At 37.8% G+C, this 130,800-nt stretch overlaps 6 protein-coding genes across 13 annotated transcripts; all 6 read left to right on the forward strand.

Moving 5' to 3' along the window:
- The first annotated feature begins 3,191 nt into the window (after positions 1 to 3,191).
- Positions 3,192 to 15,886, forward strand: mtmr9 (myotubularin related protein 9). Of its 2 annotated transcripts, none has more exons than XM_030128851.1 (11): positions 3,192 to 3,242; positions 3,633 to 3,822; positions 5,978 to 6,086; positions 6,440 to 6,565; positions 6,845 to 7,018; positions 7,105 to 7,322; positions 7,418 to 7,579; positions 8,130 to 8,271; positions 8,955 to 9,175; positions 9,382 to 9,533; positions 14,089 to 15,886. In XM_030128851.1, exons 2-11 carry the CDS (start codon positions 3,641 to 3,643, stop codon positions 14,250 to 14,252), a joined length of 1,650 nt encoding a protein of 549 aa, XP_029984711.1. In that variant the 5' UTR covers positions 3,192 to 3,242; positions 3,633 to 3,640; the 3' UTR covers positions 14,253 to 15,886. The 2 variants fall into 2 exon arrangements, with proteins under 2 accessions (XP_029984711.1, XP_029984710.1); XM_030128850.1 differs by having other exon boundaries at positions 3,193 to 3,234.
- A 5,263-nt stretch (positions 15,887 to 21,149) lies between these two features.
- tdh (L-threonine dehydrogenase) lies at positions 21,150 to 26,856 on the forward strand. 2 transcript variants are annotated; one of them, XM_030128792.1, is made up of 9 exons: positions 21,150 to 21,306; positions 22,991 to 23,184; positions 23,562 to 23,604; positions 23,765 to 23,835; positions 24,452 to 24,601; positions 24,683 to 24,855; positions 24,993 to 25,083; positions 25,416 to 25,685; positions 25,781 to 26,856. In XM_030128792.1, the coding sequence occupies exons 2-9, from the start codon at positions 22,998 to 23,000 to the stop codon at positions 25,918 to 25,920; spliced, it is 1,125 nt and encodes a 374-aa protein (XP_029984652.1). In that variant the 5' UTR covers positions 21,150 to 21,306; positions 22,991 to 22,997; the 3' UTR covers positions 25,921 to 26,856. The 2 variants fall into 2 exon arrangements, with proteins under 2 accessions (XP_029984652.1, XP_029984653.1); XM_030128793.1 differs by lacking the exon at positions 21,150 to 21,306 and adding an exon at positions 22,174 to 22,277.
- Positions 26,857 to 33,594: 6,738 nt separating this feature from the next.
- Positions 33,595 to 57,247, forward strand: pinx1 (PIN2 (TERF1) interacting telomerase inhibitor 1). 2 transcript variants are annotated; one of them, XM_030129109.1, is made up of 7 exons: positions 33,595 to 33,632; positions 34,476 to 34,585; positions 35,758 to 35,850; positions 35,962 to 36,043; positions 36,663 to 36,752; positions 41,495 to 41,580; positions 55,904 to 57,247. In XM_030129109.1, the coding sequence occupies exons 1-7, from the start codon at positions 33,614 to 33,616 to the stop codon at positions 56,585 to 56,587; spliced, it is 1,164 nt and encodes a 387-aa protein (XP_029984969.1). In that variant the 5' UTR covers positions 33,595 to 33,613; the 3' UTR covers positions 56,588 to 57,247. The 2 variants fall into 2 exon arrangements, with proteins under 2 accessions (XP_029984969.1, XP_029984970.1); XM_030129110.1 differs by having other exon boundaries at positions 41,495 to 41,577; positions 55,907 to 57,247.
- A 6,583-nt stretch (positions 57,248 to 63,830) lies between these two features.
- Positions 63,831 to 67,276, forward strand: sox7 (SRY-box transcription factor 7). Its single transcript, XM_030127762.1, has 2 exons — positions 63,831 to 64,062; positions 64,890 to 67,276. Exons 1-2 carry the CDS (start codon positions 63,831 to 63,833, stop codon positions 65,876 to 65,878), a joined length of 1,221 nt encoding a protein of 406 aa, XP_029983622.1. The 3' UTR covers positions 65,879 to 67,276.
- Positions 67,277 to 80,060: 12,784 nt separating this feature from the next.
- rp1l1b (rp1 like 1b) lies at positions 80,061 to 100,954 on the forward strand. Of its 5 annotated transcripts, none has more exons than XM_030128683.1 (6): positions 80,061 to 80,261; positions 82,947 to 83,571; positions 86,715 to 86,880; positions 87,050 to 96,061; positions 96,155 to 96,298; positions 97,967 to 100,954. In XM_030128683.1, the coding sequence occupies exons 2-6, from the start codon at positions 83,107 to 83,109 to the stop codon at positions 100,063 to 100,065; spliced, it is 11,886 nt and encodes a 3,961-aa protein (XP_029984543.1). In that variant the 5' UTR covers positions 80,061 to 80,261; positions 82,947 to 83,106; the 3' UTR covers positions 100,066 to 100,954. The 5 variants fall into 5 exon arrangements, with proteins under 5 accessions (XP_029984543.1, XP_029984542.1, XP_029984539.1 ...); XM_030128684.1 differs by having other exon boundaries at positions 80,062 to 80,261; positions 87,050 to 89,428; positions 92,156 to 96,166; positions 96,416 to 100,954; XM_030128682.1 differs by having other exon boundaries at positions 87,050 to 96,298.
- Positions 100,955 to 106,631: 5,677 nt separating this feature from the next.
- blk (BLK proto-oncogene, Src family tyrosine kinase) lies at positions 106,632 to 121,537 on the forward strand. The gene is made up of 14 exons (XM_030128685.1): positions 106,632 to 106,746; positions 107,734 to 107,817; positions 108,552 to 108,648; positions 108,800 to 108,830; positions 109,234 to 109,327; positions 110,888 to 110,986; positions 111,084 to 111,187; positions 111,324 to 111,473; positions 111,888 to 112,040; positions 112,143 to 112,322; positions 116,513 to 116,589; positions 118,102 to 118,252; positions 119,345 to 119,476; positions 120,733 to 121,537. The coding sequence occupies exons 3-14, from the start codon at positions 108,553 to 108,555 to the stop codon at positions 120,933 to 120,935; spliced, it is 1,470 nt and encodes a 489-aa protein (XP_029984545.1). The 5' UTR covers positions 106,632 to 106,746; positions 107,734 to 107,817; position 108,552; the 3' UTR covers positions 120,936 to 121,537.
- The last annotated feature ends 9,263 nt before the right edge of the window (positions 121,538 to 130,800 follow it).

Consider the following 130,800-nt stretch of genomic DNA (forward strand, 5'->3'; position numbering starts at 1 on the left):
TGTGTGCCAAATTTGGTGAGTTTTGGAGCATGTTTAGGGGGTCAAAATCCAGGTGAAAGTGGTGTCTGAATAATAATATCATAACGAACGAATAACAATAGGACCTTGCTTGCAGGCAAGGCCTCTCACTGTGTGAGAGGGCCTTACCTTTCGGCTCGGTCCCTAATGACTCACATCTGATATCAGAAAAGAGAGTCGTCTTGTGATGTTTTGATCTACATTCAACATACTCCTTAATTCCACTGAAATGGTTTGTACTGCTTTCTAATTTATACATTTAACAGTTGTGGGTAGGTTTGGCAAGCTTGATCTCCTATGTCTGATTTTATTTTTGTATTACCCCGCCCCCCAAGGGGAGGCAAGGGGTATTGTTTTTGGAGCAAAACTATTGGTTGAATTCATACCAGATTGGGTTTATAGATTCCCAGTGACCCAGAATAGATCTGATTACATTTTGGAAATAGTAAGTCAAAGTTCAAATTTTTTATGAATTTTTAAAATCTTTTTCTTTCCCATTTCCTTATAATGGGTGAAATTTCAAATGTCTTTAGCAGCAAAACCATTAATTGAATTCACACAAAATTGGGTTTGTAGATTGCCAGTGACCCAGAATCGATGTGATTACGTTTTGAGAAAAGTAGGCCAAAGTTAAAAATTTAAACATTAATTTTAATTTAAACATCTTTTTCTTCTTCCATTTACTTACAATGGGCAAAATTTCATTGTCTATAAAAACATCAATTTTGTTTCAATTTACTTCAGACTTGGTACATATATAGAGGCAGTTTATATGCTCACATCAGTACACACATAGACATGATGACATCAGCTGTATCGATGCCAAAATAAGCTACGATACGTGCAAGGGGCAGGGTTTGTTGTGCCTGACACCACTTGTTTAGTGTTTATTTGTACTGGGAGAAATATGTAGAAGAAATTATTGCCTCAGACCAAAGTATGTATAGCCTGGGGTAATCTTCAATGTCAGTCCCTAGCAGGGATTTTATGGTACATAAAACACAAAACAAAAACTGTGCTGAACAAATGCACAGTGCACTGGTAGACAAAACAAAGTAATTTACAATAAAACAACAGATCAAGAAAGAATAAGTTGTTCATGACACATTTAAAGCACAAAGGGTAACAGCTGAGTCAGTGAATAACTTAGTCTGTAATATCACCCCCTGAATTCTGGCATCTCATCTGCTGTTGTTTGCCTCAGTCACACATTATTTATCAGAGATGTTTGATTTTCTTCGCCCTCTGAGGGATATTTGTCTTTTTAGTGATCCATCATCCCAGAACCTTCAACTCAGCTGATGCACAGAGGAATCAACTCTGGCCTAGAGTTATTGTCTGCTAATCGTAACACGTAACATTACATTGCAAGGGTTTTACAGTAAGGTGCATTTAGCTTCCTGTAGACATTAACTTTAACCCAAAGTCCAGAGTTGCACTACAATAAATATTGTTAAAATGCCATTGAACTATAGCTTTGTTTATTTGATTTGAGTCATTGACTTCACACAGTGCAGATGGTGAAACGATGAGAGTGCTACTTCAATATATATAAATTAATTAATATATGACTAGATTATAATGTAGTTTAAACATGGTGATGCTGCAGACCTGAGGAAATCATAATTACAACATATTTGACCACCCCTGGACAAAAGAAATATGATTAATCCTTGACACATGTCTTGATTTTAAGATTAATTGTTCTTTAGTGCACGTGATTTTCATAATAAAAATACCCAAATAGCCAAATATGGAGAATGTGAGCCTTCTAATGGTACATAACAGGCCTATATTAGCAGATGTAAATATGTTTATGAGTTAATCAACATCATGTGGTGGTGCATGATCGTGCTTGGAATGGTCGCCGATGATCCAGTGGTTGTCCAGGGGCTAACTGTACACCACATACATACATAAACCGAACCCCATACAGTGACCCTAAAACAGCTGTTAACCCTCAAACTCAATGATTTATCTTGAAGAAACATCATCTGACTGATCTATTCCTGTTCAATTATTTTAACTAATGTAGCTTGTCTTCCAGACATTTTACCAAGGAAATTGCATGGCATTACCTTTTTAAATAATTAAAAATACCTTTAATTTTAGCTATACCAAACTTGATATGGGTGTGCTGTTTAAAAATAATTTTTTAAATAAGGTAATGCAATGGAGTTTTTTTTGTTTTTTTTTGGATGTTTGTTTACCTACATGTATGCCATCAAATCCTCAGTTAAGCTAATTATGGCTCTTAAGCATTTTTAGAATAATTTTATAAACCTTCCTTGACACAGAATTATCGATCCATTGAATAAAGGACAGAAATTCTCAAAAATGTTTTACTGTCGCCATCTAGTGGTGACCATCTCTCTCTAATATAATTACATGTTCCTCAAAAAGCGTGACAAACTATTTGATAAACTAAAGAAAAAAGGATAATAAACACCAAAGCACCCTGAAATAATGAATAGCTCTAGGTGCTTATATTTATAAAAGTAGCAAACGCAATCGGATTTATGCATATTGATTAATAAAAAATTCCATTTGTTATGTTTATTGACACATATTTTTCTGGCACCACTTACTTATTGTTTTTAATTTTTAATTTCGAATATAAAAAAACAACAACACCAATAAATAAATAAATAAATAAACGGGGGAAAAAAGACATTCGAAAAGGAGCAGGATAAAGTACAACTTATATATTCCCGCCCCCTTACCACATCTTTTTCTACTGATCACAATAGATAGATAGATAGATAGATAGATAGATAGATAGATAGATAGATAGATAGATAGATAGATAGATAGATAGAATTCACTTCAAACAAAAGTAGGCAAAAGAAATTCCAGATCCAAAGGAACACTGCAATATATTAAAATAAATCAACCAAAGAAGAAAACAAATATCATACAAATGTACAAAAATTTCACTGACTCTTCCACAACACTCAGTGTCCGAAAAGGAATAGCAAGATTTTTATTGATACCAACTCTCAGAATTTCGATTCTTTTTTTAAATGAAGAGCTATTAATAATAATAATAATAATAATAATAATAATAATAATAATAATAATAATAATAATAATAATAATAATAATAATAAAAGAATAAAATATATCGTGTATGGAAAGCAATCGGTCCGTCCTTTGTTTCCACTGGGAGTGTTTTTGGGGTTGCACCAGCTCGCCGACGGTCAGATAAACGCAGAGGTAATAAGGTAATTTTGAGATACATCAATAGACAGCGCTACCCATGGCAAGCTTTCATGTAGTTTGTTTACATTTATAGTATTCATGACGTTCTCACTGTTTGTGTGTAACCATAAACATTGAATTTGTTCTGTCAGTGTTCCTGTTTTGTGTCACTGTTCGCTGGCTAACGTTAGCCTCTTCATTTCCTGAAATGGGCTAACTTCAGCTAGCTGTCTGCTTGTTTCATCATTATAAGGTTAACGCTGTTCGACATCGTGTTGACGCATTTTTTTTAAAAAGCAGCTCAGTTCAATTAGAGTCAGTCTTAGCTGTAGGAAGGGTAACTAGTTACTCTAAGGCGTTGTCCAATCCATTTAAAAGACCTGCTCTCTGGTTTTCCTCTCCGTTTTGTGCAGATCAGGACATGGAGTTTGCAGAGCTGATAAAAACTCCCAGGGTCGATGGCGTTGTCCTACATCGACCTTTTCTGCCCACTGTGGAGGGGACATTGTGTCTGACAGGACATCACCTGATTCTCTCCTCCAGGCAGGACAACACAGAGGAACTGTGGCTGCTCCATTCAAACATAGACTCCATAGAAAAAAGGTGAGGCAGGGCATTCTGCTGCCAGAGACTGTGTGTATTTACACCTTTTTTTTTTTTTTTTTTTTCCCCCCTCAGCGGTGTTTGCAGGGGTCTTCTTGTTTACTTACAGAATCTGGTCCTCTGACTTAGGTCGCTGATTTTTGTTAAGTGTTTTTCCTTTATTAAAAAAGTGCAGCCAAAGTTGAAGTCTTTTGCTGAAACCGTTTAAGACAGTAAACACATAATAGTTACATATAATAGTAACATTGGACATGCATAAAGTTACTGAGCGATGGAAATGAACAGAAAGGAAAATCACAGATAAATCATTCAGTAATTTAAGAATTTTCTCAACAGAATAGGAACACTGGAATAATGCACTTTAAAATAATGTACCTTACAAACTCTGTAAAAATGCTAAATTATTAGAACATTTTGGGCTAAAATGAGTAAAACATAATGTAGAATCTGATAGCTCAACAATATTCTCATTATTTGTGCAACAGTCTGTTGAAGGCAAAATTAACCATTATTAACATACCATAAATCATGGGAACATTCAGTACAAAACAATGTGTCATACTGCATGACACCTCAATGACATCCACCAAACATTTTCTGAATGTTACTGTAATAATTTTTTTTTTCATTTCGTAATATTGTTCACAGGAACATTATTTGGAAAGATAAACATCCTTAATATGAGCTTTCAACATTTAACTATATTTGTTTCCCCATCAAACATAATTATGGCAGATGTTGACATAATGTTCTGTACTGGCTGGGACTTAGGCTAACAATTATGCCTGATACCAGAGGACTGTTATTGAAGCCTGACAAGACAGATATGTTCCTTATACTGTTTTCTGTCAGTGTGGTAACTTAATGGGTCAAGGTCAAATTAAATTGAAATGGCCATAGTTTGTTTAAAAATATGATCTTGTTTCAGGCTAAAGCACTTTATATGAAACAGAACCGAGCACAAGTTATTAAAAAAATACATGTAAAAGTTCTTAGATTACATACAGGTATAAATACACAAAACAGAGATTATGTTGTTTCTTCCTTTAAACTTCTCCATTGTCCAGGCCTTAACCCATTTTATAATCACATCCAACTGTGTGCAAAAACACCGTGGATTAATATTCAGCAACATAACATAACCAGTACCTTCTGAATGTCTAAACTAGAAAATGTAATTCATATTTTTGTCTCCTCAAGACTCATTTAACCATAATGTCCTATGTTTGGATGCTTGGATAACAGCCAGACCTCTATTCATCACTTTACAACTGTTGAAATGAGTGTACCATGAAGCCTGAAGCTGAAAGGCCTGTGTTATCTTCTCTGCACTGTCTCTCTGTTTGGTATTGAATTTTGATAGCCCTACATTCCCCCTGAGCTACAGCCTATTAGTGAACTTTAATCCGTATACTTCAGAGTCCCTGCAGACCTAGGATCAGGGGCTGCTAACCGTCTCTCCATCTGATTATAATCTTTTTTTGAAATAGTGCTTTGTCAATACTTAAAGCCTTGTATTAATATATTTGGCCTGGACTATGACCTCATCAACGTATCAATTACAAAAAAATTGTATAAGAAATGTTCTGTTATCTCAGGCTTCAATAGCACCTTCTTAATGTTTTGTGAGCATTGCATTGAGAATGTGTGTTATCGCATAACATTGTGGGAAGGTTTAATAAAAGAGCTACTAATCTCAGGTAGCATGTTCCCACAACACTGGCTTACAGTACCTATAACATTTTTTTAAATTTATTTTTTTAATTTTAACATTACATACTTGTGATTAGAGCTTATAGATGATGTTTGCTAATGCTGTGGGAACATTCCCTGTAAGTTGTTTAATGCATGAAGATAGAGTTTGCTATGATTAAGCTGACATTAATGTACAAATGGCACCTTTACACTTGACTCTGCTGCGTGAGAGGATGTGAAAGTGTTGTGGCAGGAAGTGTGAGACAAACTGAAAGATGTTGGAAAACAGTGTCATGAGCTGCAAATGGGTTTAAACATTTGCTGCAACAAAAAGAGGAGGTGTGATTAATAGCAAGTCATGTCTTTTTTGATGAGAAAATCTACATGCACCTGAGACCACTGAGCCTGTGTGTTAGTCCTATTTGACCCATCCTTTCTGTCTTGCTTACCTTGATTTCAGATTTGTTGGGTCTCTTGGAAGCATCATAGTCAAATGCAAAGACCTGAGGGTGATCCAGCTGGACATCCCTGGTATGGAGGAGTGTCTTAACATTGCCAGCTCCATTGAGGTAAAAAGAGGACCTTAAAAAAACTAAGATATTAAACAGGGAGATAAATATGTATTAGTAGGGAGATAAATATGTATTTTTAATCATATGTGATGGAGAGGGGGTGGAATTAAATAAGTTGCACTTCTTCCCATCTCTTCTCAGGCATGTAAATGAAACTATTGTGCTGTTCTTCTGTCTAAGATTGCCTTGATTGTTGATTTTTGCATTATTATTTATGTTTTGCTTGTTCATGTATATTGTTAAATTTCATTGCATGTCCGGAATAAATCACTAAATCAAATCAAAATCAAGAGGTTATTACAAACTGCTTTCATTATCTGTTGTTAAATTCCACCCAAAATCCTTTTTAGGCTCTGTCTACATTGGATTCCGTCTCCTTGATGTACCCTTTCTTCTACCGGCCAATGTTTGAAGTCATTGAAGATGGCTGGAATTCTTTCCTTCCAGAGGATGCTTTTAAAGATCTGGAATCCATGGTATGGCAAAAATGTGCAGTCCCCAGGTTTTACACCTAACTGAGGGAAAGATATTCCCGAAGTTGCTCTGAGACTTCCCCAAAATCACTCTTAAGCTTGGATTCCATATTAGAAATTGGGTTAGGAGTTAGTTAGTTATTCTGAAAATATCCTTCATCATTTCAGATATGAGAGAAATTGTACACACTCAGGGTTTGTGCACTACCATGAACGAAACAGAATAATAAATCTGGTATAGTCGATGTGGTCTAACACCTTCACTTTTATCTCTTTTATTAGACAGATGAGTGGAGACTGAGTGAAGTCAACAAGGACTTCAGTGTGTGTCCATCATATCCACCTCTAGTGGCTGTGCCCAAAGATATTGATGATGAGACACTAAGGAAAGTTGCAACGTTTCGACATGGTGGGCGTTTCCCAGTTCTCAGCTACTACCACAAAAAGAATGGCATGGTGAGCAAATCCTAAAATACTGTTGATGTGACATTTTTGAGTGGTCAGTTTGTATAAAATCCACTCACTTTGACTGTTCTTCTAAGGTCATGATGCGAGCGGGGCAACCTTTAACGGGCACAAATGGTCGGCGGTGCAAGGAAGATGAGAAGCTGATCAACGCCACTCTGCGGCCAGGAAAACGCGGCTACATCATTGATACACGCACTATCAATGTGGCCCAGCAGGCCAAAGCTCGAGGTGGAGGGATTGAGTCGGAGGCTAACTACCCCCAGTGGAGGAGGATCCACAAAGCCATTGAGAGGTCAGTGAAACACAAAACTTACATTAGTCCTTTTCTGTATTTAATTTTTTCATCTAAAATCTCACATTGTATTTACTTTTCCTAATTATTTTCAGGTCGAACGTCCTCCAGGAGAGCCTGATTAAGCTGGTTGAGGCATGTAATGACCAGTCACACAATATGGACCGATGGTTAAGCAAGCTAGAAGCGTCCAATTGGCAGACTCATGTCAAAGAGATCCTGACCACCGCCTGCCTGGCTGCCCAGTGTATTGACAGGTAATAATGTTGTACTTAATAGGATATGTATGTTTCTTAATAAAGTGATACACAGAGAGAAGCTGACTGAATACCAAAAGCCTCTGCTCATATATATGCATCCTTGAGATCATTTCTGAAGACTGTACAAGTATGTTAGGTCACACTTTTATTGGCATATTCTTAGCTAGTAATGTCATCTACGAACAAAAGCTAATCACAGGTGGTAGATGTGTCAGCACAATTCAAATGCTACTAAACCTAAAGCCATTACTTTCTGGGGAAAATTGGAAAACTAATTTGCATTAGACTGTTTCTCACAGCAGACATTTTGAATTAGTAGTATAATTACTTTAATGTGGAAATGCTGGATTTGTTTTAAGTGTGTCAGTTCTAGAGTTTTAGTTTGTTTGCTGATTCTCACACTGCTGTCGAACAACAGATCTGCCATTAATCTTCTTAGGATCATGTGTTGAGACGAGCCATAACTGTAAATTGAATATAATTTCTTTGGAACATGAAGGCAGTAGGTAATACTGTGACCGGCTGTAACTATTTCTAATCGTCTCAGGGAGGGAGCATCGGTGCTCGTTCACGGTACAGAAGGGACAGACACTACTCTCCAGGTTACCTCTTTGGCCCAGATCATCCTTGATCCATCCTGCAGGACCATCAGAGGTTTCCAGGGCCTTGTAGAGCGAGAATGGCTCCAGGTGAGCCTCTTTGTCCCTTTTGTTCTAACATCATACATTTTTATGTGTGTTCACACCTGGCATTAGAGCGTGTGTCTATGTACCTCAAGTCACCACTTAATGATAGTATCTTAGGTCCTGGTTGAGTATATACAAAAACAAGCTCATCTGGGCTGAAACATGGTCTAAGCTTTCATTACCTGCAGACATTTTGGATGCTGCTCAAGCTGACCAAGCTTAATGGGCTGGCTTTGTAAACCTTTCACAAATAGTAGTCTTACACTTACACACACACACACACACACACACACACACGTATGTCATCCAGTGTGTTTCAGGACACATTTGTTTTCACGTTGAAAAACAATTTGGCCTTATGCTGTCCAGACCACCTCCAAATGTGGTCTGAGTGATCTGATCTCAGCACAGCTCGAGTGCAATCACACGTCTCATTAGAGCTGTCCACTTGTGATCATGAAGAGCTTTGATGCACTGCACAGCTTCTGTTTCCTTTTGTAGATTACCTTCCTTGTTAAAATCCTGAAGTAAATTTAAGAACTTCTTTCTATGGTTGTACCATACATTTTTGTATTGTCACACTGAATGAAATTTAGGTTGTAGAAACACTTATTGCTCAAAAACTGGTGTTCACTGTTGTTTACATACAGCCAGAGTAATTAGGCATGATTTACGTGTCTACGCAGGCAGGTCATCCATTCCAGCAGCGCTGCGCCCAGTCGGCCTACTCCAACAGTAAACCTCGCCAAGAAGCTCCCGTTTTCCTGCTCTTCTTGGATTGTGTGTGGCAGATCCTTCGCCAGTTTCCGTGTTCCTTTGAGTTCAGTGAGAGCTATCTGGTACTTCTCTTTGAGCACGCCTATGCCTCTCAGTTTGGTACTTTCCTGGGCAACAGCGCCGCTGAGAGGTAAGTCTGCAGGTTGTTCCTCAGACAGTTACATGCTTTATTGCTGCCGTGACAATGTCATAAATATGCTATTGGTGAATATCATTGCTAATACACCCCTGACAACATTTATGGAAGTAAAAAGGGCCATTTCCTTTGTCGAAATTTTTTCTTATAAAAACCCACCTTTCCTTTTGATTAACCTAGCACCCCTCACTCTCTTTAAGAGCTAAACTGTCACTGCCTGAGAAGACAGTGTCTCTATGGTCGTGGGTGAATCGGCACCAGGAGATTGAGCGGCTAACCAATCCACTCTTTGAGGCCAACAGTCTTGTGATCTGGCCCTCTGTAGCCCCCCAGAGTCTGCTCCTGTGGGAAGGTAAGAAGCACAAAAGTGACTATGTATGATAGATAGCCAGTACATAGATGTAATATATATTACTATCATTATTATCATAATAATACTTTTTACTATAAGTAAAAAGTATTATTATGATATTAATGCCTGAAAGCTGAAAAAAGATGGTTGCTTGCCTAAACTTTAGAATATTGTGATGGGGAATCAGTTTAATGACAGATGTAATACCAAGTTTTTAAAACAAAGGGCATTTTTATTCTCGGAAATGTCATTGTACTTTTAGAATGTAAACCCCTTTTTATGTATTTGGCTGTAACCATTCAGCCTGAGCATACTTTCCTATATCTGTCATGTTTAACGGTTTTCTTCCAGTATATTAGTGCTTCGTAATCTATGTGATGTTTCATTATGTTGGTTGTTTGTCCAGGACAACAGAGAAAAATTAGCTTCTCTGCTAAATCTGGTGCGTCCATCTTGTTCTTTGCAACTAATGCTAATACACACTGTCCTGTAACTAAATAAATAAATACTAAATTAAAAGAAATGTAAACTTTCCTTAAGCAGCCACCTAATATTTCTTAGTTTGATTTTGTCATTTGGAATTGATGTTAGATTTTGTCCTCAAGTAGACATCAAGCAGGCCACACGTCTGACAAAAATCTTAAAATGTCTAATGCCTGTCTTTGCATGTCATCCAGTATGACTGTGTTCTGTACTCAGAACATGACAAGTGGTTTCTTATTAAAATTGCAGGCTTTACTCAGGTTTTGGATCAGTAAACCTGTAACCTAAAACCAGTTCTAAGTGAAATTTCACCATCAGAGGGCACCCTTGTTATCATGATTCATGCCACTGATAAACTGACCTCATGAGATTACTTAATAATACTGCGAACAAATTTAATACCATTTATATTTTATTACAGTGTTACATAAGTTGCAAAAAAAGCATGCACATATGTGTGCGTTATTTTCTTTCCTGTCCAGGTTTATGACCTTTCGACCCCTTACGCAACATCTGAACATAGCAAACTATTGCAGTGTACAAACAGAATACATGGTGGGGACTGGTGAAACATGAGATTTGGTCTGTCATTCTGTAACACTGCAACTGCTTTTAGTGGTGAACATCCTCCTCTGATGATCTGGATCATGAAAATGTAACACCAAGAAAAGGTCGGACTCAGCATGTAGGTTCATATGACTCATTTGGCTTTCAGACCCTTCGTATTTTTAACATTGCTCAAATACCTTTGACTTCCCTGTGATGTATTTGGACTGCAAAGTTTGCACACAAGGTATATCCCTGTCACCTGAGAACCTGTATGCCGGATAGCTAACAACTCGGTAGTAGTTATCAGATTGCAGGCACACTAATACTACTGTTTGGCACACTCTTGAGCTGTATGGCAGCATTCTTACTGAACATGTGTGTATTTTTGTCACATTTTGCAAAATTCTACTAGATGATGTCTCTGTAAATGATGTTATATAATGTGAGGTTGCGTTTTGATTCTCATTTTCAAAGATTTTGTACTTTGTTGTGTTTGTAGTAAATACCAAAACATTGCCTAAAAAACAAGTAGTGGCACACATTTGTGATAGGGGTGCCTCTGGCTGATTTACTGCAATCAAAAAAATGAGTCAAGTGAGATCAGTGACCTCTTTTCTCTCTTACCGTCACGTTTCTGCCCTTGAGGATGAAATGTAACCTCATTCCAACAGTGTGTCAGTGAGAGTATGTAAGGCCGCTTCCACAGCGTTCCACTCTCTGATTTTGAGAACAGTTTATGCTGAGCTCAGCCACTCCCTGAATGTCTGAGGTGGTCTCATTCCATGCCAGCTCTCCTAGAATTAAAACTAGAATTTAACAGGAATATTTCTGATAAGTTCATAGGATTTTGGAAAATCCTGTAGCTAAACTGCAAGTACTGTTTTAGTACTGAATAGTATGTGTTTGTGTTAAAATTCGCAATGAGCATCCTAAGAATGCTAAGAATAGTATGTAACAATTTAATAGTACCTTTCGTAAAACCAAATTTTGAGTCAGTGTAGAAAAAGTCTAGTCCTTTTGTATTTGGTCCCCCATATAAAGCTAACTGCCTCAGATCTCGCTAATTATAGCTTTGGAACTAATAACCAAGCCTTTTACTGGCTGCACTGTGGTGACATTAAAAACACTGAAGCAAGTCTAGCTTAATCCCAAATGAAACAAGTTTGGTTGCAATACTGCAAAATGAATTGCAACACACTTACTTACTGGCTGATGATGTCAAATTGCAAAATAACAAACACAGTATGAGATCATGTAGTTTTCAACAAACCAAGCCGTTATGAGACATAATTGTAAATTTCCCAGTTAAATGAAAAATAGGCTCAGGAGTCGTAATCAATTTGGAACAGAGCTGCAAGGACTTCAAGTACCTTTCACATGAATTTGCCTCAAGAAATGAGGATTTCATAGGTACACTATGCAACATTCCTCCCTTGTGTTTGTAGATTTAATGTTTAAACATGGAGAAACAGAAACATGTCTCTTATAATAGTTATTTGCTTGGAAAGAAGGAGGAAGTCAATTTTAATTATTTTGATTATAGTGGCGCTAACATTTTATAGTGTTTTATATGGCTATAAAGCAGTCGCCATTCATAAAGAAGGGAGGAGGGAGGGGTCCAGACAGAGTATGGGTCATAAGGTTCACATGTTCCTGTATATGTGGGGCCCCTTCCTGCTTTAATCTGCGCAGCCACGACTCCATTCTATATGATTGTAGTGTGAGAACTGACGCGGGCACGTGAAATGCCCGAAACATCCTGCTTATGTAGCTCTTTCAGTGAACATGATGTATACGGTGAACCACTAAGAACACGCCCAGGGACACACAGATACACTAATCCAAATTCTGCATAACTGCACCATCAAAGCACACATAAGACTCATGTTTGGATACCTGAGAATGTCACTGTTCTGTAATTTTGGCTTTAGAGGCCATTACCTCCACCAAGGAGGTTATGTTTTTGCTGGAGTTGGTTTGTCTGTCTGTTTGTCTGTCTGTCTGTCCATATGCAAGATAACTCAAAAAGTTATAGATGGATTTGGATGAAAATTTCAGGAAATGTTGATACTGGCACAAGGAACAAATGATTAAATTTTGGTGGTGATCGGGGGTGGGGTGGGGGGGCACTGATCTGCCTTGGCGGAGGTCCGCTCTCTGAGTGCTTTTCTAGTTTGTTCTGATGTACTTGTATTTTGTAAGTTTAATGTTTGATGGTGGGTCATAATGAATGTTCATTTTGGGATGATAGTTGTATCAATAGTTGTATTTATAAGGTTGAATCTAGCGTAAAATCATGTTTTGGTTAACTAACAAGTAAAAAATAAGACTTCACCTAATCGGATTGTCATTTACAAAATATTTAACATATCCGCAACAACATATGGATAAAACAGTTTATCTATTCAAAATAATATTATAAGGTGATGTGGAAATGGGAGTAAAATGTTCAGGTATATTCATTTGTGTGCAAAAGCCATTGGAAATTCTTAAGGGTTTTTTGTTTGTTTGTTTTGTTGGCTCTCCAGAAAATTGTTTTGGGAAACACTGATCTAAATCAATATGATGCAAAATTTGTACCAAAATAATACATATACAACAAAATATTTGTGATGGTAAATATTTAGAGAGGTGGATCTTATTTGCTGGAATCTAGAGCTTTTACTTTGAAACAAGCTTGTGTCATTGCACCTCTTTGAACTCCATGTGGCCTGCATGTTACCTCAGAGGTATGAGGTGGATTCCAGTCACACAAATAATTGTCATACTAGTGTTTCCCGTATTAGTCACTCAACTTCCTTTGACAAGTTCCTCCACCTAAATTTTAACTCCAGCTGTTGTGGAGTATGACTGTACTGTTTGTTCACACAGTCAGTATATATTATATGACTAGTGTTTTGATATTTCAGGTTCCTTCCTGCTGATGTTTCCATACCATACAAAAGTGTCAAACATACGACCAAAGGGTCCAATCCGGCCCGTGGGATGAATTTGCCAATTGCAAAAATTACACTGAAGATATTCAATGTTAGAATAATAACCCACAAATGATGACAAGTCCAAATTTTCTTCTTGGTTTAATCAAAAAAAAAAAAAAAAAGTAAAGTTACACAATGAAAACGTTTATATTTACAAACTATCCTTTCACAATAAAATGTGAATAATCTGCACAAATATGAACAACCTCAAATATCTTAAGAATTTGAACAATATTATACCTATTACTACATGTTTTGTGCATTTGTAGATTCACTGTAAGTTGTGTTAATAATTAGCGGAGACATAACATTGTTGAAATTACACTTATTTTTCTTTAGAAATTTCTGGTTGTAGATGGTTGTTCAGGTTATTCACATTTTCATAATGCAATTTTATCTTTTTCCACACTACAACAAACACAAAAAAATGGGATTGGGTTCTATGTGGCCCCTGAACTAAAACCAGTTTGACACCCCTGCCATAAAATTAGAATAAGAGAAATAATTTCCTTGTACTTGACTGCTTGTACTGCCCTCTCTTGCAGGAGTGTTTCTTCGCTGGAACCGCTCCTCGAAGTGTTTGGACGAGGCCTACGAGGAGATGGTTCATATAATTGAGTACAACAAGGAGCTTCAGAACAAAGTGAACAGTCTTCGCAGGCAGCTGGCTCAGCTCGAAACTGAAGACCCTCTGCTACAAACACCATAGAGAGCCAATGAAAGAGAGAAAGGGAGATTCGCAGAATAAAAGAAAAGGGCAGATTATTAGAAAACCATGAAATACAGATCAGGTGAATGGCAGGCAGATTGGAGGCTTTTTCTAGGATCAAATTATCTTCAGACATATGAGAATACGTAATCTTGCATGCACTCTCGTATACGTTTTCTCTGTGTGTGGTCATATGTTTTTGTGGGCATTGTTTTCATTCAGCAGTTGGATGTCTGCTTACTCCAGGGTTCATATTCTTACAGTTCTTATTGCTGAATGTATACGCACTGCAGGGTATCTATGGCAACATATAGGGTGCTATAAGTGACTCTGCGGCACGCTGAGATGAGATGATATAATCGGCGTAGGCAGGGTCAACACCTACTCTACTGTACAGCGAGAGGGGAGGCTACTTTAATATGCATCTGACCAAAGTTATCTGGCTTCTGGCGCTGTTGTCACATTGACATTCCAGTAAAAAAGCATAAAAAAATGAAGAAAATTACACCAATAGTTTATGTAATCCAATGTCAATGTCTAGTCACATTTGTTTCCATGTTGAATTTGGTCATATTTGAGAAGTAAACAAGTAAAATAAATGTAAGAGTAAAAGATAAAGGTGACGGTCAGCAGTGCAAGCGAGGCTACGATTTCTTAAAAAGTGAAAGTGAAGCAGGTTATTGCTTAAAAGACAAATGTACAGTATATTTTGTCAATATAAGTTGAATTCAAGTGCAGTTTTTAACAAAATGCGTATCTTATGTTTTGTAGTTAATGAGCCAAAACTAATGCATTTTAGTTACTTTATGTGTGTATATATGTATCTATGGAGTCGATTTACTATACTACAGTATAGCTATATATAACTCTATAATTATAAGTTTTGTAATTAGTTATTTTTGCTGTATTACCTTAACATTGCCATATTTGATGATAAATCACTTTAATGTTTGAGGTACAAACATTCCAATATATCAAACTAATGTAAAGTAATATGAACAGACACTTTAGTCATGGGGCGCAAAGTCTGCGTATTTGATGACAGGCAGCAGTGCATCATGGGAATGTTCCCTTCACTGTCAATAAGTTGCATCCAAAATAATATCTCATGTCAACAACAACACAGCAAAGGCAGTTTAAAAAATGTCGGCCTCTCAAACCTTTAAATACACTGTCACTAACAAACCCGTTGGACAGATTCACAGTGAAATACTTTGGCTAAAAACCTGTTCACAGTTCATCTGGGTACTGTTCATTTTGTTTGTCTGAGCACAACAAAGTGTTTTAATATTTTCGTTGATCTGCTTTGCTTTGAGAATAATGTAATAATCACACTAAACTAAAGTAATTGTTGCCACTACGTTTAACTGCTTTATTAATGAAAAGTTTACACATATTGCAAATCTGCACTATATACATTGCACCCCAAAAAATATCCAGAGCGTACATGAATGGAATGAAGAGTGGAGTGATGAACAGTTATATGTATTTCCTTTGTTTGTTTGCTTTTTTTTTTTATCATGCATCAGATTGTCTTTAAATGATTATTTTTTGCAATGCCTTACTGTTGAAGAATTCATAATGAAAAGATTTAAGTTTGTGTATCACTGCTGATTAAATGTCTGTATTTGTTCTGAAGTTTACATGTGTTTTTAATGTTTTGAAGCCATTATGTAGCACAAAGCCTTTCTAATTACTGCTTTAGATCGGATATGGACAGAGAATTCTATGTTAGTTTACCCTGAGAGCCAACAGAGAAGTATTCTGTCCTTTTTTGAAGTTTAGCATCTAGGTGCATATACATTTTTGTCTTTTATGTCATTCACTTAATATTTTCCACCTGTTGATTTTGATGTCTTTGCACTTTCTTGTCCTCATTTTCGTTCTTCTGTCTTTTAAGACTGAAATCTCTCCTACATTTCACATGGTTTTGCTGAGATCAGCTTATATGAACTGTTCTTATATCTTAACTGGGAAAATGAATTCATAAGAGTAACACAAAGTACACATCTTTCAATTGTACAGTTTTACAAATCAGGATTTTAAGTCATTTGGTTCTTCCCAAGGTCTTTAAATCTAACTTCAAGTATAAAACAGACTCATTTGTACCATTTTTTAAATCAATAATAATAATAATTATTATATTTATAAAGCACTTTCATTGAACGGAGTCTCAAAGAGCTACAGAAAAAAGAAAGTCTTACATTAAAACATAAAATACTCAATTAAAAAGTAGTATTTTAACAAAACTGAAGCCAAACTAGAAAATCAGTGTGTGAAAAAATACATCCTCACACTGCTTCCCTAGGAATTAAGAGGGTAAGTAGCAGCCAGGTGCTGCTAAGCAAATGGCCTTGATTTATCACCCAGCAAGTGTAAACACCTCTGTAAAAGCAGGAGTTGCTGCAGTTTAATAGGTTGGGGTGTTTAGGTGCATGGTAACACAAGGCCAAGATGGAAAGAAATCAGCAATGTTCTTAAGCAGTTGTGGGTAACTATAAATCTGGGTGGAGTTCTGAGGCCATTTCTAACCAATCTGAATTCCATCATTCAACCATGAGAGCCATTATTGACAAGTAGCCATCCTTTATAGAGGTTGAAATTAAACAAAATTTCCCCCAAGGTCAGACTGCTGCTCAGAAAAATTGCAAAAAAAAAACTGAGAGTGATATGTGAAGTTGTTAAAAGTAGCTGTTAAATATCAAACGTTCAGTTAAACCATTAGGTTAGAAAAGTCCCGCTAGAAAACGACTGAACAAGTGGTGCCAGGCACAACAAACCCCGCCCCTCACACGTATTTCGACCTTTATAAGTAAATGGGAAGATTTTAAAAATTCATACAAAATTTGAGCTTTGACCTATTGTTCCTAAAATGTAATGAGATCCATTCTGGGTCACTAACAATTTATAAAAGTCAATTTGATATGAATTCATCCAAAATTTTTGCTGCTACAGACATTTGAAATTTCACCCACTATAAGTAAACAGGGGGATTTTTTTTTTTTTAAGAATTCATAAAAAATTGGAACTTTGATATACTTTTCCCAAAATGTCATGAGATCCATTCTGGGTCACTGGCAATCTATAAACCAAATTTGGTGTGAATTCAACCAATAGTTTTGCTGCTAGAGTGTTAACAATCAAACAAAGAAACAAACCGAACCAAAAACAATACCCCTTGCCTCCCCTTCGGGGGGGCGGGGTAATGAGTATGGTTTGTTTGAAAGGGTTGCCAAGAGAAAGCCTCTTCACTCTAAAAAGAACATGACAACACAGCTTAGGTTTGCAAAGTTGCATCTGAACAAACCTCAAAAGTTGTAGACAGTATTTGACAAAAACCAAACACAGCGTATCAGCACAAACACCTCGAACCAGGTGTCAAGCACAGTAGTGAATGGGTGATGATTCAGGCTGGTTTTGTAGCCTCAGGACCTTGTTGTCATTAAGTCCATGTACTCCTCTGTACACCAGAATATTCCACGGTCAAATGTCCATCTGCCCTTCAGCTAAAGATTGGATGAAATTGGGTCATGCAACGGGGCAATGATCCCAAGCGCACCAGCAAATCTACGACAGACACTCTGAAATAAAAATCAAGGCCCAATCAAAGTCCAGATGTTAACCTGAATATAATGCTGCCGGGGACGTTTAGAGATCTGTGCATAAACAAGTATGTTCAAAGTGTTGTGGCCTAAGGTGTCTCTACAAGATATTGAATCATGGGGTGTACTTACTATAGGTCTGTTTTTTTCTTGATTATTGTTAAATAAACAATGGGACATGTATTTAATTTTAGAACCTGGTAAAGACCAGGTGGTTTTTATCATGTCCTGATACATAAAACCTTAGCTGAAAGACGGTGTACGTTCTTTTACTTGTTCTTTTGTATTTCATTCTAACAGTGATCAGCGACCCAATACAAACAGCTACAGTTCATGACCCATTTTCTCTCCTAACCCTACTGTTGGAAAGGCACCTCTAAGTCACATTTCGACGTAAACAAAGTAAGTGATGTTGAACCTGAACAAGGCCTGGACAGACTTGACGTCACTGAATACTGATGCAGCAGCAGTTTCATTTATAGCCAGAGCATAGAATTGAATTTTCCCATACCTTGCCCCCATATGGTGTGTCCAAGGATCATTAAGCAACACCCTTGGCACCTTAAATAATATGTTGCTCTCCCTCTGACGGATGCATCATCTGATGGAGTGAAATAAATAGCCAAGCATCAGCTGCTTTGCAGGGGCATGTGACAGGAGCAGTGTTTACACTGGTACAGTTCAGCCATCAGCCCGCTCTCCGTTTTAACAAGGTCCTACATCTGTCAACACCCAAATTCCATGGATAACTGCAAAGTCAAGGAACAATGGAGAATTAATGCCCAGACTAGATGGAATGTGTTTAGATCTCTTTCTCGAGCCATATTTTAGTGTCAATACATTGTTGTATCCTTCAGACTAAGTATGTTGATCCTGAGCACATTTTGTGTAAACCACTAAAAGCCTCCTTTTTTGATTTATAGGAATAAAATGTGTTTATCTGATGTAATAGTACTGCCTACATTCTGTGCTATGATTAGAACTAGTTTCACTGCATTAGCTCAAGTTATCAATTATCTTTCTGTTGAGTGGAGGCCATGTGTTACCCAAGTTTACATGAAAATGAGTGCACAATGTGTGTCATCTACACTTTCCCCCAAATATCCTGTTTTTGATCTTTATCATCATCATTCCAAGTGTGTCAGTTTGCACATTGACTTGTTTTTGAGTAGGTTCCCTTCTGGCAGTGACGTGCATGGGGGTGTGTGTGTGTGTCCGCCACTCACTGGTTGGCAAAAACCTTGGATCCCACCCACTGCTCATTCCACTCAGAGATTTGCCACCCTGTTTGGTCTAACCCTATCTACTGCAAACAAATCTCAAAGTCAAACATAGGGTGTGTTCATGCTCACATCCTGTCGATTCCTGATAAACATGAACAGATTCTGTCACAGTCAAAATAAAGATGCTATAGTTTCACTGCTCATTCTTATTGGTATCACAGATACTTTCACTGGTCTGATGTTCACTACATTCAGTGACTTCATTCAACATTTTTGCTTCAGGTGAAGTTCAGCTACTTGAACAACATGCCTTGGTGGTCTATCTATAGACACGTGAGTTCAATCAGTTCAGGAGGTCATCCCCACTGCCTGGTACTAGGTCATGGAACACTTTGTTGCAGTATAATGTGCAGAGGTGTCAAGTAATGAAGTACAAATACTGTGTTACTTTACTTAAGTAGAAATTTTGGTTATCTATACTTTACTGGAGTAATTATTTTTCAGCTGACTTTTAACTTCTACTCCTTACATTTTCAATTTTCTGTACTTTCTACTCTTGTTACTTGTTACTCCTGTTTAATTTCAGCTTGTTTTCATTCCAGCTTGTCGTTGTTCAAATAATAACAAAAAAACTATCCACATAAATGGCGCCATCCGGATAGAGTGAATTTGATCGTGGTTGGATGAGAAGTATAAACATAGACCATTGTGACACCCTATTGGTTTGTACACGATCCATCCCACCTGACTTTTTGCACCATTCCAATACTTATATTCAACTAGTCTTCACAACTTCTGATCCGTGAAACACATGTTAATGCTCAGTAGCACACATATATGGTTCTTTAATACATTTGCATTTGACTAAAATGCATTCATTTTCAATGGGCATATATGTGGCTGGAACAGGTAGCCTAGTGCATCCCAAATGTGTCAATATTAACATTTTAATATAACATTATAGTCATTATGGCCTTTAGACAAATGCTTTTTGATGAGGTGGGGTAGTGCACTATGGGCCCCTGTGAAACCACCTAAGCTTTTGTCCTAATGGCATTTTTTCCCCCTTACATTTACTTTTATACTTTAAGTAGTTTTGAAACCAGTACTTTTACACTTTTACTTTAGTAAAAAGCTTGAGTTGATACTTCAACTTCTACAGAAGTAATTTTAAACTCTAGTATCTATACTTCTACCTGAGTAATGAATGGAATACTTTTGACACCTCTGACAATGATCCCATGAAATCTGCAATTCTGCATCATATTACAAATATCACATCTGTATTAACATTCACAGGTAATATTAAGGAGCAGTTGTTGGATCTTGGAGGTGTAAACCTTCACTGTAAGATTAGGACAGTACATGCAAAAGAAAATCATAAAAACACATATTCTGGTTGTTTAGTCTAGTTTAGTCTAATACTCTGCAGAGCACATTGTAAGAAAAAAATGTAATTGGGGCTTCTCAAAATCAGATTTACTTTTTCCCATAGATATACAATTTCAGGTATAAATGCTGCCGTATGTAAAATAGATGTAATTCTATTTACTTGAGGCTATATCCAAGCTTATATCTGATTAAATAGGGAGACATTTGAAGATTTTCACACAATCACTGAACTAATTTGAGAAAATTTGGTTTATAAAGGTTTAAGAAAAATAGTGGACAAACCACATGTTATCAGTTTGCATGTAAAATTGTGATATTAGAAATTGTAATGTGTATTTACAATCTATACATCCAACGATCAGATGATTAATCGACTAAATTATCGTTACTGATCACATGAACACCGAACATGCATTTTTCCTTTTTTTTTTGCGTCTTGTATTCCTCAGATTGTCCTCAATGTTCTACTGTATCATAAGGTTTACACCCACGGTCACAGTGATCCGTGGACATGTCAGCGTTGAATGGAGCCACGCACAGACCGCCCGTGGACTGGTGCCGGGTGTCCGTGACGTAGAAAGTGGGAGGGGTCTATGAGGGAGGACCGATGACCGCACCTTCGACAGTCCACCAATCGGAGAGAAAGCCGGCTTCCCCTTAAACCAGACGGCCGCTAATATATAGCCTGAAGAAGCAGCTGATGCAACACTGGACGAAGATAACACAGACATCACGTCGGATCCCCGTGGGTTATAAGATCAGCTCAGAAAGAAGAAGCATCTCAGTCTAAAAGCAGCCAAACAGGATTTACACTGATCTGCACCTAACCATTTACTGGTAAGTGGAATGCTTTGCTTTTATTTGCAGAACACCTTCCAGATTTAGAAACTCAAATCAGTTAAGATAATGCATTTGAGCAGTTTTTATTATAAATTTATTACATATGCATCGTCTATCCAATATGTCTTCTGCGACCACGTGCCGCCTCCTTTAAATTTCAGTATTTCACCCTATCTGAGTTGTCACAGATAGTGTTTTTTTTTTCTCAACCAAATAATTTTGGTCAAGTCGTGTTCATTTGTTCATGATCTGTCTGCTTTGTATTAATAGTAATTTGACATCTGCCGTTATAGTGATGTATAAGCCCAGGCCGTGCGTCAAAGCAGCTTCACGCCGGCGTTTGGATGACTGCATCTCATAGATCCACTCCTTTATTTTTTTTTTATTTTTAATGAATTAATTTAAAAATAATTTACCAATCGATCAGAAAACGGTGCTACTCTTATAATACGCGTGGCAAAGCAGGCGCACAAAACGATAATCGACGAGCAGGTTTAAGAAGGAAGTTGAAGACAGTGACGCACTGCATCCGCTCCAAAAGAGGGGGGCAACCAGACTAAACTCAGAACCCCATGTTACACAACTGGAGTGAGTGGTGTGCACTGGAAAACGACACTGGTAACGCATGAGGCGATGGCAGAAGGTTAAAGAGAAAAAAGAAGATAAAAATGTGGAAACATGAATGAAGAGGGAGAGCAGTAGTTCTTATTGATGCCTCATCTGTTATTTTCTTTATTAAAATAGTATGAGGCTTGTTTGATAAACTTCTCAAGTGTTGCATCTAGTACTTGAAGTTTCTCCAAAACCGTGTCTCTGGCTGTCAACCTGATCTTGGCTCTGTTGTCGTCTGTTAGTGCACGGTACAGTACGCCCTCTGCTCCTGATTGGCTCTTGTTAAAGGCAGGGCTGTATAAAAACTCTCACGTTACACTTTTCCTTCCTTTTTTTGGAAGCCCTCCGCACCCTCGGTAAGTACACTTACAAAATGATAAGTCGCGAAAAAAAAAAAAAAAAATCTTATGAATGCAAAGCAGTAGAAGTGCTTTAATCAAATGTTTCAATCGGATTAAATTAGTCCTGTGTTGGAGTTTGTTACTAGTATTTGCACCAAAAGATGCTGTGGTTGCGCTGACTTTTTGTGATCTGTCGACTACAGGCTTTTTTTTTCTCGTGCAATTCGATCCAAAGTTTTTCTCACATCCTTTGTGTAAATGAATGGAGTTTCTTACATTGTTAGGCGTTGCTGTGATAATCTCTGCGCCTGGTTGGAAACAATAGGCTGTCATTTGCATTAACATTGGACTACGTGTCCTCTCTGCAGGCCCCTTCTGCTAACTCGGAGATCTTTTTTCTTAAAAAAAAAAAAAAAAAAAAAAATCCCAAAAGATCTGCAGCTCTTCGGTGCACTTTTAGTCCTCTTGTCCTGTGTCTGTTAGCGCCTGAGGTCTGGAAAGGAGCCCGATGGTCTTCACGCATAACTTATGCCTTTGCCAAAACATGCACTGAAAGAGGCCACCAGATGAAGGCAGTCAAATAATGAGAATATGTGAAATCAGACCCTGAAGTGCCTTTCATTCACTTTAATAATGGGATTCCATTCATATTGCCCTGGCATACCAAATTTCACTGATGCCCATAGAATTAGAGGGTAAATGTACTTTTTTATTTTGATTTTTTGCAGATACATCATGCCTGTCATCAGAAGCCTCAGCAAAGTGGCCAAGCAGGCCCTGCTCAGCACCCCAGGGTGCGGATGTCAGCCACTAACAGTGGCTGTCCGCAGCATCAGCTTTTCCCCTCGACAGGTGACATCTGATGCCAGCTTCCACTCAGTGTCCTTCTCAGAAACAGATCATCCCAAGGTGCTCATCACAGGTAAGCAGCACCTGTGCTTGGTTTTTCAGTTTTATGTACAGAACAGCTCTAAAAACGTGACAGCAGTTTTAAAATGCATTGTATCTTAGATGAGGTCTTTGAAGGTGTGAGTTGGTACAAAATGTACCCTGCAGGGACACAACAGCAGCAGGGTTTCTAACAAACTTGGCACCGAAAGTAGAATTATATGCCAGCTGAAACAAAAGTGTAGGCGTCAAATGCTTTGACCTTTTTTCTTATGGCCCACTCTCCTTCCTAGTTACTTGAGTCTCCATAGAAACCAGCACTAAGGATAATTAACTGCTGCTGATTTAATGTGAAATGTGCCATGTCCTCTGATGACATGTCTTGTTTTTGTTTCTCTTTGTCTATTTCAGGTGGCCTGGGACAGCTTGGTGTGGGGCTCGCCAAGTTGTTGAGGTAAAAATACTTGATAGACTAACACATTATCCTTAGAGGAAATTAATCATTTTGTACTTTTGGCAGAGGCCCATTATCACTTAAAGTAAATGGTCCATGACCATGAGTGTTATTCTCATTCATATTTACTTATGTGTAAATATTAACTCTGCTTTTACAGGAAGAGATTTGGAAAGAATAATGTCATTCTGTCTGACATCAGGAAGCCTTCAAGTAATGTGTATCACAGTGGTGAGTCACGCTACTCTTGAACATCTTCTGATATTTAAAATAAAACTGAAAATCATTACTTCATACTTTAAAGAGGATAAGAGAGGAGACATTATATTTTATCTGCCATGACATTGAACCATAGGGACAGCCTTGGTGTTATTAGATAAAGGGAGGTTGTGTTGCACATAAGTCAATGTACAACTAATAATGAAACCGTAAAAAAAGTCACACAGTTGGGTAATATAAAACAGACAAATGTCTAGTATATTGCCAAATATAGGAACTTGTGCTGTTGCAGCAGAAACTTCTGGAGGCACATTGATTATCTGATAAATGCTGTTGCTAAATCCCTCCAGATCTATGTTTGTGACATACTCTGGCCTTGTCATGCTCATGTTCAGTAATCAGGTGTCTAAAGACGTAATGAATGTACCAGCTGATAGTTGGTAGATGTAAACAAAATGGAATATTGATTAGTGGTTGCATCAGGGCTGACTTTGTACTGATGTATGAGGTTAAAAAACTCTATGTAACATGAGAAAAAACACCACATCTAAATTGTTTTAGGTTTATATGCTTTAAATTGTAGTTGTCAAACATTTCTAACTTTCTTTGTCATTTCTGTGTGTATCAGGGCCATTCATCTACTCAGACATCCTGGACTACAAGAACCTGCGTGAAATTGTGGTGAACAACCGCATCACTTGGCTGGTTCATTACAGTGCTCTCCTCAGTGCTGTGGGAGAGGCCAATGTGGCGCTGGCACGCTCTGTTAACATCACAGGTATGCACACTTTTCACTTCTTAATTACACTTCAGTTTTTCCTCCTAGATTCAGAGCTTACCGTGTCTACTTTCTTCTCAGGACTCCACAACATCTTGGACATCGCTGCAGAGCATGGTTTGCGTCTGTTTGTCCCCAGCACCATTGGTGCCTTTGGTCCCACTTCCCCCCGCAACCCCACACCAGATCTCTGTGTGCAGAGACCTCGCACCATCTATGGTGTCTCCAAAGTCCATGCTGAGCTGATGGGAGAGGTGAGATCTCTGATTTACTATATTTACTTAAAATGAAGACAACACTACCAAATTTTGCTTCATTTTCTTATCATTCCATTTCTTTCTGTATTGCACAAACTTCCCTCAGTAATCAACTCATTTCTGCTCTGTAATAGTACTACCACCACCGCTATGGGCTGGATTTCCGCTGTCTCCGCTACCCAGGCATCATCTCCGCTGACTCCATGCCAGGAGGTGGCACAACAGGTGAGAGCATTGAAATATCATCTCACTGAAACTCAGATCATATACAAGGTTTCAGTTTTAATGGACATCTATTTCTGTAACCTCATGTCATGTCACAAGTTTGTTATGCAACAGCCGTATTGGAGAAACCAGTTAAGACTCGTTGTATTTTTAGGCCTGCAGATAACTTGTCGCACCATTTCCATATTTTCACTCATCAGGACAGCCACTGCACTGTTTTCACCACATGTTTTTGTTACAGTACACATAGTATAATTAGGATTTTTCAATGTTAAATACTTGTACTTTGTATGTCTAAGCCTTCTGTTTCCTGACTTTCTGTTTCTGATCAGATTATGCCGTGCAGATTTTCCATGACGCCATCAAATCTGGCAAATTTGAATGCAACTTGAAGCCTGATACACGGTTGCCCATGATGTACATCGACGACTGCCTGCGGGCTACCCTGGAAGTGATGGAGGCGCCGGCTGACACTCTGAGCATGAGGACCTATAACATCAACGCCATGAGCTTCACTCCTGAGGAACTCAGCCAGGAGCTCCAGAAGCAGATGCCTGAGCTCGAGGTCACATATGACGTTGACCCTGTCAGACAGGCCATTGGTAGGTCACCTTTTTATTGATGATGCCAGCTATCAAAAAGCAGCCTTTGAACCTTTTTTTTAAGTAAACCATGTGTCTTGTATTTGTCTTTTCAGCTGACAGTTGGCCAATGAACTTTGATGACTCCAACGCACGGAGAGACTGGGGATGGAAGCACGACTATGACCTCCCGGAGCTTGTCCAGACCATGCTTAACTTCTTTGGCGCAGAAACACGCATGGCTCGTGCTAACTGAGCGTGCACAACATCAGAGTTTTGTACATAGGTAAAGACTGACCAAAGAGAATAGAGAAACATGGCCTGTACATAGTCGTTCTCTCACTTCTCTCTGTAAATCAGAAGGGCTCTGCTTGCCTGGCACAAGGCTACTGTGTCTCCAGAATGTAAAGGTCATTGTGGGCTAGACAATCCCCCCCCTGCTCTTGTCTATCTGCCCCTGCTTTGCACTCTTTTTCCCTTTTTCCTGTTTGGAGATTTGGGTGAAGAGCGGTCGGCCTGTCGGTAGAAGGTTCTCAGCAGTATCAGGGGTAAACAACGTGGCCTAATTTGTTCAGATGAAATGGAAAATGACTTGCATGGTGATGAACTGTGCAGTTTTGCCAGGGTTACAAGGCAAAAATCATGTTGGCAAATAGGGAATGTCACTTTACTAGTTTTTCTTTGGAAATCTCAATCAATCAGGGCTTTTTTCCAAGGACTCTTATAATCAGGTTTTCATTCCTAAGGCTAAAACAATTCAGGATTGAAGGATTAATGATATGCAAGATGTGCACTTTGATGCACTTTTGACAGATTTGCATCTTAGAATTACTGACAAAGTCTAATCTCTTGTGAGGCCAGGTTCTGATACAGTGCATCTGTATTTAGAGCAGTGCAGAGCGATTATTCTTAAGAACTGTTCTTTTCTTTATTCCATATTTCATTATTTATTCTGTCTGGTGTTACATGTACGGGGGGCAATTCTGAACTTTGTTTTTAAGTGTCCCTGTCCATTTTTATGTTATATTTGTTTTACACTGTGGGATTATTTTTGACACAAAAGGAAAATACCACCTTTACTATCACCCATGCACGTATGTGTACTTCAGCATTCTGTAAATGGAATGTATGGTTTCTATGTGAATGTCACAATCTTTCAATCGTACAAGCTTTGACAATAAATCTTTTCAATACATCTCTTGCTGCTGAGTTGTCATTTTCATATATTTGTAACTTGAGGAGATGTTTGATGTTGAACCGGTCCATCTAGACTCATGCTTTTTGGAACAGATTGAAGCTTGTCAAGTCTGAGTGCAGAAAAGATACAAGAATTTAGAGGTGTGTTTTATTTATCGTTTTTGGCAGGTCATATAGGCTGTAAATGGTAGCATTTCACGTGTCTAAACTCGTAAGTGCCACAAGGCAAAATGATAATAAGAAGAGCTGAGAATATCCAGCTATCAAAGCAAAAATATTTATGAACTTGTCACATCTCTTATGAAACTTTCTTTTTTTCTCTCGTGCAGTGTAAGGTTTTATTGCATTGTTCAATAGCTAGTATATTATTTTTAATGGCTATATAATATTAAATGTTAGATTTAAGCCTTAAGTATCTTACACACATTTCAATTGTTTTGATCAAATTTACTCTATCTTTCTCAAACTACAAGAAATTACAATAGTGGCGTAAAACTATGGGGAAAAAACATGACATTTTTATGTCTTTTCTTTCTGCATTGCCGTTTATTGCATTATTTGTTTGTTATCATGTATTTACAGTGTTTTGCATAATGATGTAAATGTCTGTCTTGTGTGGAAGAATATACCTTCGTAAGGTCTATGTGGATCCAAAGAGATGCAAAGCAGCCTCCTCAGTGCATCAATATCTGCACCCAACAAACATTGCCTAATTTTCGTGACCAAATTGGATCATAAAGTACCATCTGCCTGTTGACAGCTCTGTCCTTCACTTGATAACCTTTGGTCAGCTTCTCTGAGTCAGTAATCGTATCCGTTTCAAGTGATTTTCTCTTTCGTTTTTGCTGCAGAGAGGAAAAACATCACATAAGGTAAACAAGCTGACAGTCTGAAAACTGAAACATTCATTCAGCTGTATTCAGTTTTTACAGAAATGATACACATTAATCACTTAGTCTCAATCACGAATCACTGAAACTGAAGAGCATGAAGGCTTTGATTTTAGCCAAACACTACATGAGCTCTCACCACTAATTGCCACCTCTTCTCTCTAAATGCATGCCAGTAAATCTGCAGGTGTGCTCTCCAGTTTGATCCAAATTTCCCATCACAAATTGCAGCAATCCAGGAGTTGAATTACGCCTCCTTGCAAGCTTTTGTCCACAAACCCTTAAACGCACCACACAGACACTACTGATTTCATGCTCTTCATACATGTTTGCCAGGTTATAAGTAAACAGAAGCTTATCGGATATCCTTGTTTTCCCAAGGTTTTGTAACTCATAAAGACTAACAACAGCATGATAATAATGTCACATCAAAAAGGATGTATGTCACTTGATAATGATAACAAAACTATTCTGAATTAAAAAAAAAAAAAAAACTGTTTTAAGTGTTATTTTAGTGTGGTTTTTAAAATTAAGTTAACAACCAGGCAATATAAGTCAATGTAAAGGTCAAAACCTCCTTTTTTTTTTTTCTAAAGTGCAGTTGCTTTAAATCTAAAATTACATATTTAAAAAATGTTTATGTTGAGTATGTTCTCTCCTGCATAAAAAAACAAAAAAAACCAAAAACTGCAGTGCATTTATAAGCAGATGTGGAATTGCAAGTGAAAACCAATATTTACATTGGGTTCCAAATGTTCCAAACATGGCACATCAGCCATCTGGAACAGTGTGTCTTTGCAAAAGTGCAAAAATTTTCAGACAGGCCAGAGTGAAGCTGACTGAACCATACAGCGTCTTATAAAACACACATATGGTGTATATGCAGGCATTTCTCACTGGCTATGGGTGTTTTGTTAAAGAAAAAGTGTTGTATTTGAATGTGACATAACCAGTATGTCTGTATGTCAGAGATATAGCTTTCCAAGAAGAGGCACAGGGGCCCGTAGGCGTGTACGTGTGTTCTGGGTGGGGGCTGGCTGTATTTTGAAGTAGCAACAAAGACACATCTGATGAGGCCCTCACTTTTTCCTTCACGTTCTCATTCTAGTAAAGGAACGTTTGCTTCTTATGTAAGACGTCTCCCTGGGTGTGAGCACACACTCACAGGCTTGTCTGCTATCGACCAATCACTGGGCGTCCTCAGCGGCCCGGGCCCCCCATGTTTTGTCTGTAATCATGTGTAATAAGATTCAGAGAAGCAGAAGACGAGACCATAAGAAGGCCAGGGGAGGGGGCTTATGGGCAGAGGACCAAAACACACCGTAACACTGTGTGCCACAGCTGTTATTCTACACGGAGACCCGTTGCTATGGGAGGCAAAGACCCCAGTACTGCCCGCCTCCTGCCCCTGTGAACGTAAAATGTAAAGTCTGCCGTCTCCCCTTTCAGTTACAGTGACCGCCTTTCTTCTTCTCAGTCAAGACACCACAGTACGTGACTTCTTTATACCCCAGTTCTCACAGAAACCAACACCAAGGTAAAGTACAGACCAAAGTAAATACATCACTAACACACAGTTGCTGCCTTTAATCATGAGAAAATACCTGTTCAAAGAACCAACAAAAGAATTCAGTGGAATATGAATACTTTTTGATCAGTATGTCAGCGTCTTAGCCATCAATATATGACTCATGAAGTCCCAATATTTTTGTAATTCTACGTTGGAGAAACATGCTACACAACAATTTGTTTGATTTGGCTGCAGATTAGTTTAAGTGGAGCTTGTCTTTTACGTCAGTGGTTTTATTTTATTTTCTGATGATCCGATCACAAGTAGGATTCCGTACACACATACATATAAGTGTTAGTATACATAATGTAAGCAGATGAGCGTAGGCTATAGTGAGACATAGGTGTAAATACACTGAAATGAATAAGCAGCTCAACACAGCATGATGAAGCAAAAATGATTAGCCTTTTTTTTTGTTTTTTTTTTTAAATTTTTGACAGTTCTTATTTTTTGTTCAGGAAATGACTGTTCACGGTTCCACTGGTCTAGAACAGGGTCGAGGCTATGAAATCACCAGGCTCAGGATCAGATTTATGAGCTCCAGAATTCAATAAGACAAAAATTCTGACAGACATGCAAGCAGTTTTAATATGCAAAACTGTGTTAAATCATTTTTGTCACAGATGGAGTGTTAGATCATAGCTAACAGGTATGATGGTATATTCCTTGTCACACATGGCTGTGATGTGGGTTCAGGTTGACAGCATTCACTGTCACTGATCCCTGTAAAGCGTCTGACATGGTTACACAACCTCCTTTTAATCCTGTGCTTTAGGGAGAAATTTTAACCACAGGTCTGGGGTCAGATTACAACTTCACACAATCCTTTTGTGATGTAAGAACAAAGAGGTAACTGATTCTGGATCAGCAGATAAGGTGAATCTTTTGAATGACTTTGATCCTCTGGTTGGAACGGTAAATATAGGCCAAGACTGAGTCATACAAGATGGTTACTGCATTATCTTACACTGAATGGTGTATGTTTCATCTTTATGAGTACTGAAACTACATTATAGAGTTTATTTTATACATTTAGGCTGTATCTGGGTGCCTCTGTGAAACTGGGTTCATTTTGATACCTGGCACGTTGCAAGCTTGTTTAGACCCAATAACAGAGAAATTTAAACATACTGTATTTCTCCCCAGGATGTACCTAATGATGACCTCAGATAAATGCAAAAAAGAATTAAACTCTTTTTCGAAGCCATTCCAAAATTAATTAATTTTTAATAAAATATTGGGGCCAAAAATAGGACCAAAATCAGGACATGAAAAGCTATCTAGGTGTCAGTGCCTTTTATTTTGAAAACATGGCTTGAAATGGTCTTATATGCTGCTATAAATAAAGACACTGTGTTAAATTTGATGATCCTAGTGGTTTTTCTAATCCAGACATGTGGGTTTTTCATAAATCTCAGTCTCATTCCAGGTTTTGTATGTAACCCATCGTGTCCACTTGCGTTACATAAAGAACCTGCCCAGTTAAACGCATATAAATCACAAATGATTTTGCAACTGTGGTCATTTTTGTGAAACACTCTGCAATGGATAATTAGTTCAATTCCCAAAATGTACCTGTGAGAAAATAAAGAGATATTAAAGAAAATAGTTGCGAATAATTTTCATGTCCTTTTGACCGTGTTACATATAGATTTTTGTATTGAATATAATGTAAAATAATTTAAAAATGTGTTTTATCTGAAAAATAATTTCTCTTTTATCTCAGTAAGTATTTAGTTTTAAATAGACCCAAAGTGCTTCTAAGCTTGCTTCATAAGATTAGTCTACATCTGGTTTGAATTTTTAGCCCCATGTCCTGCTTTTAGGGACCAGTTTCATAGAAGCACACACTTGTCATTTTATTTTGGGGAAGTAGGAATGTTCAGCTGTTCATGGACTTTAACAAAAACCGAACATGGATAGATTAAGCAAAACCTCTGCATGTACTCAGAGTTATATTATTATATGTAGAAACTGAAATAAAAAGTAAAACAGACATGTAGGCCTCCACACTTTTGCATAATCTATATCTCACTCTGTGCCCCTGTTTACTGCCCACTGTAAAAACCCACATGAATTAAAAATGACTCATTAGAAACATAAATGTACAACTGGCGCCAAGAGAGACAAACAGCTCATGAAGGTGACCCAAGTCTGCACATAAATACAAGATATTTAATTTCTAATCACTGAACAAGAGTGTTGGCAAACTGAATACACAATTAATGTAGATATTTACCTCATGTCGGCACAGAAGTTTTGTTCTTTATGTGTGACCTGATAAATGTTTCCTTGCAGGAACATTGTATAATCCACATGACACTCAAGGACATTCACTCAGATCTGGTAAACACCATGAGCTGAGTTTTATAGTGCTGCAACCATGTAATTTATCTACTATTCTGATCCTATCTTGTGTCTGGTAGCTATTTTAAAACTTTCTTTCCTGCTCTTTCGTTAGGTTATTGTGTTTTATGTTGATTGCAAGCAATGTAACCACATTTCTCACTGGCCAGTAGATCATGAGCTGTTGTGAGGGTGCTGTGTTGTCGTCATCTTCTTTGTCATTGTCTTCGTTAGCAATTTCTTCAAACATCTTCTCCAACAAAACTACTTGTCGGATTGCATTCAGATTTTATATGTAGCTTCCTTAGGACAACGTCTACAAAGTTTGTGCACAGTTTTGACAAATTTAGATTTTTGCATTTTTGATGAGTATTAAAAATGTGCCTTTACTTATAATGGGCCACATTTTGATGGCTTATAACAGGAAAATGGTTAGAGATATCAATATAGTTACTATTGAGCACGGAAGTCATGTATGAACTTTCATTTGAGTCCACAACCTTTGACCTTGAGTGAGTCAAACTCAAAGTCACCAATGTCTAGATTTCAACAATCTTCTTCTCTGAAACTAATGGTTGGATTAATTTCTTTTTTTTTTTTTTTTTTTTTTTTAAATTAGCTTCCTTAGGACAATGTCTGCGAAGTTTGTTCACATTTTTGAGGTAGTTTGATTTTTGAAAATTTTAAATTAATGTTTGAAATATTAAAATTTGCCTTTACTTAAAATGGGCCATGTTTTGATGGCTTATAACAAGGAAATGGTTAGAGATATCAATATAATTAGCACTGATAGGAAGTCATATATGGACTTTGATTTAATTTGTTGAGCTATCCCCAAGTGAAAGTACCACCCACTTCTGTTGGGAGATTGATTTCCTGCATCAAGACCACAGGACTGTAACATCTGACTCGCAAATTCAACGTATTGATTCTTTATAGAAGATGATGGTGAGCAACAGGGGCATCAGTCCTTTTAGAGTCATTGTCACTATGTTAATGTCTCAAATGTTAACATGCTGTCCATGAAAAGTAAGCATTGTGATATATCCATGTTGACTTCTAGTAAAACATTATGTAAGAGCTTTTTTTTTTTTTTTTTTTTTTTGATGGAAACAGGTTAGTTTTAGGTGGAGCTTGTCTTACATATTAATGTTCCTATCTTATCGTATGACTATATGTTCATGAATATAACTACAAAACATTAAGAAAGTGCAATAGTAAAAAAAAAAAAAAAAATGTTGAAAATCAATATATGCACATAAAAATATAAAGATAATATATGTCTGGACGACTGTGATAGATAGATATAACAATAGGTAGTTGAAAATACACTGAGGTGAATAAGATGAACATGTTTTGGACTGATCTTTTACTTCTCTAATTACTCATAATAATGAAATATATGAGGATTATAGCCATAATACTATTTCAAACAAAAGTTGAAGAAAATCCTTCTTGTATTAAGTTCCTCACACAGAGTAGCATAGTGAGTTGAGTGAAGGGCTGACAATGGGTTCTTTATGATGTTATATAATAACTCTTTCTGCGAACAATTTCTTTATAGGCGTCGTCTTTCATTTTTAAACTGTTTTACCTACGATTTTACCTCTGCATCAGCTACCTGTGGCAGACTTCGCATCAGTTGACCCTCAGTTTCAGGTTCACAGTGTCCTGGTGGTACAAAATGTAGCATTTGCCTCCCTCTGCTGGCAGAATGAAGGACCTGCAATTAAATGACACGAACAACAACAATTGTAAAAAATGTATGTGTAAATATAATTCTTTTTTTTTTTTTTTTTTTTTTTTTTTTACAACATGATAAGACACATGAAAAACATTTTTTAACCTCAGCAATCTGATAAAAAATAAGCAACGTAGAGTAACATTTTATACAGGCACATTTTTGAGCTGCACTCGCTATCCCCAAGCTGTTTAAGGACCCCAGGATGGCCATGCTTGCCGAACGTATGTACAATTTGGGAACTATATTTACAAGGCTTTTAACTTTACTGTGTCTTATAAAATCCCGTATTTCTTTGATATGCCCAGTAATTACTATTGATATTTACTGTTAAGACTTTTAGTTTACAAAGAATTATTACTTTGACAGTGTTCCGATGGGTACATTAGCATTAGCCGCTTCCACGTAAACACGTGTGCTCCTGTGTAGTAGCAGTGTCAGTACCTACAATCTGTCAATATTGCCTTTATGATCACATTTTCTGGCCTCAGTTGACCAGTTTAAGTGTCTCCACAATTTGATTTATATGTTTTTTGTAAGCTGTGACGCACCGTTGTCATTTGAGAACGTATTCCTTGGTTCTACTTTCCATAACAGTGTATGTAATATTTACCACTGATGTCCCCATTTTGTTTTTTATTTTAAAATTTTTCTCAGTTCTTATTTAGGATTGCAAAGTTATGAGATCTGCGTTTTAGAGGGGATTTTACACTAATGTTCAGGCCAGCTGTTTTTCTTATGTTCATTACACACTGTAAGTCTTTGATACTGTGTGTTTGTTGACAGTGTCACGTGCAGGTATGAGCTGCTTGTCATTCCTGTAATGTTACGTTTGATGGTAGAGGGTTTTGTATTGGTCTTGTTCGGTATAGTTTCTTTGTAAGTGTTTCTTTGATTGTCAATATTTATTTTATTAGTTGTTACCCTCCCTCTTCTTTTCCCTCATGTCTGGCACCTTCCAGGCTGTGACTAGAAATCAGAAACTGGTAAACTAATAGTTAAAATGAAATGTAAACAAGTCACAATATTCAGTTATTGAATTGTTTGTTGCTTTTCTCTCTCTCCAGCCCGTAGGAAACAGAAGTGGTCAGTTGACCCCAGAAACAGCTCCTGGAGTAAAGATGACTCCAAATTTGGACAGAGGATGCTGGAGCGAATGGGGTGGTCCAAGGGCAAGGTGAGTGTTGGGAATGGTCTCCAGCATCTCTTGTGGCTATTTCTTCTGTTGTAATAAGCAGTGGCTAAATACTGATGCCATTTGATGCCTTTTATACTTGAAGTATTGTTTTACACACAAAAACAGAATGGTTAATGTGCATACTTGTGTTTTTGTTACACATGTTAGTTTAGATGCAAAGGTGTTATGTCCAACTTAGCAATTGACTTCTGAAAAAATAATCTTGTCCATTTTCTTTTTTATGTCATCTTACAGACCTGTGTGCAAGCATAGAAACTTCCTAGAAGTAACATAAAGAACATAATTAGTTTAATTTATTTATCTTAAACTTTGAAGTAAAAAAGACAAAACAAAAGCAAGAAATCAATTACATATGCACCCATCAACGGTCATTAATCACAGAAAAGTAACGAAATACAACAAATTTAACGTAAATGTACGTATGGATCAACTCATAATACACAGTTTGAGAAGGGACAGAAAGAAGCAAAAGCTTATCTAGTCCAGCCCCTTTCTTAGTTTCAGTGTCCACTTCTCAAAACCAGTAATGATCCTTCCGCAGGTTCACCTATGGAAACCTTGTTACGACTTTTACTTCCTCCGAATACATTTCCTTCATCAGCGATCACATTAAAATAGATAACATTAAATAACTAGTCGTAGCACCTCTGTATTGGTTGTATCACCATTGTGCAACCATTCTGCCAGGAAATAAAAAATAAACAAATAGAGAACTAAACTATGGAGGGTATAATATGTAAACCCCAAACTTCACGTAAACCCATCAGAAATACAGCAAATACAATACAAAACAATAATATGAAAGTGGTATGATTATAGTGATGATTAAAATAATAACAGTAATGGTGAATAATTTTAAATGATGTTTAAATCCTTCAATCACACATAACCCTCCCAGGGAAAGCCCTGGCTTCTAAAAATTAAAATTAGATCAGACTCAGCTGGTTCTGGTGTCACAGTATTATCACAGATTGGTGTGCAAGTCAGTTGTGCACTTTATCTTCCCATGATGGAGGATGTCTGACTATTTTTAAAGATTGTTTGTGTTCTGGAGCTTTTGTAATGAAGATATTAAACAGATAAAAGAAAGCAAAATTGTGATGAAAAATCAGGAGTGATTACATGTTAGACCTTTTCTTGTTTGTGTACAGGGCCTGGGGAAAAGTGAGCAAGGCGCCACTGATCACATCAAAGTAAAACTGAAAAACAACAGCCTTGGTCTTGGAGCCAATGTCAGCCATGAGGTAGGTTTAAGTAACACTTAGTAACACAGCTCTGATCTCCATTACTTACATCATTTTTATTGTGGAGGTTTCTGTCTGGGTTCTTTGTGTTAATACCTGCTGTGTTCACAGGATAACTGGATTGCCCACCAGGATGATTTCAATGAGCTTCTTGCTCAGCTGAACAACTGCCATGGTCAAAGCAACAATACCGGTGTGTACAAAGTAGTGTGTTGGAGTCACTTTGCCTGAGAAGTATGTTGGACAGTAGAGGGCGCTGTGCTGCAATGTTTAGTGATCAGCAACGGCTACTGTCACTGTCCTCCGTTAAACATTATAGTTATCACCAGGCCTTAAAGCAGAAATGAACACTGTTTTATGGGAGATGACAATCATACTGGACATCATTTTAAGTAACTGTCACAGGGTTTGTTTTGATACTTAAATAGCACAATAATCTGAATATTTGATCTTAAGTTTTCAAACATGTGATTTTTGACAGACCATATAGATTAGTTTATTGAAAATAATGAATTAGCAGCCTGTTGTATCTGTACACAAAAACACACATTGGGGACTTTTAGTATAAAGACATCAGAATCACATAGGAAGTAAACAAAAATATGAATCACCATCATCCAGCGCCTGCCTTCAACTAAACTTGTTCTGTATTCACATCGGTAGCATCAACAAAGCCCAAGCATAGTGCAACATGAAATTGGTCTTAAATTGTATTTTTAATTGTCTTAAAAGTTCTAAAGATGAACAAATTGAAACCTGGTTAAACACATCATGACTATTATTTTCTTATTTATTAATTTGTTTCTGTGTAGATTCTCCACAAGAAGAGCAGACAGGCTTCAGCTTGGAAGAGAAGTCCAAGACGGCCAAAAAGAGGGTCCATTACATGAAATTTACTAAAGGTGAGTTTGTGATCTGTTTGGTCTCTCCAGAAGAAAACAGATCAGAGTTAACAAACATTGCTCACGGAGACCTACATGCGCAATCAGTTTTTTTTTAAAGCTATTCTCGGCAATCACTACCCTCAGATTACTACTAAACTTACTACCTGTAAGTCTGTTTTTGTATCATCCTCAGCCAGACTGTGTCCTCTGTATCGATTTATAGATAAGCTCTTCTATTCTTAAATAGGTGTTTTTGCTTTTTTCGACTTTCCTCCCACACAGACAGACAACTTCCATTGCCTTACGTTGAGCCTTACGCTGTTGGCTCTGACTGCAGACGCTCTTCAGTGCGCTGCCAGGCTGTACCAGGTCATTTGGTCGGTCAGTGCCAGGGGAGGTTATTAATAAGACTTCTTGTTTGTTTTATCACTCATTTAAATGTCAGGAAGTCAAGATTTGCTGGTCAAGGCCAGTACATTGATGGACAACAGGAGGAGTTTTACTTATGAGTACTGAAGTTAATAATTACTAGTCCATATATTAAGGCTGAGTCACTTTGCCAGAGCAAACACCATAATGCAGTGGTTACAGGCACAATTCAGTTCCTTAATCACAACCTGATTTTTTTTCCCTTCCAAACTGTTTCAACATATTTATTTTTTATTGCTCACTCCTTATGTTTTTACATCCATGATTGAATAGCTATTTAACCCTAAGGGGTCTGAGCCTATTGTGGCTGTTTTTCAGTACTTTTGATTTTGCCTTTGTATACTATATAAGGAAATGTTTATTATACCCATGTTTGGTATCTTTTATTCTGCATAGCTTCATCTATTTCATCTGCCTATTATTTTTTCACTTTAACCTACTATATCAACACGAAAGGACAAAAAACACACAAAATATATAAAATCGGATTTGAAAAATGTATAATTTATTGCCTAAATAACACAAAGATGCTTAACGAACCTTTTCAGAGACTTTAAAAGTAAATATTGGTTCCAAATATTAGGTATATAAATCAAAATTATACATTAAAACTATATTCAAATATTTGACATAAAAGCATATCTTTACATAGGTGTTTTCCCCGGTTTTCTTCCCCTCCCACCCCTGGTCCTCCCAGTTTCTGCATCCGGTACATATGGGGGTCATTCTCACCCTTATCTGCTATGCTAATGCAGTCTGTGGATTAGAATCCACAGATTCAGTCTGTGGATTAGCATCCGCAGATTCTGCCAGTATTTTCCGTTTTGAAAAAGGACAAAAAATGATAAAGATACGGTTAGAAATATAACGCTGGCGTTATATTGCTATAATAATGCTATATTGCTTGTTTGCTCTGGGTTTAAAACATCGTATCTCCAGTTGTATTTGCTCCATCAACATCAAATAAAAGTGGGAGAGTCTTTCAAGTCCACACTTTCGAATGGAGTATTCCCCAGTGGTCTATGTGACTGACTTCCGATGCTACAACGTGTTGAAAATGTCATGTGATTCAGTCACGGAGCCATGACCGGTGACCCCTAAGGATTAAAGTACATTTCAGCAATTATGGCTGTTAACCCATCAAAAAGATAGTAAATTGTCCCAGGTAGGGTAATCAGCATGTTCGCATTACCCCACACTACATCTGCCGATTTTCCAGCAGAATTCTGTCCCTGCAGAGTCGAGGTTCATCAAGTATTGATGAGCCATGTGTTGAAGTCATTAATCTATAGTTGTACGACATGAGGTCAGCATACTCAGGGAAAACAAAATCCTCAACTTTTGCCTCACCTGGAAGAGGCTTTTATATTTTACGTCATTCAATAGCAACTTCCTATTTCCTGTTTGGGGCATCTGGCATGTCCATTTACAACCCCCCCCCCCCCCCAAAAAAAACAACACCTCCCAGGGGCTGCGTGACCTATTAGATAGATGACCCTGTCTGATAAAACATGGCCTCAGTTTCTTCTGCAGACCGTCTCACCCTGTTTTTGTGATCTTAATTTGGCAGGACTCAGAAAAAGGCCATGTCCCAGATGGATTTGAAGCATGGAACACTTGGATAGAATACCTTAGATAAGAGGCCGATTTTTTTTTTCATTTTTTAATTAACAATACATAGTCTGTTCGAGTCGATAAACTGAAACATTCATCACAAATGCTTAGGATTTTTTTTTTTTTTTTTTAAATTAAATAGAAAATTTCAGTTCAGACTTTATTTTTCGACCCTTATTTCTTTAAGTTGTTTCCATGTCTCTAACTCCAACAATGGCCTCATTGACCTTATGAGGCAGTGCTTCACCTCTTATTCACAGCTAAATTAGTTTCTTCAGACTCTAGATATTTGCGTGCACCCTGAACTTGGTCTCCTAGTCGTCAACTACTAATGTCTGATCCTGCAGGAGTTTAGGTTTCTATTTGAGGACACCATTGAGATCCCTGCATCATTACCGCCACCTGGCATTTGACATTTGCTGCTCTTCAGTATTTTTTACTTTTACAAAAGTTGGAAATCACGGGAGGAAACAGATTAGAGGAAATACTGTTGGGAATCTTTTCATTGGAATTCAATCCCAAGGCGGTTTTGTCACTTTGCAGGGAGTAAACCTGTCAATTCAACTCTGTTTAGCAACTTAACACCACTTCAACCTGTCGCTACTGAAAGAGGCTACAACCGTTGTCATGCAACAGAAAGGACGCTGGCGTTCTTGTTGATCTATAAACGGCTCATAACTTCATTGGAAACTTGAGTCTTCAGGTTTAAGCGGTTTGACAGACATGACCTTTCCGTGCACTGTGGCTACAAAACAATGACTGTGTAATGGACATGTTTTAATGGAGTGAATATCACGGTCCTTTTACAAGTAATGTAAAAGGTGGCTACCTATGTTATTTAACTATTTTTTAAATTTCCTGTTGACACTAGTCTACCATGTCCAGCTTGTGGTCTGGATTGGCATGGTGACCAAAGAGTTACCTGGCAACTCATACTGCGCCACGCCTGTTTGCATGCTTCTACTGACTGCTCCGATGCCGGCTCCCCTCCCTTTGTAGCTGTTGCCAAGTTAAGGCATGGTAATGGATTTACTGTCGTTAAGCTTGTTATATGAGAGGTTGAGAAAGTCAGGTACTGCTCTCATAGTTCGGTATGTACAGTTGTTCTGTACAGGTAGAGGTCAAGTAGGTTTGCAATGAAGAAGAGGCTGGGTATGCGTCTCAGCTGTTAAAAATAAATGTGATCGACACAGTATTAGTTGAAGCTGAGATGGTTCATATCAGAATAATATGGTTGTTGCTGATGATGGGTTAGCGGTCCTCGATAGAAGATACGCATGGCTCGTGTCGTCTTTCCTGCAAAATGCACTTTGGCTGCAGCAGCATCAGAACAACGGGCAAACACAGGGGCCTCCCCCTCCGCGCAGGCCTCCTCCTTGCTCTCTCCTGGTTTTTATTGATATCCTTTTTCAGGCTGGCTCCTTCACTGGCAGCACTGAGGATTGATGGCCTTTGTTTGTGGGGAAAGGCACCAAAATCTCCACTGCTTAGGTCCGGGCCCACAGCATAAACCAGTAACCCAGTTTTAATTGCTCTCTCCATCTATCACCTGTCACAGCAGCAAGGGTGGTTGATGCAGAATTTAACTACAGCTCTCCATCCGCTGATCTTTGCAGCAGGGTTCGCCACAGTATTTAAACTTTAAACAACTGGTTTCTGTCAGGAGGTGTCTGTACCCCGAATGCTTTTGATGACAGTAAGGAAAACACAGTTAATGCATAGCTTTTTTTTTTCATATTTACTACATGTATTCGACTGGATACAACCATATTTTGTCCTGCCCTTTTGTTTTTTTTGGTCATGTTTTTCGGTTTCTGTTTAGTGTGGGGGTGTGTTGGTCTGGTTTGACTGGTTATCTGTACTGACAGTTGTTACCATTTTAACCGTAACCTCAGTAACCATCATGTGTTTTGTAACACTTTCCAACACTTTATCCTGCGTAATGGCACTTGGCCACCTTTTGAGTGTGCGGTAAGCTCCTTTTTTATCAGAACATTGTTATTTGAAAGCTGGAGAATTCTGTCAGCCACTTCCTGGTCTAAGTGGCAGAAAGGTCAGATTGGGCATAATTTTGCTTTTCACCCAAGGTCAGTAGATGACAAACACCACAGGGACCCGTTCACATTTATTTTCATTTTCATCATGCGTTTGTCGTTTTACTTCTTAGACCTGCATGTACAGTGGCTTTCAAAGCCAAGAGAAGGGGAGATAGAGGTTTTAAAGCAATAAATAACCAAATGTTATCAGAGCCCTGCTGAAGGAAGAGGATGCAGCTGTACGAACAGGACCCGGGCCTGAGACAGGCGGCTGTGTGCTTCAGGAGTCTTTGAGGCCTGCCTTGAAAATGGGAATCCGGAGGTGTGGCATGTTAGACCTCGCTGCGGGTTTATTTTTCTTTGTCGTTTTGTCCCTGGAGCAAACCATGCAAACCTCCCCTTTATTCACAGTGAGACCACATTTCTTTACCCCCCAACATACATATACACACAAACACACTCTCACACTCATGTTTTCAGCTGCTACCATCACAGGTAGTTGACTAAATGTTTGAGTAGAACTTTGCTTTTTTTGTGGGGGTGTTGGAGGTCACTGATACTGGTTTCATATTACTGCTGTTTAACACAGATAGGTAATAAATAAGCCTGTGTTGATTTTGAGTTATAATTTTCTGTGAGATTTTTAGTGTTTTGTTTTGTTTTTTTGTCTTCTTATTTTAGGAAAGGATCTCTCATCCCGAAGTGAAAAAGATCTTAACTGTATCTTTGGAAAGAGGGCTAGATCTGCCAAAGACCAAGAGCAGGTGAGACATGCAAACCAGCTGCATTATCTTTGTATATCTCTATATGTCTATTTTTTTATATGACCAGCCGAAGGGTTTTGTGTTAATCTTAACACACATGAAAGCAATAGGAGAATATGTATTTCTTCTTATTTAAATGATCATTTGTTGTAATTATTAATGGTTACAAATATGATCACCACATCCACTTAATAGCACCCATGGTCCTATAGCATCCTATGTCTAGTTATAGTTGACCTCTGTATCTTTCTGTAATCCCTAATTGAAGATGCAAACAGGATGCTGCTGCCTCTCTGAGACAGAATAATTAAAGGTAATGGTCTTTGTGCTGAAATGGTAGTTGTCAGAACTATAAGAACCGGTCTCTGATCTGCTTTAAACCAGTGTTGTGTCCACTAGGGGAGAGAGGGATACCTCTGGCCAGGTGGCTGGAGCTCATCTTGCTCTGTCTTGGTAATTAGGGTTGATCACTGGTGCTGACGCCTCCATCAGTAGGTCCAGTTTCATGTGACACTTTCGCCTCTATAGGGCTCGGACTGCAGAGCAGCCTGTGGCCGTAGATTAGCCATGTCACAGCGTGCTGCTTGCCACTGATGGTGGCAAGAGCACATAAATCCAGTTAAGGGATTTGTACCCTTACCTCCTTCTACTCTCCTTCACACTTCTCTCTTCTCTACTTCTGTCTTGGAGCGCTCACATCAGGAAGTTAAGTGTGCCAGCAGGCATTATTAAAGGCAAGTCCAAATTGCGTTGAGTTGTGCAAAAGTCAAATGGTGATGCTTGCAAAAAAGTTGTCTTTTTGCTCCTGGCATTGATGGTTGGTCACTTCAAATATCACTTTGCCATTTGGCACTATGATTGCTCTCAAGCACTTTGAACAGTAGCTTACAGGCTCTAATGGGCAGAGCGCATTTAAAGTTCCTTTGGCTTACTCATCACTATAATAGCTTGCCTATATTTAGTCTCTTGGTTATTGTGTACAGTATTAAGCATAATTGTGAATGTGAGATACCCTTTTGTTTTTTGGAATGCGTTACCTTGGGGTAAAGTATGAAAATAGACAAATTAAATTTGGGGGCTGAAACGGGTGTTGGAAAATCCAAGTTGACCATTTGAATGTTTAGATAGTTACACAGATCAAAACAATAGCAATGAAGGAAACAATACGTCTGTGTCTAAAAAATTGCCACAAGTTCTGTTTTCCCCATAAAGAGCCAGAAGGACAATGACAAATGTAGTGTTTGCACTCAGAGACACAGAAATGCCTCTTGTTGGCTTCCTCTGTTTATCTCAAGCATTTGGCTTGAAGAAATTGGCATCTTAAAATCCATAAAATGTATGAAAAAAACCATGTCTATTCCCCTGCAGGTACAGAGCCATAACATCACAATGGCCACTGCTCCCTAGCTGATTAACATTGGAAATGCAAGCAATACACACCATCATTTTGTCCCTAATCGTTTGGTTATGGGTTGTTATTTTTCAGCCAGGAGGGACACCATTGACCATATCGAAAACAGTGAACACAATTACAATGGCATCCCCTGAGGCCTTGTGTAGAAGCCCAGCAACATCTGAGGTTGCTGGGAAGAGGCAAAGTGGGTGATGGACCAATCAAGCTTTAGGCATTGTGCAGGATCTCCTGTGAGTGTGTTCATGACACTGCCAGTGACCCTCAGCTCACACTGATCTGTGTTTACAGTAGTCCAACATTACAGCACAAACACACATACGATAATACGAATGCCCAAAAGACTAGTGCATATCCAACTGATATTTAGTAGTGGAGTTGATTTGTAGTAGTTTCCACATGGTGCCCACAGTGACATTATCATGTATCCACATCCTGACAAGGTGAGGCCAGGGGATTCGACCAAATCTGGATCCACCTCTCCAGAACGGCCCTCCTTCCCTCATGAATCTTCTAGCACTTCACCCACCACCCACTTCTGTCTCTCTAGCCTCCCCTTCCACCAGTCCCCCACTGCTGGGGTTTTCCTTCCTCCACAGTGATGTGCTTCCTGCTGGCCTCTTATCGCTGCTCACAACACTCCCTGAAATGCAGACAGACACACACACACACACACAAACACACACACACACAAACACACACACACACACACACACACACACACACACACACACACACATAGCCGTCCCAAATGTCTGTGTACATCAAAGACTGTACTCACTGTGTCCAACAGAACAAGAACATATAAGCAGATGGGACACAACATTAACCCTTTTTGTAAAAAAATGTCTTTCTCATGATGTTGCAACTACTTTAAAAATTACAGATATTCAACATGTATTTTTATCTTTGTGGGGGAAAAAAAAATTAAATACCAAAGATATATACCTATATAAAGAAATCATATTATAACCATCCATGTATTAAAGGCATATATTTACTAAGTACTTTGAGATGTGCATTTGCTTTCAAAGTAGTACTAAAAAAAAAAAAAAAGCTGCTTTGATTTTTCATTTTTAGTCTGCCTCTCTGTGACAAACACACACCTTCAGTTGGTACACAAACCAACGATGTGATTCAAGTCATGAAATTCAATTAACTGTGCACTTCATTTTTATAAACAGAAAAACTTTTGAAATGAATGTCTAAGGCAAAGTAGTTAAATATTAAATAAATTAAAAGAAATCTGCATCACTGAACATCAAACTAGCGGTAAAAAGTCTTATGTTGAAGTAATATTTTTCCTTTATAACTATTATTTTCCTTCAAGGTCTGTGTTTATGGTTCAGAAGTCTAATATTACCATTTGGCCACTATTGGCAGCTATATTTGCCAATACTGATACTGTGTAAAAATAAACACTTCCTTTTTGATAACCTGTAAGACAGTCACCTACGCTGCATCACATTAACTGTGTAACTGGTAATAATCCGTAAAAAAGAAGCTTTAATATATTTATGCACTGCATTGTGATGTCAGGTCTGCAGAATGTGACAAATGAGATGAGATGATGCATTAAAAGTAGTTTTATTTTATTTCAGTGCCACTGACAGCACCTTCCAGGAAATTATCCATCATTTCACAAAAGTGTCTGAGTCAAATTTACAGGGAAATCTGAAATCTGTTTTAATTGAATATGGGCATTTCACAGACTTATACTATATATATTAATATTATATGCTACATATTGTAAGTTAAATTTATCTACTTTTCTATATATTAAACACTTCAGCAAGAAAAAACCTGATGTCCTCCATTCTACTCAGTCATGTAGCCACCTGAAAATGTATGCTTAAAGCCATTATTTACACTCTCTGTCCACAGAGGGTTATCAAGTTGCGGTGGAGCACCTGTCCATCTACAGTCTTCACTGTTATCCATCACCCATCCCACGCCTGTGAGCCCCCCCCATCTCCTGACTCCTCTTGTGCCCCTCAACACAATTACTCACAGCATGACAAACGACAGGCCCTCCTCTGCCGAGATATCAAAAAGCCCTGGCCACTTCTAAATGAAGGCACTTTGGCAGCCCTGTGCTCCCTGCGCTTATCGGCGGGTGAGCAGTGCCCCTGGCCGTCCTGTGTCCCCCTCTCCTTCCTCCTCCTTCTCCACCACCCCCGGCTCTCTGTGCCCTCCTCAGGGGGTTTAGTTAGGGGAGCCACATGGAGGGGCCAGCCCAGCTTGATTTATCTCCCTTGCCCCACTGCCCGGCCACTCAGGCAGGCCGAAAGAGCCGACGAGGCTCCAACGGGCCTCAGCTCGAAAGCCCGGCATTAGCTGAAATAAACCATTCTGCCGCCCAGTGAAAAATGTCCTCTGATTGGCTAATTAATCAGTCAAAGGGGAGCGACGCGGCTTGTGACTTGAGGGACCCAAGCGGGCGACCACAGAGGGCCTGCTGATAAATAGACTCCCCGCCGATTCATATATCAACAAAAGTTGGTCATTTTTTAAAGCTGCCGGCTCAGATGAAAGGTGGAAACAAGCCACAGTTTCATTTTTCCACCACTATTTCCTCCTACAATTTTCTTTTTTTTGGGGGGGAGGGCGGAGTGAAAAAGTCCAAATTTAATTTGATCTATTTTTGCTCTTTGCTTTCTTCTCAAGCTTTATTTTTAAAGATAATTTCTAATTTATAGGACTTGACTTATATCTGATATTCAAACATTTTTAGGGAAATAATTTTTGGAAAAATTCAGGTTGACTTACCATCAGTTAAAATTAGTTGAACCTTATATTGAGACTGATTCTGATTAAACTACAGCAAGACACGGCTCATTAGTTCTGCTCCTTAGAAATGTCAGGAAAGAAAAATGGTGAACTGTAATTTTGTACAAGTCTTGTTTTGACGTCTGAAGCCTCCAGTCAGTCGGTCGGTATGGTGCGCCCTGCTCTCGGGTCAGTGTGACCCCTGCGGCCTCTCCCACTCCCACTCCTGCTCAGGCACAAAGGGCTGAGGATCAAGCCTCATCGGGTGGCACCTGTTGCCAGTTTTCCCAGCCCACGCGTCGTCCACATGAAAGATCGCACGTCAGTGGGGGCTCCCCCGGTACCACCGTCTTAAGGAATATGGGGCAGGGCGGTGTGGGTTGGGGGCTTGGGCGTTTGGCAGATGTGTCGGCGAAGCGCCGGGGAGCCGATGGGCGGAGTCGAGTGGTGAAACTTTGCTTACAACGCAGATTCAAAATGTCTTTTTTTGTGCAGAAATTGTCTGCACCCATAGTATTGGATTTACAGGTTGATTTAATTAGTTAGAGCAGTTGGTTTGAATAATTAACTTTTTACCTTAACCTCTTCATAAAATAAGGATGCTTTTGTGAACCATACGTAAAACCTTTGGGCAGTTACTGCTATTTTTCTACCTAGTAGTTCTGATTTTTAGGATATAAATGTTGCTTTCATAAGTTTTTATCTGTCTTGCCAACTTTTTCCTTTTCCTTCATAAGTTGTAATGTTTGTCCTGTGGTTCATTTCTGAACATTCTGCTATTTCCACTGTGTATAATTATCAGTATAAAAAGTCATATGGCTCCAGAGCTGATCCTTTCTGTTAAGATCAGTTGGCTTTAGTAGTGATCTTTTGAAAGGAGATGCCGCTGTAAACATGCATTGTTGTGGTGTGGTCAGTGCATTCATGCAGGTTTTTAGCTTATTGTGAAACTGAGGAGGTTTTTTCATTCTCAGATAACATCTAATTGCTTCAAGTAAAAGCTCTCCCTTTCTGCATCGTGTTTGTTGACAGGCACTTTTGCTTCTGCCGCCAGAAATATCCAGACCCGCCAAGTGACACCCCACCACCACAACGCCCTGCTGCAAAGACACACACACACACAAACACACACACCACACATTTACCACCTACCTCCCTGGCAGTTCTGTGGATGGCTCCCTCCTAGCCATGCCAGCACGCTGACACTTACAGATTAGCGGCAGACAAAAAAGAAAAAGGGTCTGACTGTCTCTTAGTTACGGGCCTAAGCTGGAATACACGGGGCCTGGGTAATTACTGCCTGGTGAAGCTAACCGCCCAAAGATTTTCAGCCCTCTTGGCTGTTTACAACCACCGTATACCGTTTAATCACTGACTTTAATCTAATAAATCACAGCGGTGGAAAATAATCACTCTCTCTGGGGTTGCGGTGGGGGAGACCCCTGTGCGCTTGAGGGGGGCATTGTCGGCAAGCATTTGCAATGTTGAACAAGCACAGGGCAGTCACACTGCATGCATAATGTTGTCTTCATTTGTTACTTATGATAAACGTTCTCATGCTGGGCACAAAGTGCAATTTTTCAAAACCTATTTTTTTGTGTTTTCTCTCAACTATACACCAAAAGTATGCCTTTAGCAAAAGTCTTTGCTAATTTGTAGAATGTTCCATGTGTGGGTTTTTAATGTACTTATGCTATACCATTTTACAGTTTCTGACTTTGTTACTTTGCGGAATATTAGTTTCTGTAGAAGTGGATGATTAATATTTGTAGCGCTATGAAAGAAGAGACATCACTTAAAAATATCTGTCAGTGGTTTGCTTATTTAGCAGGGAATAAGGAATCCACCTGTTTTTCTGTCCACCCACATCAGGCTCATGAAGGATGGGCTGCTGGACTTGTGTGCTCATCAGGGAGAGACAGCTGGCTAATCAGGGCCTGATCCATAGACCTTGAGTATCGCCAAATTTATTATTGTGGCAGGACAATGAGGGCACACTCATGCAATTACAGACCCAACCAATATTGGCGAGAAATTATTGAAAAAAATAGAACAGCGAGTAATGCAAACAGGCAGTTTTTATGAAAATAAATGGCCGACTGCAGCATTGTCAAGTGCTAATTAACATGTGAACCAGAAGTGACTTTTTACTTGTGAAAATCTCATTAGTGAGATATAACACTTCATATCGAGTTGTTTGAATAACGTGAAAAAAATATCGTTAAGCCTCTCAATCTTGTGCTGACTTCAGGTACTCCTGTAAGTTTCAATAGGTGTTTAAATAGAATGTTAATATTAATTTTGGGTAGTTATGTTTTTGCTTGTTACATGAAAACATCATTATTATATTGGTATATATAGAGGTAAACCAACCTACAGTAATCTAAAAGTTGCCATATTGGCTGGTTACTTTTCTTGATGACACACTGTTATAGTCTCTCTGGCCAAAAAAGCAAAGATCAGATATTGGATTGTAGAGAAAACAATCTTTCTATTTGAGAAACTATTATGAGCGAATGTTTGATGTCAAGCCAGATGATTGTTGTAAAAAACATGAGGCATTTCCAGCTCATTCACAATGTGATGAGAAGGTGCAGTTACGTACGAACAGACGGTCCGCTTCAGTCCTTTTTTCCAGAGCATCTCAATAGGACCTCAGTTATTTGTCGGATATGCCCCGATGTTTATCATAATACTATCACCAATTATAGATGATAAAGGGATTAAGTTAAGGGATCATCTAACAGCCAGCGCTTTCAGGTAAAGGTCAAGTGTGGAGTTTTAGACAAATACATTCAGTATCTCTGTGCCTGTTTTTTTTTTTTTCCCTCTGTCTCACACATTTTAAAGGTGGGAATAATTCTCAAATGGAGACTGTCCAAGTAGTGTTTTTGTTTTTAGAAATACTTTTAATGTTAAATATACGTAAGTGAATTGTAGTTAACCTCTGAAGCTAAAAGATACAGACAGGAATGAATTGGAAGCAGCGTTCACAATGGGTGTCATGGTGAAGACATTTTCTCTGCAATGACTGTGGGTGGCTCTAACAGCTCACCATAGTCTGATTTGTTACTTCATTTTTTTTTTTTTTTTATAATGAAAGTAATATAATGAAAATATTTTACACTTCTGTCAGTAACATTACAGATCTCTAATGTTGCTCTGTCAGTACTTTAATAAAGTATTTGTTCAAAGCCACAACTTACTGCACAGTCGGACATCTGTAGCCAGCAGCTCTCTGACTTTACTGTAGTGACACTTTCAATGCTAACAGACTTAGGAGGAAAAAAAAAAAAATCAGGTGCTGAAGTTGCTGAAGCTGCATCAGCAGCTTCTGGACTTACAGTATTCTTTGGACGTTGTCATTTCATCAGTCATTATACTGTCAACATTATGTCATTAAATGTCAGTATACTTTGGCAGGAGCAAAACACTGTTTTAAAACAACTCTACAGGTTACTTTGTGATCTGCCTGAACATCTCAGTGAGAGAAGAATCGCTAACAGTTACGCTGGTTCTCGGCCTCTTTAAAATTTGTATTAGTGCAATTAGCAATAAGCTTGAACGACGTTGCTATTCATTCCTTACCATTTATTCCCGTGAAGACCCATTGGCTTGTACATATTGTAATATTACAGTCTTGCTGTTGCTGCAACAGCCGACTACAACACTCACTAAAATACTAAGAGAGTCACTTTAAATGCCTTTTGGAATGAGGTCAGAGGCAAAAATGAGTAGGCTGGAAAACTAGTCTGTAAAGTTGAATGAATTTCTCTGCCGTTCTGGATTCTGTTGGACAAAAGTTTCATGTGCACTCCAGTGAACCATTTCCACATCTCTCTGCTGGCTTGATTGACTCTCCTCCTGAATGTGTTGGCCTCAGTATCTTGGCACCTTGGCACATGCCTTACCATTGGCTTTCCATTGGCTAAATTAGCAGGAAGAGATAGAACTGGAGTGTCTTGAAGGAGGCGGCCTGTTGAATGTCTTCCCACCCTCTCCTTTTCTGTGGGACCCTCTGCGGGCCCTCCCTGTGTTCCCTGCCCAGCCCCAGCCCCCGCCAGGGGAGAGAGCAGAGCAGGAAGGGCCCGATAGCCAGCCAGGCCGCTCCTCTGCCGAAGGAGCCTTATCTCAGAGCTGCACACAGTGCACTGAGCGCATCCTTTTCCTGGGGTTCTGGGTCTGCGAGGAGGAGGAGAAGGAGTAGACACGACTGGATAAAGGTGTGTTCTCCAGCCCTCTATTCCTCAACCTCTGTGTTGTAGCTTGGGACTGTCTTTTTCAGGCATTCCTCACCGGATTGAGCAATTATAGACACTGATTTTATGCACTGGTTGGGTTCCTTTCTGATCTGTACATGGTAGCTAACATATTACAATCCTTTAAAGATAATGGTGTTCATTAAACTTTTCTAATACTTGAAAAAAATCCCCATTGTAATAAAATATTATCATCACGCGTCAAAGAAAAGACTAAAAATACATTTGGTCATTTAAAACAATCAGTTTCACTATAATTTGTTGAAAAATATTTTAAAAAAGACTGAAGACGGCTATTATTTCTGTTATTTCATTTGTTCCCTTCAAAGATCACTTTAATGACACTTACTTGGATTTAGTAGCAGCTTTATTGATCACTGTAGCCTTATGTTTTCATCTGCATTTGTACTGTATTTTTTAAAGGCTGTGATTTATAGCTTTCACAAAAAAAATCAACCGTTCATAGCTACATTAATTGTTTTTCATTGTAAATACATTAAAGCAGTTTCTCTCTTTTAGTCATTTTTCTGATCTGGAAACGGTACAAGTAATGTAATTGTTTTTACCCTTGGCCCTCACAGCAGGGTGTTGTCATCAGTCCGTCTGTTTGTCCATATGTGCGAAAACTTTGGTGTGGACTGAAGGCCAAGGGTTTTCAAGTGCAGGCACGATATGTTTTATACCATAAAGAAAATACTTTCCTCTTAGGTTTGTGTGGGGATACGTATCGTACTGGCACTTGGTTGCAATTCACAGAAATGGCAATACATAATAACAGGCCAGGGAAAAGAAAGCACACCTGGAAACAAGATGTCAAACATTACTGTGTTGTTTCTTAGTAACATGTTACCCTCAACACTCACCAACAAAACCTCCAGGGCTGCCAGTAATGCTGACCGGATCTGTAGCTTTATATCCATATGTCTGTGTGTCCGGCCTGTGCTCAGCGCAGCACTTTTCTGCTGTCGGATCAGTCTAATGGAGATCCCCAGGCAGCGAGGACGATGCACATACCAAGTTGCAGCCACTTTCCCTGATGAAGAAGATGTTTCTGCCTCAGTCACTCTCCTCTCTTTTTTCCTCCCTCGCTCATTCACCCTCTCCCTCTCTTGAGAGTAATTTCACAGGCAGTGCTAAAGTGGCCCCCAGCCATCTTCCCAAATCCCAGCTACATGTTGTTTGGCGCTGTCAGCTCTAAGCCCTACTCCACTCTCCCAAGCAGAGAGGATGCCATTGTGCAGTAACAGGGAGTATAGATTTTCTCCTGGAAGTTGGAAACTTTTGTTTAATGGCACCATACCTGAAGGGCCCTATCCCCCTTGTTAGAAGTTGAGGTTGTTTTAATCAAGGTCTGAGGTGACGGAAAACTTTGCAGTCTGTTGTAATGCCTGCCTTGTCATTTATTCCTTATCATGTGTCACGTCACAGTTTCACGTCTGAATTAAATCCTTTTTTATTTCTAATGGTCAGTGAATAATCATGCCATATTCAAGTAAAAGAGTCTCATGCCATGTTTCCTGAAAGGAGGTCATTTAACACTTAAAACCCTTAGAACTATTTTTGTGGCAAATCCTAAGTGTCTTTTCCCTACATTTAACCTTTGTTATCCCCTGCATTTTACATTTTTCAATGAAAAACAGGCACTTTCCTATATTTAATGTACTGAAAATGTAGATGCTCATAAAAGCTCAAGAGTAAATTCATGGTTATTGTATGAAAACAGAGAAAACTGAAGAAGTGACTTTTTCAACAAAATGTTTCATTAACTGAATATAGAAGTGTCTACAACCATTGTCAGTTGTAAAACCACATGGGTTTTATTGGAGAATCAGTGGTGCAGAAAATGACAGTGTTTCCATGTTCACTAGGTAGCCTCTGAATGTCCAAATGGATCATATCTGATGCCAGCAAAAAGCTGATAAACTGCATTTTACCTGAATTATTAAAAATCTGTCAATGGGATTAATGGATCAAAAGGTATGAAACATTTTAAATCCATAGATGCTTTTGGTCAGTGGCAGCTGTTTAGGTCTTTGAGGGTTAAACCTGGGGTGTATTTGCAGAGCAATCACTTTTTCCTGTATTAATCAATATATTAGGCCACAAAACAATAGCTGTTTTTGTTATGGATATATATATATTGACTGTGAATGGCCTTTTAGTGGGATAAGACTAATAGCTTGTTGGATTTCAGTGAGCTCCCTGGTGGCTGGTTAAGAAGAATTGGCACTTTATTATACTGAATTTAGTCAGTAACCAGTGAAATTACAGATGATACTTGAAGCCCAAGACGAAGCTCACAATGTATATCATGATACTCTGTATGTCAGTCCATTGAGGTCCACTAAGACCTGTTTGGATCCACATCCTCATTGTTTTCTCAGCTCATCGTTTAGCCTGTCCATCTCAATAAGCGTTGAGGGTCAAAGTAGTATAATCTGAATGTAAAAGCTTAAAGGCCAAACCGCGAGGTGACTCAACACTACGCTGCCTTTTCAATTTATCTCTAATCTGTAAGGTTTGAAAAATGCCGTCCACCGAGGTAATACACAGAGCGGCAGTATTGTTTAGTGCGTTCTCAGGAGGAGGGTCTGTATTCTTCTGGACAAATCATTATGCATTGAGTAGGCCATTAGGAAAATGAAGACAAATGGGTCGCAGAGGTGAGGTGACAAATGTTCATGCTGTAGAGTTAAAATGTTGTCTGTGTTGAACCTCGCTCTCATAAAGTTGTAACTTAAAGGATGGTGAGATGACGGTTCAGCATAATCAAATGAGACAGTGCTGCTCAGTCACTGTATATTTCAGCAGAGGAACAAGTAGAAGCAGTTTTGACACAAGTATAGAGCATAGATGTAACTTACACGCTTTATTTTGTCGTGTATTTTTCAAACCATTTTCTTAAGCTATCTTTATTCTTTGTGTGGCCGGTGCTTGAAATGCAGCTGCATTTGTCACAACGATTGCAAAACCTTGTTATGTTGCAATAGTAAAAGTTGCTTGTCTCATGATGACAGAAACCTGTGCCAGAATAGGGGGTTTCATGTATTTCCTTATGACACATCCAGGGAAGAAAGACATCCGTGTTTACCTTTTTATTTACTGCAGTGTCCTGAAGTCATAGTAGTTTATTTTTTTCCTCCAAAGTTTTTTTTTATTGAATTTTTGTATTTTAACAATCATAAATGTACAATTGAATGTACGTAAAATATAACAACATAGTTATGTATCTCCACTCTAACAGAGTCCCAACCCTGATGCACCTCATACTCCAACAAAAATATATAAATGCACACTTCCAAAATGAATACATAAAATAAAATTAATTGAAATAAAATAAAAATAAATAATGACATGTATATATATCCTTAGTTACAATGAGAAATTGTTTGTGTCTATCTTTTTAATATATGATAAAATAGGCTGCTGCATTGCCTCTTGTGGTATATCGTATTTTCTCTAATGTCAGATAGTTGATAAGGTCTTTAATCCAGAGGTTGAATGTCGGTGGATTTCTGTCTTTCTATTTAAGCAGAATGAGCCGACGAGCTATTAAAGTTGTGAAGGCAATGATGTTCTTAAAATTCTTGTTGAGGCATGTATTCTGTGGAATCACTCCAAATATCGCAATGAGTGCATGACATTCTATTGGGGTTTCAAAGATCTCTAAAAAGAAAAAGTCAAAGTAGTTTGACCCAAATTAAGAGTTAATTTAGAAAAATATCAAACAGTGGAGTGTCCAGCATTGATTTTATACTCGTATATTGATTTCACTGCAGTTTTAATCCTTAAAGACTTTATGCTATATTTGTGGTAACTACCAAATTATTTTGTTTCTTCATTTATTCTTTACTAAATAATTTTTGGCCATATGTTGTTCATATTCTTATCTGCATTTTTCAGTGAAAGGCAGGTATTTTCTTATACTTAATTTACTGACCATGTAGATGTTTATTAAAGCTCAGAGTAAATTCAAAGGTTATCATATCGAAATAGAGAAAACTGAAGAAAAACTGACTTTTTGTGCAAAACACACAATTAACCAAATATAATAAGTGTCTACAACCACTGTCATTTGTTAAACTCATGGGTGTTACTGGTGAATGAGACTTAGGGAAGCTGATGGCGTTTCCACGTTCACTACAGAGCCTCGAACGTCCACAAGTCATATCTGATGTCAGTGAAAAGATGAGAATCTGCATTTTACCTGCATAATTTACAGGTTTTGATAGGATTTAGTGATTAAAAGTTATTAAGCATTTTATAGCAGTGGGTGTTTTCAGGAATACAGCTGCAGAAAAAATTATTAGACCACCCTTGTTTTCTTCAATTTCTTGTTCATTTTAATGCCTGGTACAAATAAAGGTACATTTGTTTGGACAAATATAATGATAACAACAAAAATAGCTCATAAGAGTTTAATTTCAGAGCTGATATCTAACCATTTTCCATGTTTCCTTGATAATAACCAAAATCATTTCAGTTCTTATATCAGTATCTATGGCATTGTACTGCCAAAAACAGTACTTTTATTCATTCCATATTTTGTTTTCTGTCTGTTTTAGTCACATGATACACACAGGAGTTAGTGCTTGATTGCAAAACCATTGTTTTTGATGACTTTTCACGGTCTAATAATTTTTTCCGCGACTGCAGGTGGCTGTTTAGGCCTACACTGGAAAAAATCAAAATCTTACCAAATGCGTTTTTCTCATTTCTAGTCAAAATATCTCATCACACTTAGAATAAGACATAATCACCTAAAGAGTAACTTTTCAGTGAGATATAAGAACTTATGTTTAGACAATAGATCTTGAAAATCTTATTTCAAGAAATCTTACCCAGATATTTTTCACTTGTTCCATTGGCAGCTTTTTTTGCTTAATTCAGGGAAAAATATCTTGAATTAATTTTTTTTTTTTTTAACTTTTTTTTTTTTTTAGAGGGGCATTTTTTTCCAGTGTATGAAGATTAAAACCCTGTGATATTTCTCACACTAAAGTCTAAATCTTTCCATTTCATATAACTCCTATTAAATCTAATCTAGTGAATGTAATCTGCCTGGACTCGTGTCAGTTTAACCCATAAAGACCCAAACCACCACCAACGACCAAAACCATCTACTGATATAAAATGTTTAATAAGTTTTGAGCCACTAATCCTATTGATACATATAAATAATTGGTGTAAAATACAGTTTGTCATCAGATGTGACCCATTTGGATGTTCAGAGGCTCCGTAGTCATCTTCTACAACATTGATTCACCAGTAAAAGCCATGGAGTTGGAACATTAATGAACATCTACACGATCAGTGAATTTAACATTGGAAAATACCTGATGTTCACTGAAAAAACACAAAATACATAGGATTATGTTATAATAAATTGTGATAAATCACTTAAGAAAAATTAAATATAGAGAAAAAAATATTTTGGAACTGCCACAAAAGTAGCACTGGGTCTTTATGGGTTAACCTAAAAATTAATGCATACTTCGAAACAAAAGCAGTGCTGCAGTGACGCTGATAACTGAAAATCTCTCCTTCACTCTTTATCACTGGTGCCATATTCATCAGGACTTCCTTTACATGAAGAAGCTGACTTCTGGGAAACGGATGGATGTATTTAAACAAAAAGATGAATGCTAGATGTGAGACAATTATGCTTGTAGTGATCTGTCATTGCTTATTTTAGTGTGGTCCTTTAACACCCATTGTTATTGAAGTATCCTATTTTGGGCTCTTTTCACTCACTGGGATTCGTCTGGTTAATCTCTGCATGATGACTGATGAACACTTTAGCTCCCACATCCACCATCGTGTGTTGCCTGTTTCTAAATGCTGCGTTAAACTATAACAGTCCTCAATTTTTTGTGTGTCTTTGATCCAGGAGAGCAGCAGCAGTGATTCTCAGGGTGAAAAGGAGGAGAACGTCCCTTCCTCTGCCTCTGCTGAACTGGATCCGGAGTCCATCACCAAGACTGTGACCAGCACTCTGACCATGCAGGAGTATTTTGCAAAGCGCATGGCTGATTTGAGAAGGGCTCGCGGCCAGGCCCAAGGAGAGAGCAGCGAGAAATCAGGCCCGTCTGAGGATCCCAGTCCTGTCCACATCATTGACGACGACACAGACGAACCTAAGAAGAAGAAGAAGAAAAAGAAGAGCAAGAAGGCAACAGATGAAGTGGAAGAGGTGGAAGATGCACATGCTGATCCCATTGTGGTAAAAGATGAAGATCTGGAACAAGAATATTCAGCGAAGAAGAAGAAAAAAAGGAAAACGGCTGAAAATGAAGCGCCTACAAATGAGAACTGTGACTGCACCCCTGTCGAGGAGCTGCCTCCCCCCAAGAAGAAGAAGCAGAAAAAGCAGAAAAGGGAAACCGAGCATCTAAACGGACACATCGTGACCGAGGATCAGAGCGTAGAATCTGAAGTTGTAGAGAAACAGAAGAAGAAACACAGAGAGGAGGTCAAAGCTGTAGGTAAAGGGGACACAGAGGCGTTGACGGAGAAAAAATCCAAAAAGGAGAAAAAGAAGAAAAAGAAACATTCAGAAGAGGCAGATTAGAGCTGATGTTTACGCTGATATCAACTTGAAAAACTCCTCGCTACACAGACATGGAAGGGACATTTTACAGGACAAATAGAGCTTACAGATTTCAAATAGCTGACTAATAACGATACACACTCGTCCTGTTTGTCAGATGATGAACAAGTGGCTTCATCTTTTAGATTCATCAGTTGAATCAAAGATGTATCGAGCATCTTTTGCTATTAAATGTAAAATGGGGAAATCGGAAAGACGTTCCAGTCATATGATATAAGAAGGGTCCACGTTACCAAGATGTTAGGGGTCAGAGAAACAACTTTGTATCATCAGACACTTCTGTAATCCCATGTCTCATCATATATTTATATACACAATATTCAGATGGGGATTTAAAAAAAAAAAAAAACATTTCTTTCCACTTTGATATCTCATTGGTGCTATTAATATCTTTATATTATTATTCATTTAAGTATCTGTAGATCTTTTCAGTTCTGTATAAACAACAGAAGCTGGTGGTTTTTATGACCAATATCAACAAATGTAATTTATAAATGGATGTAATGTGGTATTTTGCCTGAAATCTGGACACTTATACACCTATGAAATGCTTAGAAATGAAACAATCTGTGCCTCTTCACCTAAATGAAATAAGTTTTTAATAAATCAAATTAATTGTAATTATGTAGTGTTTCTGATTTTTTTATTTATTTATTTTTTTCAGAACATGTAAATAGAAAATAAGACATTTTGATGACATGTTCAGTGAAGTTGTACAAAACATGTCGAATACAAATATAGGTGAAGTTTAGGTGCTTTCAAGCAGTCACAGATGACTTTCACAAGAGTTGCTGTTGACGCTTACGAATCCGACTGACGTTATGGAATCTTGTCTTTGACTTGACAAATGAACTCGTAACAAACCGGTCCTGTTCAGCAGTGGAACAAGTGAGTCAAAGGAGGAAAAAGGAAACTCAAGTTGTCTGGTCCTCTACGCCAAAAGAGCACACAGATCATCTCTATTTTGGAGTTGATAGTTGATGAATTTATTACCCGGCCCACCGAAGGGGAGGCAAGGGGTATTCTTTTTGGTTCGGTTTGTTTTTTGTTAACACACTAGGAACAAAACAATTGGCTGAATTCATACCAAATTGGGTTTATAGATTGCCAGTGACCCAGAATAGATCTGATTACATTTTGGGAGAAGTAGGTCAAAGTTCAAATTTTTTATGAATTTTTAAAATCTTTTTTCTCCTTTTACTTACAATGGGCAAAATTTCACATATCTGTAGCAGCAAAACTATTGGCTGAATTCATACCAAACTGGGTGTATAGATTGCTAGTTATTCAGAACAGATGTGGCTACATTTTGGGAAAAGTAGGTCCAAGTTCAAATTTTTTTAGGAATTTTTGAAATCTTTTTTTCCTCCCTTTTACTTATAATGGGCAAAATTTCAAATGTCTATAAAAAACATAAATTTTGTTTCAATTTGCTTCAAACTTGGCACATATATGGAGTTAATAGATATGCTGACACCACATACATAGACATGATGACATCAGCTGGATCGATGCCAAAATAAGCTACAATACGTCCGAGGGGCGGGGTTTGTTGTGCGTGGCACCACTTGTTTATTTATTTATTTATTTATTTCATTATTTATCAGAAGTCCAAGTGGTTTTTACTCTACAGTCATCTGCTGGAGATTTCTACTTTTAGCAATGTAATGAAAGGAGAGAGTACAAAACATGAAGAGATGATGCTGAATTATTTGGTTTGATCAACTTTGAAAATGTTAAGAACCACTGAGCAGTCACCTAAAGCAGTACAAGACAATGCCAGTACAGGGTGGGGAAGCAAAATTTACAATGAACATTTAGTTGTTTTTTCTCAGCAGGCACTACGTCAATTGTTTTGAAACCAAACATATATTGATGTCATAATCATACCTAACACTATTATCCATACCTTTTCAGAAGCTTTTGCCCATATGAGTAATCAGGAAAGCAAACATCAAAGAGTGTGTGATTTGCTGAATGCACTCGTCACACCAAAGGAGATTTCAAAAATAGTTGGAGTGTCCATAAAGACTGTTTATAATGGAAAGAAGAGAATGACTATGAGCAAAACTATTACGAGAAAGTCTGGAAGATACTATTAAAGAAGAATGGGAGAAGTTGTCACCCGAATATTTGAGGAACACTTGCACAAGTTTCAGGAAGCGTGTGAAGGCAGTTATTGAGAAAGGAGGAGGACACATAGAATAAAAACATTTTCTATTATGTAAATTTTCTTGTGGCAAATAAATTCTCATGACTTTCAATAAACTAATTGGTCATACACTGTCTTTCAATCCCTGCCTCAAAATATTGTAAATTTTGCTTCCCCACCCTGTACAAAGTATTCACCCCATTGGATGTTTTTATTGCATTTATAAATGGAATCATAGTCAATATTGTTTGGATTTTTGGCAAGAATTTACAAAATATAGTCTGTATTGTGAAAGGGAAAACGATTTTCTACTAAATCATGACAATTCTTTGAAAATAGAATGTAAGAAAAAAGTAATTACAAAAATATTCACCCCCCTCCTGTCAGTCTCATTCAGTCTTGCACATGTGGACACTGCAATTTTACACCTTTACTTCATTCTTCTCGGTGGAACTCCTCTGTCAGGTTGCACTGGGACTGTGTGTGAACAGCCTTTTTCCAAGTCCAGCTGCAAAGTGTCAGACTGACGTCTGGGTTTTGTCTCGGCCTCACCAGAACATTCACCTGTTCTCTAAACCGTTCTCATCTAGCTTTCACTGTATGCTTTAAGTCATTGTCTTGCTGGAAAATAAATCTTTTTCTAAGTTATATCTGATTGTCCTCCAGGATTTACCCCATAATTTGCTTTATTCGTTTTACCTTCTACCTTTACCATCCTTCTAGGACCAACTGCTGTGAAACATCCTCACAGTGACGCTGCTGACACCATGCTTCACAGTGGGGATGGTGTGTTTGTGGTCTTCTAGTTGACCTTGAAGTCTCTCACATGCCTTTGGGTGAACTCTTGTTGAGCATTCTTCCACAGTGGATTCCTCTTTTCCATTCTCCTAAACAGCTTTGACTGCTGACTAACCTGGGCAGTTGTCTTCATACTGTCTCCAGCTCAGCTGCTGAGGTTTCAGTGGTCATAGTTGTGCTGCCAGCGTGTCTCACTAGTTTCATTTTCAGTCACTCAGTTTGTGAGGATGGTCTGCTCTAGTCTACACACATTTACACATGCTATATCGCTTCTGTTTCTTACCTGAACTTCAGTGGATGTTGAATTACTTGGAACTTTCCATCTATTTCCTCTGAAATTTTTCAATAACGTTTTTTAAGTGTTCTTTTGACTTCATGGTCTAAACTAGAACTACTAACAAACCAGTTCCTGGACCTTCTAGACTAGGGGTGTCAAACATACAGTAGGATGCATTTGCAAAGAACAAAAATTACACTGAAGATATTAACAAACTGTCAAACTCATTTTGGTTCTGAATAGTATCAAGCCTGTTACTATATGTTTTGTGCCTTTGTAGATTTGATCTGTGATGCACATGTATAAATGTTAAGTTGGGTCACACTATTATTAAACCTACACTTAATTTTCTTCAGAAATTTCAGGTTTTTCCACAGTTTATTATTTTTTTTTGAAAGGATAGTGTATAAATGTAAACATTTTTATATTTTAATTTTACTTTTTGCATTAACAAAAACAAAGACAAAATTTTGGAGTTCTCATTGTTTATAAGTTATGTGTTTATTTTATTGGTCTGATCTGCTTGAAATCAAATCGGGCTGCATGTGGCTCCTGAACTAAAATGACTTTGACACCATGTCTTTAAAGTCACTCTAGAAACATTGACTGAACTCAGATGAGCTCCTTTTCAGTAGTCATGAGACTATGAGTACCAACCACTTTTAACCTCTGTTGAATTAAATCAGCCACTTTCAAGGGGCTAAATATATATGCAATCAAGTATTTTACATCATGCATTTTCAACTAACTGACATTTGTTTGTATAAAATTTGTTTTCACTTTGACATTCAGAATTTTACTTGTAAATTCCTGTCAGAAAGGTCAGATTCTAGTCACAATGACTCATTGGATAAAAGCAATAAAAAGGGAAACCTTCCAAGGGGTTAAATATTTTATGGGCACTGTAAAACTGTTGATTCTGTTTTATGAATTTATTCCCCACATTTTATAAATTTTTGCAATTATACATGACAACAAACACAGATCTAAACCATGATGAAAACCAACAACCAAACCAACAAACCAGACAGGCATAACATTAATATCTTTCACAACACCACATAAAAGGACAGTCCAAGATAAATAATTATTTAAATTATCAAGGCTGGACCAGGATTGAGGAAAAAAGAACTGACAAAATTGCCTATTGCTCTGAATTTATCGTCTTTCAACTTCAGATTTGTGACGATGATATGCAACCCCTCACATGGTTTCAGTTCTAAAATCAGTGTCATTCAGTATATCTGTTATTCGCTCCATACCTAAGAGATTTAAAATCTCAGAAACCCATGTTTCTATAGAGAAACACTTTGATTTGTGAATTTTCCAGTTTGACAAAATCATTCTTTTAGCAGGCAAAAAGGCTAAACCAGCTGTTTATTTATTTATTTATTTTTTGTCTTATCTTGTTTTTCGCTGTGCACCCCTGTACCCCATTAGACGTACTGCTAGACATGGAGTAATATTTACATTAATAAACTCTGACGTTAACATGCAGATGTCTATCCAGAAAGACTTGACAAAAGGACAGCGCCACAGCATATGAATCAAAGTGACTGCAATCATGCCAACAAAGATAAAACTTCTGATTCTATGTATTTTTTACATGTAGAATTGGCTTCATAATGATACCTAAAAATGTATCAAACATAATTATAGATTTAAAAAGACAAAGTAAAAATGATAACAAATGCATGATATCATCACATATGGTACAAGGAAACATATTTTCATGTCTTGGATAAATGACAAACCTCCCACTAAAACAACTTGGCATAAAATCCTCATGGAATGCTTTCCTATGGAATATTTGACCTGTTTACTTCATTCCTCAAAGGGACAGTTTATGAGAATGTGGACTCCATATCTTCGTTTCACTCACTCATCAGTCACTTCTATGCTTTTAGACCACATCAATGACTGAAAATCTTTGTTCACAGTAAGATCACTACTGATCTCACCTGTCACTGCCTGATTGTCTGATTTTTGTTTTATCCTCATTATAAGTCCATACTGTGTACTATTTGCTTTATTTTGGATTGGTCTTTTGTTTTTTTCTTACTCTGCTTATCTTCCAACAGCTTCATATTTTTATTTTCGTATAGACCAGGTGTTGTGCTGAGCCATGTGTTGTTGTAAAAATGTTATAAAATCTAATAAAGATAATTGAAGAAATGATAATGAATGCATAAAGCTTATGAATCAAATCCTAAACTATTTTTGATGTGCACTAAAAAAAACTGTTTACTTCCTGCAGAAAACAAATAGAAACAAAGTCCTTCTGTAGTTCAACAGTAGCCACATGTCTTAAACACTGAGTAGGGGGGACAACAGCAGGCTGATACAGCTCCCACCCACACAGTGGTTAACACAAAGAGCTGTTAGTCATTTCAGAAACCCCCCAATTCTGAGATTTCATGTGCTTTATTCCATATTGCAAATATGCTGTGAGAGTTCAGTCTGCTGTCAGTTGCACTTGTGCCATCATCAGTTCACACAAACATGCCCACATGCAGACTTTCACTGTCTTCACCCTGATGAGGCTGTGTCAGAGCAGCCAGAGGAAGTGCAGCCCTATATATCACTGATGTGCCTATTACTCTATGCACAATCTGTGGCTTCAGGTGTCGTATCCTGTTCCTGTGGGGAGGGAGGACACGTTTCACACAAAGCTGCAGCTGACACTTCAGTTTGATAGGAGAGGGGGGCACCACTGACCAAGACATGTACTATTACAAATGCATTTTCTAAAACATGGAAACCCCAGAGCCGTTTTTTAAAGGTGGATTTGAAACAGCCCATTTGTTGTGAGGAGGCTTCCTCCTGCATGAATCTGACCTGTAATCAGTAGCTGTGTTTGAAGAGTTTGAGCTACTCCATGGCTGCAGACCAACAGTATCCTGTCAACAGGAACTCCTGGATTTGCTATGCACCCGCCTTTGGCCACAGAAGGAAACTGATTTTGTTTGTAGTGTGGTTATCGCCCCTCTCACCCACTAAGAGCTTCCAAAAATTGATCTGCACCAAAAAAAAACAACAACAAACCTAATAAAACTAATAATAATAATAATAATAATAATAATAATAATAATAATAATAATAATAATAATAATAATAATAATAACAATAATAATAATAATAATAATAATAGAGTTGTGAAAAAGTTCTTAAATGGGGCTGTTTTCTTTTGCACAACACCTTTTATGATCAGTCTGGACATCTGAAAATGTCACTAACCAGTGGAATTTGCTTTGTTATGGCGTCAAGTACAAGTATAGCAACTGCAGAACAGGTTAGAGAAGTTTGTCAGGTGAGTTTTTCCTTGTTGAGTTGGAAATAAGACGGAATTGCCAAACCTGCCTATGTCATGCATGCATAAATAGAAATGAATAGTCACTTATGTGTTTTGTTTCTCATGAGATGTGTAGGTGTATGTAGCCTGTGGAGTCTTTAAAAAATCCGTTGTGCAGTGAAGTAGTCATGAACTACTGCAGATTACATTTCTGTGTGTTTAATGTCCATCAGTGGTATAGAGTAAGTGCTGTTTTGTTGTGAGAGTTTAAGTTGTTAGTAGTGTTGAAATGCCGTGTTCTCTCTCTTCCTTTCACGGGGCTCAACTTGCAATCAAGGAGGAGCCGAGAGTCCTCCGGGGTTTCTCCTGGAACCTGCTCCTCAAATATAAAGCGCTCCCCCATACACCAGGAAAGACTGAATCATAACTCACAAGGAGGAGCCGGTGCCTGAGCAGATCTGTGGTTTCTCCAAAAGCCCTGCACTGACATCTGACTGGAGCCTGTAGCTCTAGAGTCATCCAGTCAGTCTGACAAACAGCGCTGGATATTTTTTTATTTTTATTTATTTTTTTTATTTTTTTGAGGAGGGGATCCGCTTTTTGCAGCGCAGGGACAGTAGGCAAAACTTGTGAAGCGCAGATTCAGAAGCGCATCTGAAGTTTGGAGAGGAGAGAGAGCGCGCAGATGGCAGCCCTCATCAGCGCGTACTCGTCGTGGCCGGAGTCCTTCGAGTGTCCTCCAGGAGATGGAGACGTGACCGACGGACACGGCCCGCACAGGACACCCGTGGACAAAGCGCCCGAGCCGCGGATCCGACGGCCCATGAATGCGTTCATGGTGTGGGCGAAGGATGAGCGCAAACGGTTGGCGGTTCAAAACCCAGACCTGCACAATGCCGAGCTCAGCAAAATGTTAGGTGAGAGTCATTATTATTATTATTATTATTATTATTATTATTATTATTATTATTATTATTATACTTTTTCCACGAACTTTTCCTCACACTTGTAAATTCCTCCAGGCCTCGGCTGGTTCACTTCACTTCACAATCCTATATTTTTAACCACAGGTTCTTTTTCACTGTCAATAACAGCGTAAATTTAACTCAAATCTAATCATAAAATGGGAGGTATATATTATTAATTAAACACAATAAAATACACATTTTTATTCCGTGACGCGCATCTTCAAAATTACACAATTCGTAAGTTGACGTCACTGGTGTGTATTCAGCACAAAAACGGTACAAAAAATGATAGAACATTATTATTTTAGATTTGTGTCCAACGTTAATCTCCAAATCTGGCACTATCACAAATTAGACATCATCTTTTTATCATAAGCCAATTTCTCACTAACTAATGCCATGCTTTCATGAAATAAATTATTCCTAGCTTTAAGGAATAAATTCAGAAAAAAATATTAAAAGCTAGAGGCAGAGTTGGAAATACACATATATTTCTCTAAATTTGTAGATATCTGACAATTAAATGTAATGTGTTTTATTATTCCTCTCATGTTTAAGTGTCTCTTTTATACAGTTTCAGAAAAGATAATATTTTCTATATCAATTTAATATAATGTATTTTTTAAATTGTGAAGTAATTGTGTGTATTTTTAGTATTTTTAACAAAATATGAAAAATGATTGACAGTAAAGGTGCTGTAAATTTTATTTGAATTAACTGAGCCATATTTGTGTTTTTAGTTAAAATTAAACCTGTTTTGTGTCCTCTTTGTTCAGGCAAATCCTGGAAGGCCCTGACTCCCCCACAGAAGAGGCCCTACGTGGAGGAAGCAGAGAGGCTTCGTGTGCAGCACATGCAGGACTACCCCAACTATAAGTACCGGCCACGCAGGAAGAAACAGCTGAAACGCATCTGCAAGCGTGTGGATCCAGGTTTCCTCCTGAGCGGGCTGGGTCCTGATCAGAACGCCCTGCCTGACCAGCGAGCCCTGTGTCACCCCCTCGACAAAGACGAGGGCGGCGCAAATGGTGTCAGCAGTGGGTTTTCTAGTCCGAGCCCTGCTCTGCCCAGCGTCAGAAGCTTCAGAGACCCCACTGGCTCCAACAGCAGCTTCGACACCTACCCCTATGGCCTGCCCACACCTCCTGAGATGTCCCCCTTAGACGCCATGGACCACGAGCATGTACCCTCCTCATATTACCCGTCCGGGAGCTCCTCTGTGTCCTGCTCTTCTTCAGCTTCCTGTCCAGATGAGCACCACCAGAGTCAGCCACACATGGGCAGCCCACCCCCTTACCACACTGACTACACTCAGACCCAAATCCACTGTGGGGGCCCACACATCGCTCACATCCCTCATATGTCCCAAACTGGTAGTAGCAGTGGGCTGATCCACGGGCCTCCGCTGTCTTATTATAGCACCTCATCTTTTCCTCAGATTCATCACGGGCTCCATCAGGGCCACCTGGGTCAGCTGTCCCCACCACCAGAGACTCAGGGTCACCTAGAGACTCTAGACCAGCTGAGCCAGGCTGAGCTTCTGGGCGAGGTGGACCGCAATGAGTTTGACCAGTACCTGAACTCCACCGGGACCGGGTTCCACCCCGAGCAGGGCGGCGGCATGACTGTAACGGGACACATCCAGGTGGCGTCAGCTGCCACCGCCTCTGCCGCCGCTTGTCCTAACAGCACCACAGAAACCAGCCTCATCTCTGTGCTGGCGGACGCTACGGCAGCATACTACAACAACTATGGCATCTCGTAAGCCTGCTTCCAGAACCCATTAGACTTTTGACTGATCAGAGACACTACAGGGTTTCAGATGGGTGAAGATGAGTTGGGATGATGTTGCACTTTTGGGTGCTATAGCAAGGAAAAGATGTACCATGAAATTTCAAAGCTCCTTAACACAGCACCTACGGGCAACTTCATCTTTAACATTCTGAACTGATTACTGAGCAATATGATTGTCTAGAGCCGAGAAAAGAACAAAGAGCAATTGGAGGTATCTGGAGAAAAAGGAGATGGACACCTCAGGGATGCAGACACAAAATACTATAGTATGTCACCTCCAGTTGTCATGAAATTTCTAAAACCAGAAGAACAATCGTAAAGACTTGTTGTCCACTTGTAAATGTCACCAGTTACTGTTGCCGCTGTGGCGTGTACAGATGCTCTTTCCAAGCTAATTTAAGTCTTTTGATGTTCCGCATTAATGCTAACTGTAATGCTGTTATCAACGCTTTCCATTCGAATGTTTGTATTATATGTTCTCGCTCTCATTAGTTTGGGAGTCTTACCTCAGTAGTTGTAATTGAATGAGGTTTTAGTTGGATATTTCTTATGCAATTTAACAAAAACGGTGTATAATGAAGAAAAAAGGCGTTTATACTTCTTCTCAAGTACTTAATAATATATAATCGTAACCTCTACAATGAAGAATAATAATGGTAACTATAGAGTATGCTGATTTAGGTTTGTGAAAGACAGTAATTTAAAATAAAGTTCAATTTTTATATTAATGCAGTTGTTACTTGCTTCCACACATTTAATAGGTAATACCGTGCAGTCCTCGACATAACAATTATTTCTTCGATATTTCATTTATTGCACCTAAACAGCGTTAATACATCTTTGAGAATTAATATACCTAAAAATGAAACACAATTCTACTCATTCATGGACTTAAGTAGTACAATCACAATCAGATTCTTTATTAAAAACAAAATAAATGGGATTCTTTTTTTTTTTTTTAACACCCCACTCATGTTTTTGATGGTGTATGCTTCTCTCCAAAGTGACCCGCCAATCTTTGATTTAAGTGTCACACCATGTATTCTTCTATTTCAGTCTCTTTTGAGCTGTTATACAGCAAGTGGCCCACTCTGACACCCACTCCCCACTTGCTTTTTCCACCCTCCATCATCCTACTCCATCCGTCTCCTCTCGCTTTCATTTCATCCCGGTTCAGAGGATTAGTGTAAAACAGGCACAGCCATCGCCACACGCCTCCATCTCAGCCGTCCTTTGTTTTCCTGGAGTCTTATTCTGGGTGCCATTCTTAGGCACTCCGGACCCCCCATCCCACCCTCACCCCACCCCATACCCCTTCCACCCCACGTTCTATCTTGCTGATGCAGACCTTTCGTAATCTGTGCAGAATAAATAAAAAAATAAATCCCAGGGCCTCGTTGACTATTTTACACCCTCCTCATTTTTCTCTCTTTTTTGTATTGCCTCCTCTCCTCCCCTCTCACCCTCTCTGTTCTCTTGAATTCTTCTTTTTCGATAAAAGGAATTCAGGGGGCTTTTGACAAATCCTGGAGTCTGGCTGGTCTTCCTGCATTTTTTGGGAACGGTTGAGTCGTGCTTCTTGTAAAGAGGATGTGGCGGAGGAGCGGTGTTTCCTGACTGATAAGGGAAAAGCCTCTCTCCGTCAGGATGTTTGGGCCTGGCTGGGCCCTGCATTAAAGAGCCACAGTGAGGGAAGGGAACCCACTGTTCAGCTAGCGGGAGGAAACACTGCAGTGCTGATTAGCATCTTACTTATTTACTTAACCACCATTTTTCAGGAGAGCTTTGTCAACCTGGACTGTTGTACCTTGACCACAAATATTCCAAGACACCACTCAATTGCATCTAATGAGCAAAAACAGGTTTTGTCCTGTATAATCACACTAGTTCTCGTGGTATGTAACCACAAAACACAAAGACCTTTCTCAAAACCCCTTTTTCACAATAACTTCAAGCTTTTGATTTACCATCTAAACACTTAACTGCCTAAAATGACAACATCCATCATGCTCCGGAGTTCACAGTTGAGAGATGTGCTCATTTCTTCAGGGTTAGCTCATTACCCTTTGTGTCTGCAGGGGTTCAAAACTCAGCGGAGGTCGATTTAAGCGCGACCATATTTTGGGTATGGGAGCCGGGCAGGTGCAGCCCCAGGCATGTGGGGTGAGAAAGTAGTCTTTGGTGCACCATCAGTTGTTTGGGTCAGCTCAGGGTGCTGCCGCAGACTCCCTCGGCAAAGACTTGATACAATATCTTAACAATCACATCTAGCACCTCAGGGTAGGACAATGTAACATGGACAAGGACAAAGACTTTGTCAACAAAGCATCATCATATCAGACTCAGAATTGTACGCATGAAATTGAGGTATGATTTGAGGTATGTGTGAAAAAAAAAAATTGTGCTTGTATCATTTTAATTTGGTATTCTTATGTGCGTTGATAAATGTAATTATTTTACATCTTGATAATTTATGAAACTGATATTCCCACTGGGGAAATGTAAACCTCAGTTAAATCAGGTAAATACATCCATACACATGGTCTGTGTTTATGGTGTTTGTTTTTTTTTACTTATTGAAATAATACAGTCATTAATTTATTATCATGGTTATGGACAAACACCGTAAAACAGAACATTTCAAAAATATTTGGTGTACTAATTTATGGTAAATGCCAACGATGACAAAGACCAACGACGATATTAATTGAAATTCTGGTTTGAGACTGATCAGAAGAGATCTAGTTAAGTATTTGCTGAGATTCGTTGATCTCCAAATGTGATAAAGTTTTTCGGGAAGTGAGGGCAAAACACTCAACTTGTCAGCCTCAGTCCTTTCCTCCTTCGACGTTGACTCATCGTCGTCGTAAACCTTTAGTCATAGAAGAAAACAGCAGAAAACCAAAGACAGTCATCACTTTAAGCTACAATAAATCAAGCAGAAAGGAAGAAGAAAATAACATGTCAACAAACAAACATTGCCGTGGTCCTGTTTAAACACTGTTCATTATACACACAGGTACAAGAGAGGACAGTTTGTTCAGGGCTCCTTTTTTTTCCATAAGAAGGAAAAACATGATCTCTTTAATTTGAATAATCGGATCTCACACACTTGCCAGATCAGAAGATTTACAATATTTGTTAATATAAGGATATAGGCTGAACAAACAAAAGAGCCTCCTCCTCTTGTTATTTTTCTCTGATTGCTGGCTGGCTCAGTTCCAGTCTCAGGTCAAGCCCATGGAATGAGTCTGTCAGGTAGTCTGTTATGTTTCCTATTTCCTCCTCTGCAGTCATGTCACTTCCCTGGGCAAACAAACAACTCAGTGGTCTAACTCAACACTGACTGTCAAGGTAACAACGTATGGCTCGTCATGCGTGGACGAGGCCGATCTTTGCACAGCTGTGTAAAGTATTATCCATCTGCCGGGACTGAGGGGAGCAGTGATCACTTTAAATATCATGTCCTCTGGAGGCACGGAGGAGGCTGACTGTCTGGTTGGTCCAGTGTCCATTGTGTAGCCACCGAGACAACGTCCAATCACATCACATGTTGAACTCCACCAGTTGTGCTATATTACATTCTTTACGCATTAACTGCAGGTCAAGAGGAAGTGGCTAATTTGAACTACGTGACTAAGTAATACCGTTGCCCTTTACACCTACCAGGATATGTTTTACCTTTTGTCATCTCACTGCTTGAGATTATGTGAACACAATATATTGCTTCCTAAAACTTGACAGAGTGGCCATATATATCACAAATAATTATTTATGCAGGAAAAGGCATCATTGCAAGGGATTCTGAGGAAATAATTACATCTTTTTCCATGTTGACACCTGGCAAATAGACACACTAAACCCATTACCACATCTTCATCTCACTAAATACAGTGAACTTTACACCAAATTAAACTACTCTGTGTGACGGATAAAGACACACTAACATCAGTCAATACTAAATGTTGTCTGAGTGCATTTCCAGTTGGAGTGTGTTACAGCCGCATAATAACCTGTTTACAATTTGTTCTTGGCCCCAAATCTGGCCAAAGGAGGAAAGAAGAAAAAAAAAAAAAAAAGCACACACATCTCACAGCAAGGGATTATGGGTGCAGCTATTCTTCATCTCATTGTGGCTCAACAACAGGCAGAGTGTGGGGTGGCAGGCAGGCGTGTACGTTGCCGGACGAAGAATGGACCAGACTCGTCGAGGGACAGGTGCCATGTGGCAGAGGATGTGCGGGGACACAGATGGGGACCCCTGGAAAACTTGGGGGACCGTATGAGCAGCCAAGGGCCTCCCACCCGTACCTGTGCTGTGAATGCTGCAGCTGAACAGGATCCGGCACCTGTTCTAAGCAGATACAGGCAACCAGCAAAAGCACAGAGGGAGGCCAGCACATGGCTGCCAACCCAGGGAAGGAGAAGGCTAGATTTCCATTTAGTGCGGCCTGATTACCAAATCGGCACAGGCAGTAGAGCTTTCGCTGTACTGCAGAATGTATAAAAAAAAAGGATTGAGAAATGTGCTTTCTTCCAAAACTATGCAGTCAACTCCGCCAATCTGTGTAGAAACACTTCATTAAGTCCTTTCTAGTTGTGTATTAAATATTTTACTCAAAGTAGGAACTGCATTAAAAGATAAAGGTGATGAAAAAGTTAAATATCTTCACGTTATAGATTTATTATTTTAAGTTATAAATTTGCAGTGCATGTCCTATTTTAACCGCTTGGCCTGCAGTGTTTTTTTCCGTCTCTTTCCCTTTCTCTCTCTCTCTCTCTCTCTCTCTCTCTCTCTCTAATATTATGGCTTGATCTGGTCTATGTATACTGCAGCGCTATCTGGCTTGTTTTTGACTGCTGCACATTCTCCCCAGGGTGATGTAACTCTTCACCTCAATGTGGAGGAGGATGTTCCTATTGTGCTTCCTAATTGCAATGTGGTTGTTCCATTTAAGAGATAGAACATCCTTATCTGTTCCGTGTGTGATCTCGTATTGTGGGTATAAGTGGAGGAGGCGCTATGTATTTTGATGGAAGTAATTACAATGTTGAATCATCTGTATTCATTTGATGACCACTTTATTGATTCCAGAGCAGTGTATCAAAGCTGAGATGAAGTTAATCTGAAACTTAACTTATTTGGTGAAGTTGTTGCTTGAAATTCCTCTCCCAAAAAAAAAAAAAAAGCAACCATATAGAAACATTAAGGTAGTTTGCTCTCTTTGCTCTTTTATTGTGGCTACGTGTCTGTGATCATGAGTTGTTCTTCATCTTTTCCACTTTGAGCTGCTGTTGTGGCTCGGGCCTCATCGTCCTGCAGCAGCAGCAGAGTTTACTCAGAGTGCATCCTGAAAAGCAGACGCACTAATGATTTAGATGAGTGATGTTATAAGTTTAGTGGTGTGAGAGAGCCCCTTTTAACAGCTACTGTGGAGGATAGACAAAGCACACTACCAGACTGCCCGATGACAGCTTGTGAGACACAACTAGAACCATTAGGTTTTAAACATTTCACCAAATACCCTTCATAAAATTTGTGTGCAGACAATGTCAGAGCAGAACCGGCTTATACATATAGGACTATGCCAGCCATTGTCCTTGACCTATTTGTTTTATAGCATTTTTTCCCCATTTATTTGCTATTTTGTGTGTATTCGGAAAAAATGGTACAAATCTAAAGATGATGTGTAAGAAATGATGGTTATAGACATAAGATAAACAACAGAATTTATAACATAACCAAGAAATACATGCTTTAAATTGATTGAGGTATGAGTATTAGTTATTATATTTGAAGATATTATTGAAGATGGACTTAAAAGCAACAATTACCATATTAACTAAAACTCTCACCCATGTAATAAACAGCACCTAAAAAAAGGCCTTCTCTTAGTTAAGGCAAAAAAAAAAAGAAAAAGAAATGACTAAGAATCTAAGGGATTGCCACGTGAAAGATCATACAAATAAATCCCCTCTTTACTCTCTGTTTTTTTTTTTTTTTCATATTTGCAACTTCAGATGTGACTGATTTGAACAGTTTTAGTTAATTTTACATTCACAAACACAGATTTCAAGATTTATCATTTCTATTTCATGTTGTTTATTTTCTTTTATTCATTTTCTCAGCTTAAAATAAAATATGTTGAAATGGTATGATATAGAAAAAGTGCAATCACTGTAGTTTTATTTATGTACTGTTGATGTGATTTGTATAGATCAAAATTTTAAAAAAATGATGAAACAGCTGTAAAGGTTGCTTAACACTCCAAAAAGAATCTCCTACATCTCTCAGCATTAACGCATACATATCTCCATCGGAATTAGCCCAAAAACTGAAACTGTAAGACTTGGATGAAATGACAAATCGATGATGCAAGTTACAGGAATGACAAACATCATCTACCAGTGCTTTTTCAGAGATTAAATACGTCATTCGTGACACATGGCATTTCCGCTGCCTTGATGTGCGCTGTTTACACCCAGTGTCTGAGTAAAAAAGCTCCTGTGTGACCTTGGCAGTGTGTCACTCTGGCATCATTTCCACGCTCACTCCCATTCCTCAGACCTTACGTTAAGTTTGTAATATTCTGGATGTTGTTGATGTCCAGAGTTTGAAGGAATCCCTTCCTGTTGGATGCGAAGCCCCATTTCCTTAAAGACTCAACATCAAAAATGAGACACATGGAAATGACTCACACAGTGGTCCCCAGAGTTCAGACACTTCAACTAAAGTACCATGTTGACAGGTTCAAAACAGGATATGGACTGTATAGGTCTCTGCTTATTACAGATGGTGGAATACTTGAGAGCAGTGATAGCTGAACGCTCTGATAAGAAAATACAGTCGCTATAGTCACGTATCCACTGTGAGCTACAAGTATGTTTATGGTCTGAACTCATAACCAGGCATCAACTAATAATGTCAGGACTTTTCTGTGGAAGCAAATCGGTCTCATCAGAGTTTGAATTTTGAAAGTTTCTTAACAAAAATGACACACAAAGTCAGAATGTATATTGTCCAGAAGTTCTACTCTAAGTGCTCACTGTAGTTAGACTCCTTAGTTTGGTCATTTTTGCCTCTGCATATTAATATTACACAGTTTGCACTTTCACAGGGCAGTTTTCCCAGGGTGTTTGAAACTAAGAATCTATAAAACACTCATTAATTACAATAGACCGTGACCTTATAGGCTAACTTACGCCATTTATAAACTGACCAATTTCTGCTTAGTAGGGGGATAATAACTGTACAGCTAAGAGGGCTTAGACCAAGGCTCAAATAAACATGAACAGAATCAGTGGTAATAGCAGGGTGTAATATTCACTGACATGTGCAAAGTGCAGTGAGAAAAAATGATCTTATTTAATTATTTAGTAGGTCTACAGGTAATTAAGATGGAGATAGATAGATAGATAGATAGATAGATAGATAGATAGATAGATAGATAGATAGATAGATAGATAGATAGATAGATAGATGATTCCTCTAGCTGACCTCATCTAGTGGTGACTAGAGGAACTGCAGCTCCAAACTCTCCAGTCTGAAGCTCATGCGTTCTATCATCTATCATTGGATACTACGCTATTCATCATCTATAATAAAAAAAAAAAAAAAGTCTATATAAATTCACTTTAAAGGGTTTATTAAAGGGTTGTGGTAATCGGTTGTAAGTTTCATTCTGCCACAGAGGAAACATGTCTGGTATTGTGTTATTTTTATTTCTTTTTTTTAAAATTGTATCTTCAAGAAACAGTTTGTCCATCAAAACAAGTACAATAAATCCATATTCCTGCCTTATGATACTGAAAATTGATAATTTTACTGAAATCCTCTCAGTTGTGTGGACAGAGTTTGACTGTGTCATCATTACAGGTGTTCCAATGCTATTTTTAGAAGGCACCTACGGTGGTAGTATAAGGAATTAGCAACTGTTTACTCTATGATTGTGTGCTTTTTAAAAAAAAAAAAATACTGGTGGCCGAAATGATCAAAAATCAGAACATGTAAAAATCAGAACACTTGGCATATTGAAGAGGTTTCATCTTTTTTTTTTTTTTTTTTTCTTAATTTATTAACTGGCTAGTAAATATCCATGAAGTGAAATATCTACAAATCTATCATTATGAATTTGATTTGGGTCATTTTCCAAAAAGAAAACAAGCTAGACCTATTTCATTGTCAGTGTCACTCAATCATGTTCCATCACAGAAGAAGCCAAATTACTTTACGTTTATGTTAAATTTATTGTATTTCATTACTTTTTCTGTGATTCTTGCTGTTTATTTGACTGTTGATGTTTACACCCAACTGACTCTGTAAAGCCCTTTGAGATAACCTTGTTGTGATATTGGGCTATACAAATAAAATTGAATTGAATTGAGTTGAATTAATGACCGTTGATGGGTGCATATGTAGTTGATTTCTTGCTTTTATTGTTTTTGTTTGTTTGTTTGTTTTTTACTTGAAAGTTTGAGACAAATAAACTAAACTAAACTTATTTAATTTTACTTGTGTAATTATTGTCAGGTGTGATCAAAACTGGTGATGTAAAACTAATGGTAAAACTGATGTAGAGTCTTAGATGTGTGATTCTGCTGCATGTACAAGGCCTATCCTGCTCATTATGTTAATATTAAAATGGATAAAAACAATACTCACTTCATCTGATATGTGCAGTACTCAGAGCAACGGTCTGCATGTTTCATGAACATTATGGAATGGAATCATGTTTTAGAGGCAAAAAAGGTCAGTATTATCAACTCTCTCAGATGTTCTAATATTTTGGCCACCAATGTATGTTTCTTTCTTTATAGTTTTCACTACATTTAAGAGTTACTGTAACTTCGATGTCATGATTTCCTGTGTGCCATATTTAATTACTTTATTGTATTTATATGTCAAAAATGAAATTTGACGGAAAAAAAAATCAAGTTTAAATGTTCTATTTAAATCAGTTAAGTAACAGAATGAAAGAACTGTTGGACACTTAAAACCTCAGTAATACTGTCTTCCATTTACTTGCAGACTAAAATTAGTGAACATTAATAAAAAGGTGGTTGAGTATTGGTGTTGTGAGCTCATTCACAGAATGTACAAAACATGCACAGAAATTTGTGTGCACAGACTTGCACAAAACAATCCATCCATCCATCCATTCTCTTCCGCTTATCCGGGGCCGGGTCGCGGGGGTAACAGTCTAAGCAGGGATGCCCAGACTTCCCTCTCCCCAGACACCTCCTCCAGCTCTTCCGGGGGGATCCCGAGGCGTTCCCAGGCCAGCCGAGAGACATAGTCTCTCCAACGTGTCCTGGGTCTTCCCCGAGGTCTCCCCCCGGACAAAACACAAAACAAGCATTATAAAATCAGAAACACACAGGCTGATGTATTAAAGTTTTCACATTACACACATGTTGATTAGGCGTTGATTTTTTTTTTCTTTCCATTTTATTTATTTATTTAGACAGGGATAATGCACAATATACATTAACCTGAAACAGGAGAGATGTAGTGTACTAATTTCCACCTGTAGTCCCTGGGCAGGCTGATGTTATCATTAAAAAAACAGACATTAATAAAAATTAAAACATACAAAAAGCAGTATAAAATGCATTTCTATAACCCCATCTATATAAAAAAAAATCCTTTACATTCAACCATTCACTCTTAATTGTCCCCCTGCAGTCTGTCACACACACTCTAAGCATGTTTGCATGATCTTTATGTTAACATCAGTTTCATTGAATCTAGCTGAAACTGAGAAACACAAACATGTCTGTCTGTTCCCTCTGCTCTATGCTAATACCAATCGGACACATTCATACATCTTTAAATTAAGACGGATAAACCCTTAATAAAAGTGGATAAATATAACAACGTTTAAATTAACAGTGTCCCTTGGTTTGTGCCGTTAAGTACAGGAGGATTTGTTTGGAACATGGGATTGTGTAAAAGTGCAGTCAGGGTTTCTCTCAGTTATATTTACACATGCTCTGGAGTGATCCTACTGTGACCTCGTCATGACATGTAGAGGTTAAAAAGGTAAAGCCTGTCTGCCCAAACAATAATACATAGTTTAAGAACATTAGAGAAAAAAAAAAAACATCTTTTTTTAGATTAGATTTTTCAGGGGAATATATGTCAAAGTTAAATATTAATATCAGAAAGATTTGACTACAAAACAAAGTCCTTATTTATTTTTATCTACTTATCTTTTTGTTTCTTCTAACATTTTTTTTTTTTACATGTTTGTATTCACCACTGTACCTTATTCAGTGCTATCTGGCATTTCATTTTACCATGTTTCAGCATAATCTGAACTGATGTAATTATATAACATACTTAGCAACTGACACCATGACAGAATCCATTAAGTAAGAGTATTTATCCCAGTTTCATTTCACCTTTTAACTTGGGTTCATACAGTACCTGCAGCTTTTACTCTTTACCTGCTGCTGATTATCAAGGCTTGTGTTCAGCTTTCATCTTCCTAGGTGTAATGCTTTTGCAGGACTGTGACAGCGGTAATCTTGCTACACAGCAGGTTGCACACTAATAAGCCTTGATATTTTAACTGCAACCAGGAGGAGGAGGAGGGAGGGTAAGCCTGGACAACAGTGCACACGTGTTAGCTCAACAGATGATGAGCCTCAAGGCATCCTGCTGTGACTGTGATCCAAAATGCATCTGCATGGCAAGGCTATAGACGTCTGACAGTACATAAGCATTTTTAATTCCGTTTAATGTAGACTGGGAGTTTTGGCGGCTTGGCGGTACTTTAAACACTGAAAGGCTTGTGTTGGATATTGTCATGTGTGATTTGTCTACTCTAACTGATGAGAGAAAAGCAAATGTTATTTTAATGGTAACATAAGTGATGTCAAACTGAGTTTAGTTCAGGGACCACATACAGTCCAATTTGATCTCAAGTGGGTCGGACCAGTAAAATAATAACATAATAAACTCTAAATAATGTCAACTCTAAACTTTTTTTTGTTTTAGATTGAAAAAAGTATGATTACATAATAAAAATGTTTACATCTACAAACTATCCTTTAAAAAATGCGAATAACATCCATAACCATGAACAGAAAAATAAATGTTGTTTTAACAATATTACACCTGAGCTCATCTCACATACATCTGCATTTCAGATCACAGTGGATCTACAAAGGCACATAACATTTAGTAACAAGCATATTTTTAATTAAAAAAAAGAGTTTAGAATTTGAAGTGGTTACATTTTTTATGGGTTATTGTGTTGTTATTATTCTACTGGTCTGACCTACTTGAGATCAAATTTGGCTGTATGTTGCCCCTGAACTACAATGAGTTTGACATCCTTGTATGTCATAAATTCATCCTGTTGTGATCTGGTTTTGGCTGTCTCAATTTTTCTAAGTCTTTCTGAGCTGATTCAAGTGGTTATAGCTTTTTTTTTTTTTTTTTTTAATGGGTGGTGTAATAGAGATTAAGAGAAATGTGCAATATTATCATGTGCGGTAGCTGCAATAGGAAATGTGTAATACAGTTATGTGTAACAGTGACAGAGAGGTATGTGCAAAATAACAGTGTGCAATAGCGATAGAGGGATGTGTGTAATAGAAACAAAGAGATATTTGCAATATACTCATGTGCAAACCTTAGCTAATACTTGGTGGCTGGCCTTGGTCCCCCTGCTTTTGTTTGTTTTGTACTCTATGTGTTGTTGTTTGTTTTTCTTTTCGTATGTCTTAGTTCAGTTATGGTATGATATTATCTGTAAGTTGCTTTTTTTTTTTTCTTTTTTTACCTGCCTGGAAATTAGCCATCTCATAACCCGGACTGCTGCAAAAATAATTAGACTACAAACTCCAAATATGCAAGACCAAAACAGCAAAGCCATCACACACATGCAATATCACAGGGCACCACACACCTACTCAACTGCCATTTCCAACTGGAAGGCCATCTGGAAGGAGATTCAGCAGCATCAGATGCAATAAGGCCATCTCCACCTTAAACAAAGCAAAACCATACACATAACACACTTTACATGCTTCCCCAGTCTCTTTCAAATGAAATAAATGTTTGACTATGTTTGTATGTCCCCCCATATCATGTGTCCCCCTTGTTCCACCCTATGTGTCTATGATATGTGTGCCTTAACCTGCTGTACTCTATGTGCCTTTAATATGTACGTTGAAATTTAATGTTATTTGATGTCTGTCTGCTTAACCCATACAGACCCAGTGCTACTTTTGTGGCAGTTCCCCGATGAATTTTTCTCTATATTTAACTTTTCTTAAGTGATTTATCACCATTTATTATGATATTATCCTCTGTATTTTACATTTTTTCAATGAAAACCAGGTATTTTCCTATATTTAATTCTCTGATCATGTAGATGTTCATAAAAGCTCATATTACAGTCGATTGTCATAATATCAGAAACAGAAAAAAATGAAGAAAATATGACTTTTTCAACAAAATCTATCATTAACTGAACATAAGCCAAATGTCTCCATCCATTGTCATTGATCCAACTCCATGGGTTTTACTGGTGAATCAACGTTGTAGAAGATGACGGTGTTTTCATGGTAACTACAGAGCCTCTGAACATCCAAATGGGTCATATCTGATCACCATGAAAAGATGATAAACTTCATTTTACACCAATAATTTACATGTATTGATAGGATTAGTGAATCACCAGGTATTTAACATTTTAGATCGGTAGATATCAGTAGATATGCCTATGCAAAGCAGGAAATCAAGATGCATAAGATCTGTGAAGACGAATTTCCTTAAGGGGACAATAAACAAACTAACAACATGGCTATAATCTCTTGTATTTACGTGTAAATGTTCATTAATATGAACTGTCCCAATTTAAAAAATAAATTAATCAATTCTACAGAGTCAGTGAGAGGAGGTGCCTTACTTGAACAGGAAAAATTGACTCAGAAAACAAAACCCTCAGCAGTTTCTCAGCAGTTTTGTGACTCAGCTGAGGGTCTCTCACTGTTTTCTCCCATGAGTCAGGTGTTAAATCTGCCCACGTCAAGCCAGCCCCACCCCACCCTGACCCATCAAGCTCCTTTAGACAGAAGACAGATGGTGGCATGATGACTCGCCCCAGCCTGTGTGTCCAGGCTTGGTCAAAGCATGTGTTCCTATGATTAAGAACTTCTTGCATCTCCCACCATTATAGGGAGGGGTCTGCATGTAGTCTGTTACACTGAGATAAGGGTTAGCCTTCATGTGTTCTGTGCCAGGTCTTTTGTCCTTGAAAAAAAGTAAGCTGACCCCAAGTTATATTTAGACAGGGAAAGTATCTAAAATAGCTGCGCATACTTTTCCAGTGTGTTTATGAAAGGTGAAGATGCCTATGGAATAAACAAGGAGTGCATGTGGCCAGATATATCTTTGTGTGATTGTAAAGAGTGAGTGATTTCAATCTTGTGCACTCAATTTGTTTTTTTCTCCATATCCTGTCTTAGAAATGCAGCTGTTATATGTAGTAATATTGAACTTAGAGGAGCTTATTTATGAATGTGTGAATATCTTCAGACAAACTCATTGAGCATGTGTCCTCCATCAAATTCAAGCTGCTCAGCAAAATACAACAGAAGATAAAAAGTAAGAAACATTTAGAAATGAACTTTCAGGACAGGAAAAAAAAAAAAATCTTTATGAAAATGAATACAGACACAAATAACATTTTCATGACAATATATCAGGTGAGGTCCATGTATTTTAGCATTCAGCATTTTCACTCATTCGGACAGATAAGTAAAGTGTTTTTGCATGGTTTTGGCTGATGCTGTGTTAGTTTACCATCTGGAGAAAAGCGTACAGTGTTAAATAAGTTTTTTATTTATTTTATTTTATCTTTACTTGAAGCACTCGCTGTCTTGTCGTTCCTGGAATTATATGTACAAATATGAAGTTTCTCCTGCAGAATAAACAAAATGCAGCCAGTATTGAGAGGTGATAACTGAATATATGTGTAACTGAAGGAATGAAAGATTATGCCGAGTCACTGATTGGCACTAGGCCTTTAACTGCTTCTATAAGCGTGTCTAACTCCCTTTATGCAATGGTCAAGTCCATGTCATGTGCCCAAAGCCTCAGCAGATTTCAGACCAATCTCAGAGTGATTAGCGAGGCTTTTCATTCTATCCTTAGCGTCCCATGTATCTGCTTAGCAGACCGTCCCAGTGCTGGAGGGAGGCTTTTGAACCTGTTCCTCCTTCTTCTGCTTGTTAAAAGTGTTTTATTTCTCTGGGAGTTTATATCTGAAGTTCTGTGGCTTTGGGACTACTTGTACTGGTTTGGTTCTCCATTCATCTGAATTATGACTGCAGATCATGTGAGTATTTGCATATGGTACAGTGTAGAGTATGATTTGACTAGTCTGCTAAATGCAAATCAGTAGAAATGTGGACTTAAAATGACCCAGGAAACCATGCAATTATCTATTTATCCATCCAAAGTTATCATGCAATATTTGAATTTAAGCATTTTTATGCCACTTATTGTGTGGCTTCCACAAAGAAAGGATGCAATAATCCATGTCAAACTGGATGAACTCAGCCGTGCCTGAATGCAGGATATGATTTTTATTTTCCTTGTTTGAACTCTTTCAGGAGCCTCAGTTGGCAAACATGACACCTTAGGGATAAATAGCATTATTCTAGGGATTCAAGGCCACATGTGTTTCCTGGTCATGGTGAATAAAGCAAAAGAAAAACACTTTTTGCATTTGTAATCCGCTGAGCAGAAACATGCCTCATTTGCTTAGCACCACATCTAGTTTGCAGAATAACAGACATTTTTAAATATGTGTCTTGTGTGAATTTGCAAATAAGAGACAAGACTATAATGTAGCATAGTGTGTTATATCTGTAGACAGTGAGATTCTATCCATGTTGCTTAAACTTTAATAGTTACTATACATTGTCATATATGATTTTAGCCTTTTGTTTAATTAACAATGTCTGCTCTCAGCATCAGTATGTAGTATGTAAATCTGCGGTTTGTCACTGGTTGTTGAGTTGATATAACAAATATAACAGTTAAGCCACGTTTTATAACTCAAATCTTGAATAGTATGCACTTTTACTCTATATTCATAATCATGGTGGCCAGAATTCCCTGTTCTACTCAAGTTATATTTCTGTATAAATGTGACTGTCAACTATAAGTGGTTCTGATCACAGTTGGCAGATGTGTGCCTACATAAATAAAGCAACATGACATATAATTGCATCAATCTTATTACCCTTCATTTTTATGGTAAAATCTAGAGCATTGCTAATACAAGAACATAGACAACAGCCAAACCTGTTCTTTATATGTGTCAGTCAAGCTTAGCCTATTTTAGCATTCACAGATTTTCAGGCCTTTTATTTGCATTTCATACTAGGCTTCAATCCTTTCCCATCACACTACATTGAATTATCTTTACCTCACAGTATTGTGCCAGTAAGACTGCGTTGTACTTATTGCAGATATTTCTGCTTTTTATAGGCAATCCTTTATTTACCGATTGCAGAAAAAGCCTGCTAAGAATGCATTTTCTACAGTGACAGGGACATCGCTGAGGTAATGTCCACTTTCACAGCTTCCACAGACTTAAGCTTGTTATTTTAAGTCACCTGGAGGATTTATTTATGGTTGTATCCTCATTATCCTTGTCTTCACTTACTCTGATCCTTGCATTAGTACAAAGATATGTGACTGCTGTGCCATATGCATCCCTAAAGACTTTAATCAGTATGTAAGTGGTTATATTCTAGAGCTATTTTTCTGCAAGGTGTTAGCAAATTTAAACACTATATTAAACGTAAAGATACATAATAAGAGAAGAAATTGTGATTTTTTAAAAAACTTTTCTTCACCAAACCAAATGTTCAAAGATGTTCCCAGATATGTAAGTCCAAACCTACAGTCTAATTATAGAGTCCTCCTTATTTCACAGGGAATAGAATAGGCCAACACTTATAGTTGGGTACTTCTATGAAACTGGACCCTAAAAACAGGACATGGGGCTAAAAATTCAAACGAGATGTAGACTAATGTTATGAAGCAAGTTTGGAAGCACTTTGGGTCTATTTTAAAAATAAACACTTACTTTTACATTATATTTAATACAAAAATCTGCATGTAACACGGTGTAAATGACACGAAAATTATGTGCTAGTATTTTTTTGAATATCTTTTTATTCTCTCACAGGTACATTTTGGGACTTGAAGTAAATATTCAAGGCAGAGGATTTCAGAAAAATGACTGCTGTTGCAAAATCATTCGAGATTCATATGTGTTTAACTGGGCAGGTTCTGTACGTAATGCAAGTGGACACGATGGGTTGCATACAAAACCTGGAATAAGACTGCCAATTCATGAAAAACCCACATGTCTGGATTAGAAAAACCACTAGGATCGACAAATTTAACACAGTGTCTTTATTTATAGCGGTATATAAGACTATTCCAGGTGCACTGACACCTACGTAGCATTTAATGCCCCAATTTTGGTCCTATTTTTGGCTCCAATATTTAATTAAAAATATATAAATTATGGGATGGCTCAGAGCAAGAGTATAATTTTTTTGCATTTATCTGAGGTAATTATTGGGTACATCCTGAGGGGAAACATAAATCTAAATTTTTCTTTTATTATTGGGTCTACAAAGCTGGCAAAGTGCAAGGTACCAAAATGTAACCAGTTTCATAGAAGCACCCAGTTGTATTTGCTTTTCTTCTTCTAGACATAAGATAAAATTAGCACATAATACAGCATGCTTTTGTAAGGATGTTCTTTTTCAGACAAGTCTTATGTCAACGCTCATCAGACATGTCTTGGTAGTACTTTAGAGTAAAGTCCTTTAGAGACGCACCATGCAGGGTCACCAGGAAAAGCCAAAATGGGTACTGACATTAAAGTTCTAATTATGCACACATTTACAAGAAAGTGTAATCTCTTCCATGATGTTGTCTGTTTTGTATTTGCTGTAATATCATTTGAGGGTTGTTTCTGTCATTTGTCTTTCAGGTTGAGATGAATGGGAGCCTCGTGGACATTCTGTGCAAAACCTTCTTCTAGACAGCTCAGAAGAAACATGACAACCTCCTGTTGCTGTTTGGCCAAGCTCATCTTCCCCTTTTCTCTGCTTGGCTGATCCAGAGTCGAGGAACTATCCTCAAATTCCAAAATGTCCCACAAACGCAGCTTCCAGTGCTTCAACACTGTAGGGGATGAAGGAAGCCACAAGTCTTCACTTCCGTTCAAGCATCACACCAGCAGGCTTCCCAGGATCCCTCATCATGGCATCGTGGCTGGTCATGAACCTCATGACGAATGCTATCTTTGTTCTGACTACCAACACGGCCAGGCCCTGGAAACTTTGTATCATGCACCGTATCACCACCATCATCCACACCAGTATGTTCTCAGGAGGCCTGAGGAGCCCCCTGTGGTGCATTCAGGCCAAGACCACCACATCTATCATCACAGGCACAACAAGAAGGTTGTGCTAGTGAAAAACAGCGACCCCTCGTTCAGGAAGACCATCGTATTGCACCGCAGGAGCCTACGCAGTTTGGGGCTGTTTTTGGAGGAAGTTTCTGAGCTCATGCAGCACCACATCAGGAAACTGTACACTCTGGAGGGCCGTAAGGTGAGGGTCAGACCCCGTATTGAGCAACTGATAAGTGTTTATTGAATGTTGTGTTGTTGACTTTGTTCATGAAAATTTAGGAACACATAAGCTGTATAAAGAGAAGAATTTAACTCTCAGTTTTGTTCAGAAGTTGTTCCACGAGAGAGCTATTTGTTCCCCATCTTGTCCCCCCTCCTTATATTTCCTCTCAGAGTGATCATTCAGTCTTAAAATATGGAACAATTGCATTTGTTTGCAATAATTTAACTCATGAAAGGCTTTGAAATAAGTAATCTGGCTTCAGTTATAGTTACAGATTGTTGTTATCCATGCCTGAGATTGATGTACAGAGAGAAAGAGAGTCCTCTAGTGACTGAACAATACCAAGACCCAATAGAGAACTTTGTCAGATACTGTCTTTTATTAACCCTTAAAGACGCAGAACTATTTCTGTGGCAACATCTGAATGATTTTTTTTTTTTTAAATTTTTTAACAAATAATTTTACCTTTTCTAAATGATTCATTATAATGTCATCCTCTGCATTTGACATTTTTCAGCAAAAATCAGGTTCTTTCTTGTATTTAATTTACTGATCATGTAGAGGTTCATAAAAACTCAGAGTAAATTCAAAGGTTGTGATATCAAAAACCTTTGAAATAATAATAGAAGGAAAAGAGAAGAAAAAGTGACATAAAAAAAAGTGTTTACATCTACTGTTATTTATCAAACTACATGGGTTGACTTTGCTTCCATGTTCACTACAGAGCCTGTAGAGGTCCAAATAAGACACATCTGCCATAGAAAAGTTGAGAAACTGCATTTTACCTAAACTGTTTGAATACATATTTATAGAATTAGTGATTGTAACACACCATAAAGATACACAACCCTAAGGCCATCTCTACCATCTCTGAATAAACCTGGGCTGTTTAATATTTTAGCATTTGAATGACTTTTGTAAATAATAATAGCAGATTACTAAATATCTATAGAGATCTTTTAACACTTCAATACAAGCACCTCATTGTAAAATATATTCCGTATGCTCATGTTTATCCTGCATATGCAGTATTATTTATCTTTTGCAGGTCCTATTGGACATGAGATGCATTCTGTACAGTATAACTTTCTTTCAAAACACTTTATTTTAAAAATTCTCTGAGATGAAAACTCTCTATTTCTGCACTAAATGGATGATTTATGCGTCTTGGAAATCAGTAGGTTAACAAAGTGGTGTATACAGTGCCAAACGCACAGAAACATCAAACTTCTGTGTATTATTCTGCTTTCTGTATCATTTTCTACAATTTCTTTATTAGGATTAAATTTCATTCAGAAAGAGAAAAGAGTACTGTAATTACTGTGGTTGCGTGACAGTTACAACACAGATATAATCAGTTTTAAGTCTGTGCTAAGTAGTTTGCCTTAACATAAGTCAAGTAGGATAAATACTTCAAGTGTGTGCACGTGGGAATGAAATGGGGATATTCCCTCACATACATTTAGAGTGTGGTTTCTTCTCCAAAACCCATTAATCTTGCTCAGATCAGAGCTATTTTTGAAAGAGGAGAAACAGGTCAACGTTGAAACTCCACTCTCCTAGTTTGATACCAGAAGTGTCTCAGAAATGTGTCTTCCACAGTGGCAATTAATTATCTTCACCCAGGCTTTGTGACCACGGATGAAGCCATTCATCTGCTTTTACCAACAGTGGAGTCTAAATTCCAAACTGCACTGTCATCAAAACTGACTACTCATAAGCAAAATAAAATCAACAGAACTCAATATTTTAGGCTGTGTGCTTTTTCAGAGTTTTATAGCTGTCAGTAGAGAACTGTACCAGCAGAATCTCTTAAAACGTGTCATGAATATAAGAAGCACATATAAATAAGAAAACACACGATTCACCATTTAGTCTATGCAACATACTTATCCATAACATGTTATTCAGTATAGTTATAGTTATGCTAAAATGCATAATAGGGTCACAAAACTAATCATCAGAAAGAATAAAGTACCAATAGCTGCTGTATTTTTATAAGGCATCTGTTTGACTGAGCTGGGGAAAGCAGGTCATAGTCACCCCTTAGATCATCATTTGGATTTTGAAGATAATCAGCTGAGGCTTCTGTTTCATTTTACTCTGTGACGACAATATGACGGTGATGGTAATTAGCCTGCACGGTGTTCGCCGTCTTCATGTGAGTAAAACACAAGATAGAAACAGGGAATTAGAAGTGTGTTTTTGTGCATAAGAGGCTGTCTAATGTAGAATCAGGTAATGCCTGGAGCTGTAAACTAAAACCACCCAAATATCTGCACCTTTCAAACTCTGAAGTTGTTTTCAGTGCTGCTTAGTGGAACCTGTTGAATTCTGAAACTGCGTAATTCTTTATATATTCTTTAGTTATGTCATGAACAGCAGCAGATGTTCCATTTTGTATGTGTAGACTGTTCACCCAACATAAGACAATAAAACAGGTCTGCATTGCCATGACAATAACAGCGGTGCACCTAAACTGATACAATATCCAAGGCTTTTAAATGACAATTGCTGCTCACTATTGCAGGAACGCACCGTCATGTGGTGATTCACAGAGATCATCCTGGATTAGGATATTCATCTTGTCCTGAGTCACTGATGGACTCACAGACCTCTGTCACAGGGTTTAAAGCCATGTAATTGCCTTTTAGAGACAATGTCCTGACCTGAATTAGTTCAACACATGTTTCTAAATACTTCTTATGCTTAGACAGTATGATTAAATGAAAAAAGAAAAAAAAAAAAAAAAAAATCTACAACTTTCCCCAAAAGTAACTTGACATTGGTAAATCGGCAACGAACCTTAACAATACTAAAGGATGAAGTCATGCCTAATGCAAATTACAAGCTTTTATAGTCATGTAAATTACCAGCAGATCAACTTTACTGGTAACAGGTGAACAGATCTCCTGCAGAATTACAGATAAAGTGAAAAAGTATAAAAGGAACCAAATGTTTATGTTGAAAAAGTTTGTTGTTGTTTGTTTGTTGTTTGATGCAAAATTTAAAAAATTAACCTTCGTTTTGTTTGGTCATTGCTATATCATGCTTTTAACTATATTTATTTACCAGACTAGCAGTACATACAGGCTAAACTTTCTGTTCTCTTCTTTCAGATTGACACTATTCAGGGTCTTATGCAGTGCCCCCCTGTTCTTGTCTGCATGGGCCGTGAGCCTTCTCACCCTACCTTGATAGAGAATTTTCAGAAAACAACTGATGACAAACTTCCAAACCTCAGTGTGAAAGCACGCTTTGATGACTGCCATGAAAAACATGATGGTAGGAAAAACTGCTAGTTTGTGTAATTATCATTTATTATCTTTCTCATATATATATATATATATATATATATATATATATATATATATATATATATATATATATATATGTATATATATATGCAGAAACTCATTCTCTTTTTCTTCTTCTGCTTTGATGATAAATTAAGGATGCCCCAAAAAGAAAAGTACGATCCATCCGAAGGTGGAACCTGATGACAAATCCACCAAACACTCAGTGTCATCTGAGAAGTCTGCACCTGATGGAACTGAGTCTCCAGACACTCTTTATTCCAACCCAAACACCTGCGATGGAGTGAGAGATGACGACATCGAGAAAATGGTTCATGTAAATGATGATGGCAGTCTGTCCATGGAAATGAAAGTGCGCTTCCGGCTGCAAAATGATGAAACATTACATTGGTCGACAAAAGTGAGAAAGACTGCGGGGAGGACCTCTGAGTACCTCCAGGCACACAGCAGTCCATATTTTGCACATGCTAGTGATAGAGGTTATCCAGAATCTGAAAACAACTCTACTGCTGGGCTGGATGAAGCTTACATCAACTCCTATGTGAGAAATTCAGAGGACGCCCACTGTTCTCATTGCTGCAGTCACTGCCGGGAATACAATGGATGGAAAAACATCCCAGGGGCACAAGGAGCAAGTCGCTGCATTCACACTTCGAGCTCAAGTGCATCATCACATACAAGGGTCTGTAGAAAGACACTGGTTAAAAGCAGGGAAACTCAGTCAAGATCAAGTGACGACAATACAGAACAAACTTGTGTGGAGCAGACTGTTGAAGCAGCCGAAACTGTAGAGTACTGTACTATCAGGAGTGAAACCTGCTCACCAAACTGCAAAGTACAATGCCCCTTAATGGATAACTGTGGGGGTGACAATAACACTGAAGTAACAAACCAAGAAGAGAGACCTGCTAGCAAGTCCTCTCTTCATTCAAAAGGCTCACAAAATGATTCAGTCAATGTCAAAACTGCCCAAACATCGGAACAAGAAGAACAAACAGGATCTGATCTTGATGCTCCCTCTCAATTAAATGAGGAGAATCAAAATGATGACAATGATGATGTCCCACCAAGTGTTTCAAGGGCAGGTTCATCATCCGAGGACATCAAAGCAAAGGAAAGTTCCACTTTGAATACAGGCTCATCTCTGACTCCTACAGAGACAGAAGCTACTGTTTCAAAGCAAACTAGCAAACGAAGAAAATTCAGAAAATCATTTCCTTGCAAGTGTGAAATATCTAATGGTCCTGAGGAAGACTCAAAAGACCAAACTAAGACCCAAGATGAAATGGACGGTGATATAAAAAGAGAACGATCAAGTGCCATGTCTGTCAAATCAAACGCTTCTGGCAGATCAAATAATTCTGAAAAAATAGAGTGTGAAGATGTAGAGGAAACAAGATCCAGAAGTGCCATTTCAGTTCATTCAAATGCCTCGACAAAGTCTGAAGTGGCAGCTGAACAACATACACTGGAGGAGGTTGCTGATGAGGGAAGAGCATTAAGTTCTTTGTCATCAAAATCCAACATTTCTGTTAAATCCAAAGAATCAAAAGTCTCTTTACTCCCTGATGAGGAACAAGCTGAGGAGGAAACTGAGCAAAGGACACCTAGTGCCATGTCAGCTAAATCAATAACCTCCACAGAATTAAAACTAGATGCACCTGAAACATCTCCAGAGGACTGTGTTGAAACCCTCTGTGAAGAAAATGAAAATGAAATAGAGGAGAGAGCACAAAGCACAGTCTCAGAGAAATCAAATGTTTCTGCAAAATCAAAAGCATCAAAAACCTCTGAAGATCCAGTGAAAGAACATTCAGATGACAAATCAGAGGAGAGTGTTCCTGTGTCATTAAAGTCAGAAGAGGCTGATCAAAGTACTGAGGAAAAGGACGAAACACAAGAGATTGGAGATGATCAAGACAGAGTGCCAAGTGTAATGTCGGCCAAATCAATAACATCTGAAGGATCTAAACAGCATGAAGAAAACAGTACAGAAGAGAGAGCATCTAGTGCCATGTCAGTAAAATCGTCAGAGCCCTCAGAAAATGGAGAGCCTCATGGTGTAGATGTCAGAGCGTCCAGCGCTATATCAGAAGTGTCACTTCACTCAGACATAGCTGACACAAATGAGGAGGCTGTTGGAACTGTGGAGAGAGCTCCAAGTACAACATCAGTAAAATCTGTCAAGTCAAATGTATCTGAACGGTCCAAAAAGTCTATAGTGTCTGTGCTCTCTGTGGACGAGGAGCAGGGTGAAATAAAAGACAGAATGCCAAGTGCAATGTCATGTCAGTCTATGAAGTCAAATGTATCTGCAGCATCTAAGAAGTCAAATAGATGTGAAGATATTAACAAAGAATGTGATGAAGGGGCTATGGACAGAGTGAATAGCTCTATGTCAGTAAAGTCTAATGCCTCAGCAACATCTTGTCAATCAAAGAAGTCTGACCTTAGTGCTAAAGGTGGCGGTGTCAACACTGAGACAGAAGAGGACAGACCACAAAGCACACTGTCAGTGAAATCATCAAAGTCTGTCAGGTCAAATATTTCTGCCAAGTCAAACAAATCTAAATTATCTGAAACAATTAAAGGAAGCAATGACAATCATGAGAACAGTGAAGGAGATGATGAAGGTGAGGAAGGTGAAATGAGAGGACCCAGTGCCATGTCAGTGCAATCATCACATTCACAAAGATCAGTTAAATCAACAAGATCAAACTTATCTGCAAAGTCCAACATTTCAAAGCCCAGTGGTGTTTCAGCTAATAATGACGAAAGAGCACCAAGTAATATGTCGACTAAATCGGCAAAGTCAAACCTTTCATCAGCATCTAAGAGATCAAAAGTGTCTAAAAAGGATGAAAACCCTGCTGAGGAAATAGATACTGACGGGGACAATGAAGGGAGAACTATGAGCTCAATGTCAATCCAGTCAGTTGAGTCACGAAAGTCAAAATGTGATGATCCACCCGAAGAAGGCTCAAATGAAAGAAATGATGAAGAGCAAACAGAAGACAGAGCGTCAAGCTGCATGTCAGTGGCATCACTTCATTCACATGTTTCTGATAACTCTAATAAGTCTACTGAAAGAGCACCTAGTGCTGTGTCAGCTAAATCAGCCAGGTCCCACATTTCTGTAAAATCTGTCACATCTAATACTTCTGAAGTACATTCTAGTAAAGCTACTGACATTCCTGATGAACAAGACTGTGAAGAGGGAACTCCAGAGAGACCAAAGAGTACACTGTCATGTAAATCTGGAAAATCAGTCACTTCTACAAATTCTGCAAAGTCAAAAAAGGTGAATGAGCCAGTGGAAGAAACTACATCTAATCATGAACAAGTTATAGAGAGATCTCCAAGCCATTTGTCCGTTAGGTCAGAAAAATCAACAAAGTCAAATGCCTCTGCAAAATCAAGAAGATCTGAAGTTTCTCATGTCTCTGTGGAGAATGATGTAGATACCGGGGAAAGAATTGTGGAGGGTGAAAGTGAAGGAAGACCGCTAAGCTCAATATCAGTACAGTCAGTTAAGTCAAATATTTCCACAGGATCTAGACAATCAAATCGTTCTATGAATGTTCCAGATGAGGAAGACACTGAGGTATCTGGAGCCTCTGATGTTCCTGTGTTAAATGGCATTGACACCCCTGGAGAAAGAATTGTGGAAGGGGAGAGTGAAGGAAGAGCCATAAGCTCGATGTCAGTCAAATCGGATAAGTCCAATATTTCAGTAGGTTCTAAAAAGTCAAAATGTTCGACTAATGTTCCAGCTGAAGGAGACTTTGAGAGCCCCGATGAAGAACATGATCAAGACCAACCTGAAGACAGAGCATCAAGCTGTTTGTCAGGCAAATCAGTCCAGTCACATGTTTCTGAAAGATCAATCAAGTCTACAGAAAGAACAACTAGTGCTTTGTCAGCTAAATCAGCAAAGTCACATACTTCTGTAAATTCAGTCAGATCAAATGCTTCTGAAGTGTGTTCTACCAATCCTACTGATGCTCCAGATGAACCACATGGTGAAGAAGATACTCTCGAAAGATCACAGAGTGAAATGTCAACCAAAAGTGTAAAGTCAGCTGTTTCTGCCAAATCTATTAACACAAAAGAAAATGGTTCAGATGATAATGAAAATGCAGAAAGATCTCCCAGCACTATGTCAGTCAGTTCAGCAAAATCTACAAGGTCAAATATTTCAGCAATATCTAAGAAGTCTGAAGCTGCCATTCCCTCTGAACAAATAACTGATACCTCTGAAAGAGATGAAGAAGAGCAAGATGAAAACAGATCAGTAAGTTCAATGTCAATACATTCAATCAAGTCAGATCTTTCTGTAAGATCAAGCAGGTCAAAAGGTCCTGATGTTCCTGACAAAGGAATAATTACCCGGCCCAAGTCACATGTTTCTATAATATCCATTAAGTCTGATTTAGAAAATCAAGAAAGAGCACAAAGTCAGCTGTCAGTTAAATCTGCAAAGTCAAATACTTCTGCAAAATCAAGTAAGTCAAGAGTCCAAGCTGAAGAAGACAATTCTGATCATGTAGAAAGAGCCTCAAGCAATATGTCAGTCAGATCAAGAAATTCAACAAAGACAAATGTGTCTGAAACATGCAAGAAATCAGAAACCTCTGAAATCACCTCTCAACACAGCACTGAAATAGATGAAGGAGAAAATGAAGGAAGAATGAACTCACCATCAGTCCATTCAGTCAAGTCAAGTATTTCTGCAAGATCAAAAAAGTCAATGTGTTCTGTTCCGGTTGAAGATGGCACTGAAAACCCAGATGAAGGAAATGAAAAGGAAGAAAGAGCATCAAGTTGCATGTCAGTTAAATCACATATTTCTGAGTCATCCATTAAGTCTGAAGCCTCTGGAGTTGCTACAGCTACTGGTGATAATGTGATGAATGTGAGAGCCTCTAGCACTTTGTCAGTTAAATCAGGAAAGTCGCAAGCTTCAGTTAAATCGAATGCCTCTGCCATTAGCGATCAAGGAAATGGTGAAATGGAAATACAAGAGAGAGCGCAAAGCACAACGTCAGTCAAGTCTGTCAAGTCAAACATTTCTGTAAAATCAAGTAAATCAAAAGTGTCTGATGTTACAGCTGAGGAAACATGTCCTAAGTCAAATTCCTCTGCAAAGTCAACATCAAGTAAAGGGAGTATAGAGGAGGAAGACAGAGCTCCAAGCTGCATGTCAGAGAAGTCAAATGTTACAGTAAACTCTGAAGAGAGACCATCAAGCAACATTTCAGCCAAGTCATCCAGGTCAAATACTTCCGTATCATCAAAAAATACAAAAGAACTTCAGGTTAATTCAGAAGATAACACTGCAAATGACAAGGAAACTGTGCAGAGACCATCAAGCACCTTGTCAGCGGTATCAGCCAAATCTGGAAAATCAGCAAAATCAAATGTTTCTGCAAAGTCTAGTAAATCTAAAGCAGAAGACCATCAAGATGGACATATGGAGAGAGTACCAAGTAGTACCTCCATCAAATCAGTTAAATCAGGAAAGTCTGATTCTACAGCAATATCACAGTCTTCTCAAGTTGATAACGGCAATCAAATAGAAGAGGACAATCGGAAAAGAGCTGCAAGTTCAATGTCAGTCAAGTCAGTTAAGTCAAGTGTTTCATCAATATCTATAAAATCAAAGGCTTCTCACAGCCCTAAACAAGAAGGTGGTGAAGAAAATTCAGCAGATGTAAATGAAGAGGCGATACAAAGTCCTGTGTCAAATAAATCATCAAAGTCTACATCAAAACTTAATCATGACAGAACTCCTAGTGCTATGTCATCAAAGACAGCTACAGAAATAGAAAGTGCTGAGGAGAAATCTGAGAGAGTACCAAGTGCCATGTCAAGAAAGTCAAACAGGTCAGCAAGATCTACAAAATCAAAAGTCTCCAATGCTCCAACTGATGATACAAATGAAAGGGAGACATCTGTTAGTCCAGTGTCAATGAACTCAAGTCATTCTGGAATGTTAAGCACATCTGAAGTTCCTACAGTGATAGTTGAAGAAAGTGAAGACAGAGCTCCTACAGTCATGTCATCGAAGTCCAACGTTTCAAGAAAGTCACAAAGTTCTTTGTCTGTCAAATCAAACCTGTCCACAAAATCTCAAAAATCAAAAAAATCTGATATTTCTCCAGTGGATGGTGAGAATGCTGAACCCACTTCTGTTTCCCAAGAGGAAGAAGATAAGAGCAGTTCTAAAACAAAGACAAGCAAATCAAGCAGGCAAAGTGTAAAAACTGCAACTTCAGATGTGGCAGCAGGGCCGAAATCTATTGCAAACTCAAAAGTGTCAGAAAGGACCCAGGAATCAAAAAGAAGTAAACCTCATGTGATCTCTCGGACAAAATCGAAGGAGAGTGATGTGTCACAGTCTCTTTCTAATTCGGATGTTGTCAAAGAGGGGTGCGAGACCAAATCAAATTTGTCAAAGGGGATAGCAAATGGCCCATTGGACGCTCAGGATGATGAGAGTTTTATTGGTAACAAAAGTGATAAAAGCTGCAATTGCGAACAGAAAAACAATGATTCTAACGAACTCGAGCTGATCCCTTCTAACCTACCAAATGCTTCCCCTTCTGAGGTTGTAAATGAATGGCTGAAAACAATATCAGTTGATGGTAATATGTGTGACATGGAGGACTTAAATGAAAATGGTGATGATCAGAAGAATTGTGCTTTAGAAGAGGAAGTTGATGAAACACTGGATAATGAAAATGACATTGATAATATGAATGATAACAATGAAAACGTAATGAACAAAAGCACAGACAGAACCAATACAGATAATAACGGCACCTCTAAAATATTTAATTCATCTGTACAGGTGATGAAAGTACTTTTAAATCCAAAGCTTGACCGATGTAACAGCGTACCAGAAGTTTCTCTAGTATATGGGCGGAAACTAAGTACTTCAGCAAGAGGTCTTTTGGATTGCCTTGTGAAGTTGCAGTTAATAGAGCATAATCCTAAAAATGCAAATGAAAAAGATGCAAGATACCAAGAGCTAATGAATATTCTTCAGTCTCTCTGGCTTTGTGATCCTCCTGAAGATGAAGATCCATTAAAGAAGGAAGATCACCATTCTGTGGATGGTGAATTCAATCACACATCATCCTCTGGTGTTGATGTAAACAGTGGTTCCACTGGTTCTGGTAAGAGTAGTGATGGTCTAAATGGTGATGTATCTCAACCATGTGTCACTGGAGATACATCAGTGAAAACACAGGTAGTGAATCAAGATGAACTGGAAGAGAATGCTCAATGGACAACTGAGAGAGATGTTGAAAAGCAAAAGGAAGATGATCCAGCAACAGATGAAACTATCAGAAGCAATGATAGTCTGACAGAATTGCCAGAAACACCATCATCCTCACAAAACAGCTCAGGAAATGACAATAGTGGACAAAAACTTAAAGAAGAAACTGACACAAGTTCTGAGACTCCTTCATCTGTTCAACGAACAGAGTTGGTCAAAAGAATTTCTTTAGATCCTGATCCTCTGTGGGTATTAACTTTACTATCTAAACTAGAGAAACAGTTCATGAAACATTATATCAGTGCAATGAGAGAGTTCAAAGTTCGTTGGAATTTGGATGACAATGAGCAGCTTGACACAATAATAGGTGAACTAAAAACAGAGGTTCACGGAAAAATCCAAAGAAGTATTGATAGGGAGCTTAAAAAAATTCAAGGCCGTGTAGGGCTACCAAGACCCCCCAAAGAAGCAATGTCACACTCTTCAACAACACAAACAGAGGAGAGGAGACGGAGGATGAAGATCATGCTTAAACAATCAGATGATCAACAAGCACAAAAAAGTCATGATTCAGCAACAGGCACATCTTACAGTGACCAACGCAGTGAAATTGATGATGAAGACTGTCCATGTGAAACATGTATTAAGACCCCACATACAGTGAAGATGAGTGCCTGTACATGTCCCTCTGAAGCCAATACAGATATAAAAACAGCAGAAAACCTTGTAGAAGGAGTGATTGACAAAGCTGCAAGAGAAGTGGAAGGGGATGAAGGATACCATGACAAAGAGGGGGATTGTGCTGTTGCTGTAGATGAAAAACAAGCAGATAAAGAAGACCAATCTGAGGATGTTGAAAAAGCAACATCTGAAGATGAGATTGGTGCAGAAAAAGAGGATGCCATTATAAGTGAAGCTGAACTGGAGGAAGAAGCAGCTGAAGCCACTAAAGCTGAAAATGAAGATGAAGCAGAAGAAACTGCTGTTGCAGCCACGGCTGTGGATGAATCTGACACAAATGAGGATTTGAAAACAGGAATAGATGATGATTTAGAAGAGCTTGATGCCACCAGTGTGGATGAGAAAAATGACACAGTCACAGCTGATGAATCAGAACATGATCCAACTGAGGAAGCAACAAGAGAGGATGAGACTGAGGCAGAACAAGAGGCTGCAGTCACATGTCAAAATGAATCAGATGAAGAGCCTGCTGAAGATGAGACTATTGAGAACACAGCTTTGGAAGCCACAGATGAAAAAACTGACAAAGATGAGACTGATGGAGAAAAGACAGCTGATGATGAAGAGGTTGAAGCCACCAGTGCACATGAATCTACAGATGAGAAAGATGACACAGTCACAGCTGATGAATCAATACATGAACCAACTGAAGAAGTGACAAGTGATGTTGAGACTGCAGCAGAAGAAGTGGCTGCTCTCACATGTCAGAGTGCACCAAATGAAGAACCCGTTGAAAATGAGATTGTTGAGACTACAGCTTTGGAATCTACAGCTGAAGAATCTGACAAAGATGAGACTGACAGAGAAAGGACAGTTGATGATGAAGAAGAGGTTCAAACCATAAGTGAAAAAGAGTCTGTGCACGAGACAGGTGACACAGCTACAGATGATGAAGCATCAAATGATCTGAATGAAGAAGAGACAAATCAAGATAAGAATATGACTGAAAAAGAGGCTGCAGTCACATGTCAAAATGCATCAGATGAAGATCCCGTTGAAGATGAGATTGTTGAGACCAAAGCTTTGGAGGCCACAGCTGGAGAATCTGACAAAGATGAGGTTGATGAAGAAAAGTCAGTTGAGGATGAAGAAGAGGTTAAAGCCATAAGTGAGGAAGAGTCTGTGGATGAGACAGATGATACAGCTGCAGCTGACAAAGCTTCAAATGAGCCAAATGAAGAAGCAATGAGTGAAGAAGAAGAGACTGCAACAGAACAAAAGGCTGCAGTTACATGTCATGATGCATCAGATGAAGATCCTGGTGAAGATGAGAGTGATGGAGAAAAGACAGCTGGTGATGAAGAGGTTGAAGCCACCAGTGCAGATGAATCTGCAGATGAAAAAGATGACACAGTCACAGTTGATGAATCAACACATGAACCAACTGAAGAAGTGACATGTGAAGATGAGACTGCAGCAGAAGAAGAGGCTGCTCTCAATGAAGAACCTGTTGAAGATGAGATTGTTGAGACCATAGCTGAAGAATCTGACGAAGATAAGTCTGATGGAGAAACAATGGTTAACGATGAGGAAGAGGTTCAAGCCATGAGTGCAGAGGAGTCAGCGGATGAGAAAGATGACACAGCCACAGTTGATGAAGCTTCAAATGAACCAGATGAAGAAGCAGCTACTGAAGATGAAGAGGCAGCTACAAATGAAGAGAATGTAGCTCAAGAAAGTGTTGTTGACGAAGATGAAGCTGTTGAGGCAAGTATGAATGAAGATGAGAGTGATACCACTAGTAAGTGTGAACAGACACAAGAGGCTGCCGAAGAAAATGCCAAAGAAGATGCCAGTGATAATGAATCTGAGGAGGAGGAAGTTGAAAGAGGAGTGGTCAGTGAAGAAGATGAGCTATCTGCCCCCAGTGCAGATGAAGCTGAAAATGAAAACAGCGGGACAGCTGAAGAAGTCACTGAGGATGACACGGCTGTAAAAGAGAATTGTGCCGCAACTATTGATAAAACAAATGAAGAGACTGTTGAAGACCAAATGGCTGAAGATGAGACAGTAGTGGCAGCTGCAAGTGAAAATGAATGTGACCAAGAGGAGTCCTCAGGAGAAGGGACGGTTGATGATGAAGAAGAGATTCCTGCCACCAGTGCAGAGTCGGCTGATGAGAACAATGACACAGTGGGTGAATCTTCAAAAGACATAGCTGAAGAAGAAACAGCAAATGATGAAATAGCTGTAGTCGCAGATGATGAATCAGTTGAACATGAATCTGACAAAGAAGAGTCTGTGGAAACAGGGAATGTTGACAACGAAGAAGAGACTGTTGCTGCCAGTGAAGATGATCACACAGAAGACTTGGGTGACATGACAAATGGTGATGCAACAGGTGATGAACTGTCAAATGAACGTGCAGAACCTGAAAGAGAAACAACTGAAGATAATACTGCTGTTGAAAAAGAAGTGGATGTAAATGAAGAAGATGGGTCAAACAATGAGCCTGCTGAAGCCACTATAGTTGAAGATCAAAACACAGAAGAGGAACCGGATGAGGCACCAACAACTGAAAACGAATCTGATGTGGAAGAAGCTGCAGAAGCAGTTGACAAGGGAGAAGAGAATGATGGAGATGAAATTGCAGAAAATGATGAAACAGCCAAAGATGTTGAGTTGTCAAAGGAACAATCTGAAGAAGCAGAAACAGATGATGAAATGGGAGAAGGAAAAGAGACTGTCGTCACAACAGAAGATGAAAAAGATGAGGAGGCTGCTGAAACAACTGCAGCTGAGGATGAAGATGCAGATGAAGAGGCTGATGTGGCAGCCACTGAGGATGAATCTGACAAAAATGAAGTGGTGGAAGAAGCTTTGGCTGGAAATGGAGAAGAAGTCAAAGCTGAAGCAACAACTGAAGATGAAGATGCTGTAGAAAAAGAGACAGCTGATGCTAATGAAGATGAACTAAAAGAAGAAGCTGAAGTGGCTGCCACAACTGAGGATGAATCTGTGGAGGAAGGTGAAGAGGATGAAGAAGAGAAAACTCCTGCTACTTGTGATGAGTCTGCAGATGAAAAAGGTGAAGAACCATCCGAGGAACCATCTGAAGAAGCAACAACTGAGGCTGCAGAAAAAGAGACTGTTGACTCAAATGAAGATGAAGCAAAAGATGAAGAGGCCCAAAGCACAAAATCTGAAGATGAGGAAGAAGAAGTTGATGCAGAAGCCACAACTAAAACTGAAGCTGATGACAATGCACCTGAAGAGTCTGCAGATGAGGAAGCTGAAGAGGCAACTGCAGATGAAGATGAATCAAAGGAAGAGGCTGCTGAAACCAAGGGAGAAGAAGCTGAAGCTCAAGCAGCAGCAACTGAAGATGAAGCTGACAAAGAAGTAGCAGCAGAAGATGACATTCCTGCCTCTAGTGCAGAAGAGTCTGTAGATGAAACTGCCTCATCTAAAGGTGATGAACCATCTGAAGAACCAGCTGAGGAAGCAACAACTGAAGATGAGTTAGCTGTGGAAAAAGAGGTTACTGCCACAAGTCAAGCTGAATCGAAGGAAGATGATACAGAAATCAGTGCTGGTGAAGAAGAAGAAGGAGAGACAGAAGTAAAAGCCAAAGTTGAAGATGAAGCTGTGGAAGATGTAGAGGATGATGATGATGAGAAGACTCCCGTTACTAGTGGAGATGAAACTGCAAATGAAATCAGTGACGCAGCTACAGACGATGAACCATCTGAAGAAGCCACAACTGACGATGAGATTGCTGCAGAAAAAGAGAGTGCTAACACAGATGAAGATGGTGAAGGGGATATTGTAACAGAAACATCTGCACATGAATGTGAGACGACAGTAGAAGCAGCTGTAGATGAGGAAGAGGAAGAGACTGCTGCCAACAGTGAAGACAGCGATGCAGAAAATGATAAAACAACTGCAGAGGAGAATGAGAATACGCCCAAAGCCAATTCTGATCCTGAATCTGCAGCAGAAGACATCCCCAAAGCTGAGGGCGAATCAGAGGATGAGAGCAATGAAGCAGCCACAGAAGATAATGAATCAGAGGATGATGATGCTGGAACAGTTACAGAAGACAATGAAGCAGAAGAGGAACATTTAGAAGCTACATCTAAAACAGAAACTGCGGAAGACCAAGGTGAGGAGGAACATGATGAAGCAACATTAGATGAAGATGGGTCACCGAGAGAAGAACTTCATGTGACAGAATCATCTGATGTTAACACTGAAAGTCAAACAGCTAAAAGTGATGTTCAAGCTGAGGAAACAGCTGGAGAACATGGAGAAGAATCAGAGGGAGAAAATGAAGAGGACCAGTCTGTTGGAAATGTAGATGCAGCAACCCCTGAAGTATCAGATGAAGAATGCACAGGAGATGAATCTGAAGAATGTGGAACAGCAGAGGACGAGTCAGGAAAAGCAGAAACAGTGTGTGATGAAATAGCAGAAAATGACAGTGATGAAGAATCTGGTGCATGTTCTGTAGAGGAGGTTGAAAAACTTCCACCTGGGAGAGAAGAATCTGTTGATAAGACTGAGGATGAATCTGCACAAGATCACAAAGAACATCAAACTAACACACAAGAACCTATGGAAACAGAGACAGAAGATGATGAAGAGGTTTTGGAAAATGGCGTCAGTGAATCTGAAACTGAAGAAAATGACACATCTAAAGGACAACAGGAGGATGCTTCAATAGAATCTAATGATGATACAGAAGGATGTGATGATGTAATGGAGTTTAAAGCAGACAGTGTTGAAAATGTGGAAGAAATATCAAAAGATGAGGATGAAGAAAAAACAGAAGAATGTAATGACATTTCAAATATGAACCATGATGAGGATGTTAATGAAGCACCTGAAAAAGAGGAGGAGGAGGAGGAGAGCGGAACTCCAGTAGGAAACTGGAGAGGAGACCAGGGAGATTCAGCTGATGGAGAAGATGAAGCCGATGAAGATTCAGACTACCCAGAGGAACAAAGTGATGACGCAAAACATGAATCCGTTCCAGACAACGGAGATGATAAAGAAACAGAGAAAACACCTGTAATCCCAATTGACAATTTGAATAAAATGAGTTCAGACCAGGACGCTGATGCTGATGGTGAAGATTCTGAGACGGAAATGAAAAACCATGAAGATGTAAAAACCCTCAAGTAGGAGTGAAGATCAGAAAGTGACTGTAACTAAAGAGACACATGAACAGAGAAAAAGAAGAGGATGAATTATATACTTACATAGATGTTCTGAGTACTGAGCAAACTGCAATATGTTTATCATGTCACAGATTGTCAAACATTATTCTTACAAACTCCAAATAAATACCTGTACTTTGCTCAAACATTGCACAAAAGTTACTGAAACTTGAATTTATATATTTGTAGGAGGTTAATGTGCAAAACTAATTGCAACTTTTATTTTCATTAACTAGTTATGATTATTCGTCACATGTAATCGTGTTATCTACGGAAACTGAGCCTTAGAGAGAACATGGAACTATTCCTTGTTACTTGCTACTTGCTAGAAACTGCAAGTATTTGTATAAATCACTTTCAGATATGGTACTGAACAATATATACTGTAGACCACAGTATATTTATACATATATTTCTGCTGCTCAATATTTTCATTCAGGAAGACTGTGAATGTATTTCTTCAAAAGGGAAGTATTACTTGAATGTACTTTGTTATATTTCTGAATGTAAAAACAATTATAATTGTATAGATATATATTTTTCTAGTTAATACTGCACTTTTCTGTAAAGTCTGAAAATACTGATAATATTGACTTTGAATGTTTAAATCACATAATTTTCTGGTCTGAGAGGATCTTTACAATCCATCATGTTAATGCATGTTAATGTTCATGTGTTGTTTTTTTTTAGCAAGCGATCATAAACTGAAATGATGGCACTTGTTTCTCTGTAAAGTAGTGAAGTTCATTGCAGGGTTTTATGATGTTATCAATATTCTCTGTGACACAGGGGTAAGGTCCCTTGCTCAATGTACTGTACTTATAATTTCTGAAATTAAAATGTACTTTAAAGACTTTTTGTTGTTATTATTTATACTGATCAGAAGTAATAAATATTTTCCTACCAATGTGTATATACAGGGTGGGGAAGCAAAATTTACAATGAACATTTAGTTGTTTTTTCTCAGCAGGCACTACGTCAATTGTTTTGAAACCAAACATATATTGATGTCATAATCATACCTAACACTATTATCCATACCTTTTCAGAAACTTTTGCCCATATGAGTAATCAGGAAAGCAAACGTCAAAGAGTGTGTGATTTGCTGAATGCACTTGTCACACCAAAGGAGATTTCAAAAATAGTTGGAGTGTCCATAAAGACTGTTTATAATGTAAAGAAGAGAATGACTATGAGCAAAACTATTACGAGAAAGTCTGGAAGATACTATTAAAGAAGAATGGGAGAAGTTGTCACCTGAATATTTGAGGAACACTTGTGCAAGTTTCAGGAAGCGTGTGAAGGCAGTTATTGGGAAAGAAGGAGGACACATAGAATAAAAACATTTTCTATTATGTACATTTTCTTGTGGCAAATAAATTCTCATGACTTTCAATAAACTAATTGGTCATACACTGTCTTTCAATCCCTGCCTCAAAATATTGTAAATTTTGCTTCCCCACCCTGTATATATATATATATATATATATATATATATATATATATATATATATATATATATAAAGCAAATACGATGTTTTCTTCAGAAATGACTGTTAAAGCTTCTACATATTCATAGTCTTTTATGCTCAAAATGTATAAAATTAGGTAAAATAATTAAAGACTGAGATCCCATACACAGATATAATCAGCCTATATAGAAAAAGTCATTGTAGATGAGTGTGTGAGGCTGTCTTTAGAGATTCCGTTCATTCTCCCTCAGTAGTGAGACCCATTAGACAGGCCTGATGGATGCACCGCTCTCACAGTTTCCATTCACAGTCTCTTGTGGGGCATGTGACATACATAATTGGTGTCATTCTGATTGACTGCATAACACCACGGAGAGGGATGCAGTGTTACTATGAAGGTCCTTCTCTAAAGCAAGAACACACTACCTGCATGTAATACTCCTTCATATATTTGGATGCTTTCTTGATCATTAAAACAAATTAAATAAAGCTTTTAATGACTCAATAGAAACTTCAGTCTCTTCACTCTCAATGTCTTTCATGTATTTCTATGCTGAGCTCTTGCAACTCGTTTTCCAATGCAGTTTTTCTGCAAATGGCAAATAAACTGATTCTGATTCAGTTGCAATGGAAAAAATGACACCAAAAACACCAAACAAAATTAATAAGAAAAAAATGCAAATGGAACAAAAATGATCTTGATTAGATTTCTTGAAATAAGACATTATATGTGAGCCTAATAACTTGAGGGAGGTCTTAAAGTTACCTCAGAAAACTCATTATTAGCTATATTTTTCTAGTGTTATTAACATTTGTATCTCACAATAAGCTTGTAATGCTCAGAAGTGGTAAGCCTATTTTCCCCCTCAATAGTAATATCTCTTTTTTAACCTACCATGTGATTTAAAGCATATTTAACTCATTTTAGTACTATAACTGCAGCCCATACTAAAGTCTATCACCTGAAATAAGATTAGAAATTGACATTTTGGGACAAAAACTCTTAGTGTTATCATTCTTGATTCGTGTTTGGTAGTGAGCTTTGCACCATAGTGATAATGCTTTTCCCTCTGGATCATGAGACAATATTTTCAATAAAGTGTAATAACTGTAAGGCAATAACATGTCCGCATTATCAGTCAGGATTTAATACAACTTTAACTTTGGTGAAAATAAGCAAAAGTTGAAAGTTTCAAGATGTGAAACTACACTTAATGCAGACAAAACACAAACAATAAACACAAGCTGCAGTAATAGCAGAAGGCTGAAGATTCCAACCATGTGGAAACTGTATTAAATTGGAAGAAAAGAGGAAGAAATATGATATATTGATCTAAACATTGCATGTTTGGACTCAAAACCTGCTTTCATGTCAACTAGTGAAATAATGATAAAAACAATGCTCAATATTTGCCCCAAACTTTCATAAAATTCTGCCTATGTTTGATTTAGTGAGATGAATTTAATCCTCAAATCTTGTGGAAAAGCAAAGAGTTTCTGAGGAAGCACCTGCTCGCTGGCACAGAGTTATTTCCACAGTAAACACTGGAAGAGTGAGGAACGTCATCCGGAGCACAATAATGAGGGGCTTTCCCTCAGCCATGTTTACCTCAGCGTAACTTGCCACTGGAACAGCTGCGTAGACTTAACACAAAACCCACTGCAGATGTGTCTTTTTACACAAGTAACATGACAGGTTTTTGTGCTTTTGGTGCATGAGAGTCACACACAGCTTTTACTGTCCAAGTAAAATCAAAGAAACCAAAAAATGATGGAAACTGTAAATACATTTTGCATCGAATTGCACATGTTTTTTTGCTAATTGTTACAATAACTAATTTTTATATATAAAGTCATGGAAAAAATTATTAGACCACCAAAAATCATCAAAAACAATGGTTATGCAATCAAGTACTAACTCCTGTTTGTATCATGTGACTGAAACAGACAGAAAAGAAAACACAGAATGCCTAAAAGCGTTGTTTTTGGCAGTACAATGACACAGCTATTGATGTTAGAACTTGGTTATTATCAAGAAAACATGGAAAATGGATAGATATAAGCTCTGAAATTAAACTCTTCTGAGCTAGTTGTCCAAACATATGTACCTTCAGTTGTACCAGGCATTAAAATGACCAAGAAATTGAAGAAAACAAGGGGTGATCTATATTTTTTTCCGCGACTGTACATTTTAGTTGCCACAACCTACTAGAATCCCTTCTACTGTACTGGTCTGATGGAGGAACTTGAGTAGGAAACATGAAGCTCTCTTAAAACTTATGGACATCCCAGAGGAACAGCAGAAGTGCCTGTTGAATATGTTGTGGAGTCCAATTGTTCCTTGTTTATTGACAATCACTTTGTCTTTTAAAGTAAATGCAGGAGCGAGACCTTCTTTCATTGAATGTGTGAGAGAGGATAGAAATGGTTCCCACACAGACAGGAAGTCAAAGAGGGGCCTCTTGTGATGCAAAGGGGAATCAAAATTGAGGAAAGAGAACATGTGTATGTGTAGATCACAATGTGTGTGTCAGTGTGTGAATCAAAGTTGTTATACCTTTACAATAAGCCTGGCTTTAAAGTAATGTCCGGCTTGGAATCACACAAACACAAACAAACACACACACTGATACAGAACACACACGAGGGCACACGTAATAGACAGTTATAGCCACATGCAGTGCACACTCACATAATTAACAGGAGCACTTTTTGGCACCATGTACGCTTTTGGCACAGAAATGACCAGGACTGCATATCTAAAGGAGACCCACGCTCCCTTTCTTTCCCACCGTTGTTCAGGTTATCCTGTGGGGCCACTTATGACCCTTCTGCAGGCAGGATGCAATGTCTGGGGACCCCAACAGAGCTGTACACAAGCATCCGCCAAGCCCTGGGAAGAAAACAAGGGCTGATGGAAAACCAAAAGAAGGGAGTATAAAGAGAAACAGCAGTTAGTAACCAGGACGCACTCAATAACACTCACCATGCACCTGCAGCCCGTGTGTGTGACACTGTGGATGTGTGTGTGTGTGGGTACGGTGTTGTTTCTTCAGAGAACTACAGCAAAGCACAGTCCCCACACACAGCACAGGTGGTCCAAACAAAAACCTGTGAAGTGTTGCCCAGAGAGTAATATCCCCACATTGCGTGTTGTATAAAGCCCCCCATAGGAAACAAACACTTCCGGTGCTGTAAGATTTATTGTTCCCTGCACTTATAGGTTACAACATACTCTAAATGATTTCTTCCGAATAAGTTCTTTGAATCATTTCACATAGTAATTAATAGTGATCTGGCATGCAACTCAAGGACACATTGTTTTGTGTTTATTGTTTCCAAAACTGAAGAAGAGAGGTAAATTCCCTCTTCGATGCATTGTGTGGTGAGAAAAGGAAAGACCTGGTTAACTGTACTCTATAGTGTTTAAAAAAAAAAAAAAAACTAAAGCATTGTTGTACCTTGAAGGATTGACTGCACATCAGCTTTCAGTTTTCTCTCCAATGTGACAGACATTGTATCTGTATTCACATCCGCACACTGAATTATAACTACAAAACCCCCAAAGTTCAATGTTCTATTGAATCATTTCTGTACAGGAGGTCAATGTAGGGGTTAACTAATAATAGAGGAAGTTTAGAAATGAAATGAACCTACTTAACACAGGTACTGGTTTGGAACATGAGGCTGTCTATGCCCTCTAGTGTCCAGATGGTGAATAGCAGCAGCAGGACTGAAACCTGGAAATGAAAAAGCTTGTACAATTTCAAGAAGTTATTCATTCTTTCATTTTCTGAACCAGCTTTATCCTCACTAGGGTCACGGGGTCGCTGGAGCTTGAAGTTAATATTATTATTATTATTATTATTATTATTATTATTATTATTATTATTAATAATAATAACAATAATAATAATAATAATAATAATAATAATAATAATAATAATAATAATAATAATAAATTCATTTCTGATTAATTTCTATGTTGATCTTATGCACTCATTGTTGATTAGGTTTTATCTAAATTATATTCATAATTTGTCATATTTTATTTTCTATATTGCCAGGACAGGTACAACAATGAAGTGCATTATGATACATTTGCTCCCATAGTGTGGTTCACTTTCTGTTTTTATGTAGACTATGTGTGTTATTTTACTGTCTACACATACTTTTCTGCATTTGTTCAACATTTTGCCAAAGACAAATTTCCCCTTGGGGACAAGTATATTTGATGGATGGATTGGTTGATTGATTATTCCCACACAAAAAAAGATAAAATATATATGAAAGAACATTAAAGATGAGTTTATTGAATGAAATGTTCTAAACAGTTATAGAACATGTATTACAAAGCTCTTATATTGTATTCTGAAGCTTCAACTTTGCTCTCATTGTTCCATCATTTACCTCTATGGTAATGCTAGTTTCATGCATCAGTGCTATTCCTCAGTTTAAGGTTTTAAGACCACTTGGTCCACCTTGTGGCAAGAATGTGAACTGCTTCGCTGAAGTCGGAACTGAAGTTTGTTAAAGATAACTAGCTGAGATAAGCTATCCCCCACCTGAGGAAGTGAGAAATTCAGTACACCCTGGTGTCGCTGCCATGTCAGTTCTGTATTAACCCGTTAACCACATCTGGCCAACACCCGTCAGAAACAGACACATATAGATGTTGGCAGAAGTCAGCTGATATGCATGGCTATTAGCAACTTATAAAACAGGTCAGTTTATATCAAGTACAACTCATAAGATACTATTAATAGAAATCTAATGAAATCAAGGGTAAAACATACCCCAATATTATCTTGTTTTATTTGTATTGTGTTATTTTCAAAGTAAACTCCAATTTATTTACCAGCTGATGTTAAATCACTAAATGATCTCTGTATAGTTTGATAGTCAATCTGTCACAGGCAAAACACATAAACTATGACCACTGTGTATTTACAGTAAACCCACTGTGGTCCCCCATGGGAGGCCTTGATCTTCACTGTAAGAGAGGGGGGAAAAAAAGCAATGAGAGGGAGAGAGCAAACCAACAGAGAGAGAGAGAGAGTTTCAGAAACGAAATAGGCCAGTAAGAGTGACACACTGATAAGCACTGAGTTTTCAAAAAGGAAACCGAAGACATTTTGACTGTTGAAGACACAAGTCTGGCTGACAAGACCAAGGTATGTATAAGCTGTATGTTTCACTCACTTTGTAGAATACTTGAAGAAATGCAAACAATTAGAGTAAACCGTGTCACATGTGTAATTTAGTAGAACAAGGTAAGATTACACATGCTATCCAAAATATATTTAATAGAAATGTATAAATTTAGGAGAAAAAGCTATTGATTAGGCCAAAATATAAATTTTATAATATATGTTGAATGATGAAGGCTGCATAGAATATTAAAAAATGTAATTTTTGGTTGGGTTGACATAAAATAATTTTCTTTATGCTATGTTATTTTCTTCATGTGGGATCAAAAAGTGGGTGTGTGCATAAGAATATACTTTATACAATGTGAGTATTGATTAGAGACAGAACTTTTTTAGTGGTCCAGTAAACTTATTTTTGGTTTTTAATGCCATCATCATGTTTTATTTATGATGTTATGAGATATTTTACCTTCCGCTGTTTAAGTTGTAGTTTTACCACAAGTCAGTCAATGAACAGCGAACCAAATAATAACTAAATGACAGTTTGAATTCCAAAACTTCTAAAATCGACAGCTATAACACTGTTTCTGTTCTTGTCATGTTATTTAGCTTCAGCTTTGTAACTCAGTGTTAAATATTAAATTAAATAAATATTAAATATTCAGTAACGGTGATATGGTTGACATTTGCTCTTAAAACTAGTATTGTGGATAAATGACGCACTCATGACTTTGTCACTAAGGAAAATACTTAGAGTTCTCTGTATATGTCTGAATTAAACTCATAGTAGTTATTTTTAGCACTAGTGTATTTTTTCTCTCTTTATTTCTGGCAGTGTTGTTTGGCTTCATCGTAAGCTGAGCATGCAGATGACACGGCATAAAGTTATAAAAAATATTTTCAGCTTCCTATTTTCAGTGATAGTTTACTTGCACTGATAACCAAGACTTAAAACTAGAGAAACCCTCTCTATATATTTAGTAATTGTGATAAAGTGCAATTCATTTTCAGCCCCGAGCATGAACTCACAGACCAGGTCCTGCTGTAGGAGGAGCGGAGACTGAAGAAAGCAATAAAGCTCATCTTCTTTATCAGGTAAGAGAAGAAAATCGTAAACTTACTGCACAGAAAAATGGGCAACAACAGTAATAATACAGAGCCAGGCCTGAAAAAACATGGAATATTTCTGTTGGGATGCCTTTAGCTTTGATTACAGGACACATTCATGAACCTTATCAGAATAGATAATCAGATTTATTTATTTCTATCCATAGTTACACAATTTTTTTTTGCCAAAATCTTGTATTGATGGTGGTAGAGTCTGACCATTTTAAAGTCTCCTTGAACACATCCCAAAAATAGTCAATGTGGTTCAGGTCTGGACTCTGTGGAGGCCAGTCCATGTGTAAAAATGATGTTTCCTGCTCCTGAATCACTCTTTTGCAATTTGGTACTGATAAATACTAGTATTGTCCGTTCTTTATGTTACACAACTGATGGTTGTTTAAGAAATGAGAAGCTACTCACTGCATCAGTTAGGGTTAAAGAAGTTGTCGGGGCTGAAAAGGATCTATTTTCTTCGGTAAATCCAGATGGACTTTGTTTGGCTGTGTATATTAAGTAAATAATCTGACACTTGTATATGTAGAATGTGCTGTAAATATTGTCCATACATATTATTATTTTCTTATTTCTTGTTTCATGTTCTGTTATGTTTTGTGTTTTTAGTTGCTGCTGTGGTATGATGACAATTTCCTTAAAGGGATCAGTAAAGTATACTTATCAATCTGTCTTTCATCAAATTATTAAATAATTGTATTGTACTTTAGGATGGGCTGCACCTGCAGTGGCCCGAAGCAAGTAAAAGACGGCAGTTTCTACAAAGCCACACACAAATCACAGGCCTCACATTCTTCAAATCACACGGTAAGTCGACTAAAGATGAAAAGCACTGCAGCGTTGAAGCACATTGTGTTTTCAGTTCAGAATAATTACTTGTTATATATTGCCTCTTTATTTTAATGACCTGCTGTGCACCTCGAATATTAAAATGTATATGTTTTTTTCTGTACTCTAGGGACATGGTGGAAACACATATTCGGAAAATGGTAATTACGGAACATCACACATGGAACAACTTTTCTTTTGAAAAATAGCAAGGTTTTGTTTATGCAGCCAACTGCTGCCACGCAATCAGACATTGTTAGCGGTAAGAGGCGGCAACATTTAGCGATTAAAATCTTTGTTGGATTTCCTCTATGCTCTTCTGGGGACAAGATAAGATAATTTAAGAAAGGGCTTCTTTTGAAAGTCGGATACAGTTTCCAAACTACAGAATGCTCCTTCAAGCTTTTGTAATGCTTTACTTTGACTTTGTTTGCTAGAACCAAATAGTTTCACTGTGTTAAGAGGAGGGAAATGACGAAATAAGAGGCACCCCTAAAATAGACTTACTGACACGACTGAGATCACTTCATTTAATAACGGTTTACTCTTTTTATTTGTCCATAGATGACACTGTGTATGTGGCACAACATGATTTCAAAGGAACCAACGACAGTGATCTACCTTTCATAAAGGGAGAGAAACTTAAAGTTTTACAAGAGTAAGTGCCATTCATCCAATTATTGTTGTACCAACGTCATCAACAGAAACATAGTACTGGTAATCAGTGTTGGGAGTAACACATTACAAAAGTAATGCATTACAGTAACAGGTTACTTTTTACTGTAACGTAGTAGTGTAAGGCATTACGAATCAATTTTGAATAATATTTTACTCTGTACATGTTCAGTAGTGCTCGCATTACAACACACTTTTTTAGCCCATACTTTAATTGCTCAAATGAAAAAACAAACAAACAAACAAACAAACAAACAAACAAACAAACAAACAAATAAACAAAACAGCAAGACCATGAGACCATAAGGAATCAAGAATATGTTCAGCCAATGGATGAAGATGGCAGAAGACAGTACATTGGCCACATGGACATATGCTCGTAACTAACCTAAACTAAGGAGAGTCAGAGCACTGACTGAGCAGCCTGTGATGGCGAAAAGAGAAAGAGAAGCGCTGTGTGGAGCTTATTCACTGCAGCTGACAGGGAAACTGCCACATGTGATGTGTGCAATAAAGGTATTCACCACTGTGGTAATGCCACAAATTTTAAAATGGGAATTATTTTATTATTTTCATACTGATAAATTGTTTTATATTGTAGTTAGTTCTTAAAAATGTTTATTTGCCTAAAATTTTTGTCCTGTGTTTTATCATAATCATAACACTGGTCTACAATTTTTTAGAAATGATTTGCTTCAGAGATTAAATGTGCTAAATGTTATGTATTTTAATAAGATTAATTGGAAAATAAATGACAAAAGTGCTGGTCTGCTGATATTTTCAAGGTATATGATTAAGTGTTATTACACACATATATATTGGTTTATATACATTTATAATATAGTTTTATAAATCTTCCACTAAATAGAACCTGTAAAGTGAATGTATTCTAATGTGCAGACAGTGTTTGGAAGTAGATCTTGTAGCTCTGAGACAAATGTTCCTTTTGAGTCAAACCCATTCTCTCGTTAATTCTTAAATTTCACATTTTGACCCAAGGCTGTATCTTGGAAAGTTCAGCCAACCAGCATTTTTTACTTGATTTTTCTTTATCAGTGACTCTCATGTGGTAAAATTTCATTACTTTTATTCTGGAAGCATTTTCCTTGTAGACCAGTGTAATCAACTAACTAAAGGCAAAATCACAAAATTATTCAATGATCATGACATTTCAAGTAAAAGGTATTGGTACTGGTATCGGCGATACTAGCCCTGTATTTACTTGGTATCGGATTGATACCAAAATTCCCAGTATTGCCCAGTCTTACCGTCCACATGTACTTCAGGGTGTCTCAAGGCTCTCCTATCTCTTATATTGTATTCTTGGGTTCTATTGCGCGCATGCCATTTATGACAATGAGAGTCTTTATGTAAGTCAAAAGTAACACAGGAATCATGTAATGCATTACAGTTCTTATTCAGTAATATTGTAAGGTGAGGAATAACTTTTAAATAACAGTAACAAGCAATCTGTAATGTTTTACATTTGCACATCACTGCTGTTGATGGTCACATATTCTGATTCTGCACTGTTTGTGTGTAGAAATGGAGAATGGTGGCTGGCGAGGTCATTGTCAACAGGACAGGAGGGCTTCATACCGAGTAATTATGTATCCAGAACAGAAGCATTTGAAATGGAAAAGTAAGATACAGCTTCTCAGATGATACAGCAAATGATGACATTGAAAACAGAAATAATAACCTCTGCCATGACGTGTTCACCGTTCACTGTCTTACAGATGGTTTTTCAAAGACTTGAGTAGGAGAGAGACTGAACGACTGCTTTTAGCTCCTGGAAACAAAGCAGGCAGCTTTCTGGTTCGAGAGAGTGAGACCAGTCAAGGTGAATAATACCACTTTTTTCGTTGTAATCTTTGTACAGATTGAAGACTTCTGTGGCACTGCATTAAGCATAGGCCAGTATGTAAACATGGCTAATGTCAATGCTGCTACCTGTACGTTCTGTTATCTCTCTTCAGGGTCCTTCTCGCTATCAGTGAGAGATTTTGTGCCCGAACAAGGAGATGTGGTCAAACACTATAAGATCCGCTGTCTGGACAAAGGTGGCTACTACATCTCCCCTTCCAACACGTTCCAGTCACTGCAGGAGCTGGTTAAATACTACACTCGTGAGTATAAATAAAACTCCAAAGGGTTTGACATTTATAGGCCCTGCAACCATAATCATATTGAAGTACATAATTATGTGTTGATCTACACTCAGATTCAATATGCTGCTGTGAATTATGTTTCAATTTAAAGTCAGACCCTTCTCATGCACTGTTCACTTCCTGTATGAGAAATGTGATACTCTTCCCACCTCTGTAACTAAACCACAAGATAAGAAGGTCAAATCTGTAGAATGCCTGCCAGCACACGGCACGCTTTGAGAAAGATGTACACAGAAGCATATGCAAATTAGTTTTCAGAGTTATTTAAGGTGAAAAAATTGAGTAGAACCGTGTTATTTTAGTATCTAAGTTTAAAACAAAGCTGGGAAAAGGATTTCTTGTAATGTTAATATGTGTTATATCTTGATGCAGGTAAAGCTGATGGTTTGTGTCAGCGGCTCAATGCTCCCTGTAAACCTATGGCACCTCAGCAGCAATGGGCACACGACGAATGGGAGATTCCCAGGGAGACTCTCAAAATGGTGAAGAAACTGGGGGCTGGGCAGTTTGGAGAAGTGTGGATGGGTGAGCTAGCAGTTGGAAACATTTTCTGAAACAAGACAAATCTGGTAAATCTGTGAGTAAAAGTTGACTGAGATAAGCATCCTGCCTTAATTCCTGCCATAGGTTATTATAAGAACACACAGAAGGTTGCTATTAAGACCTTAAAGGAAGGAACCATGGAGCCTGAGGCCTTCCTTCAGGAGGCCAACCTGATGAAGCAGCTGCAGCATGAGCGGCTGGTGCGCCTTCACGCCGTGGTCACCAGGGAACCCATTCTCATTGTCACCGAGTTCATGGTAAATGGTAAGACACCAGGAAAGAAAGACGACAGAGAAGATGAGGTTGATGATCTGGGAAGGGTGATTATGTGTGCTAAAAACTAGTCCTGTTACAAGTCTTTGCATGAACAACCTCTTTTTTAATGGTGAAGTGTGTGCAAGCATAGAAAGCAGTTAGAGTAAAAGAAAAGAAAGTAAAATCCGAAAGGCTGAGCACTAAATCAAGCCAGTGGGTTTATTCTAAAGAAGTCTATAGAGTATGTGTAAATCCATTATATGCTATGTATTAATCTATAAAGACCCAGTGTTACTTTTGTGGCAGCTCCCAAATGAACTTTTATCTATATTTAACCTTTTAAGTGGTTTATCACCATTTATTGTAATGTTATCTTCTGTATTTTGCGTTTTTTCAGTGTAAATCAAGCATTTTCCTGTATTTAATGTACTGACCACGTAGCTGTTCTTAAAAGCTCAGAGTAAAGTTGAGGGTTATTATATCAAAAACAGAGAAAACTGAAGAAAAAGTAACTTTTTCAGCAAATTGATCAATAACTGAACATTAAAACACCCATCTGTAACCACGGTCATAGATCCAACTCCATGGGTTTTACTGTTGAATCAGTGTTGTAGAAGATGACGGTGTTTGCATGTTCACAACGGAGCCTCTGAACGTCCAAATGGGTCATATCTGATGACCATGAAAAGACGACAAACTGCATTTTAAAGCAATTATTTACATGTATTGATAGAATTAGTGGATTAACAGGTATTAAATATTTTGGAACAGTAGATGGTTTTGGTTGACGGTGGATGTTTGGGTCTTTATGTGTTAAATCAGTCATAATATTTATAGAAAGCTTTTATTGTGTGGTATGTGTATAAAATTTATGTTCATTATTCAGATCCTTAAATACTACACTGAAAATAGTCCACTAGTATGAGAACAGGTGCTTCATTCAAAACTTCAGTTCACAGAGCAAAGTGTACCTAAGATAATACACTGTTGCCCATAAAATTGGAATCATTTTGTTTTCAGACATATTCTTCTTTTTATTCCTATTCATACACATTAGTAATCACCTTTGACACAGTTATTAGCTACTGAGTCCCAGTTACACTATCTATCAAAAATAAATCACATTTTCGCAATCATTTTACGAGAAGACAGAAAAATATTTTATTCCAATTTTACAGGCAGCAGTGTAAGTGTGGTTCAATACTTTGTTGTTGAATGTTCTGTAAACATGTTAATAGGAACAAACATGAATTAGTATTACTGAAGTGTGTAATAGTGAAAGAAGAGTCGTCACTGTGCTTGTCTAATGGTCCTTGACAGTGTTTATAATGCTATTTGTGGATTCATATAACCGATGCATTACTGCGTTTGTAGAATTCTGCTGCTGTAGATGTGTAAGGTTGGGCTAATTTTAACTACTTGAGAATGTAAACCACAGCAACAACTTATATTCTTTAAGATGGTGAAATGTTTGTAGCGTTTCTGTCTTGTGAGAACATGCACGTACGCTAAGTTAACTTCTCAGAAAAATACATAAAATGGAAATACTAGTCACCTCAAATCTGCACATCAGTAAACTGCTAACATCTCTCTACAGTCATTTGTGGCAGTAAAAGCAGTGACTGCATCCATTACATGCTTTTTTCCTCCTTTTTAAAAAAAAAAAAAAATCTTTATTTATAGAGTTTTTTAAGATTTATAGAACTTTTCAACATTTAACAAATATAACACTTATAATTTTAAGTAATGTGTTCATAATACAAATATGAACAAGACAGTCAAGACAGTGCATTCTGGTACATTTAAGCAAAGTAAGTAAGTAAGTTAAATAAATAAACTAGAAGCACTCGGAGAGCGCAGACCTCCGCCAAGGCTGATCAGTGGGCCCCCCCGTGGGCCCCCCCCACCCCCGATCACCCCCAAAAGTTAATCATTTCTTCCTTATCCCATTTCCAACAAACCCTGAAAATTTCATCAAAATCTGTCCATAACTTTTTGAGTTATGTTGCACACTAACGGACAGACAAACAAACAGACAGACAAACAAACCCTGGCAAAAACATAACCTCCTTGGCGGAGGTAATAAATAAATAAATAAATAAATAAATAAATAAATAAATAAATAAATAAATAAGCAAGCAAGCAAGCAAACAAACAGGTCAATCACAATATAAACAACTAAAATGTATTTACAGTTCCAGGCTAGGTAACGTATTCACATAGTGTAAAACAGACTCCTATATTTTGTTAAATTTGTTGACAGAGTTATTTAGGGTGCATGCAATTTTTTCCAACTTTATATTAAGCATGATGTTTCTGATTTATTGATTATGTGTTGGAGGTGATGAGTCCTTCCATTTGTAAAGAATAGTACGCCTAGCTAGTAAAGATGAGAAGGCCACAACTTTTTGTAGGTTAGCTGGAGGGATTGAGTCATCTGTGCATGAAGTGATACCAAAAATAGCAGTAAGGGGAGATACAATACCCATATACTCTGGAAATGAAATCAAAGAAAGAGTTCCAGAGAGGGATAAGCTTGGAGCAGGATCATAACATGTGGTATATTGTTGCTGGGGTCTTACATGCTGTTTTTCATAGCATGCAACCCCACCAAGGTTATTATCGTTAACGAAAACGAACGAAATGACGAAAACTAAAATTGAAATAACATTTTCGTTAACTGAAATAAATAAAAACTCTAATTAAAAGAAAAAAAAACGATAACTAACTGAAACTGTATTGTGAGCTTACAAAACTAACTTAAACGTATAAAAATTATGGATACAATTCCCTTCGTTTTCGTCTTTGTCAATGTCGGATTGATATGAAATTAATTTATTTGGCTCCAGCAGTTTGAGCTGGTGACACCATAGGACACTTCACAGTCTGTCATGTCTGGTCACTGGTGGTTTCCAGTCGTCTTCTGGTCCCCACTCTACCTGGAACATACAGACTAAAGCTGGGACACAGCAGCACAGTCCTGTCTGGGGTTTACTGTAGTGATACATGGGTCAGGTTTTTTTTTTTTTTTGGCGTACCGTGTGTGTGCGCGTGAGTGACAGAGACAGAGCAGAGCTAAATGACAGTCAGTGTTGAACTAGCATCCAGGTTAAAACTGGAGAGTTTATCACCATGAAAAGGCCTTCCAAGCCCTGAACTGCACAGTTTAGAAGAGGAGAAAAGAGGATGATGAAAACTAATCCAATTACAGAGGTATGGAACCTGTTAGAATGGTAAAAAACGTTTGATGGTACTAGCTACAGCTAGCTGAACTGAACTGAAGCAAAGTTGGCTAATAATGGAACTGGAGATGATTAAGAGATGAGAGATCTGCTAAGGTGTGGTTTACTGATGAGGAACTGGGTTATATATGTTTATAAGTGGTTTATATATGTTTCTATCTGCTTTAACTGCTGGTTAGCTGGTTAATATATGTTTCTATCTGCTTTAACTGCTGGTTAGCTGGTTAATATATGTTTCTATCTGCTTTAACTGCTGGTTAGCTGGTTAATATATGTTTCTATCTGCTTTAACTGCTGGTTAGCTGGTTTATATATGTTTCTATCTGCTTTAACTGCTGGTTAGCTGGTTTATATATGTTTCTATCTGCTTTAACTGCTGGCTGCTTTGTGCATCTCCTCTCATGCTTTGCACATCTTCGCATTGTTTCACGTAAGTGACGTTGTGTATGGATTGCACCCCACCTCAACCTGCTATAGGGAATTTATACATTGTACGGTACATTGTGTCTCTGCTCAGTCCATGAGCCGCCCTAACCCGACCCCCAAATACAGTGTCCAGGGTAACCCATATCCGCGCCTCACTAACTTCTTTGAATAGGATGATGAGGAAGATAAAATATATGAAATAACTAAAACTAATACTAAAACTAAACTAAACTAAACTAAAACTAAGCATTCAGAAAAAAACGATAACTAATAAAAACTAACAAACCTGCTCTAAAAACTAATTAAAACTAACTGAATAAGAGAAAAAAAAAGTCAAAACTAATTAAAACTAAACTATAATTAAAAATCCAAAACTATTATAACCTTGAACCCCACAACTGCAACAGCGTCACAGAAATTTGTCATCTGAGTAGCTACAGTATTGCTTTGTATATTAGCGGAAGCTGTGTTTTAAAGCGTCTTCTTTTTTTAAGTTATAATTCTGTGACTTTGTTCTTGTCTCACTTGCAGGATGCCTTTTGGACTTTCTAAAAACAGACGAAGGGAAAAAGTTAAGGCTGAATAAACTGATAGACATGTCAGCGCAGGTGGGGATCTTTACTTTTTAGAATACAAACACACCATCAAACAATATGATGTTTTTCCATCTTGTCATGTTTTGTGATATTTTAAGGTATTTTGAACCCAACTCCTAGGAAATTACTTAAACACACCAACCTCTATTTGCTAATCAGTGCTTCTATGATTGTGATTATAGCTTTTGCAGTTCAATTTTGACGTCACCTGTCGGCAATAAACACTAACTTCACCATTCACCTCACATTCTGTTTATATGGCACCTACTCTATAGTTCCACTGTCTATTGTACTATATTCAGATACCAGTCTCAATCTGAGTACATATGGAAACTGTCAACAGTAGTTGTGTGGTTTCTGTGGCGGGGTTTTTGCTTCTCAGACTTGAAAGCCTCACCCTACGTCAATTATTAACATCCGGACAGGAAATCATGCTATTTTTCCATCCACACTAACAGTGAGCTCCCCCAGAACTCTTTTTGCCCCTCCAAAAAAAGACATTTCACTTCCTGAAAGTTGGCACATCCTGTTAAACTTTTCATACACACAAATTCACACATGCTGCATACACCCTGTGTCTTATACTGACACCATACACTGACCACAGGAAGCATGAGCTTAATCTTAGTTAATTAATCCTAGTAAATATAGATTCTGTAGCTTGATTATGCAGTAAGATATTCATATAAAGTGAATAGACTGATGAGTTAAGACTAACAGCAAAAGCCTTAGGCCGCCTTTAGTTTTGCTGTTTTTGCAGGGTTGAAATGAGCATATGTATTTATTCCTTGTTGTCTTTTCTTCACATATAACAAGAACATAGAGGAAATATGTATTGCACCCTGAAAAAACACACAAAAAAACTGAACTAAATGTGTTCTAAAGGGTAAAGTCATTATTTAATGTGACCCCTGACCCCATGATAAGAAGCAGCACAAACAGTTAGAAACATCTGACATATGTTGAATGAAACTTTGTATAAAACATCAGAAAATTAATGCAATAAATCTCATATTGTCTGAACAAAAGGGTTAGAGACATGTTATGTGCAAACAGAGGTCACACTAAATACTACCACTTTGGTTTATAGAAGCTGTTGTTTTTACCTCCGCCAAGAGATATTGGGATCACTTTGCTTTGTGTGTTTGCGTGTTTGTTTGTTTGTTAGCAAGATAACTCAAAAAGTTATGGACGGATTTTCATGAAACTTTCAGGAAATGTTGATAACTGGCACAAGGAACAAATGATTAAATTTTGGTGGTGATGGTTGGGGGGTGGGGGCAGATCTGTCTTGGCGGAGGTCTGCGGTCTCTGAGTGCTTTTCTTGTTCCTTTTCCATTTCCTTTCCTTTTTTTTCATACTTTCCATATATCCATATATTTAATACAGAGACTGAGAAATGCATATTTATGATCATTATAACTTTACTAAACCAGTAAGCCTAATGTTGGAATATGACTTTTGCACAGTACTGTACATTTTCTGATCTCATTATTTCTCTAAACTTGTCTCTCTTAATGACAGATAGCTGAAGGTATGGCGTACATCGAGAGGAAAAACTACATCCATCGAGACCTGCGTGCAGCCAACATACTGGTCAATGAGACCCTTCACTGCAAGATAGCAGACTTCGGCCTGGCACGGATCATCGAGTCAGAATACACAGCCCATGAAGGTGCAGTGGACAGGATAAATGTGTCTAATAATACACAACAAATACAGTCAGGGTTAAAGACAGAATTGTACTCCAGACACATGTGTGTGTCTATATGTTAGATTCCTATTTTTTCCACATTGGATTCATTGAGCCCTGTTATAAAGGCCTGGTGTGTATTTTTGAGGGGATTTAAAAAAAATTAAAAAGTCCATATGCCATCATGTTTTCACTATAGCCTATAAGATAGCTCCTCCTTTTGTTTGTTTTACAGCAGGTATTCTCCAGGGTTGAGGTGCATTACTATCACATACTAAAAGTTTGGACCAGTGTTAATACCCCAGAATAGACAAAAGGAACTCAGACACTAACAATATGTGAGCAGTTTTTGCAGCAACTGCATCAGAGGGAGGGGAGGGGAAATGGTTGCAAGCTTTACCACTAGAACAATAAGGGGCTGCATTTAACCACGCTTTCACTACAAAAGCATGTAACAATATGCATCGACATCTCTCAGCTCATGAACATGACTAAAAATAAGTTTATTAATCATCTAATGAATTAAAATATAGTATATACCTACCTAGAACATATATTATTATTCTGATTATATGATTATTTTTACACAGTTAGGTGTCTGGCAATGTAAACATTTCATGAGCTACAGTGAAGTTAGGTTTCAGCTCTGTTTGACTCTCAGAATAAGTAAACAGTAATTTTGTCTGTTATGGGTATTTCCACTGCATCAGCATTAGTATCTACAGGTGATGCATCACAAATCAAAATTGTGACATAAAAATTCATTAGAGAAACAATTTCAACATAGAATGTTTGATTAAAATACATTGAAACATGATATGAAAACATAGATGCAAGATTCCCACAGATTAATGAGACTCAATGTAACAAAATCTTAGGTCCTGATATAGACAGGGGTTCATAACTGACACATATATGTACTGTATTTGTCACCGTATCATATCATATAACAGAATTTCCAAGAATCAATCATTCACACACATTTACACACATGTACTCGCCTACATTTTCTCAGTGTGACAGACAGTAATGCAGTTTTTCTCTGTTTCTTCTCATCTTTTTTCCAATTATTAGGTGCTAAATTTCCCATTAAATGGACGGCTCCAGAGGCCATCAATTTTGGCACATTCAGCATCAAGTCAGATGTCTGGTCCTTCGGGATCCTCTTGACGGAAATTGTCACCTATGGAAGGATACCTTACCCAGGTATGAGAAGTATGAACCACAGTACAAGAAGAACCATCACTATAGATAATACTAATATACACTATATATAGTGTTACAACACATCAGGAAAACATGAGTAAAGCTGTTTTTTTTTCTAAATAAATAATAAAGCCCATTCCTTAGTGATGTATCAACATTTATTATCATGTTACCTTGTGCATTTCACATTTTTTCTCTCAAAATCAGGCATCTTCTATTTAATTTTCTGATCATATAGATGTTCATAAAAGCTCAGACGAAATTCAAAGGCCATTATGTAAAAACACAGAAAACTGAAGAATAAGTGATTTTTTTTTTTTCAGCTAAATATATCATTAACTCAATGGAAAAAGAAGGGTCCGTTGTCAATCATCAACTGTTGTCATTTGTCAAACTACATGGATTTTATTATGAATCACTGTTGTAGATGTTGATGGTGTTTCCGTGTTCAGTACAGAGCCCCAAACATCCAAATGGGTCAAATCTGATGACGATAAAAAGTTGAGAAACTGCATTTTACCTAAATTATTTAAATGGACAGATAGAATTAGTGGTTCAACAATTATTTTTACCTCCGCCAAGGAGGTTATGTTTTTGCCAGGGTTTGTTTGTTTGTTTGTTTGTCTGTTTGTTTGTTTGTCTGTCCATTAGTGTGCAACATAACTCAAAAATTTATGGACAGATTTGGATGAAATTTTCAGGGTTTGTTGGAAATGGGATAAGGAAGAAATGATTAAATTTTGGTGGTGATCGGGGGTAGGGGGGGCCCATGGGGGGGGGGGGGGGGGGGCACTGATTGTTAGTGTGCAACATAACTCAAAAAGTTATGGACAGATTTGGATGAAATTTTCAGGGTTTGTTGGAAATGGGATGAGGAAGAAATGATTACATTTTGGTGGTGATCGGGGGTGGGGGGGGCACTGATCAGCCTTGGCGGAGGTCTGCGCTCTCCGAGTGCTTCTAGTTTTTATATAGTTTGTTTTTTACTGACATTCAATATCAGACATTTACATCCGGTACATCATATGTACATCTATCATACATCTGTTGTCTGCTCTAAATGCCAAAATAATATTTTGTTTTATGTCCAAACACTGAAAAGAAAGACAGATAACCAAAAAAAAAACCCCAAAAAAACAAATTATGTACAAGTGGGAGCGATCTTTTCCATAAAACACAATCACTGATTAGATCAGATGCTTTTCAGTCTTTGAGGGTTGAAATCTCACTCTGGATATGTTTTTTTTTTCAATCAGGCATGACAAACCCAGAGGTGATCAGGAATCTGGATCGGGCGTACAGGATGCCACGTCCAGAAGGCTGTCCTGATGAACTCTACGAAATCATGTCAATGTGCTGGAAACAGAAACCTGAAGACCGACCCACTTTTGAATTTTTACAGAACACACTCAATGATTTCTTCATCGCCACAGAGGCACAATATGAGATGCAGCCTTGATTAAAGACATTTTCTGCTGATGAACAAGATCCTTCAAAGCATCCTGCAGAGTGAAATGAGACGTGAATGGATAGAGGATTAATCACACAGGTCTCTTTTTTGATTGATCCAACTCATTTTTTCATCACCTCAAATGGACTTTTTTTTTTTTTTTTTTTTTTAAATTGTGAATGTAAAATCTATTTAAAGTTTCTTCACTTTGTGCATCTGAAAGCACTTCAATACAGAGTTTATAAACTGAAGCTATGCCAATTTCAATGGCATTTTGTTCTCCTGTGCTTTGACGTCAAGGCTGATTCTCGGAATATGAAGAGAGAGAATTAAAATGGATATATGAAGAATGAATAGAAAAATATGGATATTCAAATGCATGCATCATGCTAAAAGTCAGTTGGATCAAGGGGAAAATCAACAAAGGTAAAGTAGCAGAGTAATCACATGTGTTGTACAGAAATATGCAGCCTGAGATTAAATGCACCATTATTTGCACTTTTTTAAAATTTCAGTCAATCCTTCAGATGTTGATGGACATGAAAACATGAGCTTTCTAAAGACAATTTACTCTTGCATACATGTTTTTAAATAAAACAATATTTACTTTATGCAGAATGGTTTGGGCTTATATTTTATGTGGCTTGTTCTGAATTCTTCATATGCAATCTAGAGCACAGTTTACTGACCATAGTTACTATATTTTATACTTTTTGCATATAATACTTAATACACTGTGGTGGTAGCAATTGGAGTGTATCTCAATAAAATATGAAATAGTATGTAACACAGTTAATAAAGGGGCAAAAACAAAGAGTAATAATAGGAAAAACATTTACAATATCTAGAAATAACTATTTAGTAATAGTACAGTGATGTTTTGGTATAAAATGGCAAGCTGGTGACAATGTAATGCTTTATATGTGCAATGTTTGTTTTAAAAATTGTAATATGGCAAAATTAAGTGGATAATAAGTTAATAATAATAAATAGTAATATATGGGTTTATTTTATAGTGTCCGGCCATTGTATTATCTTCAAAATCACATAAAAAAGTGAAGGTGAAACAGTGAAAATAAATAATTGTTGTATTGTAACACAGGAATTCAACCTTCCTGACATTCCAAACACTGCCTGTTGTTTTTCAAGGTAACACTGTACAAATTACATGTGCGGTACGACTTATTTCCTGGAAATAGATGTGGAAGCTGTTGTGTAATAGCTATGACTCAGGGCTGCAAAATGCAAGTGTCCCCTTAAATCCATGTTAAAGTCAGCGAAACACAGTAGGATGTCCAATGATAATGTCCTCAATACAAACAAAAACTTTTTCAGCATTGAGACTAAGTGTACGTAAAGTTTTGTTCAAATCCAACATAAAGATGTAATGACAACCAAAAAGTGAAATACTAGCTTCATGACTTCACTTACAAGTTTATCTCGCTGACAAATTGTGGGACACTACGGAAGCTCACAGGAAGCCTTTAAAAGCAACTGACCACCTAAATTATCGTGGTTTAGATCCTCTCACTAAACCCTCCTTGGAGGCCCAAATAGTATCTTAAAGATAACAGAGTGGAATTGCCGCAGTAGGGGTTAAACCCTGCCATTTCCTGATTGCAAAGGAAACAGGAAGTGTGAGTCAGCGCTCCTCAGATGCCACACTATGAACTGGTCTTCACTTTTTTTCCTGCTTAAAATATCTTCTGGGACTTCTGGACATTCCTTGTTTTACTAAAGAATGTTGTGCTGTTTAATAAAATATCCACTGTGACACATGAGAAGACACTTTGATTATTTTACATATACACGAGCCCTCAGTTATTACTATCGTATCATACTCATCATTCTAAGAGTCATAAGGCCAACATAAAACTACTGTGCGTAATTAAGAGAGTATACTGTAGTTTTATTTATTTTATGTACCATTGGCAAGCCTTTCTATTGTATCATCAAAGTAGCCTGAGACAGATTTTTGCATACTGTAAGTGAACTAAGGGCTTTGCAAAATACTATACATTGATGTAAACTTTGGAAGGCGTCCAACAGATAAAGTAAGAGGAGGAAGAGGAGGGGCCTTCGTCAGTACAAAGTGTAACATGTTTCATTTCCTGTTCGATTCATTAGTCCTACATGATGCAGCCAAAGTATCGATTCATGTTATTTAATAATGGCTAATGTATCATGAATGATGTTTGAGTACTACACAAAAGCATGTGCTGCTGTTCTGCAGAAAACAGAGAAATAAAGTGCATTTGCAGTCATTGCTATACCTGTACTGTCCTGCAGAGGTCAGTGTCACACAGTTTCACCCAACTGCACTGTAATGCAAAGAGTAAAGATGCTGTGAGAAGACTGGAATAGAGAATTTGAAGTCTGATTATAGTCTTTCATCAGTTTATTACAATCACAAAAGATGTAATGGAGTTTCATCGATTTCACTCTAAATAAATTCCACCACCAGTCATGTATTTGCATATCTAAAAGTAAAATAATGTTTGTGCCCGTGTTCAATACTTTATTGGATTCTGTTTTTATATAAAATCCAATTTAGAGAAATATGTGATTTTATTCTAAGTGATGTTTCATTTGTCCTGTCAGTGTTTATATTTTTCTGAATTAAGTAACAGAATGTGAACGTACGACACTAAATATGATGTAAACACAATTTTCTTATAATACCTTGCTGATATACTTGATTGCACATCACGTCAGATATATTTTCAACAGCAATGGTGGTGAAAACAACAGCTCTGGTGGCCTCTAATATAAAACAGTCTCTTGTATTATTGTTTTGATTGAGAAACACCCACTGGAAGAATTTACACAGAAAGTGCCAGTACGTGTGTTGGCACATAGATGCAAGTTTTCCACTGAATGCAGAGCTAACAGGCAACATTCCCCCTGACAGCTGGGTAATTCACACTCAAAATCACATTATCTACATGAATTTGGGTCACAGCGATGGTCACAAGTACCTCAAAAATCACATTTGTGACTATCATCGTGCATGCTCCTGCAAGTTCCCAAATATGCACTTCAAATATCCTGTCCTACATGGTGGTCTAAGGTACTGAAGCCAGAGGACACTGGACCTCCCTCCTACCAGAGTTATCTGTAAAAATCTTGTTAAATAGCTGGTGTCTTTGTATCACAAAGCAGAGTAATTTCCTAAACTCGAATATTTTCTTTGCCACACACATCTAAGCACCAAACCCTTTTATCTCTTGAAAGTATAGAGGTTTTTTTTTATATTGTGTTTGTATTTATCTGTTTGCTTTTTAATGTGGACCATGAGCCTGTAATAAAGCTTATCTGTCTGTCTGTCTGTCTGTCTGTCTGTCTGTCTGTCTATCTGTCTATCTATCTATCTATCTATCTATCTATCTATCTATCTATCTATCTATCTATCTATCTATCTATCTATCTATCTATCTATCTATCTATCTATCTATCTATCTATCTATCTATCTATCTACTTATATTACTGTTTATTTTTTTGCAGTACTACCTGCATCTGTTATGAACATTGAACCTCATTGTATTCATTCCTTCCAAAGTGTGAGATGCAGCTAATGTGTGATGTGTCAGTTAAAACAATATGCATTATTATGGGTCAAGTGTTTTATCACTGATAAGTAGCTTCACCATGAAAAAGGCCAAGATGTTAACATGAGATGACAAGATGTGGGTAAAGGTAGGGAGACCTAGTCACTCGTTCCCTTTCTTGTGTTCATCACTGCTGCTTTAGTAGAATAATGATGGGAAACGGTGGTTTGTACGCAGATAGATGACTGATCCCCGGTGAAGGCAACACATCATTAGCATCATGTGATGATAACCACGCATTGTCCTCTGGGATAAAATGAGCCATATTGCCACAGATGAAAAGAGATGTGCTTTCATCTTCCAATAATGTTGATGTTTTCAATGGCGTTCAGTTGGCATTATGCTCCTCATAAACATGTTTTCTCTCCTGAGCTTTGATGTCATTAAATTAATGGGGTCCATCAATCAAGTGTGTGTTGGTCCAATAGATGTGAGAGCTCTTGAAACAATGACAAAAGATATCCAAGAAACATTCTGCAAAATGAGCATTTTGTTAAATAGATGAGCAATAAAGAAAGTCTTCTGCGAAACTCCTGTTTGACATTTTAGATTGATATAATTCGTGCACTTAGTTTGTGACTTCTTTCACAGACTTATCCCATAAAGACCCAGCGTTACTTTTATGCCAGTTCCCAAATGACATTTTCTCTATATCTAACCTTTCTTAAGTGAATTATCACCATTTATTTATAATATTATCCTCTGTATTTTCTATTTTATCAGTATAAATCAGGCATTTTCCTATATTTAATTCATTGATCATGTAGATGTTCATAAAAGCTCAGATTAAAGTTGAGGGCTATTATATCAGAAACAGAGAAAACTGCAGAATAAGTTACTTTTTCAGTAAAATATACCATTAACTGAACATAAACCAAGTGTCTCCATCCACTGTCATTGATCCAACTCTGTGGGTTTTTCTGATGAATCAATGTTGTAGAAGATGACGGTGTTTCCATGTTCACTACAGAGCCTCTGAATGTCCAAATGGGTCATATCTGATGACCATGAAAAGATGACAACTGCATTTTACACCAATTATTTACATGTATTAGGATTAGTGGATCAACAGGTATTAAACGTTTTAGATCAGTAGATGGTTTTGGTCAGTGATCGATGCTTGGGTCTTTATGGATTAAACAGCCATCAGCGACCAAACACATCAACTGAGTTAAAATGTTTAATAGCTTCCTAATCATTAATCCTATGAATGTGTTTAAATAATACAGGGAAAATGCAATTTCTCAGCTTTTTAACAGCATCAGATGTGTCTTTTTTATGTTCAGAGGCTCTGTAGTGAACACAGGAACACAGTCATCTTCTGTAATGTTGACTCACCCATGTGGTTTGAAAAATGACGTGGTTGTAGATGTTTTATGTTCAGGTAATGATATGTTTGTTGAAAATTTCACTTTTTCTTCAGTTTTCTTTGTTCTGATATGATGACCTTTGAATTTACTCTGAGCTTTTATGAACACCTACACGATCAGTAAATTAACCCATTAAGACCCAAACAGCACCAGCGACCAAAATTATCTACTGATGTAAAATGTTTAATACCTGTTGTTCCTCTAATTCTATCAATCCATGTAAATAACTGATGTAAAATACATTTTGTCATCTTTTCATGGTCATCAGATATGACCCATTTGGACATTCAGAGGCTCTGTAGTGACTGTGGAAACACTCATCTTCTACACCATTGATTCACCAGTAAAACCCATGGAATTGGATCAACGACAGTGGATGGAGACACTGGGTTTATGTCCAGTTAATGATAGATCACTTTTTCTGCAGTTTTTTCCGTTTTTAATATGATAACCCTCAACTTTACTCCGGTGCTTTAATGAACATCTACATGATCAGTGACTTAAATATGGGAAGATACATGATTTTCACTGAAAAAAAAATAAAAATTCAGAAGATAATATTGTAATAAATGGTGATAAATCATTTAAGAAAGGTTAAATCTAGAGAAAAAAAAAAAAAAAAAACAGGAACTGCTGCAAAATTGCCACTAGGTCTTTATGGGTTAAATACCAATAAATATTATTTTTTTTAGTCAGAAACAGCAGACATAACATCTGGGATGGACAAGAGTTTCTTGCATGCTTTCATAAAATACAAATTATGACATTTCAATGGTACATTTTTTCTATCAGTGATAAAAAATAAATTAAAAAAAAAACTCGCTCTCTCCTCGCTGCTCTCTGCAATCCCCTTGGTGTTGAAAGATGCTCAGCTGAAAGCAGAGGCTAATTAGGATCTGCTTTTTTATTCTAATTTTTCATCATTTTTATTATACGGAGTACTTTTAAATAAAGCATGAACCACATGTGTTTGCAAAAGTATCTGTCATTTCTGATCCTAATGAAGTGAAAAGAAAAGAGTGATTCCCCCAAAAAGTTCACACACTAAGTTTTAAATTAAATAAATAACTTTCGTTTCAGCAGTAAATTATACCCACTAACTCTGCTTCTCAGTACTCAGAAGATAATATTTTCTTGGCATTCATCCTGTATCAATTGGAAACTTGTTTACAGGTTACAACAAGCACAAATGATTTATGCTGCAACATGAATCAGTAGTAGGGATTATTTTTTATGGCTCCATGGCAACATTTCCCCTCTTTAAGTGAAATTTATACCTGATGACAGATAACAGTGGACTTATTGTTACTAAATCAATCAAATATTTAATAGAGAAAGATTAAAATGGATTCTGATCATGGTTGGTGCAGTTTTAGACTAAATCATCAATTTTATGAAACAGACTTGACTTCACCACAAAATAATAGAGCTCATCAATCTCCAGACTCTGTTATAAAATGATTTTAAGAAGTCTAGATTACACCATGTATTTTTTTTTTTTTTTTTTTTTTATCTTTCTCATCTTTTCAATAAGATTTCAAAGATTTTCAGATACTTCATTGTAACCATGTAAAGATTTCCCTGACATCAGCCTTGCACTGCATATTATTTCATTACTTAATGCGTAACATAAAATAAATCTTCTCCCTTTTTGTCTGTTTTCTTCAGCACTTACTGATTTACAAATACCAAACATAAAAGAGAAAAGTGATGAGTAAGAAGAAAGAGTCAAATTTTTCTGGCGTGTATATAATACATGTACACAGAAGCCAAATTCTGTCCTTTTATTTTATGACAAAAAAAGGAAGTCTTACAAGCAAATGCTACTATTGTTAATGGAGTTTTCTTTGATGAAGCCAGTACAAAAGAAATCTGCACATGGGAGCAAAATTTATAGATGCCTGCCTCTTTTCCTTAGGCTAAATAGGAAGGATTTAGAAAACCATCTGCTAGATTGATATTTTATCTTGATATATGAGTCTGTGTCAATTCATTTACTGAAGGGAGCCTTAAAGCCATGAGGTAGCAGGAACCCTACCACCCCCAAATGGATGTGGTAATTGACCACCATGGTGGAGCTCAATGATGAGTCAAGGGCACCGGTAACTACAGGGAAATTTAATTATATGTGCGCTGGTGCAGTAAAAAGTACTGAAGGATACTGCTGGCCTACGCAGTGTGGGCTGAAATGTAGCCATCAAATGTTGTGTCAGACTTTTGTACTCTATTATTTAACGATGATTCGATTATGTTTAACAAAATAGTCCCCTACTAAAGAATTGTGCTGAATTCTGGACTGAATGAATGAAGTATATGAAATCACATAAACCTCTCACTGGGCAGTAAAACACTCATCTGCATCACAGCTTCATTTCACACAGCTGCAGGCTTATGTAACATCTGATATATTGTGTTTTGGTCGTATGAGCCTTTTGTTAGCTCACCAACACGACAGCTCATCATCCCTAATCAGTATGCAGCACTGCGCTCCTGCCCATTCAAAGATCCCTGCTGTCACCAACACCTTTCTCCTAGCGGTTTGTGTACCAAATGTCAATGTAAATATTCATATATGTGGTTTTGACCTTGAGTTACTTTTCTCACATTATGGTCATCCCTTTTCTTTTTGACAGTTTTGTTTCAGTGTAAAAAGAGGATAAACAAGAACACAAGAACACGAGGTAAAAGCAAAGGTGAAGTTTTCTGTGAGCAAGACAAACAAACATTTTTATACAACTTTTGTATAAAAATACTAAAAGAATGCTTGTTATTTGGACTTCATAGAACAGCAGGCATTCACAATATTTCTGTCAAATGTTTATGTTTTACTAAAAGATAACAAATGCTTGGTATTCATTTTAAAACTGACTGGATCTACTGCAGAACATATGGACTCCCATAATGTTTTCAATCTTACACTATTGCACTTAAGGAGCTATAAAGTTCTGCAGCCACTTATTAAATTTCCCGTCTATCTTTCTGCAGTGCCATTACATACAGAGAACACCAAGCAATTAACATTTTGAATCATTCCTCATGGCAACTGAGGTTATTTCAGGGGAATTTGGGTATTTTTGAAAGTTTCCCATGAGGAACTAAGTAAGAGACACAAGAGGTGCACGAATTATTACAAAATACACGGTCCAAAATGGAAACATGACCTTGTATCTTGTGAAAGCTCCTCAGTAATTTATTCATTAAAAATTCCATCTGCACATAATTAGACCAATGTTACAGTTTTAATTCAACAACCCATGAAAGTGTAAGCAAGGTGACACATTCCTTAATACCAGATGTGAGCAGTATTAACATTACAAGACAAACTCACAGTATGATGAGCAGTCATTTCACCACAAATATACTCTGCTGTGAAGAAATTTAGCGTAAACAGAGGTTTGTATGTTTTATCACACACATCATCGTTCTCAAGTAGCACAGTCATGCTGAGAGTAAATGTCTACAAAGGCACACAGCTTGGATTTATTCAGTACATACATATTTATATCCAAAGTTAAAGCCTTCTCCTGCAATAAACAGCTAAACAACAGCAGAGTTAAGATGATTTGGATCACACTGGTGTTTTACATCATTTTTATCCTTGTGAAAAGCACTTATATTATTCATCACAGAACTTTTTCCGACTTGAAGGAAGTTTTTGTTTTCTTTCAGCTGCTGCTATAAATCATTGGTAATGTCTCTACCATTGTGATCAAATATGGAATAATTTTCAGTTTCTACCTATAAGGTCTTTTACATTTTGTACCCACATTTGCCTGCTGGCATTATGGAAGTTTGAGTAAGCAGCTGTGTCATAACTGCAGAGACTGTCATCTCATCATAGGTGAATGTCTTCTTTTTATCAGAATAGAAGAGAAACCTGTAACACAAATATTTCCTCTTTTACTCTTAGTGTGCATTTGTGTAAATAAAATAACTCTAAGTAGGATAAACTTATGTCTGAGTCTTCTTTTCAGATAGACATTAAATGATTTGTACTGAATGAGCCATTTTTACAGTGAGAGGTGTGATAAAACTCATTTAAATATTTTCAATTATAGTCTGAACTAAAAAGTCAGCAACTCTGCTCTCATGATAGATTTGTGTCTTTTTTCTTACTGGCCACACAGCTGCCTACATTTTGCATAAACTGTCAAAGTCTTAAACAGCAAAGCTACAAATTAGGCTGCAAAACAACTTTTGAAGGGCAAAGAATAAGGACCCCAGGCTACAACTGGGTGGAAATCAACATTTCATTCTTTCACAAAAATTTTTTTTTAGCTTTACAAGAGCTATACTGGACTACAGTGGTGTAAAATAATGAGAAAAGGTTATTGTTATACCTGGAAACTTCTAAATTTTCATAGAGCAGCTGAACTGAAATATTTGACAAAATGAAACTAAGTGTCTCTGTTAATACAAAGTAGAGCCCTCACTCTACATTTATCTCTGTAGAAAACATACACAAAAAATACAGCCACTACAACCACAAAAGCTCTTTCAGCATCTTTACTGCAGATATTGAAGAGGCAGAACAGTTCTAGATAAATGTCACAGAAATGTCAGCCACAAATACACAGCTGTCATGGTAACTCCAATATCTCCAATATCTCAAATGCGCTTTAAAGACTTTTTTTTTTATTTGTCTCTGCACCAGTGCACAGAGGACTGATGAGCACAGAGAAACCATGGCAACACCTCAGACAGGGGGGAACTATTTTCTTGACCACTAAAAGCTTTAAGTGTTTAATCAATGAAGCTACAGAAACAAAGTTGTAAAAAAGCAAGCGAAGAGTTACTTGCTACTTAGTTTTCTTGTTACAAGATCAGATGTGGATGATTTCCGTTCACTCAGCTTTGCAGCTCATAATTAGGAGTTAATTATTAAAGTGCCCCCC

This window comes from Sphaeramia orbicularis, chromosome 24 (assembly GCF_902148855.1).
Source record: "Sphaeramia orbicularis chromosome 24, fSphaOr1.1, whole genome shotgun sequence".
NCBI classification, from domain to species: domain Eukaryota; kingdom Metazoa; phylum Chordata; class Actinopteri; order Kurtiformes; family Apogonidae; genus Sphaeramia; species Sphaeramia orbicularis.

Coding starts and splice junctions, on each gene's coding strand:
- pinx1 (XM_030129109.1), top strand. Junction 36,753..41,494: donor TTACATGAAATTTACTAAAG/GTGAGTTTGTGA, acceptor TTCTTATTTTAG/GAAAGGATCTCTCATCCCGA. Junction 41,581..55,903: donor CCAAAGACCAAGAGCAGGTG/AGACATGCAAAC, acceptor GTGTCTTTGATC/CAGGAGAGCAGCAGCAGTGA.
- blk (XM_030128685.1), top strand. CDS start 108,553: ATGGGCTGCACCTGCAGTGGCCCGAAGCAAGTAAAAGACGGCAGTTTC. Junction 108,831..109,233: donor AAACACATATTCGGAAAATG/GTAATTACGGAA, acceptor ATTTGTCCATAG/ATGACACTGTGTATGTGGCA. Junction 110,987..111,083: donor GAAGCATTTGAAATGGAAAA/GTAAGATACAGC, acceptor ACTGTCTTACAG/ATGGTTTTTCAAAGACTTGA.
- rp1l1b (XM_030128679.1), top strand. CDS start 83,107: ATGTCCCACAAACGCAGCTTCCAGTGCTTCAACACTGTAGGGGATGAA. Junction 83,572..86,714: donor ACACTCTGGAGGGCCGTAAG/GTGAGGGTCAGA, acceptor CTCTTCTTTCAG/ATTGACACTATTCAGGGTCT. Junction 86,881..87,049: donor CTGCCATGAAAAACATGATG/GTAGGAAAAACT, acceptor TGATAAATTAAG/GATGCCCCAAAAAGAAAAGT.
- mtmr9 (XM_030128851.1), top strand. CDS start 3,641: ATGGAGTTTGCAGAGCTGATAAAAACTCCCAGGGTCGATGGCGTTGTC. Junction 3,823..5,977: donor ATAGACTCCATAGAAAAAAG/GTGAGGCAGGGC, acceptor CCTTGATTTCAG/ATTTGTTGGGTCTCTTGGAA. Junction 8,272..8,954: donor TAGAGCGAGAATGGCTCCAG/GTGAGCCTCTTT, acceptor GTGTCTACGCAG/GCAGGTCATCCATTCCAGCA.
- tdh (XM_030128792.1), top strand. CDS start 22,998: ATGCCTGTCATCAGAAGCCTCAGCAAAGTGGCCAAGCAGGCCCTGCTC. Junction 23,836..24,451: donor AAGTAATGTGTATCACAGTG/GTGAGTCACGCT, acceptor TGTGTGTATCAG/GGCCATTCATCTACTCAGAC. Junction 25,686..25,780: donor CCCTGTCAGACAGGCCATTG/GTAGGTCACCTT, acceptor TTGTCTTTTCAG/CTGACAGTTGGCCAATGAAC.
- sox7 (XM_030127762.1), top strand. CDS start 63,831: ATGGCAGCCCTCATCAGCGCGTACTCGTCGTGGCCGGAGTCCTTCGAG. Junction 64,063..64,889: donor CGAGCTCAGCAAAATGTTAG/GTGAGAGTCATT, acceptor CTCTTTGTTCAG/GCAAATCCTGGAAGGCCCTG.